General features: G+C 42.3%; 2 protein-coding genes across 3 annotated transcripts; both read right to left on the bottom strand.

Moving 5' to 3' along the window:
* Positions 1–8,882: 8,882 nt before the first annotated feature.
* arfrp (ADP-ribosylation factor-related protein 1) lies at positions 8,883–13,152 on the bottom strand. 2 transcript variants are annotated; one of them, XM_014131725.2, is made up of 8 exons: positions 12,998–13,152; positions 12,460–12,552; positions 12,243–12,330; positions 12,043–12,125; positions 11,827–11,908; positions 11,072–11,142; positions 10,101–10,201; positions 8,883–9,926 (listed from the first exon to the last, which is right to left on the bottom strand). In XM_014131725.2, exons 2-8 carry the CDS (start codon positions 12,550–12,552, stop codon positions 9,839–9,841), a joined length of 606 nt encoding a protein of 201 aa, XP_013987200.2. In that variant the 5' UTR covers positions 12,998–13,152; the 3' UTR covers positions 8,883–9,838.
* Positions 13,153–28,603: 15,451 nt separating this feature from the next.
* Positions 28,604–137,594, bottom strand: LOC106565271 (potassium voltage-gated channel subfamily KQT member 2). The gene is made up of 17 exons (XM_014132186.2): positions 137,066–137,594; positions 90,633–90,723; positions 89,453–89,579; positions 84,989–85,164; positions 76,434–76,559; positions 75,602–75,712; positions 75,271–75,366; positions 74,306–74,400; positions 58,716–58,787; positions 58,459–58,488; positions 54,624–54,898; positions 53,689–53,736; positions 46,411–46,519; positions 45,971–46,102; positions 40,751–40,846; positions 31,221–31,344; positions 28,604–31,114 (listed from the first exon to the last, which is right to left on the bottom strand). The coding sequence occupies exons 1-17, from the start codon at positions 137,365–137,367 to the stop codon at positions 30,392–30,394; spliced, it is 2,733 nt and encodes a 910-aa protein (XP_013987661.1). The 5' UTR covers positions 137,368–137,594; the 3' UTR covers positions 28,604–30,391.
* Positions 137,595–144,179: the final 6,585 nt, after the last annotated feature.

Genomic DNA, 144,179 nt, shown 5'->3' with positions numbered 1-144,179 from the left:
CACTCCTATCAGCTAAAAACAACACGAAGCGGCTCCAGTGGGCACGCTATCACCAACACTGGACAACTGAGGAGTGGAAAAACATTGCCTGGTCCGACAAATCCCAGTTCCTGTCGCGTCATGCTGATGGCAGTGTCAGGATTTGGAATAAGCAACATGAGTCCATGGCCCCATCCTGCCTGTTGTCAACAGTACAGGCTGGTGGAGGTGGTGTAATGGTGTGGGAATGTTTTCCTGGCATAAGTTACTTCCCTTGATACCAATTCAGGCTGTTCTGGAGGAAAATGGGAGTCCAACCCGCTTCTAGGTGGGTGTACCTTATAAACTCAGTATATATTCAACCACAAGGTTGTACTAATAAGATATACAAAAAAATCATAATAGAGGACTACTGAAAACATATTATTTTAATGTAGACAAGACCAGGTGAGGGAAGCTCAAAATAAAAACATGCCAGCAAGACCAAGACTTTTTGTCAAGTGGACATTATTTGGCATGACATGCCCGGGGCCGGGTCTTTTTTTACTGAGTCCAAATAGTTTTTAATAGTTTGCAGCTCAAACTATCTATGAAAAGATGAGACTCACAAACACGAACATGTTTTTCTCTATGACGCTCACAAGCTACACAAGAGTCGTTAGAAGGTGACCGGGAGTTGCATAGGGTGGCGGATAATTGGCCCAGCATTGTCTGGGGGGGCTTTACTTGGCTCATCGCGCTCTAGCGACTCCTTGTGGCGGGCCGGACAACTGCAGGCTGACTTTGGGCAGTCAGTTGAACGGTGTTTCCTCCGACACATTGGTGCGTCTGGCTTCCGGGTTAAGCAGGCGGGTTTTAAGAAGCGCGTTTTGGCGGGTCATGTTTCGGAGGACGGATGCCTCGACCTTCACCTCTCCCAAGCCCGTTGGGGAGTTGCAGCGATGAGAAAAGATTGTAATTGGATCGCAATTGAAAATCACGAAATTGTGGAGCAAAAGGAGGTAAAAATAAAATAGGAAATAGAAGGTAAAGGGTTCTTCTACAAAGGAAATCCAAGGACATAGTGACCATAATACTGTAATGAACCCACAGTTGCTATCACAAACTCCAAACAGTTGTCAATGACTAGTTTTATATTAATTTCCCATTGAGCAAACAATTTATGTACTTACAGCAGTCAAATACATTAATTTGAAATGAAATAATATTTTTTTTATGTTTTCGCTTTGGTGGACCTTATTTTTGTGTTGTTGACATTTGTCAATAACACTCTTAAATGCAACTGTTTATGTCAAATTGTTTTGTGTTCTACTTGTAGCCGTGGTTGTCCTGACAATAAAATGATAAAACACTTCATTGTGAGGCTAAATATAAGGGCTGGACATTTAGATAAATGATGTGTCTAGTCAGTGAGATCATTTTTATAAATTGATGAATTGCGGAGCTGTGCTTCAGCACCTCCATTTTTTGCCCACCATTTGTGGATGAAATGACAGACTGTAGCCTACATGAAATGTTGGAGTATTTAGAAATCATAACGTCATTCACTTCACCTGTTTTTCCAAGGAAAATTCTGTACTACTTATTCATTGTTGTTTGTGACTGTCTTTTTGCTGCTATTGGCAAGCCATTTAAAGAGATTAGAATAAACTTTTATTGGTATTCTGGTAAACTTTGGTAAACTTTCATTGGTTGTCTGCAACCACAGAGCTTAATGTTAACTTTTCTTGCACTGAACATTCCACATTCAATCCATTTAAAATAGAAGTGGAACTACACTTTTACATGTCTTTAAAATTGGATTGTCTTAGAACCAAAACTGGAAGCCATCTATAATTGACAGACAATGTAATTTTTGCCTGGATTAATCCTTGAGCAAAATAAAAATGGAAGTGCTAATCCACTGTGGGCTCTGCCACCTCAAACATACTGTCAATCAATCATCAATTAATCCACTCCTATTTTCTGTATAGGGGCAGTTTCTTGGACACAGATTAAGCCTAATCCTAGACTCAATTTCACTTTTAAACCGGACTGCCTGAAATTACATTTCTTAGACATGGTTTAAAATAGTCTCAGACTTGCCCTAGTCTTGATTTTAAAAGTCTGATTTCCAGAAGGACGATTAGAGTTAACCTAGATCTAACTGAAGACTTAAATTAAACCTGGCCAGAGGCAGGTTTAGCTTCAGATTAATGAATGTTGGCCCCCAGGTTAACCTTAGCAATGGAGGAAAATGTATTACCTGGACTATTTCAATGATGATCAAAAACACCACCAAGGCCAGACAGAAGTGTAGTTATAGACAGGAGCAACCCATTGAATGATTTTGATTAAATCAATTGACATGACCGTTTCTGTACGTACAAAGAAAACACAGCTGACATTTGTTTGCTTGAGCCAAAGCTTTCATCTGACTCTCTTTGGGGAAGGCCCATCCCTCCTTCCCTACAAGTACTGGTCACCTTGAGATTTTTGGAATCTGGAACCTTCCTTCGTGAAAAAGGAGATTTGTGTGGTGTAAGTGAACGGACTGTATGCAGAATAAATAGTCCACTATGTTTGCAATGCTATATGTGAACTGAAGGACATTTACATCAAGTTCCCTGATGCTGCTGGCCAAACCAACTACAAGGTAGAGTTATATGAATATGGGAACTTCTCTGGAGTCATTGGCTGTATAGATGGATGTCATATTCTCGTCAAGTGTCCCTCTACAGCAAATGCTGAGGAGCACAGGAATGTTAAAAACTGGTTCTCAATAAATGTACATTGTGCACTCCCAATTTGCAGTTCTCCAACATTGTTGCAAATTGTAAAGGTGGAACTCATGACTCAAAGATTTTCCAAAAATCCACTTTGTATGCTCAGCTTGAAGGAGGACAACATAGTGGAATCATACTTGGTGACAGTGGGTATGCACAGACCAACTTCTTGTCCCCTATTTTCATGCAATAGGACCTGAGCAACAACGATACAACCAAGCTCATATCCGCACTGAGGTGTAGTGGAGCGCGTGTTTGGAAGAGTCGTTTCCAGTGTCTCAAAAACACATTGCACTTTCAACCAAGAAGATGTTGCATCGTCATAATTGTAACAGCAGTGCTTCACAATTACCTCAAACAGCATGCTCGGCCAGAACCTCGCATTGAAGATGAGGATGGCCCAGATGTTTCCATGGTAGAGGCAGACAATGACAGAAATGGACAAAGAGATGCTTTTGCTATGCAGCACTTCTCACCGCAAAGATAGCTCAAGTGATTGAAGCAAACAATAGCCATGGATTGGTATCAAAAAGGTTTTTAGTTCCCAAATGGAAATATCGGGACCCCGAAGTAGTGCTGATTTTGAGAAGAACATTGGTACTGCTGCTACTTCATGTTTCTCTCCTCCTTCATAGCCAACTCAACATGAAGTATGTACATCTTCATATCATGCTCTTCTTTTAAATACATTCGTTTTCACTAATGAAATTCCATGGCCAGTTTTTTTTGGTGATAAGCACAATTAATATTAGCAGCACAGATGTGCAGCACAGCTCTGTTAAGCAGTAGGAAGGACGCGCCACACCCGGCCCACACAGCCTACATCAGCTGGTGAGCTGCGGGGGAGCAAGCAATGAGTGTGGGCAGACAGCCACACTGGCTCCGCATCGCGCAGGCAACTCTCTTGCTTCCCTGTAGCTAACCAGTCACCATCAGCCTTTTCGTTAGCTACCCTTTGCCTGGTTAAGTAACACAAGCTGCTTTACGAAATGAAAATCGATAGTAGCATTGAGTTTAATAGTAAAACAACAGTCTAGCCATGTTTTTATCTCACTTGAGTATAGAAAAGTTGTCTGTCTTTGAATTTGTAGTCTCAGTCAACCCTCCCAATTTCCTCACAGCATTTCATAGACAGGTTCTGTAGCCAACGTTGCCCAGTCTCCTTCTTTTGCTCAGAGAATTCTAGCCCTTACTGTTCAAAAGATATGACCCATAATGGCTAAGTTTGTTTCTATCTTGCAACCTCAGGAGGCTGAATAAATGTAGCTTGTCACCCAAAACCCTGACAAACTTTTACAGATGCACAATCGAGAGCATCCTGTTGGGCTGTATCACAGCCTGGTTTGGCAACTGCACCGCCCTCAACCGCAAGGCTCTCCAGAGGGTGGTGCGGTCTGCAAAACTCATCACCGGGGGCAAACTACCTGGCCTCCATGACACCTACAAGGACAATAACCACCCGAGCCACTGTCTGTTCACACCGCTATCATCCAGACGGCGAGGTCAGTACAGGCATCAAAGCTGGGACCGAGAGCTTGAAAAACAGCTTCTATCTCAAGGCCATCAGACTGCTAAACAGCAATCACTAACTCAGAGAGGCTGCTGCCTACAATGAGACCCAATCACTGGACACTTCAATAAATGGATCACTAGTCACTTTAAACAATGGCAATTTAAATAATGCCACTTTAATATTGTTTACATATCTTACATTACTCATATCACATGTATCTACTGTATTTTATACCATCTACTGCACCTTGCCTATGCCGCTCGGCCATCGCTCATCCATATACTTATATGTACGCATTCTCATTCACCCCTTTAGATTTGTGTGTATTAGGTACTTGTTGGGGAATTGTTAGGTTACCTGTTAGATATTACTGCACTGTCGGAACTAGAAGCATAAGCTTTTCGCTATACTCACATTAACGTCTGCTAACCATGTGTATGTGACCAATAAAATTTGATTTGATTTAGCTTGGAAAGACAGTACCGTGCAATATCGAAGAGCCCTTACTGCTGCTCAATCAGCCTATTCTTCCAATCTAATTTCTTTTTGATACTGTTGAAAAGCTAACCAAAAATCAGCATTCCCCAAGAGAGGAGTTGCTCAAACCAGTTAGATAGAACTGGTTCTTATTGGACGGAAACGTGCATGTGAGAGCAATAAATTATACATTTAATAAAAACTGTTGCACCTACAAACTTAGTCAATCCTAAATGTTTAAAGTCCAATGGTCACTTTATGGACGCTATAGTCTTGTTTTAATCCAATGTCTAGAATTTGAGCAAGGTAGGCGCTGAAAATACTCGGAAAACTAAATTGGTAACACCCCTGTTAAAAAATCTGCTATGTGGTTCTTGGCAATGGCTGGACGAAACATGAGGGAGATTTGCGAACTTTCATCGAGATTGATTTGCGAACTTTCATCGAGATTGGTATCATATTGGCTTAGATATGATGGTAGGGAGATATGAATTAAAACATTGAGCTTCAATCAATACCTACAATAGTAGCGCTGACCGGCGCGACTATAATATCCATTCATATCAAAGTACTGACAGAATAATATGTAGTTGTCTGACTAAAAACACCCACATATTGTTTTACTACGCAAGTCAATTAAGAACAAATTCTTATTTTCAATGACGGCCTAGGAACAGTGGGTTAACTGCCGATGTTCAGGGGCAGAACGACAGATTTTAACCTTGTCAGCTCAGGGATTCAATCTTGCAACCTTACGGTTACTAGTCCAACACTCTAACCACTAGGCTACCTGCTGCCCCATATAAGCAGTTAAATACACATAATATGCTAAGGGAATGATTATGATTGTATGTATTGTAGACTAGGGGCCACGTTATTATTAGTGTGATTATTAGACCTTGGCCAGTACACTGAGGGTTAGTCCTGCTACAGTTTGATGTATGACTTCCGTGAGTCAAGGCCTGACTGAGGCCACATCTTAGCACTCATCATCCCGAGATGGGTGAATTGGGATCTATAGTACTTGGACTAGAGGGAGGATGCCCTCTACTGGTTTCTCAACACCACTTCCTGCATTACTTGTACTTTATTAATGCCAGTCAGAATCCATGAGAGAAAACAGAGTATGACAATTATATGGTTCTTAATATTCATTTGACAAGATATTTATTTGACATACATTAATGTGGGGTTCTGATCAAAGACGTCATACCCATAGGAGGCACAAGGGAACGTGCCCCCTCAGATGTTTTTCTTCCAGATGTTAAATGAATGACTAAACTTAAGTTATCATAATTATTTATAAAAAAATATCTCTCAACAGTATTTTGCGGAGGGGTCACACTGACTGGACCAGGCAAAGAGCCCCCCCCCCCCCGCCCATCCCATTCTCCCTAGTAAGTGGTTCAGTTCAAAGTTCACAATGGAGCAAAGATATGCTAGGAAGGATGCTAGATACTCCAGTGCATGCAGACAGTATAGTCAGTATAGTCAGTGGAGTAGGAGATCTGGTGATGGGCAGGACTTGCAGGAGGTATGTTTGTACATTAGTTTGATCAAGCTATGTAGCCTATTGATTCCTTCTTGATGAACAAATCAAATGAAAATGTTTTGGTTTCCTTGTAATACTAGCCATCTAGCAATTTTATAAAGTTGGTTTTAGCCAGCCAGCTAGATAGGTTCCTAACCTCATAACTAGCAACCAAGCCATTTCATTATATTGAGATGTGTGATTTACAACAGACAGAATGACACTGTCATTAAAATGACCTATGCAGAATTATATTTATGTATTTATACATAGAAATAGACAAAATTATTATGGCTCTAGATTGCAGGAAAAAACTGTTTCAGGTGTTTAAGAAAATGTAAAATTCTTCAACCTCATATACTTTGTGCCCCATCTAAAATAATGCATGCATGACGCCCCTGGTTCTGATGAATTGAAACAGGTTGTGCCTTCAATTCAATACAACTATCAGTCCCAGTAAGAGCATTACCCGCATGGCCACACATTGGTTGAATCAACGTTGTTTCCACGTCATTTGAATAAAATTAAGTTGAACCAATGTGGAATAGACATTGAATTGACGTCTGTGCCCAGTGGGTAAGCATACATAGCATGAACAAGTCTACACACAACTCAAACCTACTCACACAACTCAAATTCCTTAAGGTGTCTGAACTTATTTAGAGGAACAATATACTGTAATAATTAGCTGATTGTAAAAGATATGGCTTTAAAATGATATATATTTTCAACCCTTTCCTGTCCTAAAGTTTTATATCTATAGAAGTCATTTGATCAAATTATCAGATTTTTTGGTTACACAACTGACGTGGCATTTCCTGTCAAAACATGTTTTAACCCTTCTGACACACCTGTGGCTTATCTGTATTGTGTCATCCCTTAGTGACATGCTCTTACTTGCCAGTCAAAGTTATTTCCAAGTAACTATTAAGTAAATATGACTATTTTAGCCTATTGGTCATAAATTAAGGTATACAAATACATTTGAAATACTTTTTTTTTTTTATTCAGTTAAATCCACCTCGCGGGGATCAGTGCTACGCCAGTTTTTAACTATAAGTTACGTATAACTATAAGAAATCTAAGATGTGTCAAATAAATGATATCCAACCCAGGACTCCAGCTATGCATTTTTTTCCACTGATAAGAGCAATCTGTCCAGGTCCTGAGGCAGCAAAGCAGCCCCAAACAATATCGCTCCCTCCACCATACTTTACAGTGGGGATAAGTTTTTGATGTTGGTGTGCTGTGCCTTTTTTTCTCCACACATAGTGGTGTGTGTTCCTTGCAAACAACTCAACTGTAGTTTCATCTGTCCACAGAATATTTAGCCAGTAGTGCTGTGAAAAATCCAGGTTGCAAACTTCAGACGTGCAGCAATGGTTTTCTTGGACAGCAGTGGCTTCTTCCATGGCGTCCTCCCAACACCATTCTTGTTTAGTGTTTTACGTATAGTAGACTCGTCAACAGAGATGATAACATGTTCCAGAGATTTCTGTAAGTCTTTAGCTGACACTAGGATTCTTAACCTCATTGAGCATTCTGCGCTGTGCTCTTGCAGTCATCGTTCCCTTAGGGCCACTCCTAGGGAGAGTTGCAAAAGTGCAGAACTTTCTCCATTTATAGACAATGTCTTACTGTGGACTGATGAACATCAAGGCTTAGGTCTTCTGAGATCTCTTTTGTCCGAGGCATGGTTCACATCAGGCAACGTTTCTTGTGAGTAGCAAACTCAAATTTTGTGAGTGTTTTTTATAGAGCAAGGCAGCTCTAACCAACATCTCCAATCTCGTCTCATTGATTGGACTCCAGGTTAGCTGACTCCTGACTCCAATAAGCTTTTGGAAAAGTCATTAGCCTAGGTGTTCACATACTTTTTCCAACCTACACTGTGAATGTTTAAATTATATAGACAAGAAAAATACAATAATTTGTGTTTAGTTTAAGCATACTGTGTTTGTCTATTATTGTGACCTAGATGAAGATCAGATCAAATTGTATGACACATTTATGAAGAAATCCAGGTAATTCCAAAGGATTCACATACTTTTTCTTGCAACTATGTTAGGAAGCGATGGGAGATCACCACCCCTTTGCTCAGTCCAATGCTTAGAAATGCATGCATTTGTGTAAGGTTTGTAATAAGAGATTGGTGGCCAAATCAGATTTACACCCTGGAACAGATAATGTAATAACACTGCATACCATAACAACTTGCCATAATGTAATAACTTTTATAATATAATCAAACTGGTTAATGTAATACATTGACGGATAACGTAATAAACATGAACAGATAACGTGATAACTTTTTCCCGATAATGTAATAACTTATTACATTTTCCGGTGGGTATTACATTCCAGTGAGTACATTTTTTTTTGTGAATAAACAAACCACAGATAACGTAATACCATACTCCACCCTGGTGACGAGGGTTTGAATACACTCCTTTCATGTCTGTTTTCCTCTCTTCATGGGTATCCCACTCTACTTTCCTACAGTTTTGTAAACACTTAAATATTAATAAAGGAATCGGAATTTTGATGCGATTAAAAGGAAGCAGCTGACATTCTTTACATTTCGTCACCACACTAACATCTAAGAACAAGTCAAACAAAAGTGTCAACTGTTTATTACATCTTCATAATGTCATTAAAATAGGCTTTCAGCCTGATCATTGGAGATACTTTGCATATGTCACCAGGTTAGAGTACAAAGAAATAGGATGCCGTTGAGGACACACCTAAATAGTGTTCCATTTGGGACTCGACTATACACCACACACACCCAATTTCAAACTATAAAACTAGTATTTAAACAGGTCCTGTCAATGAAAGGGAAGTCATTTATATATCGTTGACCCTCTGTACAATTCCATTACATGTAGCCTCTTTGCATAATATAAATAACAACTCACGGTTGTGTCAAGGTTCATCCTCTGACTTAAAAAAAAAACTCAAGCATTGGGATGAAAACACACGGCCCGTATTCAGAGTAAAATAATCCATATCAATTTGATTTGTTGTGATCTAAAAGGAAAAGTTGATACTAGATCAGCACCCTACTCTGAGATGCTTTATGAATACGGATTATACGACCGAAGGGAAACGGAGGTACTTGAGCTAGATAAAAACCTTAGCGACTTGACACTGTTATACTTCGATCAGAATGCCTCAAAAAGCGTTTCACCCAAATCAGAGTACATATCCAAATAATACACAATAATCAATAGTTTCCCAATTGTTTCCCCCTGATGCTAAGCTGTATCTGAAAAATAGACTTGAGTTCACAGCACCCACTCAAATAGGATGAGAGAGAGAAGTTCATTGCCAGAGGATGGGTAGAATCCATCTCGGTTTCTGAAAGTCACACTGTAGCAAAGCGGGCGCCTGGGTCGTATTCAACAGGGCAGAACGTAGGAAAATGTTTTAAAGCATATTTCAACTGAAAATGGTTCTTATTGGACTGGCAGTCTAGGTAGTCCCTTCTTGTTTCAGTACGTTTTCTACCATTTGGTGCCTAATGAATAGGACCCAGTTTCGGGAGCCCTAGTGGGGAAGTCATGGCTTGCTCTATGTGATGTCCTTCAGTCTCGGTGGCCGGTGAATGTTTCTGATGACGCACTTCACCATCCACTCGATGCCTTCGTTAACCCCCTGCCTGAGAGAGAATTCATTATGAGCAAAGAATACTGCTTTTCTTAAAGCAAAGATGACAAATAGTACATTTCACATTGCTCTCACAGACACACACACACACACACACACACACACGAGTTCTCTCAGACCAGATGAACAACAGAGAGTAAAGTGGAATAGAAAACTCTGTTCTTACCCTGTTAGGGCTGTGCAAGGCTGCACCAGGCAATCTCGTTTACCGATCTTTGGAGCGCAGTCGCTAAAAGCGGTTTTGATGTCCGGCACAGACATACAGTTCTACCGAAAAAACACAAAGAAATATGCCTAAATGGATACGATCTTAAAGATTTTCAAAGAGACAGAATTGACCTAGCAAGGGATAGCTATATGTGGTGGAAATCACATTTATTTCAAGAGTACAATAACGCCGCATTAAGGTGAGCTTGAACACTGAGTACACCAAACATTAGGTACATCTTCCTAATATTGAGTTGCACCCCCTTCCCCACCTTTTGCCCTCAGAACAGACTCAATTTGTTGGGTTATCCACAAGTTGTCGAAAACATTCCACAGGGATGCTGGCCCATGTTAACTCCAATGTTTCCCAAAGTTGTGTCAAGTTGGCTGGATGTCCTTTGGGTGGTGGACCATTCTTGATACTCACGGGAAAGTGTAGAGCGTGAAAAACCCAGCAGCGATGCAGTTCTTGACACAAACCGCTGCGCCTGGCACCTAATACCATCCCCCGTTCAAAGACATTTTTTGTATTGCCCATTCACCCTCTGAATGGCACACATACACAATCCATGTCTCAAGACTTAAAAATACTTATTTAATCGGTTTCCTCCCATTTCATCTATACTGATTGAAGTGGATTGAAATGACATCAATAAGGGATCACAGCTTTCACCTGGTGAGTCTGTCATGGAAAGAGCAGGTGTTCTTCATGTTTTGTACACTCAGTGTATAGTACGGTTATGGTATAACATATTATAACACCGAGTCATCTATGAAAAGTATGCACGAGGGATGGAGGACTACTTTGTTGTGATCCTATTATAGGCCAAACAACTTCTGCTGGCAACAAGCCTTGTCATATTTTAGTTTATACAAGGCATGGTTAGACTTCTTTTCAAAACAATCCCAGACTGGATTATATAGGCCTACCGCCACATCCTGCTTGTTGGCGAGCACCAGGAGAGGCACACCTTCCAAAACCTCACTGCTGATCATTTTCTCTGGAAAAAAAGAAAATGGAACCGTCAGTCCAAGCTATGGTTCAATACTTGACCCTTCTGTTAGGAAGAGTGGATTCGCTGACTCTCTCTCATGAGACGCTAAAACACAACATCACAGTTTTTGCTTTGTACTGCTCGATCTTGAAAACTAGACTGCTGACATGCTTAATTAGGGTCGTGGCATTGCATCGGGCAGGATTAGGCAAGATTTGGCAGCCGGTTACGGCGGCACTTTAGGGCGGCATTTTGGTAATTGGCTGCCCCTCTCAGGCACCCCTCATCGGCTACTACACCGCCGACGGCGCCCCAGCCACCAGCTCATAACCGTTGCTCATAGCCGCCCCCACCCCATTCCCGCTTCTCTCGAAGTTCACTCCCACTAGCTATGGTGATGTGTTTTTTTGTGATTATCCAATTGTGAAACTCACTCTCTCTCTCTCTGATTGTATTAACAGTGAATAAAATACTAAAAGATTGAATTAACTATCCCTTTAAAGTCGTTATATTGGTGCAAGCAGGGGCTAGGGAGTTTCCACCATATTTCTAACACCAGTCCATTCCTTTTACATCCATAATGTGGAGTGTACATTCAGACTGTAGCCCATGACAAATATCACTCTATGTGCCCTGTTGACGTTTTGCATTCTTCTCTAAATGTTTCAGGCAAGCGAGTGAGGAACTCACCAAATGCCTCTTTTGATTCTGCTAGTCGCTCCTCATCGGTGGAGTCTATAACATAGATCACACCGTGGGACTCGGCGTAGTACTGTGGATTCACAAAGCCATGTTTCAGTAGTCAACCTCAAATCATTGTACTTGAATGACAAAAACAGACATGACATCTAGCTGGATATGGTGTGTGTGTGTGTGTGTGTGTAATTTGATATCGGTGCTGCTCACTTTGTCCCATAGCGACTGAAGCTCCTCTTGACCACCAAGGTCCCAGAACATTAGACGAGCTTTGCCCACATCGATTGTGCCGACTGCGTGAAGGAAGGAGTCAGAAGAACATTTAAGAATGGCATGGACTCTTGAAAAACCAATGTGCTACAATTGAATGCAACACAACAAGCTCAGTCGTACTGGTTGGCTATACTTACTGTTAAGTCCAACTGTAGTGGTGATCTTGGACAAATTCATTCCCTTGTAGTTCTTACTGAACTTGGTCTTGGTCTGTTCCAAAAAGGTCTGTGTGTAGAACATACATGACTAAATCAAACAAGCAGCAGCAGTTCATCCAACAGAGACAAACAAGGACAACGAGCAGTGCTCAGCGTGCTCTTCCAACGAGAGAAAACTGCTATGAGACAGACTTACCGTTTTTCCTGCATTGTCAAGTCCTAGGATCAAGATGCAGTATTCGTCCTTCTGGAACACGTATTTGTACAGACCAGATAATAACGTGTACATCTTCGAATTGTAGAAAAAAATACAAAAATAAACACTTGCTGGTGATGCGCAAGGCAATAGACAACTCACATTGTAGAAAGATTCAGTTGTGTGGCTAGCCACGTTAGCAAGTCAAGTTAGCTAGCTGTTGTTATGACTAGCTATTTGCCTGTGGTTTGAGGCAAGCAAGCTAACATTACTTGTCCGTAATCGATACTAGCTAGCTGACTTACTGCCACCAAATACTAAAGTGAAATATAATGCGCCAATCAAGGCACAAATACCTGGCTAGCTACAGTGCAGTCGCTTGCTAATGCTAGCCAACGTTTGTTAACTGTCTAGCTCAAGTTAGTGTTGCTGCGTGTAAAACGAGATTTGCGAGCGGACAACCTTCAGCAACTTACAAACTGCATAAGGAAATCAAGCTAAAATGATTAGCTATGTCGACAAAATGTCATCTAGCTACCTTGACAGATGGATCTTATTTTATCTCAACTAATTTTGATGTAAACACGGTGGCCATCCGTATTTAGGAAGTAGCTGGTAAAGCAATGCACTGTGGTACTTCTTCTTCGATGGGGTTTAACGGCGGTTGGCATCCAATGTTAATGGTCCATTACCGCCGGCAGCTGGACGGGGCATTGAACAAGAAACAAACAAAAAATTCCGGGAAAGGGTTATAAAACGACTTCATACAAAATAAAACACGTTAACAAAAATTTGTTTAAATAAATAAATAAATTAAATAAAACATCATACCTCAATCACAGTCCACTCCAAAATACATCCCTACACAGGCTCAGGGGCCTGTGATGGGGCTACATTCACCGACAGAATTTATTGCACCGCCTCCGCTGTGAAATCACCGAGACCCCAAAAACGTTCAGCGGCATTCACAATGATTCCAATTTTCTTAGACTTCTTTTCCGCTTGTGTTGTACAGTTTTTGACCATTGAAATGAATAATACAAAGTCCACTTTTTTAACATGTAGCATTTCACTATCACTCGGTTGATGAGAAACATTGTCGTCGTGGTGGCTCTACTACCATTTCTTCTTCCCCGCCACTCGTTCCTTCGAATTTTATCACCACCTCCAGATAGGAGACAAGCTGGACACATCTTACCCTTGCCACTTCATTCTCCTTCACCTTAACATGGCACTCCAAAAATTCAGGCGCATGTTCACCTCCATAACTGCAGCATTTGATTTATTATTTGCTTCACAATTTTATTTCCATTTCACACATTTCACATTTCTCTCTCTCTCACACACAGCCTCTCTCTCTCTCTCTCTCTCTCTGTGTGTGTACGAGAGAGATGTAATGCAAATTGCTGCTTGTAAGGACAGACTGTTGGTAAGGACAGTCATTATCAACCTGACAATAACTGAGAAGGTTCAAAGCTCACATGCTCAATATTGTACTGTTGAGAACACAATCAGAACTCTATTTTACATTTGATCCAGCTGGATACAAATTTTATGATGTACTTAGCAGCACCAATGGCTGTCTTGCTAGCTTGGGACAAGTCATTGAATGTCTTGAGTGGCCCAGCCAGAGCCTTGACTTGAACCCGATCTAACATCTCTAGAGAGACCTGCAAATAGCTGTGCAGCGACGCTCCCCATCCAACCTGACAGAGCTTGAGAGGATTTGCAGAGAAGAATGGGAGAAACTTCCCAAATACAGGGGTGGCAAGCTTGTAGCGTCATACCCAAGAAGACACGAGGCTGTAACCCCTGCCAAAGCTGCTTCAACAAAGTACTGAGTAAAGGGTCTGAATACTTATGTAAATGTGATATTTTAGTTTTCTAAAAACCTGTTTTTGCTTTTTTGTTGTCTTTATGGGGTATTATGTGCAGATTGATGAGAAAAAAATCTATTTAATCAATTTTAGAACAAGGCTGTAACGTAGCAAAATGTGGAAAAAGTGAAGGGGTCTGAATACTTTCCAAATGTAAGATGGCACTTTTATAACATTGCTGTTGAGAAGTAAAATCTAAAATTTGTTTCTGTTTTTACTAAGCCAGCCATATGGTTTTCAACAATGAACTTAATTGCAATCCTCACTTTAAACACATTATTAGTGGCGATGACAGCTTGTCGATTTTGAGCTAAATCATCAGTGAATGATGAAAAGACAGTTACATTTTCAACTTGATCAAGGCTTGCAATAATTTACTTGTAAAAACCTGGGAAAAGGTAATGAGAGCCACTGAACCTTCTGAGTCTGTCTCACTAATAATCATAAGCAGTAGTATAATTTATTAAATTGTTATACAGTAAATCACCAGTATACTAAACACAAGACAAAGTGGAATCCATATTTATTCAAATGTAGTAACTTTCTACAATGTCTGTGTGCATCACAGTTATCATAAAGATATCAACAACACCTTTGTTTAAAACTGACTTACCTTGAAGAGCAAGAAGAGACATTAAAATTCCTACATGATGATAACACTTTACCGAAGAAATTTTCTCGACTATGTGAACTTCTCTTTTTACCCAGATTTGCTTCCATCCACTCGTCTTCAAATATTTACATGTTCACCTTCTGTGCCATTTCTTTTCATGATACATTCACATTATTATTATTGATATATTTTCTCTTTCCACTCTTCATGAGTGTCATCTCCCTTTATATGTTGATTTTATTCTGACTACATTCCTTTGGAATTCAAACTCCTCTTTAGCACAAAATTTAGGTCGCACAAAAAACTGACTGACATCCACTGTCACTTTGTGTCACCACGCTGTCAGATCATCTCGCTCTCTCTCTCTCTCTGTACACTATAGAGGGGACTGCCTTTCACTAAAACACAAGACAAATGCTGCCAGTCCCTGTCCTCTTTCAACCCAGGACACTCAACCCTAAGGCACTTACACGATCACTTCAAATGGGTTGGTACATTGTACTGTATTGTATGCTTTCCATTATCTATTGAAAATGCATAAATTTGAATATTTAAAAAAAAAATTCATACAATATAATATTTTTTTTAATTAGATGGAACATTTTATATACAATTTATAGAATTTGATCATGTGTTCAACAAATGTATTTCCCTGGTCAAAACTGTTCATTTGAATATACATTGCACAAATGATATTGTTCAGTCCATCTTTACTGTACATCAACAAGAAATGATGTCACTGTTAAGGCATGTTCTGTATTGTCCTGATAGGAGTCATTCATTTGCAGTATTATAGTATACCAAGTCTTTCCATCAGCAAAAACAGTGGCATACTACAGTTTTGTTCACAGTTATAGGTGAAAACATCACAGAGTGCGCTTGAGAATAAGGAAAAACTGTTTTTGTTTTTCTCAGAGAAGAGGAGGAAGACTAACCCTCCATTTTGTGACACTACAGCTCGAGAGTGTGAAAATGTCCTCCCGTTGCCGTCAGGATTCTTCACCTTGATGACACAGTTTGGGTTTGGACTAGAAAACAACATGTAATATACTCACCTGTATGCTGCTCTGAAAGCTTGTGCATTTTGTTCAGAAAAAAATATTGTGAAGAATTGAATAAGGGTCGACATGTAAACTCAGCAAAAAAAGAAACGTCCCTTTTTCAGGACCCTGTCTTCCAAAGATAATTAGTAGAAATCCAAATAACTTCACAGATCTTCATTGTAAAGGGTTTAAACACTGTTTCCCATGCTTGTTCAATGATCCATAAACAATTAATGAACATGCACCTGTGGAACGGTCGTTAAGACACTAACAGCTTACAGACGGTAGGCAACTATGGTCACAGTTATGAAAACGTAAGACACTAAAGAGGCCTTTCTACTACCTCTGAAAAACACCAAAAGAAAGATGCCCAGGGTCCCTGCTCATCTGTGTGAACGTGCCTTAGGCATGCTGCAAGGAGGCTTGAGGACTGCAGATGTGGCCAGGGAAATAAATTGCAATGTCCGTACTGTGAGACGCCTAAGACAGCGCTACAGGGAGACAGGACGGACAGCAGATTGTCCTCGCAGTGGCAGACCACGTGTAACAGCACCTGCACAGGATCGGTACATCCGAACATCACACCTGCGTGACAGGTACAGGATGGCAACAACAACTGCCCGAGTTACACCAGGAACGCACAATCCCTCCATCAGTGCTCAGACTGTCCGCAGTAGGCTGGGAGAAGTTGGACTGAGGGCTTGTAGGCCTGTTGTAAGGCAGGTCCTCACCAGACATCACCGGCATTGATTTCTTTCTGCCTAAAGTATAGTCATTCTAAGAATGATTGTTCATGTAACACAACACATAGTTGTAGTCTTCCCGGTCCTGACCATTCTGCCTACACTGACCTCGAGCCTGCCTGCCGTTCTGTCCCTGATTGATGCTGCCTTAGATTACTGACCTCTGCCTGCCCTTGACCTGCCGTTTGCCTGCCCCGTTTTGTAATAAACATCTGAGATTCAAACTGTCTGCCTCCAATGTCTGCATCCGGGTCCGGAGTCATGTTAGTACGAACTGGCCATGACTGACCCAGCAGACTCGGACCAGCTCCGCAACGCCGTCTCTTCCCAGGGAGCCACCATTGGAAAACACGAGGAGTTACTTCAAAATCTTATGGAAGGATTCCAGACCTTGGCGGAACGCCATGACCGCGCTTTCAATACATAGCTGGAGCATTTCTGCGGTTTGTCTATTAGGCAGCCAGACACAACAGTAACCTCCCAGCCTCTCAGTAACCCCGCTGTCAGCAGCGCGTTTCCCCAGCCCACCCCGGCTTCCCGAGAACCCCCTCCGCTCGAGATTCAGGAACCTGTCGGGCGTTTCTCTCCCAGTGCTCCCTCATCTTCGAGCTGCAGCCCTCTTCTTTTCCCTCCGACCGCTCGAAGATAGTGTACATTATAACGCTGATGTTCAGGAGGGCTCTCGCATGGGCTACGGCAGTGAGGGAGCAACAATCCACCATGTGCTTCAGTCTGGATGAGTTCATGGCGGAGGTAAAAAAAGGTGTTAATTCTCTATTTTCCGGGAGAGAGGCTGTTCGGAAGCTACTCCTACTATGTCAAGACTCCCGTAGTGTGGCAGACTATGCAGTCGATTTCCGCACGTTGGCCACTGAGAGTGCCTGGAAGCCAGAATCCCTGTTTGACACATTTCTTCATGGATTATCGGAGGAGGTTAAAGACGAACTCACAGCCCAGGAGCTGCCCATGGATCTCGACTCTCTCATCGCCTTGACCATACAGATTGATGGTGGCTACGGGAACATAGGAGGGAGAGGAGGTCTGTCCCCAGTCACACTCGCTCATCCAAGGATCCCACCTTGCCTCCGAGGAATCCTGGAAGTCCCCGGCGTCTACATTACCGAGAGAATCCGAGGTTACCCGAGTTCCCCCTGGAATCACAGAGGTTTGACGACTCGCTTCCTCCGGAGCCCATGCAACTTGGCAGAGCTAGATTGTCTCCTGCTGAACGTTTACGCAGACTGAACACCAATAGCTGTCTGTATTGTAGAACTACAGGTCATTACATTTCTACCTGTCCATTAAAAGACCAGGCTCATCAGTAGGTACGAGTACGCTGGTGGGCCATTACTAGTACTGCTCTCCATGCCATCCTGCTGTGGGGTGACCGGTCAAAATCTCAACGGGCACTCATTGACTTTGGGGCCGACGCAAGTTTTATGGACACTACCCTGGTGTCAGAGTTGGAAACCCCTGTTCAACCCCTCTTCATTACCATGGACGTCAGAGTGCTGGATGGGCACTCTATTGGTAGAGTCACCCACAATACAGTTCCTATCAACCTGCGAGTGTCAGGTAATCACAGTGAGTCTATGTAATTTCTGCGGTTTTGGGGTTTTCATGGCTCCAGAGGCACAATCCCTTTATCGACTGGACTGTTGGTTCTATCAAGGGTTGGAGCCCGTTCTACCACGATCATTGTCTGAAGTTGGCGCAGCCTGCCTGGGACATCTTCCTGTGGGCTTGGGAAAAGCCTTGGACCTCTTCGCCGTTCCCGCAGAGTACCAGGACCTCCGGGAGGTTTTCAACAAAGCCCGTGCACATCACTTTATTTCCCTTCGGGTCTGGAGACCAAGGCAATGGAACGGTACATTGAGGACTCCCTGGCTGCAGGGTGTATCCGTCCATCTGCCTCCCGCCATCTGCCTCCATGGGCACTACGAATACCTGGTGATGCCATTCGGACAGACCAACTCTCCTGCTGTGTTCCAGGCCCTGGTTAACAATGTTTTCTGTGACACGTTGAACCGGTTCAACGTGTTTGTCTACCTCGATGACATCCTCGTATTTTCCCACTCAGCTCAAGAACATGTCCTCCACGTCCGACAGGTCCTCCAGCGTCTTCTGGAGAACCAGCTTTTTGTTAAAGCTGAGAAATGCAAATTTCATGGCTCCAGCATCTCCTTCCCAGGATACATCATTGCTGCAGGAAATATGCAGATGGATCCTGGCAAGGTGAGAGAGGTAGTGGATTGGCCTCAAACCACATCCAGAGTGCAGCTGCAACGCTTCCTGGGCTTTGCTAATTTATATTGCCGTTTCATCCAGGGTTACAGCATCCTGGCTTACCCCCTTTCAGCACTCACCTCTCCCAAGGTCCCGTTCACGTGGTCTCCAGCTGCTGACCGGGCGTTCTCGGAACTCAAGCATCGGTTCACTACAGCTCCCATCTTAATCCATCCCTTTCCATCCCTTCAGTTCGTGGTGGAAGTCAACGCCTCGGACGTCAGAGTGGGTTCTGTCCTGTCCCAGCGTTCTGCCCAGGACCAAAAGCTGCATCCCTGTGCTTTCCTTTCCACCACTGAGAGTGGTGGAACACCACTGAGAGGAATTATGACGTGAGAAACCAAGAACAACTGACGGTGAAGATGGCGTTGGAGGAGTGGAGGCACTGGTTAGAGGGGGCGGAACATCCATTCTTAGTGTGGACTGATCATAAGAACCTGGAATATCTCCGCACTACCAAGCGCCTCAACTCTAGGAAAGCTCGATGGGCCCTGCTATTCACTTGGTTCAACTTTACCATCTTTTACTGCCCGGTGTCCAAGAATGTGAAGCCTGACACTCTCTCACACTTCCATAGCCCTGCTGCTATAGGCATAGCATTCCCAGCCGGATGTTTGTCCTGGACTCCGCCCATTCCCCGGTCCTGGAATGGGCTCATTCCTCCAGACCCTAGCCTTTGTACAACAACGTTTTTTGGTGGCCCACCATGGTTCATGACGTCTCTGCGTTTGTCGCTGCCTGCACTGTGTGTGCTCAGAAGAAGACTCCGCGGCAATCTCCGGCTGGCCTCCTGTCACGATTCCCACCGACGGTGGCGCCCCCTCCTGCTCGGGTGGCGCTCGGCGGTCGTCGTCACCGGCCTATTAGCTGCCACTGATTCCCTTTTTTGGTTTTCCCTTCCTTTTGGTTTTGTGCACCTGTGTTTAGTTTGGTTAATTAGCGGGGCTATTTATGTTAGCTGGTCCGCTTCCGTGTTGTGCGGGATTATTTCTAAAGTGACGGATCATGTTCGTGTCGGCGCTATTTTACGCCATGTGTATTTTCTCCATTGTGTTTTTGAGTATTTTGTTTAATGAGTGAGTGTACATTAAATACGCCACTACCCTGTGCTCGCTGCTTCCTGTGCCTCATTCCTTCACCACGACTGCCAATCCGTTACACCTCTTTCAACCACTCCCTGTTCCTCACCGCCCCTGGTCCAATATATCCCTGGACTTCGTCACTGGTCTCCCTCCATCAGATGGCAACATCACTATCCTTACAGTGGTGGATAGGTTTTCCAAAGCCACCTATTTCATTCCCCTTCCCAAGTTACCCTCAGCCAAGGAGACGGCCAAGCTCATGGTGCAGCATGTCTTTCGGATCCATGGACTCCCGGTGGACATGGTCTCCAATCTCGGTCCTCAGTTCTCGTCCCGGTTCTGGAATGCGTTCTGCACCCTCATTGGGTCGTCGGCCAGCCTGTCCTCCAGTTTTCACCCCCAGTCTAACAGCCAGTCAGAGTGAGCCAATCAGGACCTGGAGACGGCTCTTCGTTGCCTCGTCTCCGCCAACCCCAACACCTGGAGCCAGCAACTTGTGTGGGTGGAATACGCCCGCAACACCCTTCCCTGCTCGGCCACTGGTCTCTCGCCCTTCAAGTGTTCCATGGGATATCAGCCCCCGCTCTTCCCTGAGCCATAGGAAGAGGTCAGCATACCCTCGGCCCAGACGTTTGTCCACTACTGTCGCCGTACCTGGAAGAGAGCCCAGTCTGTTTTTCTCAAGACTACCTCCAGGTATTGGCGACAGGCGGACCGGCACCAGACCCTGCTCCCCGCTATTGTCTCATGCAGAGGGTATGTCTGTCCACTTAGGGATCAGCCCCTCTGGGTGGAGTCCCATAAACTTTACCCCCGTTTTATCGCCCTTTCCCCATCTCTAAGATTCTTAGCCCCTCTACTGTTCGTCTTCTGTTGCCCCGCACCCTCCGTATACATCCCACTTTTCATGTGTCTAGGATTAAACCTCTGTCTCACAGCCCTTTGTCTCCTGTTTCCAGTCTTCCCGGTTCTGACCATTCTGCCTGCCCTGATACTGAGCCTGCTTGCCGTTCTGTCCCTGATTGACGCTGCCTTGGATTACTGACCTCTGCCTGCCCTTGACCTGCCGTTTGCCTGCCCCTGTTTTGTAATACACATCTGAGATTCGAACTGTCTGCCTCCTGTGTCTGCATCTGGGTCTTATCCTGAGTCGTGTTAGTAATGTAACAAAATGTGGAAAAAGTCATGGGGTCTGAATACTTTCCGAAGGCTCTCTATATCTAACTGTGTGTGTTTGTGTCTAAACTTGCACATTTGTCTGTGTATGTGTGTGCGTGTGTGTTACTTGGAGAAAGGGGAGTGTGTGTGTGTGTGTGTGTGTGTGTGTGTGTGTGTGTGTGTGTGTGTGTGTGTGTGTACAGTTTGTTTGTGTTTGTGCAGTGCCTACAGCATATGTGTGTGTCTGTGCAGTGAGGGGCACAGAGAGCCAGCCAGCGAGGACCTGGGCCCAGATTCACAAAACCTTCTTAAGAAGAAATGTCTTCTTAACCGCCATTTTTCCTTAATTATAGACTTATGAAGAAAGTTAAGAAACGTTGCTATTCCTCAATAAATTTATTGGAAAATGTTCTTACATTTTTTCCCTGTTTCTTCCTTAGAAAAAAAGTGAATCTTGAAAATAATGTTTTAGGATTTGTTCTTGGAAATTTACTTAACCATATATTACAATATTCTAGAAGTGTTAAATAGCTAGCGTTAGCTTGTCAATTTGCAAAGAATAACTTAGCTAATGTTAATGTCGTTAGCTATGTTGGCTTATGTCGTTACGTGTTAGCTAGCTACCTAACTTACCAGTTGAGTAGTCCCTCAACCACCTTCTCCTCCAGCTGGTCCAAATGAATGGTCGATCCCCCCTGCTTCCGTCTCCTTCAACTCATTGCTTCTCTCATCCCCCTTCTTCTTAGCAGCTGACTTGATGTCAGACCACTTTTTTTTACAGCGTCACTGTCCCTTGCCATACCTCAGATGGCAGAGACAGACTCTGCCACTCTCGCCCATCCTCTCTTTTTGGTCTCTGCAGTGACCCCGCAGTTATTGAGTCTCCCCAACAGCAACCTTTTCCTGGCTGCTATTTCCTCAAACATCACTTCAAGCTCTTGTTGCTGAAATCTTTATTCCGCTTTCGTTGGTTATCCATTTTTGTTTTTGATATAGCTAGTCTGATGGCTATAATGTGTGAAAAATAACGTTTGTTTTTGTGTATAAAGGCTTTGCGACCCATCTAAAAAATGTATCTTCAAGACAAAGCAGATAAATAAATGTAATAAAATGAAATATCAACACTTTATTATAGTGGGTCAAATCCTATCATCCCTGTCACATAGGCTTATTTATTGGTTTCAAGCACGTCATTAATGTCAGTGCCGCATAAGTAGATATTTACGAAGTTCTTAGGAAAGATAGTTACGAAGTTCCTAAGAATACTATGAATTCCTAAGAACATTTTGAGGAATTTCACTTATGAACTATCTTATGAACCTCTTATTTTTTTTCCTTAAGAAACTTCTTAGGTTTTTTCGTAAGTATTGTTTTGTGAATCCGGCCTCTAGTGTCTTTCAGATTCTCTTAGAAGGGCTGTTTGTGGAGAGAGGCCAGAGTGTGAGAACACAGGCTGTTAGATCAAACCCTTGAGGGCAGAGAACAAACTTAATGTAGCTCTCTCATTTATGCTCTCCCACTCCTGATATCACACCACAACAGCCCCTCAAGCCCAACATTGCTGTTTTTACCTCCATAAAAGCACATAACTGTAGAGGCTGACAAAATGACATTCTGAGATGGAAGATCCTATATTGTATCAGAGCGCACCACACTGAACATTATTTTATGAAAGCACTATTTATTTTGTGATGCTAATGAAACAGTGCATACAAAATACGGTAGAGTAGGCTTTGACATTTTAAGGTTGAGACCTATTGGATTAAAATAAACCTAGGCCTGTGAAGAAAACATATCGAAATATGTCAACAGTGATTTCAATGAGTGTTCAGTGCCCTATTGTGATTCAGCTCTGAAATTACATGGGTTACATTCTATTACAGTCAGTCGGCAGCAGGGGTGTAGGAGTGACTCTGACATTGGATACAGACAAATCTTAATTTATAAATGAGCAAATCTACAAGGCTAAGGGGGAGTCTTACAGAGGGGCACTTACTATGGTACAGTCCAATCAGTCTTAGGGGCCATGGCAATTCATACTGTACTGAATATCAGTCTGAATGTTAACCTTATCACACGTGAGTTCCAAATATCTCTAACGGTCATCCCAGTGTGAGATTTTCTTATGCATGTGATGTTAGAATGTACTCACTGTTCCAAAATGTGATTGTTATGCAACAGGACAGTTAACCCGTGCTGCCCTCAAGCCAAGGCACACTGTCTGCTAATTATCTACAGGCTATACTTGTCAATTTCTAATTATTTTCAAACAACAGTTTGAATTGAGGTGTGGCCACCTCCTCATTAATTCACATAAGAAGTAGCCCATTTCATTGTTGCGGACAATTTATGACTTGAGGCTTTACTGAGCTGCACAAACTTCTCTCTTTGACGAGAGCCCAAGCACTTCCCCAGCGTTTCCCCAGATCATGTATGCAGACATTTGCGCATCTCTAGTCTGAACAAGCCTTGCAAAAACTTTTTCTCTCTGGCACAATTTCTGGCTGGAGCCCACATTGCCTTCATTGTTGTTTTCCTTACAAATAATAACATTGCATTCCTATCAAAGTAAGTGCCTTATTTTCTATATATCGTGTTGTCGTTTCTACTGTAGCATACCATATGTAGGTACAGTGAATTCGGAAAGTATTCAAACCCCTTCCCTTTTTCCACATTTTGTTATGTTACAGCATTATTCTAAAATGAATTAAATAAAACATCTCATCAATCTACACACAACACCCCAAAATACCAAGGGGAGTGAATACTTTTGCAACCATTGTATCTATCCTGTTGACTAGTCACTTTATCCCTACCTATCTGCCCCGACTCGGCACTGGTACCCCATGTATATAGCCAAGTTATCGTTACTCATTGTGTATTTACTGCTCGTGTAATACAGTAATTGTTAAAAAAAAAATCCCTCTCTGCACCTGTTGTTTACAAAGCATGTTACAAATACAATTTTATTTTATCCGGCACAGTGCTTTTTCTCTCACTCACACACTGCCTCACTGCTGGTAACAACCAACCGAGAGTGAGAATGAAGCAGTCAGTGGAGGCGGGAGAAGTGACTCACGTTCTAGCAGCAGATGCCTTTTGAAAATAAATGTCCCTCAAGGAATACAGCGACTCGTTTTTCAAAATTATTCATTTATTTATTGGGGAGGACCATTTAACCTGCTTCTAACATTGGCGGGGGACATGTCCACCCCAGCTCCTATGCCATTGGTCAGAAGCATATCTTCAGGTTTTAATCATGTGTCTAATCTAATTCTGGGATGTGGTGAAACTCACCTTCATGAGATGAATTTGGAATAACTTGCACTCTGTGATTTTTTCGAGTCTTGTTTCTCTGTAACATAGACAGCCTATAGACAGAAACTAAAACAGGAAACGCCCATGCTCAGGTCTGTTCAACGCTGGTCCAACCAATCTGATTCCACGCTTCAAGATTGCTTCGATCACGTGGACTGGGATATGTTCCGGACAGTGTCGAACAACAACATTGATGTATACGCTGATTCGGTGAGCGAGTTTATTAGCAAGTACATCGATGATGTACCAACAGAGACTATTAAAACCTTCCCCAACCAGAAACCGTGGATTGATGGCAGCATTCGTGCAAAACTGATAGCGCGAACCACTGCTTTTAATCAGGGCAAGGCGACAGGAAACATGACCGAATGCAAACAGTGTAGCTATTCCCTCCGCAAGGCAATGAAACAAGCTACGCGTCAGTATAGAGACAAAGTAGAGTCGCAATTCAACGGCTCAGACATGAGAGGAATGTGGCAGGGTCTACAGTCAGTCATGGACTACAAAAAGAAAACCAGCCCCGTCGCCGACCCAGATGTCTTGCTCCCAGACAAACTGAACAACTTCTTCGCTCGCTTTGAGGACAATACAGTGCCACCGACACGGCCCACTAACAAAACCTGCGGACTCTCCTTCACCGCAGCCAACGTGAGTAAAACATTTAAACGTGTTAACCCTCACGAGGCTGCTGGCCCAGATGGCATCCATAGCCGCATCCTCAGAGCATGCGCAGACCAGCTGGCTGGTGTGTTTACGGACATATTCAATCAATCCCTATCCCAGTCTGCTGTTCCCACATGCTTCAAGAGGGCCACCATTATTCCTGTTCCCAAGAAAGCTAAGGTAACTGAGCTAAATGACTATCGCCCCATAGCACTCACTTCCGTCATCATGAAGTGCTTTGAGAGACTAGTCAAGGATCATATCACCTCCACCCTACCTGACACCCTAGACCCACTCCAATTTGCTTACCGCTCCAATAGGTCCACAGATGACGCAATCACACTGCACACTGCCCTAACCCATCTGGACAAGAGGAATACCTATGTAAGAATGCTGTTCATCGACTACAGCTCAGCATTTAACACCATAGTACCCTCCAAACTCGTCATTAAGCTCGAGACCCTGGGTCTCGACCCCGCCCTGTGCAACTGGGTCCTGGACTTTGATGGGGCGCCCCCAGGTGGTGAGGGTAGGAAACAACATCTCCACCCCGATGATACCAGCCCTCTCCTGTACTCCCTGTTCACCCATGACTGCGTGGCCATGCACGCCTCCAACTCAATCATCAAGTTTGCAGACGACACTACAGTGGTAGGCTTGATTACCAACAACGACGAGACGGCCTACAGGGAGGAGGTGAGGGCCCTCGGAGCATGGTGTCAGGAAAACAACCTCACACTCAACGTCAACAAAACAAAGGAGATGATCGTGGACTTCAGGAAACAGCAGAGGGAGCACCCCCCTATCCAAATCGACGGGACAGTAGTGGAGAAGGTGGAAAGTTTTATGTTCCTCGGCGTACACATCACGGACAAACTGAAATGGTCCACCAACACAGACAGCGTGGTGAAGAAGGCGCAACAGAGCCTCTTCAATCTCAGGAGGCTGAAGAAATTTGGCTTGTCACCAAAAACACTCACAAACCTTTACAGATGCATAATCAAGAGCATCCTGTCGGGCTGTATCACCGCCTGGTACGGCAACTGCTCCGCACAGAACCGCAAGGCTCTCCAGAGGGTAGTGAGGTCTGCACAACGCATCACCGGGGGCAAACTACCTGCCCTCCAAGACACCTACACCCCCCCGATGTCACAGGAAGGCCAAAAAGATCATCAAGGACAACAACCACCCAAGCCTGTTCACCCCGCTATCATCCAGAAGGCGAGGTCAGTACAGGTGCATCAAAGCTGGGACCGAGAGACTGAAAAACAGCTTCTATCTCAAGGCCATCAGACTGTTAAACAGCCATCACTAACATTGAGTGGCTGCTGCCAACATACTGACTCAAATCTCTAGCCACTTTAATCCTAAAAAATTGGATGTAATAAATGTAACACTAGACACTTTAAACAATGCCACTTTATATAATGTTTACATACCCTACATTACTCATCTCATTTGTATATACAGTACTCTATACCATCTACTGCATCTTGCCTATGCCGCACGGCCATCATCATCCATATATTTATATGTACATATTCTTATTCATTCCTTTACACTTGTGTGTATAAGGTAGTTGTTGTGAAATTGTTAGATTACTTGTTAGATATTACTGCATGGTCGGAACTAGAAGCACAAGCATTTCGCTACACTCGCATTAACATCTGCTAGCCATGTGTATGTGACCAATAACATTTGATTTGATTTATAAATTAAGTCTGGTTAGTTAAAGACTGAACCATTCACTGTACTCAAACCTTATTGATCGAATCAATGAAAACAATCTTATGATAAACAAAGTTTATTATACAGTTTCCATTAGGTTCATGGATTTGAGTGTTACTATATGGCAATGCTACATAATAAGTAAAATATATATTCATGGTATACTTAAGCAATAAGGCACGAGGGGTGTGGTATATGCCCAATATACCACGGCTAAGGGCTGTTCTTAAGCAGGACGCAACGCGGAGTGCCTGGATACAGCCCTTAGCCGTGGTATATTGGCCATATACCACAAACCCCCGAGGCGCCTTATTGCTATTATAAACTGGTTATGTCCGTAACTAGAGCAGTAAAATCTATGTTTTGTCATACCTGATATACCACGGCTGTCAGACAAACTGCATTCAGGGCTCGAACCACCCAGTTTTTATAATAAGGTTCAAAACATGCCGGCAAGCATTGATTCCAAAAGATGGAGTATTTTAGTAAAAAAAACAAAAACAATAATGGCTGAAATCATAGAGTCAACATTTTGTCAGAGTGAATGGTCGGGGGGAAGGAAAATAATAATAACTTGTACACTGCAAATTGACCACTACTAAGCCCAAAAAGACGTATTTCAAAATAACAATAATTTCATAGCTTGATTACATTGAGACACGATCACATGCCTCTTTTTTTATTTGTAGAAATACAGATTATATATTTTTTTCTGAATTCTTCGTCTTTTTTCCCCAAAAAACTTAACTTGGTGTGCCAAGAAAAACAAAAACAACATTTGGGGGTTGCTTGCTTGCTTACAGCATGTCACAAAATCCCTGTGACTGTGAAATTGATACTTTCAGTAAAATAAAATTAATATATCCTGTAAACACATATATGCTGTAAGTACGATAAGTGCCCCCCCCCAAAAAAAAAAAAAGTAAGCTTGCAGGGGTTGCTAAATGCAAGTGCCATGAAGTATCGCTCTGTCTGTAGTCCTTTTAAGAACTTTGTCTTTCTAATACTTGTTTGTTTCTGGTTTGCTCCAAATAACTACGTTTAAGCATGCTGTGCGCTAACAGTGATGAGTAATACCTTGAGTGAGACAACATTCAAAAATACATTCAGAAGCATATTTTGTGTTCAGAATAGCTCTTAACCTTTCAAATGTGGCCTGTAACAAAGGTTGCGGGAAAAAAACATAAAATACATCCAAGTCATTTGAGAAGTATACTCTGGAAAATAACTTAATATAAACAAGCAAGCAAGGCAGCGTAGATGTGAAAATATGTAAGAAACATTTTTGCGGAGATGATAGTTGTTGAAAATGTTGTTGATAGTTGTTGAAAATGTGTATTCTCCCTTGCAGTAAATTGTGTTGCCAGTTGAACCTAGGAAATATAATTGTTTTGGGTCTTCTGGGTCTTTTCATTTAGAATGACAGGAGTAAAGATATGTCACCAGGACAATTACAAGACAGTTGCTGAAAAGATCATTTTATCTCATGCAAGTCTGCATTTTAAAGGGTTTGAAGGTAGCTCTCTATTTGATGATTCATTTAATAATTTTTGGAGTAATTTAACAATACTTTTGAATCTCTGGATGAACCTATTTAGATCCAGTTGCATAATGTATCAGTTCAATCATTGTGTATCCACAATACAAAGTGTGAATAAAAAATGTCTGCTGTCAGTAATTCATATCTTTGCCATCAATATTTGTCTAAATATTCTGATCGGCACTGGAGAAAATGGAGGGAAAACAGCAGCAAAAATATTGGCAGTGCGAACGGAAGTTTGACTAAAATAATCATAAAGTCAAAGCAAAACATTACACATACATTCTTAAATGTTTTTGCCTTGGAAAGGATAATAACGTAACATCACACAATTAATTTAAAAAAATGAATGGATAAAGGGGCTTTTCAAAGGATAAACAGTTTGTTAAATGCTCCCATTTGGCTTAAATCAAACATCATTTCAAAGCCTGTGAGTAAGGCTTTTGCAAAAAAGTATGAAATGTTAATTAAATAGCATGCCTGAAAATGTTGTTAACATTTTTATCACCATGAAATGATATTATATACTTTCATAAAAATGTGATGCAATCAACAAAATATCAAAGCGTTCATCTAACTATAGCTGTTGCAATTTTATGTTAGTGAATTCTGATAATGTTTCCAGTTGTGTCATATTATGGATGTAGTTGGCAAATAGTGCATTTGAATACTATTTGGCAAACAGCTGCAAGGTGTTTGTACTTGCACAAGCAGCTTGTTTTCCAAAAATGTCACACATTTATCTTACAGCAAATGAATAAACAAATAAATATAATTACAATTATGTGATCTAAAAAAAATCAATAAAATACATCTTTACAGATCATAAAGACAAAACAAAATGTCCCAATACTGGTTGTACTCCAACCTCTTGCCAAAGAAAGCATCTTTGTGGATATCACAAATATAATATCGTGGGCATCGAATAGAATATGTACAATCTCTATAGTGAGTAGTGTAATGTGAACGTCATCAGTGCGTTTGTGCCTTGTGCACATTTATGCAATGAAGCCTTAAAGGGTTGTGTACAACAATTACTACTAAAATAGTGTACATAGAACTGGTTATCACATGTCTCTATATCCAATAGGGTTTATGGACACGAGCCATAATATTGACTATAATATTACACTCCTTTGAAATAAATATATTTAGCTGATGAACCATAAAGCAAAACATGTCATCTGTTATCCACTGTAAATAACTAAGTCATTTGGGATGTAAATACAATACATGACATGTTAGATGAAATTGGGAATCTCTTATGCCACAAAAACAATCAAATGCAACAAAAGAATATGGGTGTCATAGTTTTGAACAAATTCAAGTGCGTTCTTTAAATCTGTAACAATCTCAATGATAATATAAGGTTGGCAATTAATATGCATTCCGTTCCCGAGTAAAAGATCAAAACAATCATTGACAAGCTTAACCTTGAGTTAATGAGTGTGCGAATGCATTAGAACAAATGTGTGTACTTTAAGTGTGGTCCCGTGTGGCTCAGTTGGTAGAGCATGGTGTTTGCAACACCAGGGTTGTGGGTTTGATTCCCACGGGGGACCAGTACGGGGAAAAAAATTTATGAAATGTATGCATTCACTACTGTAAGTTGCTCTGGATAAGAGCGTCTGCTAAATGACTAAAATGTAAGTCAAGTTGCAGCAAACATTCCCAGCATGAAAAACTACAGGTGTTTTCTCAGCAAAACTGTTGGAGCGTGGTCTGATAACCTTTTTTCTCACTCTGCACTGCAGTCATTCAAGAGGAGCCAGGTTATTCGGTTCTCACAAGTACCATTGGTGGTAATACCTAGCATATTGGGCATTCAACTCTGAACTCCAAGGCAGAGTAACCATTTATATGAGCAGTTCCAGTTTTGGCCTACTTGGATCCTGACCACCCTCTGCCCTCGTAAGCGCCTTCCCCGTTGGCAGAGTGGGGCGAGGGGGCACAGAGGTCTGAGTCAGTGTCGGATTCACCTTCTGCGATGTAGGGCCTTACTTTGGCGCAGCGGGCTACAACACTGAAGTAGCTGTTGTTCAGGAAGTCCAGATTTTCCTTGGACTGGGAGATGCTGAAGCCGCTGAACGAGCGCTCCAGTTCCTCGTGGTCCACCGAGGGGATAGAGATGGACGTGTCGCTGTCTGCCTTGCCCTCTCTATCCCCCTCACCACTGCCACCACCGCTGTTGCGGTGGGACCCCCGATTGCTCCCACTGTGGCCTCCAGATGAGCGCTCATGGGCCGGTGGAGGAGGGATGCGGACCAGGGAGGGATCCCCTACGGGGGAGGGGGAGTTGTCCTGGCTGCGCTGGTGTACCTCGCTGACGGGGTGCTGCTGCCAGGAGGTGGAGGGGGGGCAGTGGCCCCCTAGGCCAGAGCAAGCTGGTGGGGGGTCGAAGTTCTTCTGTCCTGCCGAGCTGTTGGAGCGGATGATTTTGGTGATGGAGCCACTCTTCTCCATGTGGTCCACGGGGCTGTGGTAAGGCGGTGCCGGGTCGGGCTCTTTGGACCCAAAGTAGGCGTCAGTCTCCGACTGGGGGATGCCCATGCGCTGGATGTAGATGTTCACCAAGAAGTCCAGCTTTCTTTCCATTGACATGACCTGCCCAGAAGGAAAGACACCATGACGTGGTGGAGAATTGGAAAGCCCAAGGGACAGACATGGACACAGTCAATACTGCCATTAATTGCTAAATGGTATACCTTACCTTTTTCTCCACTTTCCCCAAATGCCCCATCATGCTTGGGTCCTCCTCAACCCCCCCGTCAGTGGTTCCTTTGGGACGGTCTTTATCTGTGATTGGAGTACCTCGACCAACAATTTGGTCAACTCTACCGATTCAAAACACAAAACAGGCAATGTCTAGAATAAAGCCAATAGAGTTGAATAAAACCTGTTTAAAATTGACACAGCCGGCACAGCAGGAAACATTTTTTTTTTTAAATCAACCTTCAAAAGTTATGTCCACAATTGTAAAGAAAAAGGATGTATATAACCCCAGACTTTCTCTGATCCTATTGCAAGAGGTAGATGAGTGCAGGCTTAGAGAGGAGAGCACCACACACTCAGGTATAGCTCTCACCTGCCTAGCGCTGAGCACAATGGGAGTGGGATGGGCACATGCATGGGATGGCATACGGAGAGATGGAGGAGGAAGACCGGGGGCCTTACAGGGTGCAGGGTTAGGGGCATCTTTTCTTTCAACTACTCATCATTGCCATTCATTGGCTCTCCCAGCAAGACAATACAGCAATACATGACTTTACGTTTGTATGCCTACTTAAAGCTGTTATAAGAATGACATAATACCTGTCTTAAGTGGGTATTACAGCTTCTAACAAAGGACGTAACACCCTATGAAGTTGCCAGGGATGGTAATATAGTTGCCACAGATGGTCTGCTTTATAACATTGTTATGCCAGTTGTCAGAAGTGTAAAGCAAGTTGTCACAATCAGTCATGACAAGGGTTCTATGACTGCTATGACAAAGGTTCTGTACGCGTTCTGAAAGTAAAGTGTGAATCGAATGTTTACACTTCAAGGGAAGATTGCTTCAAGTAAAGTGTCACTGAAAAATTGCTTGGACATATTGGATCAGCTATACTTATTGCCCCAAAGCACAGCCTGGTCTCAGACTAGAAGTAACATAGCAAATGTAAATCCGGGATACTCAAATATGACTAGATTCAGGAAACTAGGCGAATGTCGCAAGTCATGACATAACAGGAGAGTCGTTTGAACGTAAAAACAATATATATTTTTTTATCAAAATGTGTTTTTCTTGGCAAAAATGCGAACTTTCATGTGCCTTAATAACAAACTCGTATGCCATCTGTAAATATGAATACAATTGTTAAATTACAATCCTTGTTGGTTAAGCCACAGAAAAAGTTAGCAACCTTCCCACTAGCCATGATTGGCTCGAGATAATGAGTGGGCTGGACATGTCGAGAGAGGAGTTCGGATTGGTCTCCCATAGAAGCTCGTCAGTCTGTGTTGGTAATTCTGTTGAACGCAGCTTTTTTTTTAAATGTATTGTGTGCAGCTGCATAAGTGTGGCTCTCCACTTTCTGGAGGATCACATTTTGAAATCAGTGGAATTCGAGTATGATAGCGAAAGAGATGGAGGAAACACCTGTCTCCAGATTTCATCTTCAAAGTAAGGGCAACCGTGGCATGGCATTCCTGACAGGGAGACGCATCCATGCACAATGATGTATACAGTTAAGATAGTCTAGCGTTTTCTAATTTTGACAGAAAGGGGTTTCATTTTAAGCTAACATTAGCTGGCTGGCTCCCTAGCTGATGTTATTATTCGTTTCCCAGAGCCGTTTGCTCTTCTAGTTAGAGCCTAATGTTAGCTAGCTAACATTGAATATGGTTGGTTAGCTCCCAGCACTGTGGCATTGTTGGCACTGTTCATTGTTGTTTGACTAGCTAACGTTAGCTGGCTGGCTCGTTAGCTAACATTATGTGTGTGAACTTACACTTTGTTTACCTAACTAGGTACAATGTTTACCTAGCTAGCAAGCTATATGTCTTACGCTAAAGTGTACTGTTAGCTAGCTGGCTCCCTAGCTGACATTCTTTTCCCAGATCCGTGTGCTGTTCTAGTTAGAGCCTAATGTTAGCTAGCTAACATTGAACATGGTTGGTTAGCTCCCAGCACTGTTGCATTGTTGGCACTGTTTATTGTTTAACTAGATAACGTTGGCTGGCTGGCTCGTTAGCTGACGTTACGTGACGTGTGTACAATACCCGCTGAATATGGCCGGTGTCAGTAAACGTCTGCAAAAAAGTGTAATTAAATTGTTGCCAGCAGAGCTAGTTAGGTTGTTTTCATGTTATCCAGAGGTTGTCACGGTTGTTGTAAGGCAACGATTACCACAGCGTTTGTTGAGTTCAACATATTTATTTAAAGTGAAAACTTCTTTAACAAAAACAATAAACAAGCAACACAACGTGACTACGTGGTGACACAAGCACCAATACCAACAATATCCCACAAACACAGGTGGGAAAAATGGCTACCTAAATATGATCTCCAATTAGAGGCAACGATTACCAGCTTTCTCTAATTAGGAACCATACAAAACACCAACATAGAAATATTGAACTAGAACACCCCCTAGTCACGCCCTGACCTACTACACCTTACAGAACCAAGGGCTCTCTATGGTCTGGGCGTGACAGTACCCCCCCAAAGGTGCGGACTCCGGCCGCAAAACCTGAAACCGGGGGGGGGGTGACTAGTGTCAGTGGCGGCTCCGGTGCAGGTCGTAGCCCCCGCCCAGACCCCGGATCCGGTCCTGGCGCCGGGCTGAACACCGTGCCTGGACTTGGCATCGGCGCAGAGAAAGGCTCCGGCCTTGGAGCGGTACTGGATGCCGTGCCTGGACCGGGCACCGACGCAGAGGAGGGCTCCTGCCATGGAGCTGGGTTGGACGCCGTGCCTGGACTGCGCACCGGCGCAGAGGAAGGCTCCGGCCATGGAGCTGGATTTGCCGCCATGCCTGGACTGCGCACCGGCACAGAGGAAGGCTCCGGCCTTGAAGCAGTACTGGATGCCGTGCCTGGACCGGGCACCGGCACAGAGGAGGGCTCCAGCCATGGAGCTGGGTTGGACATCGTGCCTGGACCGGGCACCGTCGCAAAGGAAGGCTCCAGCCATGGAGCTGGGTTGGCTGCCGTGCCTGGACTGGGCACCGGCGCAGAGGAAGGCTTCGGCCTTGGAGCGGTACTGGACGCCGTGCCTGGATTGGGCACCGGCGCAGAGGAAGGCTCCTGCCATGGAGCGGGACTGGACGCCGTGCCTGGACTGGGCACCGGCGCAGAGGAAGGCTCCGGCCATGGAGCGGAACTGGACGCCGTGCCTGGACTGGGCACCGGCGCAGAGGAAGGCTCCGGCCATGAAGCTGGGTTGGACGTCGTGCCTGGACTGGGCATCGGCGCAGAGGAAGGCTCTGGCCATGGAGCTGGGTTGGCTGCCATGCCTGGACTGGGCACCGGCGCAGAGGAAGGCTCCGGCCTTGGAGCGGTACTGGACGCCGTGCCTGGACTGGGCACCGGCGCAGAGGAAGGCTCCTGCCATGGAGCAGGACTGGACGCCGTGCCTGGACGCCGTGCCTGGACTGGGCACCGGCGTAGAGGAAGGCTCCGGCCATGGAGCGGAACTGGACGCCATGCCTGGACTGGGCACCGGCGCAGAGGAAGGCTCCAGCCTTGGAACGGGACTGGAAGCCGTGCCTGGACTGGGCATCGGCGCAGAGGAAGGCTCCGGCCATGGAGCTGGGTTGGCTGCCGTGCCTGGACTGGGCACCGGCGCAGAGGAAGGCTCCGGCCTTGGAGAAGTACTGGACGCCGTGCCTGGACTGGGCACCGGCGCAGAGGAAGGCTCCTGCCATGGAGCGGGACTGGACGCCGTGCCGGGACTGGGCCCCGGCGCAGAGGAAGGCTCCGGCCATGGAGCGGAACTGGACGCCGTGCCTGGACTGGGCACTGGCGCAGAAGAAGGCTCTGGCCATGGCAACGGCGCAGGAAGGTCAGGCCCGTGGACCGTCACTGGAGGCTCCGGACCGTTGACCGTCACTGGAAGCTCCGGGCCGTTGACCGTCACTGGAAGCTCCGGGCCGTTGACCGTCACTGGAAGCTCCGGGCAATTGACCGTCACTGGAAGCTCCGAGCCGTTGACCGTCACTGGAAGCTCTGGGCCATTGACCGTCACTGGAAGCTCCGGACCGTTGACCGTCACTGGAAGCTCCGGGCCGTTGACCGTCACTGGAAGCTCCGGGCCGTTGACGTCACTGGAAGCTCCGGGCCGTTGACCGTCACTGGAAGCTCCGGCCGTTGACCGTCACTGGAAGCTCCGGACTGTGGACCATCACTGGAAGCTCTGGACTGTGAACCGTCACTGGAAGCTCTGGACTGTAAACCATCGCTGGAGGTTCCGGGCTGTAGAGGCACACTGGAGGCCTAGTGCGGGGAGCAGGCACAGGACGTACCGGGCTGGGGAAGCGCACTGGAGGCCTGGTGCATGGAGCCGGCACAGGTGGCACCGGACTGTTGACACGCACTTCAGGAATGGTGCGGGGAGCTGGCACAGGACGTACCAGACTGGGGAGACGCACTGGAGGCCTGGTGCGTGCAGCCGGCACAGGTGGCACCGGACTGTTGGCACACACTTCAGGAAGGGTGCAGGGAGCTTGCACAGGACTCACCAGACTGCTGACAGGCTCTTCAGGTCGAATGCCGTGCAGAACACCTACATAACATTTCTCTCCTCTCTCCCAACCTCTCCATCGCCTCCCTGACGGTCTCTGGCTCTTTAGGGCGAGTGCGGGGAGCTGGCACAGATGGCACCGGACTGGTGTCACACTCTTCAGCACGCCTGCGCTGCAGCATACTTCTAGCCAAAACCTCTCTCCGGTATCCCTCATTGAACTCCTCCAGAGACTCCCATTCAGGCTCTGGCACTCTTTGCTGCTCAACCATCTGCCCCATGTGCCCCCCCCCCCAAAAAAACAATCTTGTGGTTTCTGTGGCTCGCGGTCCCCGGCGTCGTCGCTGTCCTTCCTGCATCCTCTGAAACTCCCGCCAAGGAAGGGTCTCGTGTCCTCCCATGATCTCCCATGTCCAAAACTCCTTCACCTCATGAACACGCTGCTTGGTCCTTGTGTGGTGGGATATTCTGTCACGGTTGTTGTAAGAGACGGACCAAGGCACAGCGTTTGTTGAGTTCCACATATTTATTTAAAGTGAAAACTTCTTTAACCAAAACAATAAACAAGCAACACAATACAAGCACCAATACCAACAATATCCCACAAACACAGGTGGGAAAAATGGCTACCTAAATATGATCCCCAATTAGAGGCAACGATTACCAGCTGCCTCTAATTGGGAACCATACAAAACACCAACATAGAAATATTGAACTAGAACAACCCCTAGTAATGCCCTGACCTACTACACCATAGAAAACCAAGGGCTCTCTATGGTCAGGGCGTGACAGAGGTAAACAAATCATCGGCCAGAGCATCAAGTGTGCGCTTCGAGAGCGAAACGAGATGGGTGGGTTCTAAAACTTAGGGTGAGGGTGTGAACGATGCTTAATGGGTGTAGACAAAGAAGAGTTCTTCACTAGATAGCAAAACAGGCAATTTTCTCAAAAGTGAGTTTACAAGTTTCAAAGCAGAATTACTTTCCCGTTGTTCCTCAAATGCAGTGTTTGATATACCATTTTGTAGCTCTGAGTCTCTACTTTTATATAATGTCAAAAACATAATTTCAAATTTTGCTACATAAGACCGAATCCAGGTGGTATGGTATGGTTACATAAGACAGAAGGTTACTTAAGGCAAAAACGGGTTGGTCAGGTTGGATAGGTGGGCGGATATCGCAATCGTCTTGCAACCCTAAGGTTGCGTGTTTGAATCTCACCACAGACAACTTTACCATTTACCATTTTAGCAACTTTTCAACTACTTAAAACTTCTTATGGCTCAAATCCCGTTAACGGGATCGATTTGACAACATCCGGTGAAATGGCAGAGCGCCAAATTCAAAAAAAATTATTACAAATATTGAACTTTCATACATTCACAAGTGCAATACACCAAATTAAAGCTGAACTTCTTGTTTATCTAGCCACAGTGTCAGATTTCAAAAAGGCTTTATGGCAAAAGCAAACAATGCTATTATGTGAGGACAGCACCCCATCAAACAACATAAGACAATCATATTTCATCCCGCCAGGCGCGACACAAAACTCAGAAATAACGATATAATTAATGCCTTACCTTTGACGAGCTTCTTCTGTTGGCACTCCAATATGTCCCATAAACATCACAAATGGTCCTTTTGTTCGATTAATTCCGTCGTTATATATCCAAAATGTTCATTTATTTGTTTGATCCAGAAAAACACCGGTTCCAACTCGCGCAACATGACTACAAAATATCTCAAGTTACCTGTAATCTTTGTCCAAACATTTCAAACAACTTTCCTAATACAACTTTAGGTATTTTTTTAACGTAAATAATCTATAAAATTTAAGATGGGATAAACTGTGTTCAATACCGGAGGAAAACAAAGTGGAGAGTGCTTTTCAGGTCACGCGCCTCTATCAAAGAGTACACTTCCCTCGAGCCTCATTCTGAACAGGGCTACTTCTTCATTACACAAAGGAAAAACATCAACCAATTTCTAAAGACTGTTGACATCCAGTGGAAGCGATAGGAACTGCAGGCAACTGCCTTAGAATTATGGATTCTCAATGAAAACGCATTGACAAATTGAAAAGAAAAACCATTGACAAAAAAGAATCCTGGATGGTTTGTCCTCGGGGTTTCGTCTGCCAAATAAGTTCTGTTATACTCACAGACATCATTCAAACAGTTCTCGAAACCTTAGAGTGTTTTCTATCCAAATCTACCAATTATATGCATATCCTAGCTTCTGGGCCTGAATAGCAGGCAGTAAACTTTGGGCACACTTTTCATCCGGACGTGAAAATAGCGCCCTCAAGCCATAAGAAGTTAATACATTTGGAACCTCCTGGAATGTTTGCCATTTCCCTCTAACGAGATGGAAATTGTGAGAAAATTGGAAAACATGAAAAACATGGCAGGATAATAAAAAGGAGGTGCGTGTATGATTAGCAAACTTTTTTGATGGCCTATTTACTCTGGTGGGCTGTTGGGTGTTTGCCAATGAGGGGTAGGCCTCAAGTTCTATTCTCTGCTATGATATGTACTGTGCTGAGATTTGCTTGGCAGCTCCTGACGCTGATGGTTTGTAAATGTGACCGACCGCCTTGATTCGGTCTTATGTAGCAAAATTTGAAATTGTGTTTTTTACGTTGGATAAAAGCAGAGACACAGAGCTACAAAATGGTATATCATACACTGCATTATTTGTATTTATTCTTTACCCCTTTTTCTCCCCAATTTCATGGTATCTAATTGGAAGGTACAGTCTTGTCTCATCACTGCAACTTCCATATGGACTCGGGCGAGGCGAAGTTCGAGAGCCGTGCGTCCTCCGAAACACAACCCAACCAAGCCACACTGCTTCTTGACACAATACCCACTTAAGCCGGAAGCCAGCCGCACCAATGTGTCGGAGGAAACACCTGGCGACCATGTCAGCGTGCACTGCGCCCGGCCCGCCACTGGAGTTGCTAGTGCGCGATGGGACAAGGACATCCCTGCTGGCCAAACCCTCCCCTAATCCAGACGACGCTGGGCCAATTGTGCGCCGCCCCATGGATCTCCCGGTCGCGGCCAGCTGCGACAGAGCCTGGACTCGAACCCATAATCTCTGGTGCCACAGCTAGCACTACGATGCAGGAGGCCCTACTTAATACTTTTTAGATACTTTGCAACTATTTACATTTGAGCTAACCCTTCCCCTTAGCCTAACCTTAACCCTTTTAGCTAAACCTAATCTTAACCCTTGAACCTAACTCCTAACTACTAAACTTAACCCTAACCTCTAGCCTAGCTAACATTAGACAGGTAGCTAATGTTAGCATTAGCCACCTAGCTAATGTAGCTACAACAAATTGGAATTGGTAACATGTAAGTTTGCAACTTCGTAACATGATGTACATTTAGCAAATTCGTAACACATAAAACAAATGGTAATTTGCAACATATCATACGAATTGGATGATGCACATCCACAGCTTAATACATACCGTACAAACGTAACATATCATACTAAACGGAGTGTTACGGATTTACATACAGAATAATACTAAATGCTCTGAGACCAGTTTGTAAAGCACCATGAACCTTATAAAAACCATCCATAACATCTATGCAAGATTGAAAACTGGCTGAGGCCTACTTATAAGAGGGTTGGCACTGAACTAGACATTTTAAACATCTGAATAAGTGAGTAATATCCTAGAAAAAAAATATTCACAGAACGGCTCCTTGGTCAGGCAAAACATGCTTACCAAGATTAAGCGGCCAAGATTAGAAAACTATGCAACTTCTAAAATGTAGATTGTGCATCATGTGGCATGCTTCAATACACTTCATGCCAACATGCATCCAAAACCAAAGAATTTACTGTATTGTTCATAGGTGCCTCACAGGTCATAGGCTGTAAATGAATTTCGCTATCTTTACATATAAGCCCTTCACATTGTCAATGTGTTGCAGGCAATATCAATTAATCAAATGTATTTATAAAGACATTTTTACATCTGCAGCGCAAACCCTTTTTTGTTCGGCTACATGACTTGACTACTTACCTATGAGCTTCGCTTCTCCTATGTCCTACCGGAGCATTTAGCATATTCTTAACTATTGGATAAACCATGTTAGTCTTCTTTTACTTTAATTCTACTTTCTATTAATTCTCTAGTACGATTGTAGCAGTATAGTGCAAGGAAAATAAGAATTATACGTGTTCGATACACCGAGTGCACAAAACATTAGGAACATCTGCTCTTTCTATGACAGACTGACCAGATGAATCCAGGTGAAAGCTATGACCCTTATTGATGTCACTTGTTAAATCCACTTCAAATCAGTGTAGATGAAGGGGAGGAGACAGGTTAAAAAATGATTGTTAAGTCTTGAGACAATTGAGACATGGATTGTGTATGTGTGCCATTCAGAGGGTAAATGGGCAAGACAAAAGATTTAAGTGCCTTTGAACATGGTATGCTTGTAGTTGCCAGGAGCACCGGTTTGAGTGTGTCAAGAACTGCAATGCTGCTGGGTTTTTCAAACTCAACAGTTTCCCGTGTGTATCAAGAATGGTCCACCACCCAAAGGACATCCAGCCAACTTAACACAACTGTGGGAAACATTGGAGTCAACATCGGCTTTCTACACCTTGTATAGTTCATGCCCCGACAAATTGGGCTGTTCTGGAGGTAAAAGCAGGTGCAACTCAATATTAGGAAAGTGTTCCTAATGTTTTGTACACTCAGTGTATGTGTATACACATGTGTATAAAGCTGATCAGCACTCAAAGGGCGTCAAAGAGACTTTGAATCACTGAGTTTGAGTAATTATTTGCTGAGAATAACTGAATAATTGCTGCAAGATGTTTGCTACTTTGATCAAGTCACTGCATCACATTGCGATATAGACACCGCTAGTCACACGTGTCACAGTAGGCCGAGCCAAAAAAAGGTTTCTCGCTGCTTGTCAAGAGAATAGATAATGAACTAAGGGATAAGCTCTTGATGAGAGAGATAGTCTGGTGAGGCCTAACCTAGGAGAGTTTTTTGGTGACTCTTTGGGTCCATCAGTTGAATACTTCTTATGGCGGGGAGTTGAGGGTCCAGGGGGACCAACAATCATATCTATCCTGGCAAAGTGAATAGAGAAGACACCAGCACAATGCAGGATGACGGCGCAACAAGGACCAGTCCGACAGGCACACATCAAATGAACAAAACCAAAACAACAGAACCAGGAGACAAAAGACAAGGACAAATAAGTGAAAATATATTCCAAACATATTTGCCAATAGTAAAACAGCAAATCGCTGTTTTCATTTGGTAAATTAATCAGCCACTGAACTGTAGCTGTATGATATGACAGTGAAGCCATCATTTTAAGAAAGTGAGGAGATTTGAAAGTATTTTTTCTTCTTCTTCTAAGTAGGAATATATTTACATATATGTGGTACCATTTGTAAACTCACAACATATATTGTACTTATTTGACAACAACGCCCCTGAGATGAGACTGAATGCTCAAGATATCGCCTTGTGTTATCCATGGTGGACAGACACTTACTATTGTTGTGTAATGCGTATAGACGTTGAATTCAGATTCAATGCGTTCTGACCTTTGGGGGAACAAAACTCACAACTCCATAATTGCAACAACAAAACAATGGCTGGGTTCACTTGGTAAGAACAACCTCATGGAAAATGAGCTTGGTCATAGGTGGGTTGTGTTTCTGGAAATTGGACCCTTTATGGTCTCTTAACATCATAAAATATGCATGGAGCAGGTCAGGCCAAATGCTAATTGGCTTGATAAGAGTTGTATTAACATGCATACAGGACAGTTAGAAAGAAACAGACTACATCAACGTTTCATTGAAATAACCACTTATCGTCACTGAATCCGTATTGTGAGTTGATCTTTTCTTGTAATTATTTGAGGTACAGTAGCCTATACAGTGATGTGGGTGGGACTCGGGAATATCATGAATTATCAATCATCCAATGATTCCAGCCAACAGGGGCTGTTGTTTGCTCAAGGCATTAACAACATGCTATTTGGTTTAGGAATATTTGATTGACAGACTATCATAACATCGTCAACAATAGGTTTAAGGAATTGAATTTAGCTATGAATTGTGTGACAGCAAAGCATTTAGGTTGTTATTATAAAAGAGAATGTGTTCTCAGTAACTTACCTGGTTAAGTAAAAGTAACAATATTTTATTTGGCCACTGATTTTTTTAAATTTATTGTTGGACATAAAAGACTGTAAAAACAACAGAAAATCAGCTCCAAGTGATTTCATTTTGGAAATCTGTTTCAAAGTATTCCCACGCATCATAGAGAGATACAGTATATGTGATTGTCTACACATTTGTTGTAATTACACTACTGTTCAAAAGATTGGGGTCAATTAGAAATGACCTTGTTTTTTAAAGAAAAGCCATTTTTTTGTCCATTAAAATTACATCAAATTGATCAGAAATACAGTGTAGACATTGTTCATGTCCTAAAAGAATATTGTAGCTGGAAACAGCAGATTCTTTATGGAATATCTATATAGGCGTACAGAGGCCCATTTTCAGCAACCATCACTCATGTTCCAATGGCACGCTGTGTTAGCTAATCCAAGTTTATCATTTTAAAAGGCAAACTGATCATTAGAAAACCCTTTTGCAATTATGTTAGCACAGCTGAAAACTGTGCTGGCCTTCTTTAGACTAGTTGAGTATCTGGAGCATCAGCATTTGTGGGTTCGATTACAGGCTCAAAATGGTCAGAAACAAAGAACTTTCTTCCAAAACTCATCAGTCTATTCTTGTTCTGAGAAATGAAGGCTATTCCATGCGATAAATTGCCAAGAAACTGAAGATCTCGTAGAACACTGTGCACTACTCCCTTCACAGAACAGCGCAAAAGTGGCTCTAACCAGAATAGAAAGAGGAGTGGGAGGCCCTGGTGCACAACTGAGCAAGAGGACAAGTACATTAGAGTGTCTAGTTTGAGAAACAAACGCTGCACATGTCCTAAACTGTCAGCTTCCTTAAATAGTTCCCGCAAAACACCAGTCTCAACGTCAACAGTGAAGAGGCGACTCCGGGATGCTGGCCTTTGGGATGCTGATCATGGTCTCTGATTATTCTGACACTGTCTTTAAGGCCCTCGATTAGATCAATGCAATCAGTGATCGATATAGAGGGGGACTGGAGGGCCTTCATGGTAAAATCACTGATATCACATAACTTCGCAAATTCTTCAACATCCTTTCTCAAAAAAATTTTAACAGTGAGCTTTGTTTGGACATTTAGCTAACTAGCTAACGGTGAGTAGCCTACACAGTGTAGCCTAGCCTACACAGCGATAGCTACTGTTTACTGCATATTGTATCAGTGCGAAGTGAACCCACCCATTATTTTGAAATTGAGAAGATGATATTTTTTTAACAACTTCCTTTTACTGTTTTTTCCAGGTAAATAATCAAGCATAATTCAAATTCAATACATAGCCCTAAATTAAATAGATTTTATGTACAGCACTAGATTTTATATAAGAAGCCCTTGAGTGTCCTGAAAGGCATCTGCCAAATACAATTTATTATTATTATTGTCAATACATATCCCTTTCGTTTTCCCACCCCTATCCCACTGCTATGCATGTTTAGGCCAGTGCTTGACTTGGACTGAAATAGGTGCCAGTACCGTTTATATACTGCTCAAAAAAATAAAGGGAACACTTAAACAACACATCCTAGATCTGAATGAAAGAAATAATCTTATTAAATACTTTTTTTCTTTACATAGCTGAATGTGCTGACAACAAAATCACACAAAAATAATCAATGGAAATCCAATTTATCAACCCATGGAGGTCTGGATTTAGAGTCACACTCAAAATTAAAGTGGAAAACCACACTACAGGCTGATACAACTTTGATGTAATGTCCTTAAAACAAGTCAAAATGAGGCTCAGTAGTGTGTGTGGCCTCCACGTGCCTGTATGACCTCCCTACAACACCTGGGCATGCTCCTGATGAGGTGGCGGATGGTCTCCTGAGGGATCTCCAAAACAGACCTGGACTAAAGCATCCGCCAACTCCTGGACAGTCTGTGGTGCAACGTGGCGTTGGTGGATGGAGCGAGACATGATGTCCCAGATGTGCTCAATTGGATTCAGGTCTGGGGAACGGGCGGGCCGGTCCATAGCATCAATGCCTTCCTCTTGCAGGAACTGCTGACACACCCCAGCCACATGAGGTCTAGCATTGTCTTGCATTAGGAGGAACCCAGGGCCAACCGCACCAGCATATGGTTTCACAAGGGGTCTGAGGATCTCATCTCGGTACCTAATGGCAGTCAGGCTACCTCTGGCGAGCACATGGAGGGCTGTGCGGCCCCCCAAAGAAATGCCACCCCACACCATGACTGACCCACCGCCAAACCGGTCATGCTGGAGGATGTTGCAGGCAGCAGAACGTTCACCACGGCGTCTCCAGACTCTGTCACGTCTGTCACGTGCTCAGTGTGAACCTGCTTTCATCTGTGAAGAGCACAGGGTGCCAGTGGCGAATTTGCCAATCTTGGTGTTCTCTGGCAAATGCCAAACGTCCTGCACGGTGTTGGGCTGTAAGCACAACCCCCACCTGTGGACGTCGGGCCCTCATACCACCCCCATGGAGTCTGTTTCTGACCGTTTGAGCAGACACATGCACATTTGTGGCCTGCTGGAGGTCATTTTGCAGGGCTCTGGCAGTGCTTCCCCTGCTCCTCCTTGCACAAAGTGGAGGTAGCCGTCCTGCTGCTGGGTTGTTGCCCTCCTACGGCCTCCTCCATGTCTCCTGATGTACTGGCCTGTCTCCTGGTAGCGCCTCCATGCTCTGGACACTACACTGACAGACACAGCAAACCTTCTTGCCACAGCTCGCATTGATGTGCCATCCTGGATGAGCTGCACTACCTGAGCCACTTGTGTGGATTGTAGACTCCGTCTCATGCTACCACTAGAGTGAAAGCACCGCCAGCATTCAAAAGTGACCAAAACATCAGCCAGGAAGCATAGGAACTGAGAAGTGGTCTGTGTTCCCCACCTGCAGAACCACTCCTTTATTGGGGGTGTCTTGCTAATTGCCTATAATTTCCACCTGTTGTCTATTCCATTTGCACAACAGCATGTGAATTTTATTGTCAATCAGTGTTGCTTCCTAAGTGGACAGTTTGATTTCACAGAAGTGTGATTGACTTGGAGTTACATTGTGTTGTTTAAGTGTTCCCTTTATTTTTTTGAGCAGTGTATTTAGGTGCAGAAACTCCTCAATACTTTTGAGCTAATATTCTATAGGAGGTGCAAGAAGTCAAGCAGAAGAAAAAGGTACTCAGTTCCGGTGAGCTTCTGCCCAAGTCAAGTACTGTGCTTAAGTAAAAATACAAATAACAATGACAAGTAGAGCATAATTATTATTATTTTTAATATATTTTTTGCTTAATCTGATTGGGTGGACTTGGCTCCCCAGTGGGTGGGCCTTCGCCCACCCACGCCCACCCATGCCTACGCCCCTGTGGAACACTCAGGAACACTCAAAACCTCTGGCAAAGCCATTCTGGTGTGTCTTTGGCATTTAAATCAAATCAAATTTTATTGGTCACATACACGTGTTTTAGCGATGTTATTGCAGGTGTAGCCAATCGCTTGTGGAACTGACAGTGTTTTAACTATTTGAGGATATGAAATAAACAGACAATCATAATAGCAGTCAAAATAGTACCGGCACCTATTTCAGTCCAATTGACTGGGAAGCTTGTCAGGATCAGAAGAAATATGAAAGTAGCAAAGCACAGGTAAAAAGTTAGAAGAAAACCCACCGTAGTCTTCTGAAAACCTAACCCTGGGATATAGTTAACATTTTTAGCAGGACAATAACACATATTTTAATGCCACACCTTTGAATGGCTTTCCATGAGGTGTTGATTGTTCCTGAGTGGTTCAGTCTGAGTTCTGACTTAAATCTGCTTGAAAATCAGAGATAAGGTTTGAATATTGCTGTCTATCAATGATTCCCAACTTAAATGTACTGAGCTTGAGCAATTTTGATGTATTGTGAAGGTTGGTAGAATATTTTCAAAATGATTCACAGTTGTAATGGTTTCCAAAGGTGCTTCCACCAAGTATTACCCCTGCGGTGTGAAGACATACGCAATCAATACAGGTCTCAGAGTGAGATAGAGAATAAGAGAGAGAGAATAGGAGGGAGGTTATCTTGCCTGGACTGGAGATTTTTGATGCGGGCCAGCATGTCCAAGTGGCCTGCTGAATACTGCTCTATGACATCCATCACGTCGTACGGCCGCAGGCTCTCTTTGAACTTCCTCTTGGAGACCATGAACCTCATAATGCTGAGGAGAGAGACGTTTGAGATATGAACACAACCTCAATAGGATATTTTAATGGGACATTTCATAGATCATTATATTGGGTTGGGGACAACTATGTGGGCCATGAGATATTTCAATTAAACTTTCTACATGTCTGTATAACAGTGTAAACCGATTTTCCCAGATTGAGATTGAAGAGCAGGAGGGTGATATGAATATCCCAAGCTTGAATATACCAGTGCTGGGTAAAATAAATCATACAGATAATGAGAGATAGAGATTGACCTGACCTAGACACACTCTGAAAGACAAAACTTGTCTTGGCTTACCAAATGGACCTGATAGTGACCTTGAGTCCGGGAGTTAGGTCCTGAGGGACAAACTCACAGTGGCAGCTCTTATTGTCGTCTGCTATGTCCTCTCCAGGGAGGCTGGCTTCTACGAAACACAACAAGCACACGGGAGCTCCAGTGTTAGCGTGTTCCTGTGGCATGGGGCGGATGGAAACACTGAACTGTCACCTGCACTCTCCCCTAACCTTGACTCATTCAGTCTTTAAGGATGTCAGTCTGCATGGAACCAAGCGAAGGCACGGCTATTAACTTGCACAGCCCAGGGTTACAGTGTGGGATTGGGCGTCGAATCGAGGGCAGGTTAATGGCAGTGTCGGTTCATCTCATTGGCTGATGCAGGATAAGGAAAAGGAAAGAGGTGTGTGGGGGGGGGTTAGGAAGGGGGGACATAGCGGTACCAGTTTCTGAGGTTAATGGCTTCACCTGACTACTGTGGCCCAAAAATATTAAATACGGAGGCGTGACGTGGCGTGCCGAAGCCAGTGTGCTCTTATCTTAAGCTACGCTAGCAGCTAGCATCGTTGTGAATGACACTGAGACAGTCAGCAGACAGGCCACTGCAGTGGACCACAGCCTCGTCAATCTGCAGTTTGAGACACTTGAGTTCCAGGTGTAGGCCTATTCAGAGTGGGATACAGAGAAAGTCGTTAAAGTATTTCAAACTGCTGAATGCCTATTATGGCAGAAGGGGGACAATGTGCCTATATGAGGTTCAATGCAGAGACGTAACAGTACAAAACATGGATGTTCATTAAGCACCTATATACAAGCCATAGCAGGACAGCTAACTCTGCAATCAATATATCTAGCTATATCTTGAAGTAAACTTAATAGTGGAAACAGTGTAACACTGTAAATCGGTCCTACTGTATATAATTCATTATATTAGGCATTAAATATACTCCTTTCAATATCAAACTTTTTTATGTGTGGCTGAGTCACTGGATTTATTGTAAATTTGACTGGCAGGGGGGAGCCGAGAAGGAGTTTGGATATTGGCTTGTGCAGTCACACATTTAACTTTCAATTATTGTAATAGTTGCTTTTCTATTTTTGGGATCTAAAGGCCAGACTCAAGTTGGTAGCAATTTGCATCAGTGAAATAGGAGGTTCAGACTGGTGACAAGGCTGGGTAAATCTTTCCCTATATATTTCAATGTCGGTGTTGTATTTGAGATGGTAAGGATTTCTCCCTTTTCAAGACCATAATGGTTTTATGGTGTGTAAAGAGGCTTTGTTCATCTTTGGTTCTGTGTATCTAGTGTATGTAGTATGTGTATCTAGCATAATCAAGTATGTCTCTGAGCTCAAATATGTGAACTCTGAGCGTAAGAAATTTGACGTAGATATCTGTATTGACAAATAAAGTGCTTGAACTTGCCTGAAGGTGTCAATAATTTTGGGCCACAGCATTGACCTATCCCAGTTTCACTCCAACAGACAAAAACATTGTGCGCCTAATGCCAACCAAAATACAGAGCCGTGAAACTGCATCACGTCTTCCCCCAACATGGCTTCCATTTTAAGGGGAGGGGATCTAGTGTCACGGTTCTATAGTGCTGTGCTTCAAAGGCCCTTAGTGGGCACTGAAGGCCAACTGACAGAGATCAGACAGCTTCCTTCATGCAGGTTAGAATGCAACAGCGGCAGCCATTTTGAGTTGAGTGCATGGCTTTCGGGCTGCTTGCTTGTAGTTGGGCTATTATGAAAATGATGGGGCCCACCCATTACTGTGCTCATGGAATGGGTCTACAGTTGGGCATGCAATATATTGCTTCAATCATATAAACACTTGTTTTTATTCATTTTGATCTGGTGGCCGTCCCCCAAGCAGACAAGGGATTTGTTTCTTACTGATTAACCCCTCAATTGCTGCAAAAGAGGTGGAGAGGAGAAGGAAACGACAATAAAATAAACCTGGTTAAATTTAAGGATAAAATCATAATACAATCACCAAAAAAACAGGCTTATTAGGAAATGATATACAATATCATGATGTAAAGAACCCGAGGGCTGTGGTGATATTCAGTTGTCTCAGTGGGTATCTTGTCATGTATTACAGAACCTCTCTGAAGGTACAATGCAATAAGGACTGCAGGGGTATTGGCCAGATCTGCATCGTGAAAGGGAGGGGTGATAAGTAAAAATGATGGGCATCAAATGTAGTTTGGTACAGTAATTAGTGGAATGGACTGAAGAAGAAAGGACTGCAGCAACAGGTTTTAATAACCCCTTAAGAAATACGCAAAATCCATTACAATGCAAAACATAGGCGCTTACATTTCCTTATGATTAGGGCATTCACAGAAGGTGTTACCAAGATTTTCATACTGGTTGCAGTCACTTATTCTAATGTCAAATTGTGAAAAGGAATGTTGTGACAATGGTCATTTGACAGTGAAAACCCTACACTGTCATGCAGCAACCAGTGACAATGCTGTGGAAATATGCATCGGATGTTAAATAAGTTAGCTAGCAAACTCAATCAAAATGTCACTCTGAAAACAAGGTTCCAAAGCCGTTTAAGCTATGGCTTCATATGAACATGACCCAACTGATACAGTATCAAAATGTCACTCTGAAAACAAGGTTCCAAAGCTGTTTAAGCTATGGCTTCATATGAACATGACCCAACTGATACAGTATCAAAATGTCACTCTGAAAACAAGGTTCCAAAGCCGTTTAAGCTATGGCTTCATATGAACATGACCCAACTGATACACTATTAAAATGAGGCTAAAGCAGCAACTCTGTAACACTGCCAACATATTTAGAAGTATACAGATTTGTATATTTGTCAGATTTGAATTAATTCCACTGCTCAGATATGGCAAGATGTGATATATTGTACAATAGTCAAATAGTGCCAAATCAGTATATTCAAAAGTCTTTCCCCAAAGGATGGATCAATCTAATGTCACACACTTGAACATATTATGTGCATAGTGTTACAATTATTTTTCATAAATGATCAGTAGGTATCTCACAACTGCACTTTGTAATATGTAAGCATGTAGGATCTTTTGTTTTCCAAAGGTGTGCAGTTGAAGATTATTCCCAAGTCACAACTGGTTGCTGCATTAGAGTTATGGGCAGTGGAAATCAGTAAATGCAGCATCACAATGCCTTCATAAGGCTGCCATAGAAATGGCATAAGGCCTGCTACAGTATACCATTACATGTAAGCCAAGATGGCATTATGAAGTGGAAAAACATACAATCAGATTAAAATGTCTTACAGTTGTCGCTTTGTAAGTGTTATGTCACTTTGCAAAATGGTAATGACATACCATGACAGGTTTTATGTCATAATTTTGACACTATAATTTGTCATGATCATGTTATAGAGGCATCATGTCAGGCTAACTGAAATGTAACAGTTTACTTGAGTCCTAAAAAGTATTTTTTTTGCTAGCCTGGGAATCCAAAATGAATTGCTCTGTTTTACCAAGCTAATAATTAGCATGACGTAACAGACATATCAACAGAGGTCAGTAACAGTCATTACTATAAACTGACAGATTGTTATGGCTTGTTACTGGGGTTGAGATGATATCATAACCATGCTACTAAATGATTGCTGTAATTTAGCCAAATAACTTTGCAACAGTTATCAGCTAATGGCATGAGACTGAAATCAATGAGAGACTGATATGTGCACAACACTGATTACATGCACACTTGGTTTTTGGCACTAATTTAACTCCATATAATGACTTTAGAAAATTGTTTTAAGCATCATTTAGCATTATTTTGATCTGGTTGATCACCAGAACTCATGTGAGAAATCAGATTTAGACAGATTTCTTCTCATTTCATGTCCAAATTCTCCCAAAATGTCTAAAACTCCAGCAAACATTCAACCTCAAATGTTGTTTTTTGCCATCATTGTAAGCCTGCCACACACACACACACACACACACACACACACACACACACACACACACACACTATACGATACCTTTATTAAACATAAGAATGAGTGTGAGTTTTTGTCACAACCCGGCTCGTGAGGACCAGGGCACAAATAAAGTAACTTTATTGAGCTACACCAGGTTTTCCCAAACCCCCCAGGGGTACGAGCAAAGCCGTCGGGGGCACGCCAAATAAAAATGTGATTCACATTCATTTAAAAAAAAAAAAAAGAATTTATTTTTATTCACATTTTCAAACAGTCCATTTCTATTTTCCAACGGGGTTATACATTTGGGTGTTTTTTTTCTCGCCTGAGTAGCCTCGTTTCACTGCCAAAAATAAAGTTAAACCATCTAGTGTTCAGCGAAATAACAACACAATGTCAAATACAGGTAGCCTAGTCAAATAATGAACATCCAATCAAATGAACCATTACTCTCTCGTGGGAATTCCACTAACTATCCGTATGTAGCCAAACGTAGCTGCTGCTCATTCCGTTTGCTGGGAAATTGATAAATGGTTAAAAAAAGTAAGGCCCGCGTCCATAGAGACACATACCAGCTCTACTGGTAGTACTGCTACTACCAGCAGTACTACACCTGCGCCTGTCGACGACACAAGTTGTTCTGCTTCCACGAGCACATCCAATGCTAGCATCAGTAATTCTACATATGTTGTTAGCCCAGCTAGCATGGACACTGACAGTTGTGAATCTGATGCAGCCGAAGAGCTACTGCCCCCTTACCTGGGAAAGCACCAAACAACAGACAGGGATGTTGGTCCATCGAAGAGGCGCACATATGATGAGAACTAAATTGATTTGGGGTTCACTTATATTGGAAGTAGTGCCTTTCCTCAGGCACAGTGTGTTATATGTGCAAAAGTACTATCTCACAACTCGATGAAACCTTCACTCTTGCGCAGATATTTAGAAACAAAACATGCCAATTTGAAACTAAGCCACAGGAGTTTTTTGAGCAAGAATTAAGACAACTTTCGAGTAGTAAGTCATGTATAAAATCAACAGATACCATTAATAAGAAGGGACTAGAAGCGTCTTATATGGTAAGCTGCCAAGTGGCTAGGACAGGCAAGCCCCATGCTATTGTGGAGGACTTAATTCTTCATGCTGCCGCAGATATGGCTGGGACAATGCTGGGGGAAATGGCCAAAGAAACTATACAAACAATGTCTTCATCAAACAACACTGTTTCACGACGCATCAGTGACGTGGCAGGAGATGTTTTGAAACAATTAACTGCTTTGCATACAAGCCAGTGAATTATATGTGTTACAGCTGGATGAGTCAACAGACGTGGCGGGCCTGGCACAGCTCCTGGTATATGTCCTTTACGTTTATGGGGGGTCAATTAAGGATGGCATCCTCTTCTGCAAACCACTGGAAACCAGGACAACAAGAGAGGATATTGGACAGCTTTGTAACATCAAATGGCCTTTGGTGGTCAAGATGTGTTGGCATCTGTACTGATGGCGCAAAAGCCATGACAAGGAGACATAGTGGAGTGGTAACGTGCGTACAAGCAGTTGCTCCCGATGCCACTTAGGTACACTGCAGCATCCACCGAGCGGCTCTTGCTGCCAAGGGAATGCCTGACAGCTTGAAAGATGTTTTGGACACTACAGTGAAATGGTCAACTTTGTTAAAGCAAGGCCCCTGAACTCTTGTGTATTTTCTGCACTATGCAATGATATGGGCAGCGACCATGTAACACTTTTACAACATACAGAAGTGCGCTGGTTATCAAGGGGCAAAGTACTGACACGTTTTCTTTACTGACCATAATTTTCACTTGTCTGACCGCATGCATGATGACAAGTTTCTCACACGACTGGCCTATCGGGGTGATGTTTTTTCTCGCCTGAATGATCTGAATCTAGGATTACAGGGAATCTCCGCAACTATATTCAACGTGTGGGACAAAATTCAGGCTATGATTAAGAAGTTGGAGCTCTTCTCTGTCTGCATTAACAAGGACAAAACACAGGTCTTTCCATCATTATTTGATTTTTTTGTGTGCAAATGAACTCAAGCTTACGGACAATGTAAAATGTGATATAGCGAAGCACCTGAGTGAGATGGGTGCGCAATTACGCAGGTACTTTCCCGAAACGGAAGGCACAAACAACTGGATTCGTTATCCCTTTCATGCCCTGCCTCCAGTCCACTTACCGATATCTGAAAAAAAGAACCTCATCGAAATTGCAATTGAATTTAATCAGAAGCCACTGCCAGATTTCTGGTTTGGGCTGCGCTCAGAGTATCCTGCCTTGGCAAATCGCGCTGTTAAGACACTGATGCCCTTTGCAAGCATGTACCTATGTGAGAGTGGATTCTCGGCCCTCACTAGCATGAAAACTAAATACAGGCACAGACTGTGTGAAAAATTATTTAAGACTGAGACTCTCTCCAATACAACCCAACATTGCAGAGTTATGTGCATCCTTTCCAGCACACCCTTTTCATTAACCTGTGGTGAGTTATTCACAATTTTCGATGAACAAATAAGGTTTTATATGTAACATGGTTAAATAAAGAGCAAAATTATTGATTATTATTATATAATTATTGTGCCTGGTCCTATAAAAGCTTTTTGTCACTTCCCACGAGCCGGGTTGTGACAAACTCACACTCATTCTTATGTTTAATAAAGGTATCGTATAGTGTGTGTTTGGCAGGCTTATAATGATGGCAAAAAACAACATTTGAGAGTGCGCTGACCCTGGTGCTAGAGGAGGAACGCAGCTGGAGGTTGAATGTTGGAAGGGGTACGGGACTATAAAAAGTTTGGGCACCACTGAGCTACACAATACATTTTAGACACTTTGGGAGAATTTGGACATGAAATTAGAAAAATCTGTCTAAATCTGATTACTCACATGAGTTCTGGTGATTAGTATTGACAGTACATGGTTTATGATGATGTTATCATATTCAAAAACAAAGTAAAACAAACAGACAACATGAAGATGATGCCATTGCCAGCAAATAAAAATAGACGTTATCCTGTACTATATTCTAACTTCTTTACAGCTATTTGCCAAATGGAATAAAAAAAAAAAATCCAAACATGGGCCGTGTTCTCAGACACAGATTAAGCCTAATCCTGGACTGGAAAGCACTTTAAATGGAGATTCTCTATTGAGCACGCTTTTTAGTCAGGGACTGGGCTTCTGTATCTGGGAAATCAGTCCAAAAAGCATACCAAACCAAAAACAAAACATGAAAGCATATATGTACATGAGGTAATAAATCCCTTGATATATTGCTTATCGGTGTGTTGATCGTGGATGTTGAAACAAGCATCTTGTTTGCCTGACCTGGTGAGCTCTTCTGTCTGAATTCTTCATCCTGCATCTCAATCAGCACTTTAGCCCACCGTCAAATAGAGAAACGAAAAAGGAATCGATGAGGATTGCGTTTTGCCTAGCGTGCATCAAATTATTTGTTTTCTGTCAACGTACAGAGAAAACGCCATCAAGAGCAACAATTGCATGAATACAGACACATAAAACAGACCGGACATGTTTAACAGAACTGCCTCATGTAGGGCAAACATATGCTGCCATGCTGTTTAATTCATGATTAATATCTATGCTTAATTAACAGTAACACTTAAACACTTTAAGACTTGAACATCTAAACACTTTAAGGGGTGGTGACAATGCTAATAATATACTACCACTAGGAGTGTTATAAGACATGTTATGAGAACTCATGAGTTTGACATGAAACTGTTTTATTAAAGAGCTATATAGAGGACAGAGGTTATTACACTGTCATCATCAGTTCAAAGGTTTGTTATAACCTGCTATAGTCAGAGTAATGTCGCTAACCAAATCCTTATGATAGCATTAAGTGACATTATGACCATTGTTATAACTTGTCATTGTCACCTAACTTTTAAACATCAACTACATCAGCAGAACATAATCACCACACTGTCTTTCTCTAATTGTACTGTTCCAAGTTTGTTTCAAATGAACCAAACAGAAAGGTAACAAAGATACCACAGATAACAGAAAAAAAGTATGAAACCCGGGAAAGAACAGAGCAACAAAAGATACAGCACATAACACAACATGCAATTTGAACTCTTACAGCGCATCACACCACACAACAAACTCATTTCCAAGACGGCCGCTTGGATGACATTGCAACACTAAAGCCACAAAGAATAACACATCATTCAAAAGCTAGACGGAACTCAACATATCAAGTACCACAGAAACACACTGCGTAAAGATACTCCTACCTTCCGAGTTTTGGCGCGAGGCAGCGCCCTTAATGCGGAAGGCTTGACGTGCCCGGCTGCGTTCTCCGAAACTCCAACTCTTGGGCACTTTGTTGGGGCTGTCTTCATTGCTGTTGTCAGCGCTGGGGGACCTGTGAATGGGTTGGCCCTGGCCTTGGCCCCCCTGGCCTTGACCCTGGCTGCCTTGTCCACTGGGGCCATGGGGTGAACCTTTCCCTTTGGTCCCTGAGCTCCGGGGACTGGAGAAAACACGCTCCTTCAGGCTGACCTTCTGACTGGAGGAGTCAGGGGATCAAGAGACGTTGAGAGGAGATATGTCATGTTATCGCCACTCAATCAATACAAGTCAGTGTTGTTCTGTGTATTCATGCACACCATGCACATCTTTATTGACCAACTTGCAGTTATGGTAATCAGATGCTATTGATGTTGCAATATTTAGTGGTTTACTAGCCGTACAATGTTCTGGTATTGCATTCATTCAGCCCCAACTGAATATTGTCGGAGTATCACAACAAACGCCTCACAAGTTACTCTAATTGCTTGGCAGTAAGTAATCAGTTAAAATACGCTTTTCAATAAATCTTCTCATTTTATAGGACTTGTCTAATGTTTTGCTTTCGTTGTAAAGCCTTTTTGAAATCGGACAGTGTGGTTAGATTAACGAGAGTCTTGTCTTTAAATAGCTGTAAAATAGTCATATGTTTGAGAAATTGAAGTAATAGGATTTTTACAAGCGTCCCACCTAGCCCATAGAGGTTAAATCACATTTACATAAGTATTCAGTCCCTTTGTTGAAGAACCTTTTGCAGCGATTACAGCCTCAAGTCTTCATGAGTATGACGCTACAAGCTTGGCCCACCTGTATTTGGGGAGTTTCTCCCATTCTTCTCTGCAGATCCTCTCAAACTCTGTCAGGTTGGATGGGGAGTGTCGCTGCACAGCTATTTTCAGGTCTCTCCAGAGATGTAAGATCAGTTTCAAGTCCGGGCTCTGGCTGGGCCACTCAAGGACATTCAGAGACATGTCCCGAAACCACTCCTGCATCGACTTGGCTGTGTGCTTAGGGTCGTTGTCCTGTTGGAAGGTGAACCTTTTCCACAATCTGAGGTCCTGAGCACTCTGAAGCAGGTTTTCGTCAAGGATCTCTCTGTACTTTGCTCTGTTCATCTTTGCCTCGATCCTGACCATTCTCCCAGTCCCTGCCGCTGAAAAACATCCCCACAGCATGATGCTGCCACAACCATGCTTCACCATAAGAATGGTGCCAGATTTCCTCCAGGCGTGACGCTTGGTATTCAGACCAAAGAGTTCAATCTTGGTTTCATCTGACCAGAGAATCTTGTTTCTCATGGTCTGAGAGTCCTTTAGGTGCTTTATGGCAAACTACAAGCAGGCTGCCATGTGCCTTTTACTGAGGAGTGGCTTCCGTCTGGCCACTCTACCATAAAGGCCTGATTGGTGAAGTGCTGCAAAGGTGGTTGTCCTTCTGGAAGGTTCTCCCATCTCCACAGAGGAACTCTGGAACTCTGTTATTGACCATCCGGTTCTTGGTCACCTCCTCACCACGGCCCTTCTCCCCCAATTGCTCAGTTTGGCCAGGCGGCCAGCTCTAGGAAGGGTCTTGGTGGTTCCAAACTTCTTCTATTTATGAATGACGGAGGCCACTGTGTTTTTGGGGGCCTTCAATGCTGCAGAATTTTTTTGGTACCCTTCCCCAGATCGGTGCCTTGACACAATCCTGTCTCGGAGCTCTTCCTTTGACCTCATGGCTTGGTTTTTGCTCTGACATTCAGTCAACTGTGGGACATTATACAGACAGGTGTGTGCAAGTTGTAGAAACATCAAGGATGCTCAATGGAAACAGAATGCACCTGAGCTCAATTTCAAGCCTCATAGCAAAGGGTCTGAAAACGTATGCAAATAAGCTATTTCTGTTTTTTCTTTGCAATACATTTGCAAAAATGTCTAAACCTGTTTTCGCTTTGTCATTATGGAGTATTGTGTGTAGATTGAGAAGGGCAAAAAATTATTAAATCAATTTTAGAATAAGGCTGTAATGTAACAAAATGTGGTTAGAAGTTAAGTGGTGTACTGTATATACAAACAAGTTATTTAGGTCAGAGAGGGGAGAGGTGTGGGTCATGAGGTATTGTTTTATTTGGTTTTTAAAGCTCTTTTAGCAGATTGTAAAATGAGATGGGAGTTCCATGTAACCATGTCTTTATATAAAATGCCTTCAGAAAGTATTCAAACCCCTTGACTTATTCCACATTTTGTTGTGTTACAGCCTGAATTCCAAATGGATCAAATTGATAAAAAACATTCTCCAATCTACAAAAAACATTTTTGCACATTTATTGGAAATTTAATACAGAAATATGTCATTTACATAAGTATTCACACCTCTGAGTCTATACTTTGGAGAAGCACTTTTAGAATTGAATTCAGCTGTGAGTCTTTCTGGGTACATTCTAAGAGTTTTCCACACCTGGATTGTGCAACATTTGGCAAGTATTCTTTTCAAAATTCTTCAAGCTCTGTCAAAATGATTGTTGATCATTGCTAGACAACCATTTTCAGGTCTTGCAATAGATTTTAAAGTAGATTTAAGTCAAAACTGTAACACGGCCAACATTCTTCTTGGTAAGTAACTCTAGTGTAGATTTGGCCTCGTGTTTTAGGTCATTGTCCTGCTGAAAGGTGAATACATCTCCCATTGTCTCGTGGAAAGCAGACTTAACCAGGTTTTCCTTTAGGAATTTGCCTTTGCTTGGCTCTATTACGTTTCTATTCATCCTGAAAAATGAGCCTATCCTTAACGATTACAAGCATACCAATAACATGATGCAGCAACCACTAAGCTTGAAAATATGAGTGGTACTCAGTAATGTGTTGTATTGGATTTGCCACAAACATAAAACTTTGTATTCATGATAAAAAGTTTCCTTCCTCTCCAGCAACTGAGTTAAGAAGGACTCCTGTATCTTTGTAGTGACTCTGTGTATTGATACACCATCCAAAGAGTAATTAATAACTTCACCATGCTCAAAGGGATATTCAATATCTGCTTTTAAATTTTTTTACTACCAATAAGTGCCCTTCTTTGCGAGGCATTGGAAAACCTCCCTGTTCTTTGAGGTTGAATCTGTGTTTGAAATTCATAGCTCGACTGAGGGACCTTACAGATAATTGTTTGTGTGGGGTACAGAGATGCGGTAGTCAGTGCAACTTATTATGTGACTTGTTAAGCACATTTTTACTCCTGAACTTATTTAGGCTTGCCAAAACAAGGGGGTTGAATACTTATTGACTCAAGACATTTTAGCTTTACATTTTTATTCATTTGTTAATGTTTTGTTTTGAAAAACATAATTCCACTTTAACATTATGGGGTAATGTGTGTGACAAAATCCAAGCTGTAACACAACAAAATTTGAAAAAAGTAAAGAGGTGTGAACGCACTGTAACATTGTGCGTTGCATTAAATTTGTATATTGTAGATATGAACCCTCTAAGTTCAGTGAAGTGCAAGGCGTGCTGCTCTATTCTGGGCCAGCTGAAGCTTTCTTAGGTTATTCTTTGCTGCACCTGACCATACAACCGTGAAATAGTCAATATGTGATAAACTAGAGACAGTAGGTCTTATTTGGTCGAGTGTTGGTCACCTTATCTTACAACGAACAAGTGACATGGCTGGTACTCTCAACGTTGGTGACTGTTTTGAACAGTCTTCAGGTTCAGTGTCGACTTTAGAACTGACCAGAAATTTGGGATGGAGATGAGTGAAATAGATTATTTTGACCTCGTTGTAAGATAAGGTTTTGATACTGACCTTGGGGAGGGCTCCGGTTGGGGTTCCTTCCTGTTTGGTCAGGAAACACAAAGACACACAAACAAACAAACAAACAAACAAACAAACAAAACAAACAGATACATACAGTACATTCAATTGTCAATAATCTGTCAAATCTGACATAGTAGTATTGATGCTATATTTTTTATAGAAAAAGTACCACACTATATTTTACATAATGTTTCATAATGCTATAAAGATCTTAGTAGATGATGAATTCGGATTTTGTTTTTGACCTGAATGACAGTCCCGACTTGCTCTTCAGATTTCTTAGTAGATCCAGTTGATTTAGTGGCGGGATCAGTCTACTTATAAATAAAAGACAAAAGATGTGTTGGTGTTACAAGGAAGAAAAAAAACATACCCCAGCACAGCTTTACTGCATATAGAATGGCTTGGTGCTGTTTCAAATGTTCTATATGAATGTATATTATTCCCGATGCAATCCCTGCCATTTATGGGTAGTAGGCCATTTATGGGTAGTAGGTTGTAGATTTCAATTTTGCTTGATTTCATATGCCTCCTTACCAAGAGCTTGAATTCTGTGAGGATGTTTTCAATTGCCCTGTAACCAAAACTAAGATGGCATTTTCATAATTTTTTGGGAATGCAGATAAGAGAATGTGACACAGTAACAAACAACTGCAATTACTATCCCATTCATTAATAGTCCAAAGTTTTGTAAAAGATACTTGTTTTACGTAATATAATGTTCGATTAAACATCACTGTAGTCATACAGCCCTTGAATTCAATTTGACACCCCAACTTTCAAAGTAGCCTGTTGTTCCTTATGAGACAGGCACACTTTAATTTATCTAAGACTTGTAGTACCTATCCAATGGAAATCTTTCCCTGCAGATGAGGTAAAAAGTACCCAGTCCTTCGGGCCCTGGGCCCACAATGCAACAATCAGATATGGCCCAGTTGCAGGCTGTTTGCCTTTTTCCCTTCAGCCATCAATCAATACTCAAGCTAAGTTAGCCATCTATACACCTGGCATAGAACATTCACATTAACAAAGACTAATCACTACCAATATGTTTAGACAAGCCTGTGACATCACCAAGGGGACCAAATAGTCACAAACTAACTGAAATTGTGAACCATATTTCATCAAAATAAAATGTGAAAACATCAGTCTTTTTCATTTGTCTTCATCTGTGTGTGTCTGTGTGTGTGTGTGTGTGTGTGTGTGTGTGTGTGTGTGTGTGTGTGTGTGTGTGTGTGTGTGTGTGTGAATAATGGTATGCCGTGCTGTGTTTTTGTGTGCTATGCCAAGAGAGCGAGAGCAAGATAGAGAACGACAGCGAGTGCGAGTGTGCGCGCGTGAGCTACTGTGCATCTAATATGATGAGAAGATGGTGCTGCAGTGGATTTTGTGTGTTTTCTTTACGCTGATCTTAACTTTTTTTGCACATAATATTTCTACCATAATTTCCTATGACCAAAAACATCTTCTGGATATCAGAACAGTGATCATTAACCTCAATTCTTAACTATATTTTCTTAAAACTGCATTGTTGGTTAAGGGCTTGTAAGTAAGCATTTCACAGTAACAATACTTGTTGTATTGGGCGCAATTGATAAATACAATTTGATTGACGATTTTTACTTCAATGAGTCAGCAGCTGTGGACTGCTCATTCAGGACCAGGCCCTAATCCCCGGGACTCGAAAAAGGAAGAGATGGCGCAAGAGAGGCAAACGAGCAGGCTCCCTGATGAGACTATGCCGGCAAGTAAATAAACCGCCTCTACCGTCCATTCTATTGGCGAACGTGCAATCACTAGAGAACAAACTGGACAAGCTCCTTTCGAGACTATCCTATCAACAGGACTTGAAGCACTGTAATATCCTATGTTTATCTGAGTCGTGGCTGAGCAAGGACATGGATAATATACATCTAGCAGGTTTTTCTATGCATCGTCAAGACCGAATGGCAGCTTCTGGTAAGGTTATGGGGAGGTGTCTGTCTCTGTTAACAACAGCTGGTGTGCAATCTCTAATGTTAAGGAAGTCTTTTGTCCACCCGATTTAGAATACCTCATGAATAGCTGCAGACCATACTATTTACATGTTTCATAGCTGTCTATTTACCACCACAAACTGATGCTGGCACTAAGACCACACTCAACGAGCTGGATATAGCCATAAGAAAACAAGAAAATGCACATACAGAGGTGGCGCTCCTAGTGGCTTGTGATTTTAATGCAGGGAAACTGAAATCTGTGTTACTTAATTTTTACAAGCATGTCACCTTTACAACTAGAGGCGACAAAACTCTAGATCACCTTTACTCCACACACAGAAATACATACAAGGCCCTCCCTGGCCCTCCACTTAGCAAATCTGACCATAAGTCTATCCTACTGATTCCTGCTTACAAGCAAAAACTCAAACAGAAAGTACCAGTGACGCTCTCAATACGGTGGTCAAGTGGTCCGATGAAGCCAATGTTAGGCTACAGAACTATTTCGATAGCACAGACTGGAATATGTTCCGGGATTCATCTGATAACATTACCACATCATGGTACGTACGTACAGACATATATACATATCAATACATGACTAAGATCGAATCCTACTACGCCGGCTCTGATGCTCGTCGGATGTGGCAGGGCTTGCAAACTATCACGGATTACAAAAGGAAACCCAGCTGTGAGCTGCCCAGTGATGCGAGCCTACCAGACAAGCTATATTTCTTCCATGCTCGCTTTGAGGCAAGCAACCAAGCATGAGAACACCAGCTGTTCCGGACGACTGTGTGATCTCACTCTCCGTAGCCGATGTGAGTAAGACCTTTAACTTGTTATGGATAGGGGGCAGTATTTTCACGGCCGGATAAAAAACATACCCGATTTAATCGGTAGTCATTTAGGCAGGTTACCTTAGTGTTCTTGGGCACAGGGACTATGGTGGTCTGCTTAAAACATGTTGGTATTACAGACTCAGACAGGGAGAGGTTGAAAATGTCAGTGAAGACACTTGCCAGTTGGTCAGCGCATGCTCGCAGTACACGTCCTGGTAATCCATCTGGCCCAGCGGCCTTGTGAATGTTGACCTGCTTAAAGGTCTTACTCACATCGGCTGCGGAGAGCGTGATCACACAGTCTTCCGGAACAGCTGGTGCTCTCATGCATGTTTTAGTGTTATTTGCCTCAAAGCGAGCATAGAAGTAGTTTAGCTCATCTGATAGGCTTGTGTCACTGGGCAGCTCTCGGCTGTGCTTCCTTTTGCAGTCTGTAATGGTTTGCAAGCCCTGCCACATCCGACCAGCATCAGAGCCGGTGTAGTACGATTTGATCTTGATGCTTTGCCTGTTTGATGGTTCGTCGGAGGGCATAGCGGGATTTCTTATAAGCTTCTGTGTTAGAGTCCCACTCCTTGAACGTGGCAGGTCTAGCCTTTAGCTCAGTGCGGATGCTGCCTGTGCTTCTGGTTGGGGTATGTACGTACGGTCACTGTGGGGACGACGTCATCAATGCACCTATTGATGAAGCAAATGACTGATGTGGTGTACTCCTCAATACCATCCGAGGAATCCTGGAACATATTCCAGTCTGTGCTAACAAAACAGTCCTGTAGCTTAGCATCTGCTTCCTCTGACCACTTTTTTATTGATCTAGTCACTGGTGCTTCCTGCTTTAATTTTAGCTTGTAGGCAGGAATCAGGAGGATAGAATTATGGTCAGATTTGCCAAATGGAGGGCAAGGGAGAGCTTTGTATGCGTCTCTGTGTGTGGGGTATAGGTGGTCCAGAGTTCTTTTTCCTCTGGTTGCACATTTAACCTGTTAGGGCTAGGGGGCAGTATTGACACGGCTGGATAAAAAACGTACCCGATTTAATCTGGTTACTACTCCTGCCCAGTAACTAGAATATGCATATAATTAGTAGCTTTGGATAGAAAACACTCCAAAGTTCCTAAAACTGTTTGAATGGTGTCTGTGAGTATAACAGAACTCAAATGGCAGGCCAAAACCTGAGAAGATTCTCTACAGGAAGTACCCTGTCTGACCATTTCTTGGCCTTCTTTGTCATCTCTATCCAAAACAAAGGATCTCTGCTGTAACGTGACACTTTCTAAGGCTCCCATAGGCTCTCAGAAGGCGCCAGAACGTTGAATGATGACTTTGCAGTCTATGGCTGAAAAACAGTAGCGCATTTGGTAAGTGGTCGATCTGAGAACAATGAGACGGGCGTGCGCATGCACTTGAAGAGTCCATTTTACTTTTTCAGTCTTTGAACGAAAACAACGACTCCCGGTTGGAATATTATCGCTATTTTACGAGAAAAATCGCATAAAAATTTATTTTAACCTGTTATGGCTAGGGGGCAGTATTTTCACGGCCGGATAAAAAACGTACCCGATTTAATCTGATTATTACTCCTGCCCAGAAACTAGAATATGCATATAATTAGTAGCTTTGGATAGAAAACACTCCAAAGTTTCTAAAACTGTTTGAATGGTGTCTGTGAGTATAACAGAACTCATTTGGCAGGCCAAAACCTGAGACGATTCCATGCAGGAAGTGCCCTGTCTGTCAATTTCTTGGCCTTCTTGATTATCTCTATCCATTACAGGGGATCTCTGCTGTTACGTGACACTTCCTACGGCTCCCATGGGCTCTCAGAAGGCGGCAAAAAGCTGAATCGTGGCTTTGCAGGCTCTGGCTGAAAAAAAGTAGCGCGTTTGGATAGTGGCTGGTCACAGTACTGTGAGACTCAGGCTCGTGCCCGAGTCGACCCCATGCTTTATTTTCTTTCGTCTTTTTACCTAAACGCAGATTCCCGGTCGGAATATTATCGCTTTTTTACGAGAAAAATGGCATAAAAATTGATTTTAAACAGCGGTTGACATGCTTCGAAGTACGGTAATGGAATATTTTGAAATCTGTTGTCACGAAATGCGCCATGCTCGTGACCCTTATTTACACTTCGGATAGTGTCTTGAACGCACGAACAAAACGCCGCTATTTGGATATAACAATGGATTATTTTGAACCAAACCAACATTTGTTATTGAAGTAGCAGTCCTGGGAGTGCATTCTGACGAAGAACACCAAAGGTAATCAAACTTTTCTAATAGTAAATCTGACTTTGGTCAGGGCTAAACTTGGTGGGTGTCTAAATAGCTAGCCGTGATGGCTGGGCTATGTACTCAGAATATTGCAAAATGTGCTTTCACCAAAAAGCTATTTTAAAATCGGACACCTCGATTGCACAAAGGAGTTCTGTATCTATAAATCTTAAAATAATTGTTATGTTTTTTGTGAACGTTTATCGTGAGTAATTTAGTAAATTCACCGGAGGTTTGCGGGGGGTATGCTAGTTCTGAACGTCACATGCTAATGTAAAAAGCTGGTTTTTGATATAAATATGAACTTGATTGAACAAAACATGCATGTATTGTATAACATAATGTCCTAGGTGTGTCATCTGATGAAGATCATCAAAGGTTAGTGCTGCATTTAGCTGTGGTTTTGTTTTTTGTGACATTATATGCTAGCTTGAAAAATGGGTGTCTGATTATTTCTGGCTGGGTACTCTGCTGACATAATCTAATGTTTTGCTTTCGCGGTAAAACCTTTTTGAAATCGGACAGTGTGGTTAGATAAAGGAGAGTCTTGTCTTTAAAATGCTGTGAAATAGTCATATGTTTGAAAAATGGACGTTTTTGTATTTTTGAGGAATTTGTAATTCGCGCCACGCCTATCATTGGATATTGGAGCAGGTGTTCCGCTAGCGGAACGTCTAGATGTAAGAGGTTAAACAGCGTTAAACATGCTTCGAAGTACGGTAATGGAATATTTTGAAAGCTTTTGTCACGATACGCGTCCGCGCGTCACCCTTCGTTACCCTTCGGATAGTGTCTTGAACGCACGAACAAAACGCCGCTATTTGGATATAACTATGGATTATTTGGAACCAAACCAACATTTGTTGTTGAAGTAGAAGTCCTGGGAGTGCATTCTGATGAAGAACAGCAAAGGTAATAACATTTTTCTTATAGTAAATCTGAGTTTGGTGAGTACCAAACTTGGTGGGTGTCAAATTAGCTAGCCCGTGATGGCTGGGCTATCTACTCAGAATATTGCAAAATGTGCTTTCACCGAAAAGCTATTTTAAAATTGGACACCGCGATTGCATAAAGGAGTTCTGTATCTATAATTCTTAAAATAATTGTTATGTTTTTTTGTGAACGTTTATCGTGAGTAATTTAGTAAATTCACCGGAAGTCTTCGGTGGGAATGCTAGTTCTGAACGTCACATGCTGGGTTTTGATATAAATATGTACTTGATTGAACAAAACATGCATGTATTGTATAACATAATGTCCTAGGAGTGTCATCTGATGAAGATCATCAAAGGTTAGTGCTGCATTTAGCTGTGGTTTTGGTTTTTGTGACATTATATACTAGCTTGAAAAATGGGTGTCTGATTATTTCTGGCTGGGTACTCTGCTGACATAATCTAATGTTTTGCTTTCGTTGTAAAGCCTTTTTGAAATCGGACAGTGTGGTTAGATAAAGGAGAGTCTTGTCTTTAAAATGGTGTAAAATAGTCATATGTTTGAAAAATTGAAGTTTTCGGATTTTCGAGGAGTTTGTATTTCGCGCCACGCCCAATCATTGGATATTGGAGTGGTGTTCCGCTAGCGGAACGTCTAGATGTAATTAATATTCACAAGGCAGCAGGGCCAGACGGATTACCAGGATGAGTACTCAGAGCATGCGTTGACCTGCTGGCAAGTGTCTTCACTGACATTTTAAACCTCTCCCATTCTGTAATATCAGCATTCAACACCATACTGCCCTCCAAGCAGCTCAGGACCCTGGGACTGAACACCTTCCAACTGCAACTGGATCCTGGACTTCCTGACGGGGCCCCCAGGTGGTGACGGTAGGCAACAACACATCCGCCACAATGACCTTCAATACGGGGGCCCCTTAGGATTGCGTGCTTAATCCACTCCTGTACTCCCTGTTCACCCACGACTGCATGGCCACGTAAGACTCCAACACCATCATTAAGTTTGCTGATGACATGATGGTGGTTGGCCTGATTACTGACGATGAGACAGCCTATAGGGAGGAGGTCAGTGAGCTGGCAGTGTAGTGCCGGGACAACAACTTCTCCCTCAACGTCAGCAAGACAAAGGAGCTGATAGTGGACTACAGGAAACGGAGGGCCGAGCACGCCCCCATCTACATTGAAGGCTGTAGTGGAGCGGGTCGCGAGCTTCAAGTTCCTCGGTGTCCACATCACTAAGGACTTTACATGGTCCACAAACACCAACACAGCCGTGAAGAAAGCACGACAATAACTCTTCCCCCTCAGGAGGCTGAAAAGAGTTGGCATGGGCCCTCAGATTCTCAAAAAGTTCTACAGCTGCACCATTGAGAGCATCTTGACTGGCTGCATCTAGGGCTGTGGCGGTCCCACGGTGTCACGTCCTGACCAGTATAAGGGGTTATTTGTTATTGTAGTTTCGGGGTTTGTTGGGCTATGTTCATATTTAAGAGGGGTGTTTGTTTAGAGTGTTTCAGGGTTTGTTGGGCTATGTTCTTTGTTCGTCTATTTCTATGTTAGTTCTAGTATGTCTATTTCTATGTGATGTTTATTGGGTGGACCTTCAATTGGAAGCAGCTGCTCCTCGTTGCTTCTAATTGAAGGTCCTATTTAAGAGGGGTGTTTTTTCTATGGAATTTTGTGGGTAGTTGATCCTTGTTTAGTGTTTGTTGCACCTGACAGGACTGTTTTGTTCTTTTTTTGTATACGTATTTAGTTGTTTCTCCTTCTTCAAATAAAAAGAAGATGAGTATACATATTCCCGCTGCATTTTGGTCCAATCCTTACGACACCCGTGACACACGGCAATAGCCTGTTAATTAACATAAACAAGTTTAGCATCTCCAGGCCTCCACCCATACAAGCTGCATTCAAGCCGCTGATGTGCGCTTTAAGAACATCTACATTTAAAGTCTAATAAATCTATTTATACACCATCACAATAAATCCATTATTTATTTTAACCAGGTCTAAAGAAACATTATGATATGAATAACAATTTATTTTTGAAGAACAGAATATGAGTTGGTCTACTGTATGTTATCTGGCAATGCTCAATGCCATAGGCTTGTTCATTTAGCTGAAAAGATATGCTTATAAGTCCTGTGCCATTATTTTACGGACTCCTATTTAAATCTGCGTATTTCTCCAAAGCTCAGTTGTCCTGAGTCTGCACAACACAGCCAGGACCTAGGATCAAAGGAGACACTCAAGTTTGTTAATCCCATATCGCTTGACACATTCATGAAAATAGTAATGGCCTCTAAACCTTCAAGATGCATACTGGACCCTATTCCAACTAAACTACTGAAAGAGCGGCTTCCTGTTCTTGGCCCTTCTATGTTGAACATAAATGGTTCCCAATCCACCGGATGTATACCAAACTCACTAAAAGTGGCAGTAATAAAGCCTCTCTTGAAAAAGCCAAACCATCACCCAGAAAATAAAAAATGATCGATTCTTCCTTTCCTCTTAAAAACTTTTGAAAAGCTGTTGCACAGCAACTCACTGCCTATCTGAAACCAACAATGTATACGAAACGCTTCAGTCTGGTTTTAGACCCCATCATAGCACTGAGACTGCACTCGTGAAGGTGGTAAATTACCTTTTAATGGTGTCAGACCAAGGCTCTGCATCTGTCCTCATGCTCCTAGACCTTAGTGCTGCTTTTGACACCACATTCTTTTGGAGAGATTGGAAACCCAAATTGGTCTACACGGACAAGTTCTGGCCTGGTTTAGATCTTATCTGTCAGAAAGATATCAGTTTGTCTCTGTGGATGGTTTATCCTCTGACAAATCAACTAAGTTTCAGTGTTCCTCAAGGCTCCGTTTTTAGGACCACTATTGTTTTCACTATATATTTTACCTCTTGGTGATGTCATTCGGAAACATAATGTTAACTTTCATTCCTATGCGGACGATACACAGCTGTACATTTCAATGAAACATGGTGAAGCCCCAAAATTGCCCTCCCTGGAAGCCTGTGTTTCATACATAAGGAAGGGAATGGCGGCAAATGTTTTACTATTAAACTCGGACAAAGCGGAGATGTTAGTTCTACGTTCCAAGAAAAAAGAGATCTTCTGTTGGATCTGTCAATTAATCTCGATGGTTGTACAGTCGTCTCAAATAAAACTGTGAAGGACCTCAGCGTTACTCTGAACCTTGATCTCTCTTTTGACGAACATATCAAGACTATTTCAAGGACAGTTTTTTTCCATCTTCGTAACATTGCAAAAATCAAAAACGTTCTGTCCAAAAATGATGCAGATAAATTAATCCATGCTTTTGTCACTTGATCTCAAGGTTTAACTGCTAACCTACAAAACATAACATGGGCTTGCTGCTACCTATCTCTCCGATTTGGTCCTGCCATACATACCTACACGTACGCTACGGTCACAAGACGCAGGCCTCCTTATTGTCCCTAGAATTTCTAAGCAAACAGCTGGAGGCAGGGCTTGCTCCTATAGAGCTCCATTTTTATGGAATGGTCTGCCTATCCATGTGAGAGAAGCAGACTCGGTCTCGACCTTTAAGTCTTTATTGAAGACTCATCTCTTCAGTAGGTCCTATGATTGAGTGTAATCTGGCCCAGGGGTGTGAAGGTGAACAGAAAGGCACTGGAGCGACGAACCACCGTTGCTGTCTCCGCCTGACCGGTTCCCCTCTCTCCACTGGGATTCTAATGCTATTATGTGGGCTGAGTCACTGGTGCTCTTCCATCCCATCCCTAGGAGGGGTGCGTCACTTGAGTGGGTTGAATCACTGACATGATCTTCCTGTCCGGGTTTGGCGCCCCCCTCGGGTTCGTGCCGCGGGGGATATCTTGGTGGGCTATACCCGGCCTTATCTCAGGGTAGTAAGCCTAGTGGTTAGAGCGTTGGAATAGTAACCGTAAGGTTGCAATTTCGAATCCCCGAGCTGACAAGGTACAAATCTGTCGTTCTGCCCCTGAACAAGGCAGTTAACCCACTGTTCCTAGGCTGTCATTGAAAATAAGAATTTGTTCTTAACTGACTTGCCTAGTTAAATAAAGGTAAAATAAAAAATAAAAAAAAGTTGGTGGTTGAAGATATCCCTCTTGTGGTGTCGAGGTGTGTGATTTGGCAAAGTGGGTGGGGTTATATACTGCCTGGTTGGCCTGTCTGGGGGTATTGTTGGACGGGGCCACAGTGTCTCCCGACCCCTCCTGTCTCACCCTCCAGTATTTATGCTGCAAAAGTTTGTGTCGGGGGGCTAGGGTTAGTCTTATATGTGAAGTATTTCTCCTGTCTTATCCGGTATCCTGTGTGAATTTAAGTATGCTCCCTATAATTCTCTCTCTCTCCCTCCCCTCCCGGAGGACCTGAGCCCTGTGACCATGCCTGGCCTGATGACTCCTTGCTGTCCCTAGTCCTCCTGCTCCAGTTTCAACTGTTCTGCCTGCGGCTATGGAACCCTGACCTGTTCACCGGATGTGCTACCTTGTCCCGGACCTGCTGTTTTCGACTCTCTCTCTCTCTCTCTCTCTCTCTCTCTCTCTCTCTCTCTCTCTCTCTCTCTCTCTCTACGTCACCTGCTGTTTCTAACTCTGAATGCTCAGCTATGAAAAGCCAACTGACATTTACTCTTGAGGTGCTGAACTGTTGCACCCTCTACAACCACTGTGATTATTATTATTATTATTATTATTATTATTATTATTATTTGACCCTGCTGGTCATCTATGAACGTTTGAACATCTTGGCCATGCACTGTTATAATCTCAACCCGGCACAGCCAGAAAAGGACTGGCCACCACTCAGACTCTTGTTCCTCTCTAGGTTTCTTCCTAGGTTCCTGCCTTTGTAGGGAGTTTTTCCTAGCCACCGTGCTTCTACATCTGAATTGCTTGTTGTTTGGGGTTTAAGGCTGGGTTTTTGTATAGCACTTTGTGACATCGGCTGATGTAAAAAGGGCTTTATAAATACATTTGATTGATTGATTTGATTGATTTTATATTATATGATTTTATAGTAAAAACAATATAATTGAACTTAGCTGAATAAAATAGAAAGGATATTATTTCCATTCTGGAGCATGTGCACATATGAAGTGTTTATGTTGAGCATAAAAGTGATCATTTGAAACAGGTCCTATACGCTAGATTTAGAGTTACTTGGCAACTTTAGCTGTGAATGATACAACCCTTAGAAATCAAAACATATATGGGCTGCATGATGCAACTATAGGCTATTGATGATTTGAGAAAGTCAGGGGGAAAAAGCTTGGGCTCCGTTTCTTGCTTCAGGCTGCACAGCTATTCAGTCATCAAGTGATCATATTGTCACCCATCGGACTATTCTCAAATGAATCTTTTCTTTACTAATATGTCAAATTAGTTTCGATTTAGAATGGCCCGTCAATGGGCAGGGGGGGCAAGGGGAAAACATACATGTCATCCATATGCACTCGAATAATGGAGGACGTGCGCATTCCACCGCTACGTTATTTCAAGGATGGCGGACAGGATACTTCGGGTTAATAACAGAAATGTGCTTAATATAAGCAGCTGAGAAAGAAATCTAAAAACACCGATTTCACTCCACACATCAACCACTGTTTGAGGAGCATGCTCTCGGCTGCGTGACAGGTGATATTCCGCCCAAAATCTGTATGTCATGGGCTCTCCAGCCCTGTTCCTGCAGTTACCCAATGCTTCGTGAACATCGATAGTAAAATGTTTTCACAACAAAACATATATCACTAAACTGTTGACGACCCCTTTACGTGCTTGAGAAAGGAATGAAGGAGATAGAAATGCATGGTGGTGATATTCTGTAGCTGAAAGGTAATGTGTCAGTATATTAATTATAAAATTATAAAACATTCCCTATTACTAGGCTACTGAAAAGTTAACTGTAAGGCGCCATGTACAATCCATGAACCAAATACATTTCCTAGGGTTATACGTTCTCTCAGACTCGTGGATAGACATTTTGGAGCATGGCATAAAGCAACCCAGTCCAATCTGTATGCATAACAATACAGTCCACTATTTTATTGCGGTGTGGCGGTACCGCAACAGCCCTAGCTGCATCACCACTTGGTATGGCAACTGCTTGGCATCCGACTGCATGGCGCTACAGATGCTAGTGCGTATGGCCCAGTACATAATTCTTTTTCTCACCAATCTACACACAATACCCCATAATGACAAAGCAAAAACAGGCTTTTTAGACATTTTTGCTAATTTATTTAAAATAAAAAACTGAAATATCACATAAGTATTCAGACCCTTTACTCAGTACTTTGTTGAAGCACCTTTGGCAGGGATTTACAGCATCGAGTCTTCTTGGCTATGACGCTACAAGCTTGGCACACCTGTATTTGGAGAGTTTCCTTCCATTCTTCTCTGCAGATCCTCTGAAGCTCTGTCAGGTTGGATGGGGAGCATTGCTGTACAGCTATTTGCAGGTCTCTCCAGAGATGTTAGATCAGGTTTAAGTCCGGGCTCAGGCTGGGCCACTCAAGGACATTAAGAGACTTGTCCTGAAGCCACTCCTGCATTGTTTGGGCTGTGTGCTTAGGGTCATTGTCCTGTTGGAAGGTGAACCTTCCCCCCCAGTCTGAGCTCCTGAGCGCTCTGAAGCAGGTTTTCATCAAGGATCTCTCTGTACTTTCCTACATTCATCTTTGCCTCGATCCTGACTATTCTCCCAGTCCCTGCCGCTGAAACACATCCCAACAGCATGATACTGCCACCACCATGCTTCACCGTAGGGATGGTGCCAGGTTTCCTCCAGACGTGATTCTTGGCATTCAGGCCAAAGAGTTCAATCTTGGTTTCATCAGACCAGATAATCTTGTTTCTCATGGTCTGAGAGTCTTTAGGTGCCTTATGGAAAACTCCAAGCGGGCTGTCATGTGCCTTTTATTAATGAGAAGTGGCTTCCGTCTGGCCACTCTACCATAATGGCCTGATTGGTGGAGTGCTGCAGAGATGTTTGTCCTTCTGGAAGCTTCTCTCATCTCCACAGAGGAACTCTAGAGCTCTGTCAGTGACCATCGAGTTTTGGTCACCTCCCTCACAAAAGCCCTTCTCCCCCGATTGCTCAGTACCTTTCCAAATCATGTCCAATTTATTGAATTTACCACAGGTGGACTCCAATCACGTTGTAGAAACATCTGAAGGATGCTCAATGGAAACAGGATGCACCTGAGCTCAATTTCGAGTCTCATAGCAAATGGTCTGAATACTCATGTAAATAAGGTATCCGTTATTTTCTTTAAATACAAATTCTAAAAACCTGTTTTTCGTTTTTGTCAATATGGGGTATTGTGTGTACATTGCTGAGGAAAATGTTTTATTTAAGCAATTTTAGAATAAGGCTGTAACATAACAAAAAGTGAAAGAAGTCAAGGGGTCTGAAAACTCTCCGAAGGCACTTTATATCTACATACAGTTGAAGTCGGAAGTTAACATACACTTAGGATGGAGTCATTAAAACTTGTTTTTCAACCACTCAAGACATTTGTGAACAAACCATAGTTTTGGCAAGTCGGTTAGGACATCTACTTTGTGCATGACACAAGTAATTTTTCCAACAATTTTTTACAGACAGATTATTTCACTGTATCACCATTCCAGTGGGTCAGAAGTTAACATACACTAAGTTGACTGTGCCTTTAAACAGCTTGGAAAATTCCAGAAAATGATGTCATGGCTTTAGAAGCTTCTGATAGGCTAATTGACATCATTTGAGTCAATTGGAGGTGTACCTGTGGATGTATTTCAAGGCCTACCTTCAAACTCAGTGCCTCTTTGCTTGACATCATGGGAAAATCTAAAGAAATCAGCCAAGACCTCAGAAAAAAAGTTGTAGACCTCCACAAGTCTGGTACATCCTTGTGAGCAATTTCCAAACGCTTGAAAGGTATCACGTTAATCTGTACAAACAATAGCACGCAAGTATAAACACCATTGGACCACGCAGCCGTCATACCGCTCAGGAAGGAGACGCGTTCTGTCTCCTAGAGATGAACGTACTTTGGTGCCAAAAGTGCAAATCAATCCCAGAACAACAACAAAGGACCTTGTGAAGATGCTGGAGGAAATAGGTACAAAAGTATCTATATCCACAGTAAAACGAGTCCTATATCGACATAACCTGAAAGGCCGCTCAGCAAGGAAGAAGCCACTGCTCCAAAACCGCCATCAAAAAGCCAGACCACTGCACATGGGGACAAAGATCGTACCTTTTGGATAAATGTCCTCTGATCTGATGAAACAAAAATAGAACTGTTTGGCCATAATGACCATCGTAATGTTTGGAGGAAAAAGGGGGAAGCTTGCAAGCTGAAGAACACCATCCCAACCGTGAAGCAGTTGTGGGGGTCTTTGCTGCAGGAGGGACTGGTGCACTTCACAAAATAGATGGCATCATGAGGGAGGAATATTATGTGGATTTATTGAAGCAACATCTCAAGACATCAGTCAGGAAGTTAAAGCATGGTCGCAAATGGGTCTTCCAAATGGACAATGACCTCAAGCATACTTCCAAAGTTGTGGCAAAATGGCTTAAGGACAACAAAACCAATGGAAAATGTGTGGGCAGAACTGAAAAAGCGTGTGTGAGCAAGGAAACCTCCAAACCTGACTCAGTTACACCAGCTCTGTCAGGAGGAATCGGCCAAAATTCACCCAACTTATTGTGGTAAGCTTGTGGAAGGCTACCCAAAACGTTTGACCCAAGTTAAACAATTTAATGGCAATGCTACCAAATACTAATTGAGTGTATGTAAACTTCTGACCCACTGGGAATGTGATGAAATTACTGAATGAATTAAATAGTTCTCTCTACTATTATTCTGACATTTCACATTATTAAAATAAAGTGGTGATCCTAACTGACCTGAGGGAATTTTTTACTAGGATTAAATGTCAGGAATTGTGAAAAACTGAGTTTAAATTTATTTGGCTAAGGTGTATGTAAACTTATGACTTCAACTGTATTTACCTCAATTACCTCATGCCCCTGCACATCGACTCGGTACTGGTACCCCGTGCATATAGCCAAGTTATCATTGTGTATTTATTTCTCTTATTTATTTATCTGAATTGTTTGGAAGGGCCCCTAAGTAAGCATTTCACTGATAGTCTACACCTGTTGTTTACGAAGCATGTGACAAATAAAATGTTACATGGATTTGCCCCAAACATAGCACTTTGTATTCAGGACAAAATGTAATTTCTTTGCCTAATTCTTTGCAGTATTACTTTAGTGGCTTACTGCAAACAGGATGCATGTTTTCTAATATTTGTTATTCTCTACAGGCTTCATTCTTTTCACTCTGGCATATATGTTAGTATTGTGGAGTAACTACAATGTTGTTTATATATTCTCAGTTATCTTCTATCACATAAATTCAGGCTGCACCAACAAAAATGTGCTAAAAGTCAAGGGGTTAAAAACTTTCTGTAGGCACTGTATTTCTATAATAATAATAATAATAATAATAATAATGTCATGCTTTAGAAATGAATTCACATGGTCCTTTCTGGTTCAGCTGATAGAGCATGGTTGTTGTGAGTTACTTTGGATAAAAGCTGCTAAATGGAATTTATTATTATAAATGAGGTAAATGTCTATTTGCTTGGACTAGGAATCCATCAGCCCTTAGCCTCTACGCAGATCCTGATTGGACGGGAAAAAGCAATGGGCAAAGGTTAGAGCTGGGATCGAGGCCCAATGTAAATCTAGGCGCTGATTTACTATATGATCAATACCTGTACATCGGCACGGACACGGTGCGCTCGTAATAATCCCACGTCGACTCCAGGTCTGGCCGGGTGAGATTGGTGGCGTAGAAGCGCCACGCGGCCTGGGGGGAGAGAGAGAGCGAGAGAGAAATAATACATGGCAGAGATAGAGAAAAATAGACAGTGAGGGAATGGGAGTAAGAAAAATAGAAACCGAGCGAGAGGAATAATACATGGCAGAGATAGAGAAAAATAGACAGTGAGGGAATGGGAGTAAGAAAAATAGAAACCGAGCGAGAGAGAGAGAGATCAGGTCATGGTTTTGAAAGGTAGGTAATGAATACAGCGTTTTCTTTATGTTCACTTTGCTGCTATCTATCTCGGTGCTCTGAGAGTGCTTTGAAATGAACGAGATCATACAAATCTTTACGTGTACCGTATTATCTTTTTTTGTAAGGAAAACTATTTCACTAGATTTGTAATTAATTATAGGTCATACTTCATAGAAATCTGGAAACACTGGACAGTTACTTTAAGGTAGCTAGGTGTGACAACCACATATCACAGTCATAGTAAGAAAAACCTTTCAAGTAAAGCAGCTATCAGCAAAGTCAATGCTAGAAAAGACAAGCATGAGTGTTAGTGCAAGAAAGGCAAGGGTATTAGGTTTTTGTAAAAACCAAAAAGAATACTGCCCAAAATGTATTATAGAAGTTGACTAAGAGGTGGGTCCAGGATCCAGGACTAGAGTACCAGGTATTGTGACAAGGTGTATGCCACATGGAACTTTTTGCGACATATAAACAAGTGAGCATGGTAACATCATGTACAATGTGTCTTGAAAAGCATACCCTGAAACCTTTATTTTCAGTTCTTGTAGATCAAAGAGCATATTGTGAAATTCCCAGTAACGGTCTAAGGTACCCCACCAGGATACCAACACTCTAAATGTTGTTGTTTTTTAGAGTGGGTAAGCGCCCTGCTTTGTTCACCTGAATAAGCCCTGCCGCAGGATTCCGCCGCTTCTCAAAGTGTTTTTGTCGATGTTGCTCCTGGACCTTTAAGGCAAAGCCAGAGCCCAAGATACCCTTAAAGATACAGAGAAACCATTAGTCACAACAACAAGCCTCTGGAAAACATTATCGATTCACAATTAAATTGCTAAGTCCAGTGAATTACTTCAGAGTAACACTTGACTATCAAATTGCAGATGCTTCAGGCACTCATTCTGAGTTTCCTAGAAGCACTCCATTTCCTTGCATTCAGTGCACATTAATAAGTTAGCTCAGCCATTTCTTCACAAATCAATAGTCTTTAACTTACTGCTGGAAGTGCAAAGAAAGACACTCCAATCAAGGTGAAGGTTGCGGCCAGAAGACGCCCGTTCCACGTTATGGGAAACTTGTCTCCATACCCAATAGTAGTCAGGGTGATCTGAGAAGGCAAATTGGCAGACATCTTGAATTACATATTTTATTAATATTCACAGTTGTTTCTTCATCTGGGCTCCCGAGTGACACAGCGGTCTAAGACACTACATCTCAGTGCAAGAGGCGTCACTACAGTCCCTGGTTTGAATCCAGGCTGTGATTGGAAGTCCCACAGGGCGGCACACAATTGGCCCAGCATTGTCCGGGTTTGGCCGGGGTAGACCGTCATTGTAAATAAGAATTTTCTCTAAACTGACTTGCCCAGTTAAATAAAAAATAGCTATTGAATGTAATTCAACTTCATGGTAATTGTGGAAGTGTGACACAAGTGGGTTAAATACCACCGGCATGTTAAGTCCCAAAGTTGAATCACACTAATATCCTTTAGATTTCACACAAATACTGGGTGTTTTATGAGAACCTATTGAAATTATCCTATTAAGAAATGCTGGGTTGTGGGGACATGATGAAATTCTTCTGTCAAGCACTGGATATTTTTTACGGGGACATGCAGATATTTGGCTTTAAACAAGCATTGAATGTTTTGCGGAGACCTGCAGAAATTATCTTATAAAAATGAGTGCTGAGTGTTTTGTGGGACCTGCTGACAATCTGCTGTCCAGCCACTGAGTGTTTTTTTTGGGACACGCCAACATTGTCCTATTAACAACTGCTGAGCGTGGTTTGTGAGGACCGGTGAAACAAGGCTTAGAGTGATGACTTACCAGGCCCCACCACAGCGCGTCTGCGTAGGTCTCAAACTGGTCGTTGTCCTCTTTCTCTGCCAGATAAACCAGGAAGGACGCCAGGATGAGGCAGAGGAAGCCAATGTACCACGCTGTGATCAGCTCCTGCAAAAAGTCAAGGTGTCAGGAAGGACTAAACAATATACTGTAGCTACTTCATTTATTTCAGGAACAGAGTATCGAAGCAATAATACTTATGAAGGAAAACCTTGCTTTATCAAATCAATAGATGACAGTTATCGTGTATTTATGTTATGACCAGAGTATCAAAGCACTATTAACTTAACCTTTTACACTCGTGGAAATCGGCCTATATGGATAGGGCCGAATTGAAACGTTTCTAAAAGAAGAACTACAAAAAGCACATGCATTCTGCATGTCATCCTTGTAACTGTGGACCAAACATAGTGATCATAAATGTTGATACTGTAAATCACATGAGCTTTTAAATAAGGAAAAGTGAAGTGCACATTTGGACTAACGGGGTTGTGTGGTTTGATTGTACGGTATTTATTATAATCCTCATCGTGTCATCTTTCAGAACACATTGATTTACAGCATTTCCCTCACAACAACAAAACGTGTAAAAGTAGCCTAATCAGCGGGAGGAATGGAGGTACCGTACAGCCACTGCATTCCAATTTAGGCACTTATCAGTGACAAAATCTGCCATTTTCAACCCTTTATGGGATGACACTGGCTGTGAGTGGAAAGGGAGGGGAAAAAAAGGAAAGTAAAAAAAAATGGTTGTATGGAACAAGAGGACGGGAGTGTGTTACATTGGATTCATAATTGAATGAAATTGCCAGAGGAGCCATACACTAAGAAGTAGTTCCTATAGTCTAAATGGACAGTTAAACATCTCCAAGTGTTCCCAACACCAGTCCCAAATGTGTATGAAAGTATTTATTGCACACCGTATCTTGTCCCAAAACAATTGATGTAACTAAGACATTGTATCACGGTTATATTCGCCTACATGTTCAAATATTGATAGGACAGAATGACACAGCTACATGAGGTTATATACTGAGTGCACAAAACATTAGGGACACCTGTTCTTTCCATGACACAGACTGACCAGGTGAAAGCTATGATCCCTTATTGATGTCACCTGTTAAATCCACTACAATCAGTGTAGATGAAGGGGAGGAGACAGGTTAAAGAAGGATTTTTAATAATCGAGACAATTGAGACATGGATTGTATATGTGTGCCATTCAGAGGACAAAATATTTAAGTGCCTTTGAACGGGGTATGGTAGTAGGTGCCAGGAACACCGATTTGAGTCAAGAACTGCAACACTGCTGGGTTTTTCACGCTCAACAGTTTCCCGTGTGTATCAAGAATGGTCAACCACCCAAAGGACATCCAGCCAACTTGACACACGTGTGGGAAGCATTGGAGTCAACATGGGCCAGCATCCCTGTGGAATGCTTTCTACACCTTGTAGAGTCCATGCTCCGACGAATTGAGTCTGTTCTGAGGCCAAAAGGGGGTGTAACTCAATATTAGGAAGGTGTTCCTAATGTTTTGTGCACTCAGTGTGCACAGTATAGTAAACACTATTAGTCCATTGATTGATCAATATAAGAACAACCTGATGTAATAGGTTTGACCTACAACTCACATATACAGAGGGACCATGTCCTTCAATAAAACGGTCAACCCAAAGAATGAGGTTTAGGAGTAAATACCTCATTAAGGGAAGTTCCAACATTAGGGAAATGAAGGCCAATATCAATTGTCAAAGTGCTGTAAAACTCAACGCTTTACGATTGATGAGAAACAACCCTTTTATTGAGCATCACTGAGAAGCGACTAACATGATAAAAACCTGTCCGTAAACCCAAAATACATCAACTAAAAGTCAGATTTTGTACCGCAGGAAATTCTTTGAAACCAAATGTTTTTTTTCAATCCAGTAAATGTTGTAACCTAGAAATATGTCAGGTTATAATTTGGTAATAAAATATCCAGTGCTGGATAGAGTATCAGGTCCACTTTGTTTGAGGGACTGACTGGTGCTGAAGTCAACACAAGGAAATACTGTGGTTGGCTACTCTGAGAAATGGGCACTCTGCCCCTCTTCAAAGAGAATGGGCATTCCCTGGCATTACCTATCATTCCGGCTGTTGATGCAGCTCCCCCGATGCCACTGTTGTCCATATTTAACCACGGGGAGGAGAGAGATAGAGAGACAGAATTGGGGATGAGATGGAGAGAGAGGGAGGAGGTAAGCGAAAGGGAGAGAGACCGAGGCAGAATAAGTGACAGAGAGACAGGGATGAGATGGAGATGGAGAAAGAGAGAAACAGAGAGAGAGAGGAAAGAGCGACTGATTGAAAGGTCAGCATGATGAAAGTGCACGGGGCATCCCTGAACATGAAACATAAATTTGGCAAAATAGTCATGACCCTGACAGATGGCTGTGTGGAAATAGGTGCAGCTCAACATCACAGAGACAGACACGTTGGTTAATTATCCCTGATTCCCTGGCTTATCCCTTCAGTGTTGGCAGAGTTGGGATCTTTTTTACACCTAAAAAGGACACGTTTTTGTACTATTTGTGTTTGAAATATTGGTTGTCTTGAGGAAAGAAGCTGGCTCATAACTTTATGTATGCGGTTTCATATTAGAAGTTATAATATTAATATCTGCTTGGATAAATAAATAAGACTTGGTACTTTGAAATGAAGTGATAAAGATGATACTGTATATTGTAACAAAAAGCAAGTCAGAAAAAAGGAACTTATCACAGAAGAAACTCTTCGAAAGTGAGAAAAACTCACTTTAGACAGTGACTAACAACCAACGTACAATTTTAACTCACTCTTAATCAAGTCCAAACTTCTGCATATTTAAACAATGTTTACAATGCAAAATACAATGCTACCCAAGATGATCATCAATTTGTTAAAGATAGAAATGTACTGGGTTTTCTCACTGACACAACAGCTTCCCTATTCCCCATGTGGCAAGCGCTGGTTTAGAAAAGACGGGAAACTGCTGAGACGACGAAAACAAACAAGCAACAGAATTAGTTGGGCTAAAAATAGCCTCCACTTTCTGGGCTGGTTCACGTGGAATTCTGTACCAGGTTTGTGAGGACACAAAGTGTAAGAGAGCCTGCATCAGTCATTGATAGATCATATAGTCTACAGTGCGTTCAGAAAGAATTGAAACCTCTTTTGTTTTTCCACATTTTGTTATGTTACTACCTGCATTTTAAAAGGATTAAATTGAGATTTAATTTGTCACTGATCTACACACAATACCCTATAATGGCCAAGTGGAATTTTAATTGTAGAAAATGTTAGGAATTAATAAAAAATGTAAAGCTGAAATGATTGAGTCAATAAGTATTCAACCCCTTTGTTATGGCAAGCCTAAATAAGTTCAGGAATAAAATTGTGCTTAACAAATCACATAATAAGTTGCATGGACTCATTCCATGTTCAATAATAGTGGTTAACATTATTTTTGAATAACTACCCTCTCTCTGTACCCCACACATACAATTATCTGTAAGGCAGAGAATTTTAAGCACAGATTCAACCAGGGAAGTTTTCCAATGCCTCACAGAGAAGGCCACCGATTGGTAAATGTGTAAAACAAACAAAAAAAGCAGACAATGAAAATCCCTTTCAGCATGGTGATGTAATTAATTAGGCTTTGGATGGTGTATCAATACACAAAATCATTATAAAGATACAGGTATCCTTCCTAACTCAGTTGCTGGGTAGGAAAAAAACTGCTTAGGGATTTCACCATGAGGTCAATGGTGATTTTAAAACAGTTACAGAGTTTAATGGTTGTGATATGAGAAAACTGAGGATGGATCAACAACATTGTAGTTAATCCACAATACTAACCTAAATGACAGAATGATAAAAAGAAAGCCTGTACAGAATAAATATATTCCAAAACAGGCATTCTGTCTGCGACAAGGCACTTTTTAGGATAAAACTAAATGGAATAAAGCTAAGCACAGGCTAAATCCAAGATGAAAACCTGGTTCAGTCTGCTTTTCAAAAGACACTGGGAGACAAATTCACCTTTTAGCTGGACAATAACTTAAAACACAAGGCCAAATTTACACTGGAGTTCCTTACCAAGAATGCATTGAATATTCCTGAGTGGCCTAGTTACAGTTTTGACTTGAATTGGCTTGAAAATCTATGGAAAATGGCTGTCTAGCAATTAGGGATGTCCCTGATTAAAACAAATATTGCTCGACTGAGAGTCGTCTGTTCTTTCGACCAATCAATTGGTCTAAACTTGAAAACATGTATTTTTCCATATATAGACCCACCCTATGTGTTTTAATCAAATATATGTACTGAGCTTGTCTGATGCTTTAAGCGCACTGTTTGATGAAATAATTAAAACACAGAAATGACTAGAGGGAGTCCGACCGCAATTGATTTGATTGTACCGGGTCGGGCTCAGACTTGCTGCATAATGTAAAAAAATGACAGCAAGTGACTGTGACTAGCACCCGTTGGCTCTCTCTCCTCCCTGCTGCAGCGACAACCACAGAACATCAGTGTTTATCGTCTGTTGCTGAAGATGCAAAAAAATTACAGCCAATTCTGACTGAAAAGTTCTGTTACCGAAATCCCAAATTTCTTTAACATTCCCTAATCCCTCAACCCTTGCTCTATTTACGTGAAACAGGCATCCATCACATGCACGTGAGAAATAGGACCTGACCTATAGCAGATCATAATCACATCAATAAATTGGTTATAACAAACTCCGAACACACGTGACAGCAAAATGGATACAGAGGATGTGACAAATAAACTCGAAACAGGGAATGTTTACTGGTTGCTCAGGAGGCAAAGGGGAAGTCAGATGTGTGTAATACATTTGAATAGTTGAGGAAAGATACTGGAGATCAAGAAAAAGAAGGTAAGGAGCAAGCGTTGTGTGTATATTATGTGTGCCAAACAGGTGCTGTTAGATTACAATATAATTTTTCGGACCGTTTGGAACAATGAAACAACACTAAATAAATCATAAGTGTACCAGTGAGTCTGTTGTAAGCAAACTAAAAGTAGTTGCATTCATTCGTGAATATAATTTCCAAAATGGAACTGTTTATTTATTGTTTACACTAATTATTGAAGGGTCGCTTTGTTATTTATTTTTAAAATTAAAATGCTTGATTGTATTTCAAATCATGAATGACTCGTATCCTGTATGATGACATGAACGAATGAATGATTGATTGATACAGTACTGTAGCCTATATAATAAGTATTGAAAAATACAGTGCATTCGGAAAGTATTCAGACCCCATGACTTTTTTAACATTTTGTTAAGTTACAGCCTTATTCTAAAATGTATTCAATAAAATAAATCCTCAATCTACACACAATACCCCATAATGACAAAGGGAAAACAGTTTTTTGCATCCTGTGCATCCGGTGCATCCTGTTTCCATTGATCGTACATGAGATGTTTTTACAACTTGATTGAGTCCACCTGTGGTAAATGTAATTGACTGGACATGATTTGGAAAGGTACACACCTGTCAATATAAGGTCCCACAGTTGACAGTGCATGTCAGAGCAAAAACCAAGCCATGAGGTCGAAGGAATTGTCTGCAGAGCTCCGAGACAGGATTGTGTCTGACAAGATTCTCCGGTCTGATGAAACCAAGATTGAACTCTTTGGCCTTTTGCCAAGCCTCACGTCTGGAGAAAACCTGGCACCATCCCTACGGTGAAGCATGGTGGTGGCAGCATCATGCTATGGGGATGTGTTTCAGTGGCAGGCACTGGGAGAATAGTCAGGATCGAGGCAAAGATGAACGGAGCAAAGTACAGAGAGATCCTTGATGAAAACCTGCTCTAGAGCGCTCAGGACCTCAGACTGGGGCGAAGGTTCACCGTCCAACAGGACAACGACCCTAAGCACACAGCCAAGACAACGCAGGAGTGGGTTCGGGACAAGTCTCTGAATGTCCTTGAGTGGCCCAGCTAGAGCCTGGACTTGAACCCGATCGAACATCTCTGGAGAGACCAGAGAATATCTGTGCAGCGACGCTCCCCATCCAACCTGACAGAGCTTGAGAGGATCTGCAGAGAAGAATGGGAGAATCTGCCCAAATACAGGTTTGCCAAGCTTGTAGCATCATACCCAAGAAGACTCAAGGCTGTAATTGCTGCCAAAGGTGCTTCAACAAAGTACTGAGTAAAGGGTCTGAATACTTATGTAAATGTTATTTCAGTTTTTAATATTTTATACATTTGCTAAACAGTCTGTTTTAAGACTAAACAGGATGCACTCTTAGGCCTACAGCTCGATGGTGGCTATGCAAGGCTGCTATTTTAAGCCTACTCATGACAATGACATTACTTATTATTATTATAATAATAAATGATAATCATAACAATAATAGCAATAATAACAATAAGTAGATCAATAAAAAATAGGATTATTATTATTAATTTAAAAAAAATTAAACACTAAATAAATTATAAATAATACTAGAGAGGCACAGCAAAGATATCAGTAGGCTATTAAACAAACACTCAAACAGGCAACATGAGCAGGATTTGTCGCTATATAGATATATATGAATGATTTATAAAGCCAGGCACATTTAACAGTTAAGCTATTGATTATAGACCTAATTAAGTTTGGATTTCCTCTCCTCACTTTTCTTAGACAATTAAGGCAAGAGATGTTTTCTCGTCTCCTAACTCCGCTGCTGCCACCACATCATTATTCTCAACACCAATATGCTGGTGAACATTGCTATTATGCACATAGCAACATGGAAGGTTCTCCCGTCTCCACAGAGGAACTTTGGAGCTCTGTCAGAGTGACCATCGGGTTCTTGGTCACCTCCCTTACCAAGGTCCTTCTCCCCCGATTGTTCAGTTTGGCCGGGCGGCCAGCTCTAGTAAGAGTCTTGGTGGTTCCAAACTTCTTCCGTTTAAGAATGATGGAGGCCACTGTGTTCTTGGAGACCTTCAATGCTGTAGAAATGTTTTGGCACCCTTCCCCAGATCTGTGCCTCCACACAATCCTGTCTCAGAGCTCTATGGACAATTTCTTTGAACTCATGGCTTGGTTTTTGCTCTGGCATGCACTGTCAACTGTGGGACCTTATATAGACAGGTGTGTGCCTTTCCAAATCATGTCCAATCAATTGAATTTACCACAGGTTTCACGTTGTAGAAACATCTGAAGGATGATCAATGGAAACAGGATGCACCTGAGCTCAATTTCGAGTCTCATAGCAAATGGTCTGAATACTTAAGTAAATAAGGTATTCATGTTTTTTATTTTTAATAGATTTGCAAAAATGTGTAAAAACCTGTTTTCCCTTTGTCATTATAGGGTATTGTGTGTAGATTAATGATGACTTTTTTTAATTCATTCATTTTAGAATAAGGATGTAATGTAACAAAATGTGGAAAAAAGGGAAGGGGCCTGAATACTTTCCGAATGCACTGTATATTATGAGGTAATCAATTAGCAACAATATGCATTAAGCTTAGACAGAATACCAGTAAGAATACTCCCAACCACCTGCATTCTGCTCATACTCAATCCCAAGGCTCTGTTAAAGATCAGCTTACAGTAAAAACACACTGCCTTTATCATTGTTAATATATTAGATCACGACAAGGCTGCACAGTAATCTAGCTGTTCGATCTCACAGGCAGGCAGAAGAAAGACACGGTGTGACAAACCAAATTCAATAAGAGGAAATAGTCCATGGCCGCTTCGGCGTCTGCCTGTGTCAGACTCCGGACCTGATCCATTTTGCCCTGACACTCCTCTAACAGAAGATCCCTTTAGGTTCTCTGCACATCACCGCCCTCTGCTCTTTCTCTCTGGCTCTCTATGGAGATTCTGCTGCTATGCATCTCTGGGACTGGGAGAGGGAGACACTCTTAATTCCCAATTGAGAGTGCTCCATTTATCAGACCAAGTGTGTGTCCCGAATGGTACCCTATTCTCTATATGGTGTACTAATTTTTACCAAAGCCATTTGGGTCCTGGACAAAAATAGTGCACTACATATGGAATAAGATGCAATTTGGAATACAAACCTAAGCTTCACGAGCTTTTGACAAATTGGAGGGTACATTTAGTCATAGTGGGTATGGGATTGGTCACAGCATGGCTCGTGGAGAGCTCGATGATGAGTGTGCTGTTTTCTGTGCTACGGGTGTAGTAGAACAATCTGAGAGCCGTAACGTTTCTAGAAGTTATTATTTGTTTGAGCAGCCTGTCAATCAATCTGGTTAGGGGGAGGGGACAGTCATATGGCAGTGTGATCAATGAACTTGGATAAATACACTTGACATGTGGTATCAGTTGACTTGACTTGTCTGTGGAAGCTCAAGTCCAGATATTGGATTTATAGAAACATGCTGCAATGCGGGCAAAGAGCTAGATTGGAGTGGTGAGGTACATGCATCAGTTCAATGAATCAAATCTCACACACGTGCACACATAGATACACGTGTACGCACACACACAAGCACCCACCCAGTCATTTATTACCTTGCTGTGAGCGTAAACAACAGATCCCAGGAGTTTCCAGGTGCCTCCGCGGCGGTCCATCCGGATCATGCGCAAGATCTGCAGGAACCTCAAACTCCTGATGGCAGAAGTAGCAAAGACATTTCCCTGGGTTCCAGCCGCCAGCACAGAGATGGACGCAATCAGCACCATGACGTCTGGGAAAGAGACATTTAATTTTTATTTGTGTGCATATTCTGTATACATACATACATACATACATACATACATACATACATACATACATACATACATACATACATACATACATACATACATACATACATACATACATAAATAAAGACACCCCTTCAAAAGTTTGGGGTCACTTAGAAATGTCCATGTTTTGAAAGAAAAGCAAATATTTTGTCCATTAAAACAACATCAAATTGATTAGAAATACAATGTAGACATTGTTCATGTTGTAAATGACTATTGTAGCTGGAAACGGCAGATTTCTTATGGAATATCTACATAGGCATACAGAGGCCCATTTTCAGCAACGTTCACTCCTGTGTTCCAATGGCACTTTGTGTTAGCTAATCCAAGTTCATCATTTTAAAAGGCTAATTGATCATTAGAAAACCCATTTGCAATTATGTTAGCACAGCTGAAAACTGTTGTACTGATTAAAGAAGCAATAAAACTGGCCTTTAGACTAGTTGAGTATCAGCATTTGTGGGTTCGATGACAGGCTCAAAATGGCCAGAAACAAAGCACTTTCTTCTGAAACTCATCAGTATATTCTTGTTCTGAGAAATGAAGGCTATTCCATGTGAGAAATTGCCAAGAAACTGAAGATCTCGTACAACACTGTGTACTACTCCCTTCACAGAACAGCACAAACTGGAGTGGGATGAGTGGGAGGCCCCGGTGCACAACTGAGCAAGAGGACAAATACATTTGAGTGTCTAGTTTGAGAAACAGACGCCTCACAAGTCCTCAACTGGCAGCTTCATTAAATAGTACCCGCAAAACACCAGTCTCAACGACAACAGTGAAGAGGCGACTATGGGACGCTGGCCTTCTAGGCAGAGGGCCTCTGTCCAGTGTCTGTGTTCTTTTCCCCCATCTTAATATTTTATTTTTATTGGCCAGTCTGAGATATGGCTTTTTCTTTGCAACTCTGCCTAGAAGGCCAGCATCCCGGAGTCGGTTGACGTCAGAGCTCAGACTGCGCTTCACAGCACTGTATGGGTTTTGACTGATAGCCGTTCTGAACATGAGCACCGCACGCGACAAAATGTTGCCCCAACCCTCCTGCTAATTGGTAAACTTTTGCAAATGTTTTGTTGTCAGAGTGAAGGAAAATGCTGTAAATTAAGAGGACCCAATGTATTTTGAAAGATGAGACATTAAGGGATTATAATAAATACTGTTTTGATGTCATACAAGCAAGCCAAACACCTACGAGTCCAAATGTACACTTCACATTTCCATATCATAAAGCTCATCTCATATACAGTGTCAACTTTTATGATCACTATGTTTGATGTACAGTTACAAGACGACATACCATTGGTTGTCAGGAAAAGAACGAGCCTGTTTGTCTATTGTGAAGAAAACTTGCCACGGCACACGCAACTGAAAGCACTAAAAACAAAATTAATTACGATCTGTTTCTCTGAATTGCCTTCTGAAAACCTAACACTGTGAGATTGTATTTTATAACTTTGCTAGTCATGTTGGCAACAGAACAAGCTTTCAAATGATGCCCACCTGACCAAGATTGCGATTGATAATGGTAAAGTTTTGCATTGTGTAAACAGTAATTCTGTGATGGCGGGGATTCAGGGTTGTGTTCCAAACAAAACAACTTAATGTGCTCGCTTCAGTTCCTCAACGGCACAACTAGGAGATCTCAAAAAAGCACCATATACACTGAACAAAAATATAAACGCAACATGCAACAATTTCAAAGACTTACAGTTCATATAAGGAAATCAGTCAAATAAAATGAATTAATTAGGCCCTAACCTATGGATTTCACATGACTGTGAATACAGATATGCATCTGTTGATCGGAAGTCGGAAGTTCACATACACCTTAGCCAAATACATTTAAACTCAGTTTTTCACAATTCCTGACATTTAATCTTAGTAAAAATTCCCTCTCTTAGGTCAGTTAGGATCACCACTTTAATAATGATAATGTGAAATGTCAGAATAATAGTAGAGAGAAGGATTAATTTCAGCTTTTATTTCTTTCATCACATTCCCAGTGGGTCAGAAGTTTACAGACACTCAATTAGTATTTGGTAGCATTGGTTTTAAATTGTTTAACTTGGGTCAAACGCTTTGGGTAGCCTTCCACAAGCTTCCCACAATAAGTTGGGTGAATTTTGGCCCATTTCTCCTGACAGAGCTGGTGTAACTGTGTCAGGTTTGGAGGTTTTCTTGCTCACACACGCTTTTTCAGTTCTGCCCTTAAGCCATTTTGCCACAACTTTGGAAGTATGCTTAGGGTCATTGTCCATTTGGAAGACCCATTTGCGACCAAGCTTTAACTTCCTGACTGATGTCTTGAGATGTTGCGTCAATAAATCCACATAATTTTCCTCCCTCATAATGCCATCTATTTTGTGAAGTGCACCAGTCCCTCCTGCAGCAAAGCACACCCACAACATGATGCTGCCACCTCCGTGCTTGGGATGGTGTTCTTCAGCTTGCAAGCCTCCCCCTTTTTCCTCCAAATATAACGATGGTCATTATGGCCAAACAGTTCTATTTTTGTTTCATCAGACCAGAGGACATTTCTCCAAAAAGTACGATCTTTGTCCCCATGTGCAGTTGCAAACCGTAGTCTGGCTTTTTTATGGGGGTTTTGGAGCAGTGACTTCTTACTTGCTGAACGGCCTTTCAGGTTATGTCGATATAGGACTCGTTTTACTGTGGATATAGATACTTTTGTACCTGTTTCCTCCAGATTCCTCCAGGTTCCTTCACAAGGTCCTTTGCTGTTGTTCTGGGATTGATTTGCACTTGATTTGCACTTTTCACACCAAAGTACGTTCATCTCTAGGAGACAGAACGGGTCTCCTTCCTGAGCGGTATGACGGCTGCGTGGTCCCATGGTGTTTATACTTGCGTGCTATTGTTTGTACAGATGAACGTGATACCTTCAGGCGTTTGGAAATTGCTCCCAAGGATGAACCAGAGGTCTGAGGTCTTGGCTGATTTCTTTTGATTTTCCCATGATGTCAAGCAAAGAGGCACTGAGTTTGAAAGTAGGCCTTGAAATACATCCACAGGCACACCTCCAATTGACTTAGGCTAATTTACATAATTTATCAGAAGCTTCTAAAGCCATGACATCATTTTCTGGAATTTTCCAAGCTGTTTAAAGGCAGAGTCAACTCAGTGTATGTAAACTTCTGACCCACTGGAATTGTGATACAGTGAATTATAAGTGAAATAATCTGTCTGTAAACAATTGTTGGAAAAATTACTTGTGTCATGCACAAAGTAGATGTACTAACCGACTTAGCAAAACTATAGTTTGTTAACAAGAAATTTGTGGATTGGTTGAAAAACAAGTTTTAATGACTCCAACCTAAGTGTATGTAAACTTCCGACTTCAACTGTACCTAAAAAGGTAGGGTCGTGGATCAGAAAACCAGTCACTATCTGGTGTTACCACCATTTGCCTCATGCAGTGCGATACATCTCCTTCGCATAGAGTTGATCAGGCTGTTGATTGTGGCCTGTGGAATTTTGTCCCACTCCTTCAATGGCTGTGCGAAGTTGCTGGATATTGCCGGGAACTGGAACAGGCTGCCGTACAGGTCGATGCAGAGCATTCCAAACATGCTCAATGGGTAACATGTCTGGTGAGTATGCAGTGTCATGGAAAAACTGGGACAATTTCATCTTCCTGGAATTGTGTACAGATCCTTGTGACATAGGGCCGTGCATTATCATGAGGTGATGGGCATAAAAGTTATTTGAAATGACTTAGGAACTTTGCACACTTTGGAGAGGTGTGTGGCCACTTGTAGACACTCGTTAGTCCTCTCATTCAAACTCTTGTAATTTTTGTTGTCTTATGTTGCACCTACCCCACATTTTCCAGGAATATTCTTATGTTACTGAATGTATCTAGAGTATTTTCAGATTTCTTTATCAACAAATGCAGCTAAAAGTACAGTAAATGTAAAATGCATATCAAATCAACAGTGTAATGTTTGGATTCAGTCTTGTGTCAGGTGTACTGCTGTCTCCTCAACTTTGGTCTAATAATTTTCCCATATTCTCCAAACTGTTCCCTTTTTAATTGCTACCATGCTAATGTATATGCATTTTATATTTCTCTGTAAGAAACATTTAAATTTAGCCCTAACCCTATAGACCAATTCCCACGAGTGTGAAGGGTTAAGTGACCGCTAGCAGACAGTTTTATCTCACTGACGACACAGAACAGGCAGGGGTGGTTGCGGTCAAACTCACCGATCACACAGAAGGGCTTGCGGGCAAATTTCAGACGGCCACTCCATCCTCTGTATCTGCAGCAGCATCCGGCAGCCCATATCCTCACTATGTACTCCACACCAAACACTACGATGGTGACTATTTCCTGTTTAAAGACAAAGGCTTCCTGTTATCACAGAGTTGCTCATGCATATTAACTATTATGATAATGCTTTAATATATGCTTTTATTTTGAAGGTTGTCAAAGTTATTTTGCAAGTGGATCCATATAATATATTACATGTGCGCATATAGCCAACATTGAGGTAAACAATAAGCTACTCAGTATGAATAGGTGATCTAATGAACAGCTAATACATGCCATTCACCCCATGTGTCTGTGTTTCTGGTGTGTTTTTTGTTGTTGTTACATGTGCATTCTACATTTTACATACATGTTACTTCTCTTTCTTTTCTTCGCAGTAGTTACATGGCAAGAATATAGTTACTTGACATGCATCACATTTGGATAGACAGTACCCAAACACATACTGTACAGCAGGGGTACTCAACTCTTACCCTACGAGGTCTAGAGCCTGCTGGTTTTCTGTTCTAGATGATAATTAATTGCACCCACCTGGTGTCCCAGGTCTAAATCAGTCCCTGATTACAGGGTAACAATGAAAAAATGCAGTGGAACTGGCATCAAGGTCCAGAGTTGAGTTTGAGGGCAGTATAAATGATCGATCATGTTTTTTTCATTACTATTATACAATATGAGCTTTTAAACCCCACACATCAGCTACTCTCAGTCCATCCCACCCATCTCCATAAACCGCCTTCTTTTGATTTCCATGTGTCATATATTTTTCAACTTTGCTGTTTCACATATATTCTTAACCTTTCTAATCACATAGTATCCACAGTTTTTAAAGTTAAAGATTAATATTTTTACTGAAAGTATTATATTGTTGATTGATTTGACTATGTCTTTCCAAATCTCCCAACAGTGCTATTTGTAGGGTTCATTTTAGGTAAATGTAATTTTTCAGCCATTCCTGAACCTGTGACCAGAAACAAGCCACATACTGGCAATACCAGAATCAGTGATCTAATCTAATCTGTCTCTGCAGAGCTGAGATGGTTGTATGCCCCATATATATCAGTGTTACTTATACATTTCATGAACTGTACAGTAAGTGGGAGACAAAGTGCCTACCAGTATATACAAGGCATCTTCAGAGCTCTTCTCATACTCCTTAATGGTGGAAAACACAGAGAGGACCAGACAGGAGAAGACCAGCAGAAAACTGTGGATAACAAGATAAGAGAAAGCATATTAAGGTCAATCTGTGCCATGTCCAATCCAATCAATATACACTTCAATTACAAATAGTCTTCTGTCTCCACCGGTAATAACTATAAGTACCACTTGCCTGTATATACCACAGGCAAGTCAATAAACCTGCAAGTAATACCAATTTCACACAATGAGAGATCTGATGGGGTTTCAGAGGCTTAACCAATTCAATTGATTAATATGGAATTGCTGAGCTTCACTGTATCACTCTCCCAAGCCATTAAAAAAAAATATTTCACCTTTATTTGACCAGGTAGGCTAGTTGAGAACAAGTTCTCATTTGCAACTGCGACCTGGCCAAGATAAAGCATAGCAATTCGACACATAGAACAACAGAGTTACACATGGAATAAACAAAACATACAGTCAATAATACAGTAGAACAAAAGAAAACAAAACGTCTATATACAGTGAGTGCAAATGAGGTAAGTTAAGGCAATAAATAGGCCATGGTGGCGAAGTAATTACAATATAGCAATTAAACACTGGAATGGTAAATGTGCAGTAGATGAATGTGCAAGTAGAGATACTGGGGTGCAAAGGAGCAAGATAAATAAATACATTATGAGGATGAGGTAGGTAGATAGATGGGCTGTTTACAGATGGGCTATGTACAGGTGCAGTGACCTGTGAGCTGCTCTGACAGCTGGTGCTTAAAGCTAGTGAGGGAGATATGAGTCTCCAGCTTCAGAGATTTTTGCAGTTCGTTCCAGTCATTGGCAGCAGAGAACTGGAAGGAAAGACGACCAAAGGAGGAATTAGCTTTGGGGGTGACCAGTGAGATATACCTGCTGGAGCGCGTGCTACTATGGTAACCAGTGAGCTGAGATAAGGCAGGGCTTTACCTAGCAGAGACTTGTAGATAACCTGTAGCCAGTGGGTTTGGCGACGAGTATGAAGCGAGGGCCAACCAACGAGAGCGTACAGGTCGCAATGGTGGGTAGTGTATGGGGCTTTGGTGACGAAGTGATAGACTGCATCCAGTTTGTTGAGTAGAGTGTTGGAGGCTATTTTATAGGTTACATTTACATTTTAGTCATTTAGTAGACACTCTTATCCAGAGCAACTTACAGTAGTGAATGCATACATTTCATACATTTTTTTCCCATACTGGTCCCCCGTGGGAATTGAACCCACAACCCTGGCGTTGCAAACACCATGCTCTACCAACTGAGCCACACGGAGGCTGAGCCACACGAGGATCGGTAGGATGGTCAGTTTTACGAGGGTATGTTTGGCAGCATGAGTGAAGGATGCTTTGTTGCGATATAGGAAGCCGATTCTAGATTTAATTTTGGATTGGAGATGCTAAATGTGAGTCTGGAAGGAGAGCTTACAGTCTAACCAGACACCCAGGTATTTGTAGTTGTCCACGTATTCTAAGTCAGAGCCAGTAATGCTGGACGGGCGAGCATGTGCGGGCAGTGATCGATTGAATAGCATGCATTTAGTTTTACTTGCGTTTAAGAGCAGTTGGAGGCCACGGAAGGAGAGTTGTATGGCATTGAAGCTCGTCTGGAGGTTAGTTAACACAGTGTCCAAAGAGGGGCCAGAAGTATACAGAATGGTGTTATCTGCGTAGAGGTGGATCAGAGAATCACCAGCAGCAAGAGCAACATCATTGATGTATACAGAGAAGAGAGTCGGCCCGAGAATTGAACCCTGTGGCACACCCATAGAGACTGCCAGAGGTCCGGACAACAGGCCCTCCGATTTGACACACTGAACTCTATCGGAGAAGTAGTTGGTAAACCAGGCGAGGCAATCATTTGAGAAACCAAGGCTGTCGAGTCTGCCAATAAGAATGTGGTGATTGACAGAGTCGAAAGCCTTGGCCAGGTCGATAACTATGGCTGCACAGTAATGTCTCTTATCAATGACGGTTATGATGTCGTTTAGGACCTTGAGCGTGGCTGAGGTGCACCCATGACCAGCTCTGAAACCAGATTGCATAGTGGAGAAGGTACGGTGGGATTCGAAATGGTCGGTAATCTGTTTGTTAACTTGGCTTTCGAAGACCTTAAAAGACAGGGTAGGATAGATATAGGTCTGTAGCAGTTTGGGTCCAGAGTGTCACCCCCTTTGAAGAGGGGGATGACTGCGGCAGCTTTCCAATCTTTGGGAATCTCAGATGATGCGAAAGAGAGGTTGAACAGCCTAAGAATAGGGGTTGCAACAATTTCGGCAGAGAATTTTAGAAAGAGAGGGTCCAGATTGTCTAGCCCGGCTGATTTGTATGGGTCCAGATTTTGCAGCTCTTTCAGAACATCAGCTATCTAGATTTGGGTGAAGGAGAAATGGTGGGGGGCATTGGCAGGGTTGCTGTGGAGGTTGCCGGGCAGTTGACCGGGGTAGGGGTAGCCAGGTGGAAAGCATGGCCAGCCGTAGAGAAATGGTTATTGAAATTCTCAATTATAGTGGATTTATCGGTGGTAACAGTGTTTCCTAGCCTCAGAGCAGTGGGCAGCTGGGAGGAGGTGCTCTTATTCGGACTTTACAGTGTCCCCAAACTTTTTTGAGTTAGTACTACAGGATGCAAATTTCTGTTTGAAAAAGCTAGCCTTAACTTTTCTAACTGCCTGTGTATATTTGTTCCTAACTTCTCTGAAAAGTTGCATATCACGGGGGCTATTCGATGCTTATGCAGAACGCCACAGGATGTTTTTGTGCTGGTCAAGGGCAGACAGATCTCGAGTGAACCAAGGACTATATCTATTCCTAGTTCTACATTTTTTGGAGTGGGGCATGCTTATTTAAGATGGTGAGGAAGGCACTTTTAAAAGAATAGCCAGACATCATCTAGTGACGGGATGAGGACAATGTCATTCCAGGATACCCCAGGTTGATTAGAAAGGCCTGCTCAAAGAAGTGTTTTAGGGAGCGTATGACAGTGATGAGGGGTGGTCGTTTGGTCGCACACCCCTTACAGATGCTGGAGATGAGGCAGTGATCACTGAGAAAACAGCAGAGGTGTATTTGGAGGGCCAGTTAGTTAGGATGACATCTATGAGGGTGCCCATGTTGACGGATTTGGGGTTTTACCTGGTAGGTTCATTGATAATTTGTGTGAGATTGAGGGCATCAAGCTTAGATTGTATGATGTCCGGAGTGTTAAGCATGTCCCAGTTTAGGTCACCTAGTAGCACGAGCTCAGAAGATAGATGGGGGGCAATCAATTCACATATGGTATCAAGGGCACAGCTGGGGGCAGAGGGAGGTCTATAGCAAGCGGCAACAGTGAGAGACTTGTTTCTGGAAAGGTGAATTTTTAGAAGTAGAAGCTTGAATTGTTTGGGTACAGACTTGGATAGTAATACAGATCTCTGCAGGCTATCTTTGCAGTAGATTGCAACACCGCCCCCTTTGGCAGTTCTATCTTGGCGGAAAATGTTATAGTTAGCAATGGAGATTTCAGGGTTTTTGGTGGTTTTCCTAAGCCAGGATTCAGACACGGCTAACACATCTGGGTTGGCAGAGTGTGCTAAAGCAGTGAGTAAATCAAACCTAGGGAGTAGGCTTCTAATGTTAACATGCATGAAACCAAGGATTTTACGGTTACAGAAGTCAACAAATGAGAGCACCTGGGGAGTGGGAGTGGAGCTAGGCACTGCAGGACCTGGATTAACCTCCACATCCTCAGAGGAACAGAGGAGAAGTAGGATAAGTGTATGGCTAAAGGCTATACTAACTGGCCATCTAGCACGTTCGGAACAGAGAGTAAAAGGAGCAGGTTTCTGGGCACGATAGCATAGATTCAAGGCATAGTGTACAGACAAAGGTAAGGTAGGATGTGAGTACATTGGATGATGATGAGAGAGATATAGTCTCTAGAGATGTTTAAACCAGGTGATGTCATCGCATATGTAGGAGGTGGAACAACCTGGTTGGTTAAGGCATATTGAGCAGGGCTACAGTGAAATAAGACAGTAATCACTAACCAGGACAGTAATGGACGAGGCATGGATGAGCCATGAAGAGACATATGAGCTATTGTAGGAGATGCAAGAGATTAGTCTGACAGTAGATGGTTAGGAACCCAAGAGGGTTTGAGTCCTATAGATCAGAGCTGGGGAGGAGGGGAAAAGTCAATATATTGACAGATATGTCATTTTTCACTCTTTTGTGAAATAGATTTAAATGGTGAGTAGTGGGTGTTATAGTAGACAGTGATGCTAAGGTCGAGGTTGGGGCAAGGGGGAGACGAGGAAATTTGAGGAGAGGAAGCTAAACTGAAAAAGGCAAAGGAAATAAAATAAGAAAAATATTGAAGAGTATTGGTATTTCCAGAACTTTCTGGTAAAAATACATAAATAAAATTGAGTCAAAGTGATAGTTCACTCCAAAATCAAAGTTTGTCTGATGTTTTCAGACCTTAAAAGTGGTTAAATGTCAAGACGACACCGAGCCCACACCATCTGTTGTGTAGATCCAAGTAAATCCCAAATTAATGGCAAAGATATGCAGCTACTAATTTAAGTATTTTAAAATGGGCTATCCCATTCATGGCATGAAGCTGTGAACAGATGGTGTGGGATGTGCACTCATCTCAATATTAAACCACTTTGCTGTTTCTCATCTAAGAATGTCCAACACGTCTGATTTTGCAGTGAATGTCTAACAGTCATTTTTTTTAAGTGATAGGATCAACATCAATGTTTATCACTTTATAGCTGGAATCCTTAATCGTGAAATGTACACGTCTGTTCTGGGATATTACAACAAAGAACTTACTGCAAACAACAAACATTGTTCTTTTCCCCCTCAGACGTCATTACACTTGCGATAGTACAGCAGAATATGTACTGCACATTTTTCTTACCACGCTGCGCTCCTCAGCTCCGTTTAGTCAACAAAACAAAAACAATAAATGCGCCTAGGGCGACCAGTGGTGCCTTCACCTTTTGCAGATCTAAGCTTTACATAAACCACATATTAAACCAAAATGGATCCAAAATAGAGGCCCCCACCCCATAACACTTGCAATTGTCTTTCCCATTACTCGTTAACACTGCTTTGGCAGATATAGTGGCTTGCGAAAGTATTCACCCCTCTTGGCATTTCTCCTAATTTGTTGTCTTACAACCTGGAATTAAAATTGACTTTTGGGGGATTTGTATAATTTGATTTACACAACATGCCTACCACTTTGAAGTTGCAATATATTTTTTATTGTGAAACAAACAAAGAAGTAAGACTAAAAAACAGAAAACTTGAGTCAATACTTCGTAGAGCCACCTTTTGCAGCAATTACAGCTGCAAGTCTCTTGGGGTATGTCTCTATAAGCTTGGCACATCTAGCCGCTGGGATTTTTGCCCATTCTTCAAGGCAATCCTGCTCCAGCTCCTTCAAGTTGGATGGGTTCCGCTGATGTACAGCAATCTTTAAGTCATACCACAGATTCTCAATTGGATTGAGGTCTGGGCTTTGACTAGGCCATTCCAAGACATTTAAATGTTTCCCCTTAAACCAATCGAGTGTTGCTTTAGCAGTATGCTTAGGGTCATTGTCCTGCTGGAGGGTGAACCTCTGTCCCAGACTCAAATCTCTGGAAGACTGAAACAGGTTTCCCACAAAAATGTTCCTGTATTTAGCACCATCCATCATTCCTTCAATTCTGACCAGTTTCCCAGTACCTGGGAACAGATGGTGTTCTCGGGGTAATGAGAGGTGTTGGGTTTGCCCCAGACATAGCGTTTTTGTTGATGGCCAAAAAGCTACATTTTAGCCTCATCTGACCAGAGTACCTTCTTCCATATGTTAGGGGAGTCTCCCACATGCCTTTTGGCGAACACCAAACATCTTTGCTTATTTTTTTCTGGACACTTCTGTAAAGCCCAGCTCTGTGGAGTGTATGGCTTAAAGTGGTCGTATGAACAGATACTCCAATCTCCACTGTGGAGCTTTGCAGCACCTTCAGGCCCTCTCTTGGCAGGTTTGTTGTGGTGCCATATTCTTTCCATTTTTTAATAATGGATTTAATGGTGCTCTGTGTGATGTTCAAAGATTCTGATATTTTATTTATAACCCATCCCTGATCTGTACTTCTCCACAACTTTGTCCCTGACCTGTTTGGAGAGCTCCTTGGTCATCATGGTGCCACTTGCTTGGTGGTGCCTCTTGCTTAGTGGTGTTGCAGACTCTGGGGCCTTTTAGAACAGGTGCATATATACTGAGATCATGTGACACTTAAATAAAGTCCGCCTGTGTGCAATCTAACTAATTATGTGACTTCTGAAGGTAATTGTTTGCAGCAGATCTTATTTAGGGGCTTCATAGCAAAGGGGGTGAATACAAATGCACGCACCACTTTTCCGTTTTTTATTTTTTTAATAATTTTGGGAAAAAAGTCAATTTTTTCATTTAACTTCATCAATTTGGACTATTTTGTGTATGTCTATTATATGAAATCCAAATAAAAATTACAGGTTGTAATGCAACAAAATAGGAAAAACGCCAATACTTTTGCAAGGCACTGTAGCTGCAGTGATATGTGGTTGTTTTATCTTCTGGTCGGTATCAGTCAATGCACTTATTGTAAGTTGTTTGACTTCATTGCAAAATGTCATATCCTTCAAGGACATTGAGCGAGACATCTGCTAGGAAGTGTCTATTATGACTGACAATGCTTGCCTTGGCACATCGACGTGTGACGCAAAACATTACAAACCAGGGTAAATGGATACTTGCTCGTCACCATGACAGAGGGAGAGTCCCAAAAGGCATCCTATTCCCAGCTTTATACTGAACTATATAGGGAATAGCGTGCAAATTAGGATGTAACCATATAGTACAGCCAGTGCTCTAGCTAGCAAGATGATTCATTAGGCCTCCCAATAGTTCACTCGACTACTCGGAAACAGTTGTCGGGTATGTCGATAAAAAAATCCCACGTCAGTGTGTTTACCGTGACACCATTTGAAAAATAAACTGATGAATCATTGGATGAGCAGTGCTGTGTCAAGGACGACTAGAGGAGAAAACAAAAAGTTACAACACTAGTTAAAACCTGTACAAGTAAGCCTTTCAACTTTTTATAAGACTGTATGAACGTTTACAATGGCTTGTAATGCGTATTATGTGTTATGTTTATATGTAGCAACATTTCAACTGAATCAAAATGCCTGCAGGCTAGGAGATCTGCGTTCAAGACCCACAAAGGGTGGTGCAATGTAACTGTTCGCTACAATACATTTAAAAATCGAAGATAGTAATTACTTGATCTTTAGAAAGACACTTGTTTTGGGATTTGCATATTAGAACCATGTAGTGGATCAGTTTACAGTGAGCATTTTGGTGTGGGTCATTTCAGATAGAAGTGCAACTGAAAACAGACATGGTGAACAGTGTATTAAATGACACCAGATGAGAAGAGATATCTCCTCTAATTTTAGCCCATTGATTCTGAACAGATGACATCAGTTGACCTGAGGGCACTGGACACAGGAAACAGCAGATTGTATGTCCTCGACCCGGTTTTGATTGGAGTGCACTGAGTACACCAAGGTGGTCCCCTTTTCCTGGTCGTATTCATTTGGGCACACCGTAACAAACCGTTTTGCACTGTAAAATGGAAACAAGCGTCTTATTGCGCAAGTTCAGGTAGTTTCGATTCCATGTTTCAGTCTGTTTTCTTCCCTTTGGTGCCTATTAAGAATCTTACATTTGTCTTTGAAATCACTGTCTACTGTATGGATCACAACCAAGAAGATAGAGGCTTGGATGTGAAACATCAAATAACTTGGAACAGATGCTGGATGCTAAGTGCAATTACGCTAATAAAATCTAAAGATAACGGATCGGTGCACTGCTGTCATTGATAAACAGATCCTTTCCAAATTTTTTCATGACCAGTCAGACCAATTCATGTCTCCCCTGAAAAAGAGATACTGTGGCTCTACCATTCTCCAGAAGTGCACACTCGTTCACTCCCCTTCAAGCATTTAAAAGCCTTAGCTTGTTGCAAGTTTAGCTGGAGGGAGATAATAGGAATATAGCCTAAAGCTCTATAGGCCATGCTCTGTTTCATGTCTGGGCATGCTCCTCTGTAAAGGATGACCAACAGGGTTTTAACTGATGGGGCTTTTTCTTTTGTATCGCTTATCTCTGCCTTAATGTATTAGTCAGGGTCCTAGAGAATAGTCTCCCTCTTTCTCTCTCTCTCTCCCTCGTTTTTTTCTCCCTCTCTATCTCCCCTCTCTGTTATCTTTCACCAGGCTCTGGTCATTGATAAACCATTTCCTCTGGCCGTTTCTGAAGTAGTAGAAAGCTGTTCTTTCTCCCTCACAGTGTCGGTGGGGTGAGCTAAAGTAAGCAGTCACGCCATCTCGCCTCGGGCTCAGACAGATGCTGCCAGACAGGCTGGAAGAAATACAGCCCACTCAGCAGCAGCAACAGAATCAGTACCGTAGCAGCAACAGCAGTAGCACAGAGAGTACAAGGATCAGGAGCCAGAGGAAAAGCCTGGCCTGTTTCAGACCTGCACCACTCCATCCCTGCCAGCCCCGAGGGAAGAGGGGGGGCAAGGGGAGAAAGAGAGAGAAAAAGAGAGTGAGTGTACTCCAAACAAGCCCCCACAGTGCTCCAGTTCCAGTCCTCCAGCTAGCAGCTCGGGGGACCAAAAACAATATTTCAACTCAATGCACCAAACAAATAACAGACAGCTGAAAATCCATCACTCCCTCAGCAGGGTAGCCCTGCAGTGATGTCTCACTTTGGTTTGTGTGTATGTGTGTGTGTCTTTGTGTCTTCCGTCCATGAATGCGTTTGTGTGTGTCTGTGCACAAATATGTTGGCACAAATACGCGTGTATTCGCATGTGTGCGTGTATCAAATTAAATTGTATTGGTCACATACACATATTTAGCAGATGTTATTACGGGTATCGTGAAACGCTTGTGTTCCTAGCTCCAACAGTGCAGTAGTATCCAAGAATTCACACAAATCTAAAAGTCAAGTAATGGAATAAAGAAATATATAAATAATAGATCGAGCATAGGTGTGTTTGTTTTTAGTCATCCCTGACATCAATTTCTCCCTGCGACACTGTCTGTGGTTAAGCAGGTGACTGGTGAAGCAGCAATCAATTACTGCAGCTATAGCCACAAGCTCCTGGCTGAGTCCCCTCAGTAAAGCCGAGCACTTCTCCGCCGCAATGTGCCATGCAAATGAGTTCACGGAAAAGCTCTCTCCATCAGGGAATACGAGCGTCGTGTCAGGTTGAAGGTTTGTGCTCCCATCTTAGCACAGCAACTCCGGGGAAGCCTTTGATTGGATTTGAGGACACCGAGCTAATTGGTGCCACCGCCAACGTTTCTGTCTGAAGTCTTTTTGTACATGTCAAACACAGCCCGGTTTAAAATGGAGGCCCACTTTGAACTCCGAGGGAGCGTTGCTCGCTGGAGCGATCAATTGGCTAGGTTTGGTGCTGTGAGGTTGTTGTAGCATAAGCCGGAAGGTGGAAATGGAGAACGTGGTAGTGAACTGTGTAATCTGATGGTCAAAGACTAACATGGGGAGGATTCATGAAACAACAAAGCACTCTGTACATTGAATCGAAGGCTAGTTGTACGATAGATTTGTTTTGGAAAGGTTTGTGTTGGAAAGTGCTGTAGTATCAAGATGCATTAGGTGTACAGTATATATACCAGGGTTCCTCAACTGGCAGCATGCGGGCCAAGGTGGTTTTATTTGGCCCATGTTTTCTGATCACCAAAAAATATAAATGTTTTCTTGAAATTTCTTTGTTGGACATAAAACACCAGGAAATCAGCTCCAAGTGATTTTAATTTGGGAAATGTGTTCCCAATTACTGTATTTCCAGCCATAATAGAGACACATGATGATATACAAATGTGTGCAAGGTTCGAAATTATTACATTTTAATCAGGACGCTTGGATTGCGTCCTACCTGACAGCTCCTACCAGGTGGCGTGGCGAGAATCTGTCTCCGCACCACGTGCTCTCACCACTGGTGTCCCCCAGGGCTCTGTTCTAGGCCCTCTCCTATTCTCGCTATACACCAAGTCACTTGGCTCTGTCATATCCTCACATGGTCTCTCCTATCATTGCTATGCAGATGACACACAATTAATCTTCTCCTTTCCCCCTTCTGATAACCAGGTGGCGAACCGCATCTCTGCATGTCTGGCAGACATATCAGTGTGGATGACGGATCACCACCTCAAGCTGAACCTCGGCAAGACGGAGCTGCTCTTCCTCCCGGGGAAGGACTGCCCGTTCCACGATCTCGCCATCACGGTTGACAACTCCCTTGTGTCCTCCTCCCAGAGTGCTAAGAACCTTGGCGTGACCCTGGACAACACCCTGTCGTTCTCCAATAACATCAAGGCGGTGACCCGATCCTGTAGGTTCATGCTCTACAACATTCGCAGAGTACGACCCTGCCTCACACAGGAAGCGGCGCAGGTCCTAATCCAGGCACTTGTCATCTCCCGTCTGGATTACTGCAACTCGCTGTTGGCTGGGCTCCCTGCCTGTGCCATTAAACCCCTACAACTCATCCAGAACGCTGCAGCCCGTCTGGTGTTCAACCTTCCCAAGTTCTCTCACGTCACCCCGCTCCTCCGCTCTCTCCACTGGCTTCCAGTTGAAGCTCGCATCCGCTACAAGACCATGGTGCTTGCCTACGGAGCTGTGAGGGGAACGGCACCTCCGTACCTTCAGGCTCTGATCAGGCCCTGCACCCAAACAAGGGCACTGCGTTCATCCACCTCTGGCCTGCTCGCCTCCCTACCTCTGAGGAAGCACAGTTCCCGCTCAGCCCAGTCAAAACTGTTCGCTGCTCTGGCACCCCAATGGTGGAACAAGCTCCCTCACGACGCCAGGACAGCGGAGTCAATCACCACCTTCCGGAGACACCTGAAACCCCACCTCTTTAAGGAATACCTAGGATAGGATCAAGTAATCCTTCTACCCCCCCCCCCTAAAAGATTTAGATGCACTATTGTAAAGTGGTTGTTCCACTGGATATCATAAGGTGAATGCACCAATTTGTAAGTCGCTCTAGATAAGAGCGTCTGCTAAATGACTTAAATGTAATGTAAATGTAATCAAATATTATATCTGCTTGGGCTTCTTGCGGTCAATTGCAGTTTACAAATTATTTGTAATTATGTTCCAGCCCCCCGACCATGCGCACAATAATTTTTTTCCCCCGCGGTTGAATCTAGTTGATGATCTCTGATGTATACTGAACAAAAATATTAACACAACATGTAAAAGTGTTGGTCCCATGTTTCATGTGCTGAAATAAAAGTTCGCAGAAATGTTCCATGTGCACAAAATTGTTTACATCCCTGTTAGTGAGCATTTCTCCTTTACCAAGATAATCCATCCACCTGACAGGTGTGGCATATAAAGAATCTGATTAAACAGCGTGATAATTACATAGGTGCACCTTGTGCTGGGGACAATAAAAGGGAGCTTCTCCATCAATAAAATGTGCAGTTTTGTTACACAACACAATGCCACAGAGGTCTCAATGTTTGATGGAGCGTGCAATTGGCATGCTGACTGCAGGAATATCCACCAGAGCTGGTGCCGGAGAATTGAATGTTAATTTCTCTACCATAAGCTGCCTCCAACGTCATTTTAGAGAATTTGCCAGTACATCCAACCGGCCTCACAACTGCAGACCACGTGTAATCACGCCAGCCCAGGACCTTCACATCTGTCTGCTTCACCTGCGGGATCAACTGAGGAGGGGGAGAGGGGGTGCTGAGGAGTTTTTTTCCTGTAATAAAGCCCTTTTGTTGGGAAAAACGAATTCTGATTGATTGGGCCTGGCTCCTAAGTGGGTGGGCTTCTGCCCAGTCATTTGAAATCCATAGATTAGGGCTTAATAAATTTATTTCAATTGACTGATTTCCTTCTATGAACTGTAACTCCATAAAATCTTTGAAATTGTTGCATGTTGCGTTTATATATTTTTTCAATAGCTGTTGTGACATGGATCAATGTTGTCTGGCATTCCCTAAGCTATAAGAGCAAAGACCTTGAGGTGATGTGCATTTGAGGTGTGTGTGTGCCCTCTCCTTGACACAGCCACCTCTGAGGACAGAGAGGCATTATTACATCCCATGACAAGGCTGTCATCAATATTCAGGCTTGACTTGACCTCTCTGACCATATGATGTTAATATCAACAACAATAAATATAGATTGAGGCTTCTGACTACACTTAAAGGAAAATTCCACCCAAAAACTGTCTTCTGGTATTTGTTTCACTAGTCCAAAAATGTTGAGCATTTTTTTGGGATGATATGAAAAATGGACTAATGGAACAAATACCAAAAGATTTTGGAGTTTTCCTTTAAGGGAAAACAGTATGCCTTTGTCCCAAACCACACCCTATTTCCTACATAGTCGCACTAGTTATGATTAGGGCCAATAGGGCTTGGGTCAAAAGAAGGGCACTTTGTAGGTAACAGGGTGTCATTTGGGATGCAGAGTATAACTAAGGCAATGGAGGTTAAAACCAAACAGGAAAGGTTCTGAAAATACCTCCATGAAAATGTAATCCTGCTGTTACAAATAACAGCCTTAGGAAAACCAAATGGCCAAGAAAATTGTAGAGAAATAAATAATTTTGTTAATCAAAATTATATATATAACATTTAACTTTTAGTAATATCTCAAATTACTGGTGTAATCCCACCGAGTCATGACACTCCATTTCAGAACTCTGTTTCATTGACTAAGGATATTGTCTTCTACTCACTTCCTGAACATACAGCCTTCTATAACTGTGATATCAGTTATTCCAATGGGAAAAACACTATGTAAATAAATAATACCATCCATCCAGATACTTTAGTAACTCTACTCTGTGATAAACATATCATATTCAAAACTCATTAGTCAACCGTCCTTGAGCATTCACACCCCCTTCATCTGTAAACAGCTGGTCGGAGATTGAGGGATGGCTTAAAGATATGGTTTCTTCTAAAGGGAAGCAGACTGTTTTATATTCCGAGCATGCTGAAGTATTCTCGGGCTCGTGAATCCACAAAACACCTCAGATGTGGCTGGGGTGGTGGTTAATTTCTTTACTATCAAATAAGGAGAGACAAACTTATCACACAGTCAGAGTTATACTTAAACTAAATCTTTAATAATAAAGAGCTTTACAATAGCAATGACTTTCAACGATTCACCATTTCTAATGATCCGTTGAGAGTGATAAAACAAAAGTACAAAGGTCTTTTATAACCAAGATACACCCCTTTCAACCTACATGACGAACAACAGATACATAGAATGTGTCACAAGGTTAACACTCCAAACTAGAACCATCTCTCCCTGGTACGGTATAGAGCAGAAACATTAACTTATGTTCTCTGAAATGCTCTTTAGGTTTTATCACCCAAAGACATCGTAAATCTCCTCTGTCAGTGTTATCTCATAGAGGCCCATCCTCAGTAGAACACACACACACAATAGTTAACAGAATACTCTATTCTGTCGAATAAAACAACCATTATGCAATATAAGCATTACAACATAATCTTGCAATTTCCCTGACACTGGCCATGGAGTGCATTCTGTGTTTGAATAGACTATCAGCTAGGGGGTCAACGTTGAGGTGTGTGTATGGGTGTGTGTGTGTGTGTGTGTGTGTGTGTGTGTGTGTGTGTGCAGGGTAAATTACTTTCTAAATGTAAATCTGTTACAGTTACTAGTTACCTGTCCAAAATGTTAAATCACTAACATAACTTTTGGATTATCCAAACTCCATAACGTAATCTGATTACTTTCAGTTCATTTTGGATTACTCTTAAAGGCATTACAAGAAGACAAAAAGGATCCATCAAATGCATTTTTGTGTAGTCATAGTGGTCTCTGAGTTGTCGTCAAACCGGATAACCTGCTATTTCCTGACAAACCTGGAAGTGTCACTCTAAAGCATACACATATGCCTGGATATGATTAGAGCTTTTATCAACATGAAAATTCAAGCCTGATTCAACCTGTCATTAAAGACATTTTATGAGGCAAAGCACAAATAATTTCACGTAGGTTATAGGCACATTACGGACGATAGAAAAACATAAAAGTCCATAGATGTGGCTATGCTCTCTTGGGTAAGTACATGAAACAAGCTCCAGTAATATTTTGGAGTGTGGACTGTATTTCTGTATTGTATTATTTTATATGGACTGGAATTAAACACGCGATGCTGGTGCAGGACATGCGGCATTCAAAGTTACAATTCTAGGCTAGCGATTTAGAGTTTAATTATGAAATATAATATGGTCTATTAAAAAAAATACAAAAAAAATTGTAGGCCGGTGCACTATCCTAACTTTCATAATATTTAGCCGAATGTTGTGCGACGTGGGTATTACCTCTTTCTCTCTGTAGTTGCTTCATTCCTTCCTCGCTCTCAACAGTTATGCTCATCTTCATCACCGTAATGACATGTTTGAATACTATAGGTCTAGAAAATGATGCAGACGGGTTTCTCTTCAAAAAGAGTTATGGGTCAAAATAACTTCTATTCTATAGCCTATTGCTATTGTGCGTTTTCTCTTCTTTCAAACAGCGAGTTCTTTTGGCTGCTGTATTTAATAAGACATGTAATATGTATAGCGCTTTTCATTACTGAGGAAAAATAAATACAAATTACAATAAAAAACGACGTACATGTAGATTTAAGGCAGGTAAAATAGCAATAGTAAGGTAGGTGCAAAATACATTTTAGATTGGGATTAGGACTATGAATGAGACTGTAGAGGTGGATTTTAAGACCTGTTTTAAAATGTATGATTGATGGAGATGCTCCCAGATGGTCAGGGAGAGCATTCCATGGGTGAGGGGCAAGGAAGCAGAAGGCTCGGTCCCCCATAGTTCAGAGATGTGTCTTGGGGACTTGAAGCAGTAGGGTGTGGCTAGAGCGGAGAGTGCACTGTGGCTCGCTGATTGAGTTGAGGTCGCTGACGTAGGTGAAGCTCGATCCATTCAAGGCATTAAATACAAGCATGAGAATTTTGTAGTCGATCCTGTAGTTGACCGGTAGCCAGTGGAGTTGGCCCAGGATCGGTGTGATGTGGTCTGACTTTTTGGTCCTGGTCAGGACCCTAGCAGCACTGTTCTGGATTAGTTGGAGCCTCTGTGGTGATTTGGCAGGGAGGCCCCCAAACAGCGCATTGTCAATCCGAGAGCAGATGAAGGCATGTATGAGTTTCTCTGCATCTGGTTGGAAAAGAGTGATGGTATATTTTTTAGATGGAAAAATGATGCTTTAAATATTTGTTTTATGTGGGCATCGAAGGAGAGCGAAAGATCAAACTTGACTCCTAGGTTGAAGATGACATATGGATGGCCTGGCCGTTGATTGTACAGTGGTTGTTCAACTAAAAGTTTTGAGATTATGCTGCGGGACTTAGAGGTAATTTGTGGTTTAGTATGGTACCCTGCGTCACCACTTCATTGCTCCAGACCAGCGCAAAGGGGAGTTAGAGCACTGATTATGCTTTTGGGTCCCAAGGCGCTAATGTGTCTCTAACTGACAATGAATGGGTGACATAAACCAAATAGAAACTAATAATTCTGCACGACTTCAAAATTGAATTTCCTTTAACTGAATGATGAGGATTTAGAAGGTGATTGAATTTAGAACAATAGTGTACGAAATGCTATTCCTCTGTCCTGCACACCATGAAAAATACACATATTTTTTTTGTTACTACTCGTCAGTCTTACTTACTAAAACTGTTGTTACACTAAGGTTTTTATTCTAAGAGAAACAAAAATGTTCAATTTATTCAATTATGTGTTGTCTGAATATAATTAAGTGATGTCTGCTAAATAATCAAGTTGATAGCGCAGTGATATAGCCTCGGCACCTACATAAAGCTGAGTGATCAAAATAAATAAGTACCAACATTTTTCTGATAGTCTTTAATAAAGAAATGTTTTGGTTATCCTGACCTGGACACCATGTATTATAATAGCCCATTAGCAGGATAATATACTCTTGCATAAAGTATCAAAATATAGAGAGGTGTTGGCAAGGCAATTTATCAGCATTAAAAACTTTGTGGATGGGGCCTCCTGAGTGGCGCAGTGGTCCAAGACACTTTAGCTCACTTTAGGTTATTTGAAAACAAAATCATCTCCAAAATATCATAATTTTTTAAACAAGCCAACTTTTGGTTGCAATTTCAGTTTAATCCACCAGAAAAAAATAATAATAATAAAACAAATATTGTGGTTAAACTCAAATATACTAATTGATGAAAAAAACTTTATTGGCTGTACTAGATTTTCCATTCCTCCTGAAAACCCTAATCTGCTCACTTAAATGAATAGAGATCCTGGTCATGGTGCTACAGTATGTTGTTACAGCATAATCAAAGTGAGGACAATAGGTGATCTGCTGTATACTTATGGCCTATTGTTAGCTGAAAGGCACACCTTTCCAGTACTCCTCACCCTGCCGAAAAAATCCACCCTTAACACAGTTAACATTCAAAAACAAGCTTTTCTTTAAAAGAAAATTACATTGCGACCAAAGAGAACAGACAAAATGGACATTGTTTTCATCAAGCCAGCTTCGTTCTATGCTGCTACCCGTCCCAGGGTTAGGACAGTAACCACCAGAGGACTTGAAAATGAGCTGGAGCTGAGAGGTTCACCAAAACTAAAAGGTATTTTGGTTTCAGTGCATTTTCTTAAACAAATATGTATATACCTTATCAATGTGTAGTTATACTGTGTAATAAAATTGATGATTAAATAAAGGTTAAATTAAAAATAATTGTGTACTAAAAACGAGAATGTGTTTTTGCAGAGCATACAACCATCCGCTCCAGGCAATAGCATTCTGCTCATCTGATGAAGGTGGACATGGATCAGATTCAAACTTTGAAGACCGAGATCGAGTCATTGAAGGCAGACCAGCAGAAAGAGAAACATTATCTGAGTGCAGAGATATGGGCAACAGCTGATGCATTGGTCCAGAGCCAGGCGGTATTGGCAGAGAGTCAGTCGTCATTGGCAGAGAGTCAGGCGGAGAATGATGCGTTGAAGAGGGCAAGGAACGAGATGGAGTCACAATCCATGCCAGGCACACCTGTGAGCTCTGGAACTCCACCTCCAACAGGCAGAATCGACATACCTGGTGGGTTCGTCAGGTCGTCGGTTCACCCTGACATGTCCATTCCTCTTCTGACAACAGAACTTGACAAACTGCTCACCAGGCACAGCAAGGTCTGTCTGGACCGTTATGCTGTTCTGCTATTCCAAGGATGTGTAACCGAAGAGAGATACTACGAGTGGACACAGAATACCAACTGGGATGGATCCCGAGGCAAATGTGGCTTACTAGTGAACTTCCAGGTGTTCATCATTAATACTGTGTCTCAGAAGTTTCTGCCCATGACTGATGCAACCCGAAAAAGCATTAAAGACAGAGTTAATGAGTACTTGAGGTCACCGAGAAAGTCTGGACATGGCCCGCTCTCCCTTATGTAAGGAATTAGGCACTTTACCATGTTTACTACAGTATGTACTGTAGGCTGTTTACTTGTCAGACTGCACAGTAGCCTAATAACCAAATGGAGGTGGCTTCTATCTTCATTATGCTTGTTTAAAGTGTGTCTGGGTGACCTCATGCAACCGCAAAATGTCGGATAAAGCATATACTGTGCAGTACTGTATTTCTTCATCAGCATCTTTATTCGTTCGTTAATAAAATATTATAAAAATACTCTTTCAAAATGCTGATGTTTATTTCATTATGGATCCATAACTAATTACTATGGGAATAAATATCACTGAATGACAGAAATATTGGAACAAAGTAGGCTATTGAAGGTAAACAAACAGTAGATTACTGGAAAATACTCATTCAAAATTAATGAAAGAGACAGCATTCAGAGGTCAAGACAGCGCTGCTCTCAGACAAGCATGGGGACTGGTCTTGATAAATCAAGATTTGTATTTTCACTGAATCTCTGTTTTGGTATTGGTTAGACTACAATTAGGGTGTGGAAATGTTAGGATTATTTTGCTCTTACTATAGTACTGTAGCCTATCCCGACCGGTCATGTTGTTCAGCGCCATAATGGGCTATTAGCAGGACAATAGACTCTTGCCAAGGAGGGTAGGGGGAGAATTGTAATGTCAAATGTATTTCTTAGGTAGGTTGGCTGTATCACAACCGGGCATGATTGGGAGTCCCTTAGGGTGGTGCACAATTGGTCCAGTGTCGTCCAGGTTTGGCCGGTGTAGGCCATTATTGGAAATAAGAATTTGTTCTTAACTGACTTTCCTAGTTAAATAAAGGTCATGTTGTACAGCGCCATATTTTCGTAACGGAACCCTGAGGGTTTTCGTTTTTAAAAAATATTTTTTCATAGAAACACCATAATATGAATCATATTAATAAAGCTCGATTTCTTAAAATGAATCCCATATACTATGTTCTTACAAAAAAAAGGTTTTATGAGGCAACAGTGGGCTTTTGGTTTCTCTCCCTCTAAAAACAGAAATAAATCATTCTAAATAACAAACTGGCTTTATTTACAAATTAGTAATAATGTCTGGAGGGTCACGTGACCTACAAATGCAATGGTCAGTAGACTCTGAAGCTCCTGCCGATAATTCCACATTCTATATTTTATTGAGGTTATCTACTTCAAGGTTTTATACTTTCTAGTTTACATGTTGGTGGAAATGTCTGGGGCCAAGAAACATACGGGTTCACCCACAAAAATGGCAAATAAACGCCAGAAAACTGAGGTTACTACTGATGCTAGCTTTAGCAATGCCATCTCGTTAGCTTTAGCTGAACAAGAGAGAATGGAGGCGGTGGTTACACGTGCTGCTGGTGCAGCAATTCAAGGAGTGAAGGAACAAGTTGCTACCTTGCAAGATAAACTGGACACCCACATGGGATCAGTTCGAGCACTAATAGAAAAAGTGGATCACATTCAAACTGAGGCAAGGGGCCTAAAAAGGGACGTGAACATCTGCACTTCGGAACTTGAGAAGATGCGTTTCAAAATGGCGTCGCTTGAGGATCAAGACAGACAAAATAACGTGAGGGTCACGGGGATTACTACAAACCGGGAGGGAGGTGATGCAATTGCTTTCCTGCAAGAAATGGATTGCGTCACTTGGTACTACTATGATTCAAATGGAAAGGTCCCACGGGATCTACAGCCAAAATGCAAAGAAGTACAACCCCCAGACCATCGTCTTCAAGGTTCTCAGATACCAAGACCACAACGCTATTCTACAAGGAGTGCGGGAAGCAAGGAAGAATGCGCCCATCCACGATGCCGGGAGAACCATACGTTTTTATGCGGACTACAGTGCCTTTACAAATGAGTGAAGGAAAGCATTTGCAGATATCCAGAGGGTGTTGTACATGCAGGGCATACCCTCTTTTCTGATCTATCCCGTTACCCCTTGACTTACTTTCAACGGACAGCAGGATGATAAGGAGGCGGAGAATGAAATGGGAGCAACTGGGCGCTAAAGATGCAGTTAACCGGCTAGCTAACATTTAGTTGACTACTCAACTCTTATATATCCTGTTAGGGCTAGGGGGCAGCATTTGCACGTCTGGATAAAAAAAATGTACCCGATTTAATCTGGTTACTAATCCTACCCAGTAACTAGAATATGCATATACTTATTATATATGGATAGAAAACACTCTAAAGTCTCTAAAACTGTTTGAATGGTGTCTGTGAGTATAACAGAACTCATTTGGCAGGCAAAACCCTGAGACATTTTCTGACAGGAAGTGGATACCTGATGTGTTGTATTACCTTTAAACCTATCCCATTGAAAAACACAGGGGCTGAGGAATATTTTGGCACTTCCTATTGCTTCCACTAGATGTCACCAGCCTTTACAAAGTGTTTTGAGTCTTCTGGAGGGAGATCTGACCGAACAAGAGCCATGGAACGATGATGTCCCATTAGACACCTGGCGCGCGAGTTCATGTTGGGTACCCTCGTTCCAATACGTTATAAAAGAGTATGCATTCGTCCACCTTGAATATTATTCATGTTCTGGTTAAAAAAGGCCCTAATGATTTATGCTATACAACGTTTGACATGTTTGAACGAACGTAAATATATTTTTTCCCCTCGTTCATGACGAGAAGTCCGGCTGGCTTAGATCATGTGCTAACAAGACGGAGATTTTTGGACATAAATGATGAGCTTTTTTGAACAAAACTACATTCGTTATGGACCTGTGATACCTGGAAGTGACATCTGATGAAGAGAATCAAAGGTAATGGATTATTTACATAGTATTTTCGATTTTAGATCTCCCCAACATGACGTCTAGTCTGTATCGCAACGCGTATTTTTCTGGGCGCAGTGCTCAGATTATTGCAAAGTGTGATTTCCCAGTAAGGTTATTTTTAAATCTGGCAAGTTGATTGCGTTCAAGAGATGTAAATCTATAATTCTTTAAATGACAATATAATATTTTACCAATGTTTTCTAATTTTAATTATTTAATTTGTGACGCTGACTTGACTGCCGGTTATTGGAGGGAAACGATTTCCTCAACATCAATGCCATAGTAAAACGCTGTTTTTGGATATAAATATGAACTTGATAGAACTAAAAATGCATGCATTGTCTAACATAATGTCCTAGGAGTGTCATCTGATGGAGATTGTAAAAGGTTAGTGCATCATTTTAGCTGGTTTTATGGTTTTGGTGACCCTGTCTTTGAATTGACAAAACATTACACACAACTCTTGTAAATGTACTGTCCTAACATACTCTAAATTTATGCTTTCGCCGTAAAACCTTTTTGAAATCGTAAAACGTGGTTAGATTAAGGAGATGTTTATCTTTCAAAGGGTGTAAAATAGTTGTATGTTTGAAAAATTTGAATTTTGACATTTATTTGGATTCAAATTTGCCGCTCTTGAAATGCACCTGCTGTTGATGGAGTGCACCACGGGTGGCACGCTAGCGTCCCACCTAGCCCATAGAGGATATCTTTATTTTGGACAGGAACTTCACCTAGTACCGGCACCGAAAACGGAGGACGCGTTCCTTCACTGTTGGAGCTAAGGATTAACATTAGCTGGCTAGCGGAGCTGGAGGCTGGTTCAACCTGTTGACTTTACTTGGGAAGCTTTATTTGATTTCTTCATTATTATTTTTATTATTTAGTACCGGTGTCACGCCCTGACCTGAGAGAGACGTTTTTCTCTGTTTAGTTAGGCCAGGGTGTGATATGGGGTGGGCATTCTATGTATTTGTATTTCTATGTTTTGGCCAGGTATGGTTTCCAATCAGAGGCAGCTGTCTATCGTTGTCTCTGATTGGGAACCATACTTAGGCAGCCTTTTTCCACCTGTGTTTTGTGGGTAGTTATTTTCTGTTTTGTATTTCGTTACCTGACGGAACTGTTTGGCTTTTCAGTTTGTTTCTTTGTTCTAGTGTTTCGTTGTTTAATAAATAATAATGAACACTTACCACGCTGCGCTTTGGTCCCCTCGCTACATCAGCCGTAACAACCGGATTACAGAAAATATGGTAATGTTTTCACTGTTTGAACTCTTGGATTTACAGCAATCGTCAGACTACCTAACGTTTCAACGACATTTAAATAGAGGTATGTTGAAGTTGGAATGTGATTAGTAGGGGTTGATAGCTTTGGAGGTGATTAACGTTTATCACTTCATTGTGTCCCTATTTTCCTAAACCACTGTAGCCAGGTTTTGTTTTCATGTTTGGCTACACAGCTTCACAAGTGTCATTTCACTTGGTTATGTCTCCCTGAATTTGTCTACTTTCAATTGTTTTTTTTGATAACCTGATTGGAATATATTTTATTTAGGAGGAATAGGCCCGAGTTCTAGAGAACTACAGAGTTGCATTGTGTGGATGTCACACTTCTCAGAAACGGGGGCCGCTTAGCTAACTTCAGGCCGCTTAGCTAACATTTGCAAGTCTATATATGGCAAGAAAGTAGCATTTGTGTCTATCTATGCACCTGCTGCTTTTGAGGACAGCATTTTCCCTGGGCTTACATGAGAATTGTTATCACTTTCAGAGTACGAATTGGTCATAGAGGCAGATATGAATGCAGTTTTCAATCTCAAGCTTGATAGATCCACGCAAACGTTTTCACATGCCCAACAATCAGCATCATTAGCATTGAATGCAATGACGGAACATCTCAATAATCTCTGATGTGTGGCGAGTTCAGAATCTGGGCATCAAAGATTATACCTGCTTTTCTGCATATCACAAATCATACTCTAGAATTGATTGTTTTCTATTCTCACGTACTCTAAGTATGTGCGTCGCGCCAATACAAATATTGCCTGTGACGCTTTCAGATCATAATCCCCTGGTTACTCAAGAGCTTTAAGATAAATGAAAAAAACATTGGCGTTTTAATACGACCCTTCTTCAAAACTAATTGTTCGTGGCTGAATTTCAAGCCAAAGTAGTTGAATTCTTAGCAAAAAACAAAAGGACTCTGTAGAGGACCCAAGGTTTACATGGATGGCTACAAAAGAGTTTATCAGAGACTTTACATCTTCTTTTGCATCTCACTTCAATAAAGCCAGGAATCACAGAATCAAGTTATTGAAGAAAACATTTTAATCACTTGAACAGAACCTGAAAAGGAATTACTCAAATAATGTCAATGATTTGAGGGTGGTTAAAATGGAACTGAATGATTTATTAAGGAGGAGAGCTGAGTTCATCATGCATAGAGTGAGGCAGAACTATTATTTTAATGGGAGCAAACCAAGTAGGCTTCTAGCCTTAAAATTTAAACAAAGTGAATCTTGTACTTCTATAGAATCTATTCAATCACCAGTTAAAGGCTTACTTTCTGATCCACAGGAAATGAATGCAACATTTCAGTCTTTTTACCAGGAGTTATATACATCTTCTATCTAGTTTGAACAAGACAAATGCAAGCAGTTTTTAGATAATCTTGATTGCTTCTCCTCCAATACGGGCCAATCTGCGGATCGGGGCCGACCCATCTCACTAGAGGAACTAGAGGAAGCACTGAAAGGTGCTAAAAAGGGTAAATCATCCGGGTCCGGATGGCATTCCACCTGAGCTGTTACAACATTTTTGGGGCATTTTAGGACCAGTATTATTGGAGTCAATTCATTCGGCCATTGACAAGGTTTAAAAAAATGTTTTATTAATCTCTCTACTGCCAAAGAAAGGGGTAGATCAGACTGTGCAAATTATTGTCCGATATCTTTAATTCGGACCAAAAATGTTGTTCAAAAGTATTGGCGTTTCAGATGGAAAAGTATTTGGATCGAAGTTGATTCACATGGACCAGTCAGGTTTTATGAAAGGTCGCCTTGCAGCTGACAATGTCAGACGATTAATGCATGTAGTACATGAACCACATGGACACACCGTGTGCTGGGCTGTCTCTAGATGCTGAGAAGGCTTTTGACAGGCTTGAATGGCAATACTTGTGGGCTGTTTTAGAAAAATTTGGTTTGGGAAATAATTTTATCGATATGGTTTGTGTTATATGCTAACCCCGTGGCTATGGTTTCTACTAATGGCATACACTCAAGTCCATCGCCTATTTTTCGGGGATGTAGACAAGGAGATGGCCTGTTCTCAACATTATTCATTTTGTCGCTAGAGCCTTTAGTCTTTCCAGTTATGCCCACTTAGATCATGGTTTGATCAGTCTACATCAGTCTCTTGGAGAACTATTGAACTTCTTTCACCTACAAGATTGCAAGATGTGTTATTGTCTGGTATATATAATAAGAAATGCATGTTGTATTTTGGTCCAATCATTTCTAATACAATAGCGAATTTTAGGAAGGTTGAGAAGTGCGTAGGTGGTAACTGGAAAGGGCATCTCCATACCCCTCTATGGCATAACAAGGCTATTACTTCCGCTAATAAACCGAGTCTAGAGCCTGGTCTGCAAAAGGGGTCAATAATCTAAGGGATATATTCAACTCCAATGTTCTTCTTAGTTTTCAGGAACTTTGTTTTCATTTTGATTTGCCAGGGTCGTCATTCTTTCTATATCTTCGACTATGGTCAGCGCTTCGTGCATATGGGGTTCCATGGGGTACAAGTTTGGGAAGGCACCCGGTGATAGAGTGGATTTTTACATTCCAGTCCATTTCAGTCCAGAGGTTTTGTGTCTACTATTTATTCTCATCTTCAACGATTAAAGCAGAAAGATCTTTCAATGGTTAAAGCATGGGTCAATTTACATTTTAGTCATTTAGCAGACGCTCTTATCCAGAGCGACTTACAGTAGTGAAGGCATACATTTAATGCATTTAAAAAAAAAATGTTATACTGGCCCCCCATGGGAATCAAACCCACAACCCTGGCATTGCACACACCATGCTCTACCAACTGAGCGACAGGGAAGACTAAATGATTTGGCTGTCGATGATGAGGCTATTTCACTCATCAAAGAACCCAAACCATCAATTAATTCATTTTAAACTTTGTCATAGATCGTACTGGACACCACATGTAAGATTTCATGCAAAACAGGCTCAAAGCCCATACTGTGACCTATGTAACCTCAATACACTTGGTACATACAAATATATGGGATTGTCCTGAGGTTTTGGAGGAAAGTGTCATCTATTCTCTCTGACATGATTGATAAAACTGTACCCCTTGAACCAATTATGCCGTTGCTTAACGATGATACAGGCATGCAGCTGAATGAGAAACAGCAAACTGTTGCTGGCTGGGTTGACTGCTGCCAAAACTTGTTGTTCAACGTTGGGTGCCACCACATGACCTACATATAAGGAAATGGCTAGCATACTATCAGGATGTAATTATGTTGGAGTTATCCACTGCTCGTATGAATAAAGCCAGTCCTAGCACTCTGGAAACATGGAAAGTAGCCACCTCAGAAATCTCTATCGTTAGATGTGATGTAAAATGCTTAATCGCTGGTGTTGTATTAGAAAATGACTATGCTGTGTATATTGGAGTTGTTTATTTTAACTTGGGGGGATGGGGGGGGGCATGTTTGGAATGGGTGGGAGGGTGTGTAAGTTAAAAAAAAGGGAGGGGGGGAAGCGTAATGTTACTTATGATTGTATTGCCCTTGTGACCCCCAAAAAAACAATTGTTCACCCCAAAAATATAAGAATGTCTCACCTCGTGTTCAAGAATGGCCTTTTTACTCGCTCACTTTCGGTTATTTGAAAACAAAATAATCTCCAAAATATCGTTGTTTTTTAAACAAGCCATAGAAAGTTGGCTGCAATTTCAGTTTAATCCACCAGAAAAGACAGAACAAATAATACAACAAATATTGTGGTTAAACTCAAATATACTAATTGATAAAAAAAAATATTGATTGGAATCTTTAACAAGGGGAAGGGGGAAAAAGTTATTATTATTAACCCTGTTTTTCACAAGCGAAGCAGGCTGTGAATTCTGTAAACATCGTTTCTAGGATGGGCTTTTAGCAGGACAATATATATTGGTCATGGCTCCCGAGTGGCACGGTGGTCTTAGGCACTGCATCTCAGTGCAAGAAGTATCATTACAGTCCCTGGTTTGAATCCAGACTGTAGCACAGCCGACCGTGATTGGGAGTCCCATTGGACGGCGCACAATTGGCCCAGCGTCGTCCGGGTTAGGGGAGGGTTTGGCCTGCCGGGATGTCCTTGTCCAAAAAAAAGGCATGGTGGGCTTTTGGTTTCTCTCCCTCTAAAAACAGAAATATTTTGGCCTTTATTCAGATTACAATTGCTCACTTTTGGTTTTTTGAAAATGAAATAATCTCCAACATAGTTATTTTTTTAAACAAAGCGATTATTACTATTAAGCATATTGAAGTTAGAAGCAATAGCCTACCCGCTGTGGTCAACTATTTCAGTTTGTAACCACTTTCTCCAGTACTTTTGATAGGAAGGGGAGGTTGGAGATGGGCCTGTAGTTGGATAGGATGTCCTGGTCAAGGTTGGGCTTCTAACGTAAGGGGGCGACTGCAGCTGTTTTGAAGATCAATGGTACCTCTCCGTTCAACAGGGACTTGATGATCAGGGTGGTGACAAACATACGCAGGCTACATGAGCAGGTTTTGAGTAGGGATATGGTCAAGGGAGCAAGTGGTGGCCTTCATTTTAGAGATGGACTGCACAGCGGAGGATGTGACTTCTGTAAAGTTGCTGAAGGAAGGGGCAGTCTGTGTTGGAGGCTCATGAGGTGGGGTGCAGGCCGTCTTAGAGGCCATGATGTTTGTCCTGATGGTGTCAATCTTTGTCTTGAAAAAATCTGAGAAGCGATTGCACTGCTCAGAGGAGGCTGCTGAACAGCATGAGTTTGCAGCGTTGAAAAGGTGGATGATGGCAGAGAACAGGGTTTTGGGGTTAGCTTGCCTGGCGGTCTTTATAGGCCAGTAGGTGGACATTGAGGCCATCCTTCCTCCAATGTCTCGCAAGCGTACTGCCATGAGTCTTCATTCTGCACAGTTCATCAGTGAACCAGATTCAACCACAAAGACCAGGGAGGTTTACCAATACCTTGCAAAGAAGGGCACCTATTGAATATCCCTTTGAGCATGGTGAAGTTATTAATTACACTTTGGATGGTATATCAATACACTCAGTCACTACAAAGATACAGGCGTCCTTCCTAACACAGTTGCTGGAGAGGAAGGAAACCCATAACATGATGCAGCCACCACTATGCTTGAAAATATGTAGAGTGGTACTCAGTAATGTGTTGTATTGAAAAACCAGTGGGTCCAAGCAACTATGCTTGTCACGACTTCAGCCGAAGTCAGTTCCTCTCCTTGTTCGGGCGGCGCTCGGCAGTCGGCGTCGATGGTCTACTAGCCATCCCCGTTCAAAATTGCTTTGTCTTTGTTTCTACACACCTGTTTGTCATTCCCCTAATTATTGTTCATGTATTTAACCCTCTGTTTCCCCCATGGTGTTGTGGGGGATTGTTTTATGTCATGTTCGTTAATGTTGTTTGGGCAAGTGTAGTGTTTTACCTTGCACCATTTATTATTCTGAGTAAAGTTATGTTGCTCCCAATTCTCTGCTCTCCTGCGCCTGACTGCATACACCAGCTACACCCACCATTATGACAATGCTGCAGCTAATCTACCTTTCACAAGAAAACAAGTTACCAGCTGATGACATGATACATCATACATGCATTGTGAACTGCACTCCATACTGCAGGGTTCATCAACTCAAAAAAACAATTCTTGTAGGGGGGGTGGAACAATTATAAATAATTTGTAGACTCCAAATTGACCACAAGAAGCACAAACTGATATAACATTTGACTTAAACATTTCAAGCCTTACATGTGTATATCACATACAGTATCTCTATCTCTCTATGAGTGGGAATACTTTGGAACAGATTTCCACAATTAAAAACACTGGTGTTTTTACAGTCTATGTCAAACAATAATTTGAGTGTTGATTGATCATGCAGCAAGCAGACCAGGCCATAGAAAAGCAATATTTAGACATTGCATATAATGTAACAGTTCCATTTCACACGCTGTTCATAGTTGTTCCCCTTGCTCTGCGAGGGCCGTGGCTTTTGTGGAGCGATTCTTCGAGGGTGGCTGTTTTCGATGTGTTCCTTGTTCGAGCCCAGGTAGGGGCGAGGAGAGGGACGGAAGCTATACTGTTACACTGGCAATACTATAGTGCCTATAAGAACATCCAATAGTCAAAGGTATATGAAATACAAATGGTATAGAGAGAAATATACTGCTCAAAAAAATAAAGGGAACACTTAAACAACACATCCTAGATCTGAATGAAAGAAATAATCTTATTAAATACTTTTTTCTTTACATAGTTGAATGTGCTGACAACAAAATCACACAAAAATAATCAATGGAAATCCAATTTATCAACCCATGGAGGTCTGTAATTGGAGTCCCACTCAAAATTAAAGTGGAAAACCACACTACAGGCTGATCCAACTTTGATGTAATGTCCTTAAAACAAGTCAAAATGAGGCTCAGTAGTGTGTGTGGCCTCCACGTGCCTGTATGACCTCCCTACAACGCCTGGGCATGCTCCTGATGAGGTGGCGGATGGTCTCCTGAGGGATCTCCTCACAGACCTGGACTAAAGCATCCGCCAACTCCTGGACAGTCGGTGGTGCAACGTGGCGTTGGTGGATGGAGCGAGACATGATGTCCCAGATGTGCTCAATTGGATTCAGGTCTGGGGAACAAGCGGGCCAGTCCATAGCATCAATGCCTTCCTCTTGCAGGAACTGCTGACACACTCCAGCCACATGAGGTCTAGCATTGTCTTGCATTAGGAGGAACCCAGGGCCAACCGCACCAGCATATGCTCTCACAAGGGGTCTGAGGATCTCATCTCGGTACCTAATGGCAGTCAGGCTACCTCTGGCGAGCACATGGAGGGCTGTGCGGCCCCCCCAAAGAAATGCCACCCCACACCATGACTGACCCACCGCCAAACCGGTCATGCTGGAGGATGTTGCAGGCAGCAGAACGTTCTCCACGGCGTCTCCAGACTCTGTCACGTCTGTCACGTGCTCAGTGTGAACCTGCTTTCATCTGTGAAGAGCACAGTGCGCCAGTGGCGAATTTGCCAATCTTGGTGTTCTCTGGCAAATGCCAAACGTCCTGCACGGTGTTGGGCTGTAAGCACAACCCCCACCTGTGGACGTCGGACCCTCATACCACCCTCATGGAGTCTGTTTCTGACCGTTTGAGCAGACACATGCACATTTGTGGCCTGCTGGAGGTAATTTTGCAGGGCTCTGGCAGTGCTTCTCCTGCTCCTCCTTGCACAAAGGCGGAGGTAGCGGTCCTTCTGCTGGGTTGTTGCCCTCCTACGGCCTCCTCCACATCTCCTGATGTACTGGCTTGTCTCCTGGTAGTGCCTCCATGCTCTGGACACTACGCTGACAGACACAGCAAACCTTCTTGCCACAGCCCGCATTTGATGTGCCATCCTGGATGAGCTGCACTACCTGAGCCACTTGTGTGGGTTGTAGACTCCGTCTCATGCTACCACTAGAGTGAAAGCACCGCCAGCATTCAAAAGTGACCAAAACATCAGCCAGGAAGCATAGGAACTGAGAAGTGGTCTGTGGTCCCCACCTGCAGAACCACTCCTTTATTGGGGGTGTCTTGCTAATTGCCTATAATATTCACCTGTTGTCTATTCCATTTGCACAACAGCATGTGAAATGTATTGTCAGTCAGTGTTGCTTCCTAAGTGGACAGTTTGATTTCACAGAAGTGTGATTGACTTGGAGTTACATTGTGTTGTTTAAGTGTTCCCTTTATTTTTTTGAGCAGTGTAGTTCCTATAATAACCTCAATCTAAAACTTCTTACCTGGGAATATTGAAGATTCATGTTAAAAGGAACCACCAGCTTTCATATGTTCTGAGCAAGGAACTTAAACGTTAGCTTTTTTTTACATGGCACATTTTGCACTTTTACTTTCTTCTTCAACACTTTGTTTTTGCATTATTTAAACCAAATTGAACATGTTTCATTATTTATTTGAGGCTAAATTGATTTGATTGATGTATTATATTATGTTAAAATAAAAGTGTTCATTCAGTATGGTTGTAATTGTCATTATTACAAATAAATAAATAAATAAATAAATAAATATATTTTTTAAATCAGCCGATTAATCGGTATCAGTTTTTTTGGTCCTCCAATAATCGGTATCGGCATTGAAAAATCATAAATCGGTCGACCTCTAATTAATATATTATGTGTCTTATATATTATGTGTATCACCATGTGTATAGTGCAAAGTGAGTGTTAACGTGCATGAAATTAAAATGGTCTGGGTTTTACTGTGCAGTCCAAATTGCGGCCATCACACACATGAACACACACATTAACACACGAATGTCAGTATGGTTGCACACTCAGAGGTACAGCCTCACACAGACTGTACATGCTCTCAAACATACGCATAAACACACAACTACGTACAGAAAAACTACCAGTAACACTTACTTAAATCCTTCAGCTATCATAGTTTAGAACGTGTTATAATAAAGCTTATACTGTATGTTTTGTCTATGTATGTACAACATTTCACCTGATTCAAAATGGCCGGCATTTAGTTATTATGAGAAGATACTAAGTCATCATAAAAGGGTCATGCATGTTAATGACAAGTCCACCAATGAAAGCGGTCCTTTGTAGCTCAATTGGTAGAGCATGGTGCTTGTAATGCCAGGGTAGTGGGTTTGATTCCCTGGACCACCCATACGTAAAATGTATGGACGCATGACTGTAAATCACTTTGGATAAAATCGTCTGCAAAATGACCGGCATCTTGTTATTATGAAAAGATACTAAGTCATTATAAAAAAGGGTCATACATGCTAATGACAATTCTTACAATACATAACCACATCATAATGCATTATAACCTACCTGTTGGCTTTAACTAAAGTATTGTCACACTACAAAACCTTGTCCCCGGGCTATTGGGCAAAGTATTTGGCGGAAGTGTCTGGGAACGAGATTGCCACACTACCACCTGCAACATACTGCACACATCTTCCTTGTTAGCAGTGAGAGTGCCTGGAGTCTGGGCTCGGCAAGCACACCAGTCCAACTGGGAGACTGGAGCTGGTAGCACCCTTACCCAATGGCAGTCACTGTTTTTCAGCCTCATTAGGCACTTGGCCCACAGCCTTTTGCCAGACAGATGTTGCCTCTACATGCCGCTACAGCTGCTGTTACGCCTTCTCAATGCTACCTCCTGGTTCCCATGAAGATTTTTGTTGTACATTTTGGTAATTTAGTTGAAATGAATCACACTTCGGCTACATTAAAATGAGACTTCCCAATGTCACTAAATCAAAGTAGGACCAATGTGGGCCCGCCCAAGACTGTTCTTTGTCCCCAGCCTCAGTCATGGAAACACAAAAGACTGAGTCTTTAGGCCGAGCACCGATGTAAATCCCAAAGGTGGAAAAAGGACATGAAACCTAAGTCGGGTTCATTTAATGTTCTTTTGAGCTCCCTTTTTTTTTTAGCTTAAGGCAGAATGGGGCACAAGGTACATTTTGGGTTGAGTGAGTCTGCATTAAAAAGTTTTAGAATCCTTATCAGTATTGGGTGATTAGAAAACAAAAACACATACATCTAATCTGATCGAGTACCTGGACTAATTTGACAGGAGTGCCTGGACACGGAGATTTATATCACTCAAAACTTTTATTGTGGATGCATTCTCCCTCTAGATACAATCTGTTGCATGCTGGCAATAGTCTCCTGTATCGAGACTGCTGTGAAACTCTCCTCTCATCCCTCAACAATCTTGCCAGACAATTCCTTATCTCTGTCTTTCTCCTCTTGCTTTATCACTGCAAACGCCAAATCAGGCTTTCAGGCACGGTTCTCATGTTGAAGGAGGAATCCATTTGTCCCGTCGTTATCTCCTAGGCGGTGTGTTAGTGTTCCAGGCAGGCAGATGTAATAGTCAGCCTGGCAAGCAGTGCCTTGGTCTTATCAGTTCTACTCAGGTGAGCTCACCATCTACCTCCCGAATGACTCATTAATCAGTAGAGTGCCGAGACGCCACTAGCTCAGACCCAGCACAGCCCAGGATAGACCTCAAGGCCCCCTGGGACCATAACTGCGCCAGCACAGTAAAATAAACCATGCCTCGACATTGGGTTGGTCACAGCAAGCACCCAATACACACTCATGCATGTACAGTATGCACACACGCCTAGATATACATAGGTGTTTGTTTGGTCAATGCAAAGGGTCCGTGCTGCCGCTTGCACACGAGTGTAAGCGTCAACACAGAGTTCTATCAAAAAAGCAAAAAACAGTTATGTTATTGTCAGCTTGGAATAGATAGCAGTTTTATGCTAGATAAAGGCATGCTGTTTGTTTTTTATTTATTTAACTAGGCAAGTCAGTTAAGAACAAATTCTTATCGACAATGACGGCCTACACATGCCAAACCCAAATGACCCTGGGCCAATTGAGTGCCGCCCTATGGGACTCGCAAACACGGGCGGTTGTGAAACAGCCTGTATTCTTGTCATTAGATTTTCTGTTTAATAAGCATTTCCACATTGACCATTTCACCCCTGGGCAGGTTAACCTGGGTTCAAACTCTATCCATTGGACGAAAATGCCAATGAGTCTGAACCAATGACATATATAAACCATGGATTGCTGATGCCATGTATTGGACATTGAGGGGCCATATTGGCACTCCCAAGTAGAAGCAGTCCTCCGTAGGATTGAATGGACTTCTACTAGTAAAGGCTGCTGAGGGGAGGACGGCTCTTAAGTAATTGCTAGAAAGGAGCGAATGGAATGGAGGTTGTTGATACCTTTCCACTTATTCCACTCAAGCCATTACCACATGCCCGTCTTCCCCAATTAAGGTGCCACCAACCTCCGGTGAATTCTATAGCATTTCAAATACATTTTTCTATGACAAAATTACATGTTTTTAAGCATTTTCCTGTTGTAGTGGGGGCAATAACATTAGCAATCTCAGAAAATTATACTTTAAGGAAAATGTTTTTATATATGTTTGGCTGACATAATATAATTTCAAAGTATGAACTAAGCTGTCTGTAATATAATAAATGTGGCAAAAACATATGTAGACATTAATAAATGCATTTCTAGAGCTTCCAAAATATTTTTTTTTACAACGGTGGGAGAGTGCCAAGATGGAGGCACGGTGGCTTTAACACAGCGTCAGTCATCTAGTGCAGTGGTTCTCAAAGCTCTCCTCTGGGACCCCCAGCCGTTCCATGTATTTGAACTATTCCAGAGGTAGCACACCTGATTCAACTTGTCAACAAATCATTAAGCCCTTGATTAGTGAATCAGGTGTGCTAGACTAGAACCACTGATAAATCATTGGTCTGAACCCACTAGCCTGTTCACCACAGGGTGAAAACGCCCATACCATTTGCAAGACTTTTAATTTGTCTCTAATCAATGTTTTATTCATCCCCAGACTGACTCTAATGCATTGGCTGTACACTCCATTTGCTAGGACCAAGATTCCAAATGAGTAGACGTAGTGCTTTTGCAGGAAATAATGTGTATAAAAGCCTATTACTGTGATTGTCTATGGGAAGGAGAAAGAGAGAGACTAACTGCATATGACTTGATAAAAGTATACTATGTTCGATCTATAGGAAGGAGGAAGAGAGATAAACAGCATAGGCGTATTATTGGATATCAGTACTTGACAAAAGCCTACTGTATTCATTGGTAAAGAGAAAGAGAAAAACTGCCTAAGGATGTGAATCTCATGTTTCTGACATAGGCCACAACAGTATTTATAGAGAAAACAGGATGTGAGTGATGGGAAGACGGAGAGACAAAGCGTATAAATGCTCATTGATCAGAAGCTCTACTCTGTTACGAAAAAATATCCATACTGCATTGGTAAAAAAAATGAAAACAGCCAGACAGAAAAAAGCCTTATATCATGATTCAATAATTTGGTTCCTATCATAGGAACCATTTGCCTCTAGGCGCAAATGCAATAGTGTTCGAGCCATGTGCTTTGCTTTACAGGAACACAAAGTAGGAGCTAGTGGAGCTGTCCAGTTGCTTTTGGTGCTGAATTAAGAAAAGCCCTGGAAGAGTTGCAGCAGTACACTCAATTAGCTCAGTCAGAATCACATTAAATCAACAGACTAGTAACTATGGTTAGAGGGGAAATTCTGCCACTGGTAAAGCGTTGACAATTCAACATGAGACATGTGTAATTTAAGGAATTCACACTGACACAGCAGTAGCCTATGATCTGATGTAAAAATGCATAATCCACGTTCCTAAAAGCATAATCGCATGGATCGCCTAGGTAGCCTTTTGATAGTACTTTATCCATTTAAAAGGCAATGTAAACAACATTAACAAAAATGTAAAGGAATGACAGATTTCAAAGTGATGCCAAGTAGCCCAGATTAGATTGTTATCACAAACTTATAACAATGTAGCCCATACCACCATTCCCACCCATATAAAGGATATGTATGGAATAGGCTACATACATGCCTAATTAAAGTATGATGATATTGAAATGATTTCTGCCCGTGCCAACCTACTGGGCACAAACTGGTTGAATCAATGTTGTTTCAATGTAATTTGTCAATGTATTGTGACGTGGAATCTAAGTGGAAAATACATTCGATTTGAAAAAAGTCATCCAAAGTCAAAATCGTTGTTTTGAGTGTGACATTTTAACCACAGGATTATATCATCATTGTAACCAAATTTGAACAGAGACAAACCTTGTATAAAATGTTGAATTTGTACCTTTAAATCAACGTCAGATCTTCAACGTTATATCCAGTATATATATATTTTTTAACTATAAGTTGGGCAGTACCTCCTACTGGGGAATTGATCTATAGCTACCCTTTGGTCTCCCATCTAGGGTCATTGTCTCACGGCCATCTGCACTGATCTGTCTGATAACTCGCAAACACTCATGGGATAGCTCAAAAGGAGGTTGGCGACAATGTGCTGTTCTAACACTAGAAAATATTACCAAGGCAACATCATCCTCTGAAACCCCTTTTATCATAAAAAAAAGTCAGAGTTAATCTTCCCAAAAACGTATTTTTTTTTTCATGAGCAAGTTCACTATTTAATCCTACATTTAGCTAAGGTGTTTTGTGGTTGTAGAATCAGTATTTATGTGCTACCTAGCTAACGTTAGCATCTGTTGGGTAGGTTACTTTCTAAATGAAATCTGTTACAGATACTAGTTAGTTACCTGTCCAAAATTGTAATCAGTAAGGTAATTTTTAGATTACCCAAATTCAGTACTGTAATCGGATTATTTTGTTACTTTTTGATTACTTTCCCCTTAAGATGCATTAGAAGAAGACAAAAAGGATTCGCTCAGGTGAAACAAACTTAAACTTTCACCTTTTTTCAAAGCTGAATTCAAAGTCATTGAGAAAACAGAAAGGTGTGATAATGTACTTGGGTTTTTTTCACAAACATTTAAAAGTGATCCAAGAAGTAATCATCTAGTTTTTCAAAAGTATCTGTAATTTGATTTCAATATTTTTGCTGGTAACGTAACTGATTACAGTTCAAGTTTTTTTGCAATCAGATTACATGTAAACAGTTACTCCCAAACCCTGCGTCTGTTTACTGGCTGAACCAGTCTCATATCAATCCATAATGAAATGAAAGGGATGCTAAAAACGCCAGTTCACACACAATGCTGAATACTCCCTCTAGCTAGCTAGTGTAGTGACATTCTAGCTAATAGCACATGAGTTTTCATGATCAGGCAGTTTCTGTTCTGCTGTGATAAGTGTGCCGAATCACACAACTAGCTACTGTACGTGCACTGGCTGTAACGTTATCGCGTTGGCCAAATGTTATAAAGAAGTGAGGCACAGTGCCAGCTGTCAGAATCAGATACATGCTGATTTTTGAGAACATTCCCATAACTTGGGTACCATACAACTTCATCAGCAAGCTGACAAATTAACTACCGTAAAGGCCATTAAAACAAGCTCACACTAGGCTGCTAGATGGTGAAAGTTTGCTCAGGTGATCGAGCATGATTTGCCATAGTAGCCATTAGCCAGTGTGGCATAGCTACGGAGAGCAGAGTGATTTTCAGAATAAGGAACTAGTGTTAGGCTGAGCTAAATCTAGATTTTTTGGGGATGGGTTACACATTAATACTTGATATGTTGAATTCACGTTTCCATCTCAACCAAAAATCGAAGTCATGAAGAATAGGACTAAATCAAATCTAACTTTATTTAAATTGTAAATGTTTGATTTGGTCCTACTCTTCAGCTTAGATTTTTGGTTGAGATGAAGGCGTGAATCCAACATATCAATGATTTAATTTGTAGATAAAGTGGAATTAAAGCCAGACCAAGTTCCACAGATGGAAATATCCAAGCAGAAGATTAATCCCCTTTAAATGTTGATATTTGGTTGCATTGACAACCAAACAGAATTCAATATCACATTTCAAATACAATGAGTAGCCTATTAACTTGTCGACAAGTTAACAAATTATGTGTTGGATTCACGTCTCCAACTCAACCAAAAATACAAGTATAAGAATTGGATTAAGCCGGTGGCTCAGATGGAACTATCCAAGCAGTAGATTCAGTGCATTCGGGGAAGTATTCAGACCCCTTGAATATTTCCACATTTTGTTTGTGACGATCGTCAAAAGGAGTAGACCAAGGTGCAGCGTGGCAAGTGTTCATATTTATATTTATTGTAACTCAGAACACTCAAACAAAATAACAAACAAAGAAAAAACAAATGTCACGTTCTGCAGGCTTACTGAGCTGACAAAAACAAGATCCCACACTGAAGGAGGGGAAAAAGGGCTGCCTAAGTATGTTTCCTAATCAGTGACAACGATAGACAGCTGCCTCTGATTGGAAACCATACTAGGCCAATCAAAGAAAAAAAACAACATAGAAATATGACACATAGAATGCCCACCCCATGTCACACCCTGACGTAAGCAAACAGAGAAAAACGGCTCTCTCATGTCAGGGCGTGACAGTACCCCACCCCCAAAGGTGCGGACTCCCGGCAGCAAACCTGAACCTATAGGGGAGGGTCCGGGTGGGCATCTACTTATGGTGGCAGCTCCAGTTCGGGGCGTAGCCCCCACTCCGCCCGCTGATCCCTCCGCTTTTGTGTCGCCGGAGGAACCAGACCATGGATCTTCGCTGGAAGCTCCGAACCGTGGATCGTCGTTGAAGGAACTGGACCGAGGATCATCGCCGGAGGCTCTGGGCTGCAGGCCGCCGCTGGAGGCTCCGGGCTGCAGGCCGCCGCTGGAGGCTCCGGGCTGCAGGCCGCCTCTGGAGGCTCCGGGCTGCAGGCCGCCCCTGGAGGCTCCGGGCTGCAGGCCGTCGCTGGAGGCTCCGGGCTGCAGGCCGTCGCTGCAGGCTCCGCGCCATGGATTGTCGCTGCAGGCTCCGCGCCATGGATTGTCACTGCAGGCTCCGCGCCAGGGATTATGCCTAGAGGCTTCGTGCCATGGATCATCCCTACAGGCTCCGGGCCATGGATCATCCCTACAGGCTCTGGGCCATGGATCATCACTGGAGGCTTCGTGCCATGGATCATCACTGGAGGCTTCACACGTGGAGCCGGAACAGGTCTCACCGGACTAGGGAACGTCGCTGGAGGCTCCGGACTGGGGAACGTCGCTGGGAGCTCTGGACTAGGGAACGTCGCTGGAGGCTGGGTGCGCAGAGCAGGCACAGGGTATACTGGGCCATGGAGGCACACTGCAGGTCTGGAGCTTATGACAGGCACAACCCGTCCTGGCTGGACGCCCAGTCTAGCCCGGCAAGTGCGGGGCGCCGGCACAGGACGAACCGGGCCGCGAAGGCATACTGGCGACACCATGCGTAGAGCTGGCGCAGGATATCCTGGGCCAAAGAGACGCACTGGAGACCAGGAACACTGAGCTGGCACAATCCTTCCTGGCTGAATGTCAACTCTAGCACGGCAACTGCGGGGAGCTTTCACAGAGCGCACCGGGCTGTGGCTGCGCACTGGAGACACCGTGCGCATCACCGCATAACATGGTGCCTGACCAGTCCTACTCTCACCATGGTAAGCACGGGGAGTTGGCTCAGGTCTGAAACCTGACTTAGCCAATCTCCCCGTGTGCCCCCCCAAAAAAATATTTGGGGGCTGCCTCTCGTGCTTGCCTCGATGCCGTGCTATTTCCTCCTCTCGTCGCCGCTCTGCTCTCGCTGCCTCCACCTGTTCCCATGGGAGGCGATCCCATCCAGCCTGGATCTCCTCCCACGTCCAGGATCCCTTGCCGTCCAGGATGTCTTCCCAGGTCCAGTTGTCCTGACCACGCTGCTTGGTCCTTTTGTGGAGGGATCTTCTGTGACGATCGTCAAAAGGAGTAGACCAAGGTGCAGCGGGGTACGTGTTCATATTTATTATATTTAACTCAGAACACTCAAACAAAATAACAAACAAAGAAAAAATTAACGTCACGTTCTGCAGGCTTACTGAGCTGACAAAAACAAGATCCCACACCCAATCAGAGACAACGATAGACAGCTGCCTCTGATTGGAAACCATACTAGGCCAATTAAAGAAAAAAACAACATAGAAATATGACACATAGAATGCCCACCCCATGTCACACCCTGGCCTAACCAAACAGAGAAAAACTGCTCTCAGGTCAGGGCGTGACAGTGTTACGTTACAGTTTTATTTTAAAATGGATGAAAATGTTTTTTCCCCCTCAATCTACACACAATACCTCATAATGACAAAGCAAAAACAGGTTTTTAGAAATGTTTGCAAATGTATAAAATAAAAAAAACTGAAATATCACATTTACAGAAGTATTCAGACCCTTTACTCAGTACTTTGTTGAAGCACCTTTGGCAGTCTTCTTGGGTATGACTCTACATGCTTGGCACACCTGTATTTGGGGAGTTTATCCCATTCTTCTCTGCAGATCCTCTCAAGCTCTGTCAGGTTGGATGGGGAGCGTCGCTGCAAAGCTAGTTTTAGGTCTCTCCAGAGATGTAAGATCGGGTTCAAGAGACTTGTCCTAAAGCCACTCGTGCATTGTATTGGCTGTGTGCTTAGGGTCGTTGTCCTGTTGGAAGGTGAACATTTGCACCCAGTCCTGAGGTCCTGAGCGCTCTGCAGCAGATTTTCATCAAGGATCTCTCTGTACTTTGCTCCGTTCATATTTCCCTGGATCCTGACTAGTCTCCCAGTCCCTGCCGCTGAAAAACATCTCCACAGCATGATGCTGCCACTACCATGCTTCATCGTAGGGATGATGCCAGGTTTCCTCCAGACATGGCGCTTGGCATTCAGGACAAAGAGTTCCATCTTGGTTTCATCAGACCAGAGAATCTTGTTTCTCATGGTCTGAGTCCTTTAGGTGCCTACAAGCAGGCTTTTATGTGCCTTTTACTGAGGAGAGGCTTCCGTCTGGCCACTACCATAAAGGCCTGATTGACGGAGTGCTACAGAGATGATTGTCCTTCTGGAAGGTTCTCCCATCTCCCCAGAGGAACTCTGGAGCTCTGTCAGAGTGACCATCGGGTTCTTGGTCACCACCCTGACCAAGGCCGTTCTCCCCTGATTGCTCAGTTCCACTTGGCATCCAGCTCTAGGAAGAGTCTTGGTGGTTCCAAACATCTTTTATTTAAGGTGAGTTCCAAATATTTCTAACGGTCGCCCCAGCATGAGTTGTTTATAAGCACGTGATGTGAGAATGCACTCCCTATTCCAAAACGCGATTGTTACGCAACATGTTAGTTAACAAGCTCATTATCTATAGGCTGTTTCAACTTGTCAATTTCTAATTATTTTCTAACAAGTTGTATTTTCTAACAGTTTGAATTGAGGTGTGTTCCGCCTCCTCATTAATTCACATAGAAGTAGCCCATTTCAGTGTTCACGGACAATTTATGTTTGAGGCTTTCTGAGCCGGACAAACTTCCCTCTTTGAGGAGAGCTCTTCCCCATTTTTTCCGCACATCAAGTATGCAGACATTTGCGCAGTCTTGCATGAACTGGCACATTTTCTGACTGGTGCTCACATTGTTCCATTGTTGTTTTCCTTATAAATAATAACTTTGGACATGTGTGCGTTGCTATCAAAGTAAGTGTCTTATTTTCTGTATATCGTGTTGTCGTTTCTACTGTAGCATACAGTGTCTGTATGTATGTATGTATGTATGTATGTATGTATGTATGTATGTATGTATGTACAGTGAGGGGATTAAGTATTTGATCCCCTGCTGATTTTGTACGTTTGCCCACTGACAAAGAAATTATCAGTCTATAATTTTAATGGTAGGTTTATTTGAACAGTGAGAGACAGAATAACAAAAAAATCCAGAAAAACGCATGTCAGAAATGTTATAAATGGATTTGCATTTTAATGAGGGAAATAAGTATTTGACCCCCTCTCAATCAGAAAGATTTCTGTCTCCCAGGTGTCTTTTATACAGGTAACTAGCTGAGATTAGGAGCACACTCTTAAAGGGAGTGCTCCTAATCTCAGTTTGTTACCTGTATAAAAGACACCTGTCCACAGAAGCAATCAATCAATGAGATTCCAAACTCTCCACCATGGCCAAGACCAAAGCGCTCTCCAAGGATGTCAGGGACAAGATTGTAGACCTACACAAGGCTGGAATGGGCTACAAGACCATCGCCAAGCAGCTTGGTGAGAAGGTGACAACAGTTGGTGCGATTATTTGCAAATGGAAGAAACACAAAAGAACTGTCAATCTCCCTCGGCCTGGGGCTCCATGCAAGATCTCACCTCGTGGAGTTGCAATGATCATGAGAACGGTGAGGAATCAGCCCAGAACTACACGTGAGTATCTTGTCAATGATCTCAAGGCAGCTGGGACCATAGTCACCAAGAAAACAATTGGTAACACACTACGCCGTGAAGAACTAAAATCCTGCAGCGCCCGCAAGGTCCCCCTGCTCAAGAAAGCACATATACATGCCCGTCTGAAGTTTGCCAATGAACATCTGAATGATTCAGAGGACAACTGGGTGAAAGTGTTGTGGTCAGATGAGACCAAAATGGAGCTCTTTGGCATCAACTCAACTCACCGTGTTTGGAGGACGAGGAATGCTGCCTATGACCCCAAGAACACCATCCCCACCGTCAAACATGGAGGTGGAAACATTATGCTTTGGGGGTGTTTATCTGCTAAGGGGACAGGACAACTTCACCGCATCAAAGGGAAGATGGACGGGGCCATGTACCGTCAAATCTTGGGTGAGAACCTCCTTCCCTCAGCCAGGGCATTGAAAATGGGTCGTGGATGGGTATTCCAGCATGACAATGACCCAAAACACACGGCCAAGGCAACAAAGGAGTGGCTCAAGAAGAAGCACATTAAGGTCCTGGAGTGGCCTAGCCAGCCTCCAGGCCTTAATCCCACAGAAAATCTGTGGAGGGAGCTGAAGGTTTGAGTTGCCAAATGTCAGCCTCGAAACATTAATGACTTGGAGAAGATCTGCAAAGAGGTGTGGGACAAAATCCCTCCTGAGATGTGTGCAAACCTGGTGGCCAACTACAGGGTTTTGCCACCAACTACTAAGCCATGTTTTGCAGAGGGGTCAAATACTTATTTCCCTCATTAAAATGAGAGGTCGACCGATTATGATTTTTCAACGCCGGTACCGATTATTGGAGGACCCCCAAAAAAGCCGATACCGATTAATCAGCCGATTTTTTATTTATTTTTTTATATATTTTTTTGGTCTATTTATTTGTAATAATAACAATTACAACAATACACTTATTTTAACTTAACCTGTTTGGGATAGGGGGCAGTATTTGCACGGCCGGATAAAAAACGTACCCGATTTAATCTGGTTACTACTCCTGCCCAGAAACTAGAATATGCATATAATTAGTAGATTTGGATAGAAAACACTCTAAAGTTTCTAAACTGTTTGAATGGTGTCTGTGAGTATAACAGAACTCATATGGCAGGCCAAAACCTGAGAAGATTCCATACAGGAAGTGCTCTGTCTGACAATTTGTTCTCCTTCTGTGGCATCTCTATCGAAAATACATCATCTGTGCTGTAATGTGACATTTTCTAAGGCTTCCATTGGCTCTCAGAAGTCGCCAGAAAGTGTAATGGGGTGTCTGCAGTCTCTGGGCGAAGAACATCAGGAGTATTTGTGAGTGGTCAGGCTGGGAACAGTGACACTGGAGATGCGCATACATGAGACTACTCCATTTTTTTCTTTCAGCCTTTGAATGAATACAACGTCGCCAGGTTGGAATATTATCGCTATTTTACGAGAAAAATAGCATAAAAATTGATTTTAAACAGCGTTTGACATGCTTCGAAGTACGGTAATGGAATATTTCAATTTTTTGGGTCACGAAATGCGCTCGCGCATCACCCTTCGGATTGTGACCTGAACGCACGAACAAAACGGAGCTATTTGAATATAACTATGGATTATTTGGAACCATAACAACATTTGTTGTTGAAGTAGAAGTCCTGGGAGTGCATTCTGACAAAGAACAGCAAAGGTAATCCAATTTTTCTTATAGTAAATCTGAGTTTGGTACTCACAGACACCATTCAAACAGTTTTAGAAACTTTAGAGTGTTTTCTATCCACATCTACTAATTATATGCATATTCTCGTTTCTGGGCAAGAGTAGTAACCAGTTTAAATCAGGTAAGTTTTTTATACGGCCGTGCAAATACTGCCCCCTAGCCCCAACAGGTTAATATGGTCGAATCCGGAAACTATGATCTCGAAAACAACACATTTTTCCTGTCAGTGAAATACAGAACCGTTCCGTATTTTATCTAACGGGTGGCATCCCTATGTCTAAACCTTCAATGTTAAGTCATAATTACGTAAAATTCTGGCAAATTAGTTCGCAACAAGCCAGGCGGCCCAAACTGTTGCATATACCCTGACTGCGTGCAATGAACGCAAAATGACACAATTTCACCTGGTTAATAATGCCTGCTAACCTGGATTTCTTTTAGCTAAATATGCTGGTTTAAAAATATATACTTCTGTGTACTGATTTTAAGAAAGGCATTGATGTTTATGGTTAGGTACATTCGTGCAACGATTGTGCTTTTTTCGCAAATGCGCTTTTGTTAAATCATCCCCCGTTTGGCGAAGTCGGCTGTCTTTGTTAGGAAGAAATAGTCTTCACAGTTCGCAACGAGCCAGGCGGCCCAAACTGCATATCCCCTGACTCTGTTTGCAAGAGAAGTGACACATTTTCCCTAGTTAAAAGAAATTCATGTTAGCAGGCAATATTAACTAAATATGCACGTTTAAAAATATATACTTGTGTATTGATTTTAAGAAAGGCATTGATGTTTATGGTTGGAGCAACGTGTACCTAAGCGATTATATGCAACGCAGGACAGGCTAGATAAACTAGTAATATCATCAACCATATGTAGTTAACTAGTGATTATGATTGATTGATTGTTTTTTATAAGATACGTTTAATGCTAGCTAGCAACTTAACTTGGCTTCTTACTGCATTCGCGTAACAGGCAGGCTCCTCATGGTGTCACGTCCTGACCAGCAGAGGGAGTAATGGTATTAGTTTTGGTCAGGACGTGGCAGAGGATTTGTGTTTTTGTATGTATTTCTACGTTCTGTCTAGTTTAGTTTTTCTATGTTTAGGTTTGGGACTCTCAATTGGAGGCAGGTGTTTCTAGTTGCCTCTGATTGAGAGTCCTATAATTAGGTGTGTGTTTGGTTTGGGTTTTGTGGGTAGTTGTATTTCACACTGCTAGTATTCATTTAGCCTCTGAAACTGTCCTTCGTCGTTCTTGTTGTTTTCTTGTTTTTTTTGTGTATGCGTTATCCTAATTAATTAAAAGATGAGCATTCACATTCCGCCTGCGTATTGGTCCTCCCTTCAGCACGACGGCTGTTTTTGTGACACATGGAGTGCAATGTAAAGCAGGTGGTTAGAGCGTTGGACTAGTTAACCGTAAGGTTGCAAGATTGAATCCCCGAGCTGACAAGGTAAAAATCTATCGTTCTGCCCCTGAACAAGGCAGTTAACCCACTGTTCCTAGGCCGTCATTGAAAATAAGAACGTGTTCTTAACTGACTTGCCTAGTTAAATAAAGGTCTAAAAAAATATATTATTTTTTAAATTAAAAAATTAAAATTAAATCGCCCAAATCGGCGTCCAAAAATACCGATTTACGATTGTTATGAAAACTTGAAATCGGTCCTAATTAATCGGCCATTCTGATTAATCAGTCAACCTCTAATTAAAATGCAAATCATTTTATAACATTTTTGTCATGGGTTTTTCTGGATTTTTTTGTTGTTATTCTGTCTCTCACTGTTCAAATAAACCTACCATTAAAATTATAGATTGATCATTTCTTTGTCAGTGGGCAAACGTACAAAATCAGCAGGGGATCAAATACTTTTTCCCTCACTGTATGTATGGAGCATAATGCACAGTACCAGTCAAAAGTTTGGACACACCTACTCATTCAAGGGCTTTTCTTTATTTAAAAAAATATTATCTAGACTGTAGAATAATAGTGAAGACATTAAAACTATGAAATAACACATTTGGAATCATGTAGTGTCCAAGAAAGTGTTAAATAAATCAACATATATTTTCTATTTAAGATTCTTCAAAGTAGCCACTCTTTGCCTTGATGACAGTTTTGCACACTCTTGGCATTCTTTCAACCAGCTTCATGATTTCAATTAACAGGTGTGCTTTGTTAAAAGTTAATTGGTGGAATTTCTTTCTTTCCTTGAGCCAATCAATTGTGTTGTGACAAGGTAGGGGTGTTATACAGAAGATAGCCCTATTTGGTAAAATACCAAGTCCATATTATGGCAAGAACAGCTCAAATAAGCAAAGAGACACGACAGTTCATCATTACTTTAAGACATGAAGGTCAGTCAATCCGGTAAATTTCTAGAACTTTGAAAGTTTCTTCAAGTGCAGTCACAAAAACCATCAAGCGCTATGATGAAACTGGCTCTCATGAGGACCGCCACAGGAAAGGAAGACGCAGAGTTACCTCTGCTGCAGAGGATAAGTTCATTAGAATTACCAGCCTCAGAAATTGGAGCCAAAATAAATGCTTCAAAGAGTTCAAGTAACAGACACATCAACATCAACTGTTCAGAGGAGACTGTGTGAATCAGGCCTTCATGGTTGAATTGCTGCAAAAAAACACATGACTGAAGTACACCAATAAGAAGAAGAGACTTGCTTGGGCCAAAAAACAAGAATAATGGACATTAGACCGGTGGAAATCTGTCCTTTGGTCTGATGAGTTCAAATTTAAGATTTTTGGTTCCAACCGCCGTGTCTTTGTGAGACGCAGAGTAGGTGAACGGATGATCTCTGCATGTGTGGCTCCCACCGTGTAGCATGGAGGAGGTGTGATTATTGAATCAATTTTAGAATAAGGCTGTAACGTAACAAAATGTGGGAAAAGTCAAGGGGTCTGAATACTTTCCGAATACTCTGTACATCTCCTTTAAAATGTTGATATTTGGTTGTGTTGTCAACCAAACACAATTTCAATATTACTTTTGTAATACAGTGAATTAGTCTTACAAACTAATGTAACATTCAACCTTAAAATGAGCAACACATTCGTGGCCACATTTAGGTTACTGTAACTACACATTTGTTCTGTAATCATAATCAAGATAAGTTCAAGATCGCATGCATAGGTTGTCGCAGGTCTTTGGGGACCTTCAAAATTGCTGTAATAATAATAATAATAATGTGCAGAATCTTAAACGGCATTGATCCCTTGCACCCAGGGAACATCAACTGCAATCCAGGTCATTGGTTCTGCTATTAGATGCAGCACTGTTATAACACATGAATCTGTTTTATAAATAAACAAAATATCTGGCTTTGTATTCCCGTTGGAACTTTGCTGTGCTTTTAAATGGTTGAAAGTGCAGTGAGATTAAACCTAAAATCAGACATTGTTTTTCCATTGGAATTTGGTTGAGCGTCTAGATGGTTGAAAGCGTAGTGATAAGACATTGGCAATTCAACTAACTTTTAGCTGTCTTTTTGATTGGGTGAATATACAGATAACTGCTAAAATAAAGGAAACACAAACAAAGTGTCTTAATAGGACATCAGGCTACCAGAACAGCTTCAATGCTCCTTGGCATAGATTCTACAAGTGTCTGGAACTCTACTGGAGGGATGCGACACCGTTCTTCCACAAGAAATTCTATAATTTGGTGTTTTGTTTATGGTGGTGGAAAACACCATCTCAGTTGCTGCTCCAGAAATCTCCCATAAGTGTTCAGTTGGGTTGAGATCTGGTGACACACACATACACACCCTTTAAACCCCCTAAGTTCCCTTGAGACCCCCCTTTCAATGTCACTGAGATCTCTTCTTCTAGCCATGGTAGCAAAATAATGGGCAACTGGTCATTTTTATACATGACCCTATTCATGAAGGGATGTTAATTGCTCAATTAACTCAGGAAGCACCTGCTTTCAATCTACTTTGTACCCCTCATAACTGGAATGTTTCCTTTATTTTGGCAGTTACCTGTAAATCGTAATCTCATTGCCCAACAACCCTCACGCTACACTTCCCGGTGAGTCCGTCGTTTGAATGTCTTCACTGTCTATATAAAGAAGACAATAATAAACAATATTTCAGACGCCTCCCGAGACCATGTTGGAGGCTGGTGGTATTTTTTTAGCACTCTGGTCTTGCTTTTAATCCATTTAAACAAATACTTACACGTATGCGTGGTAAATGAATGCCCATCCTCTTGGTCTCTCCAAAACATTGTAAAGAAAATTCTGCAGTCTTCTGTAGAAGACAGTTCTCTTTGGAGGCTTGGGTTTGCCGGAGAGGCTGGATCTCGGTTTGCTAAGGATGCTGCCCCGTGTTGTTGCCTTGGCGTCCGCACCTGCTATGAGCAGCGCCGCATCTCTGTTCGAGTCCGTAGCCCCAGGGTCGATCCCGACAAAGCCTACTTTGAGTTTTTTCTCCGCAGCTGGACCCGGGTAAACACCGCCGTTGCCGGATTTTTTGACCATTCTGTCGAAATACTGTCATGTGGAGCTTGGAGATTTTTTCCGCCCTTTACCAGGTAACAGCATCGCAGTGCTGGGCGTATATAATGATCCGTAGAGCGCCCGAGACCCAGACTGTGCACGTTGCTGAGGCTACCCTGCCTCTCTGAGAAGCCAATTGAAATGCAGAGAAGAATCTGCAATGAACACAATTCTCCTACCTCAGCGTCTTCCGGCCACCTGACAACAAAAAAGGAATTAGGTGAAAACAAATGTTTTTCTTATAGTCTATATATAAACAATGTAAACACTGACAGTCAATTGTTTGATTTGCAGTGTAGCCTAAAGGCTACAAACAAAAAGTGTACTTATGATTTCCTCCACGTTTGGCTAACCACCTTTAAAAAATGATATTATCGAATGAAATAGCCTATGTTCAAGGTTAGAACTACTCATCACTAGTCTTTTTCAAGCAATAATAGCAAAGTACTTCATAAATTAGTGTTCATGTGGTAGGTTACTGTCCTAATTTGCCTAAAGCTCCAAACTAATGCCGTAAGCAAATACAGCAACTATTCCATAGTGCTTGAATTATAGTCCTTGCTCGTATTCATAAAGTGTCAGAGTAGTACTGATCTAGGATCCTCCTAGATAAGCACTTTTAGATAGATGCTTTATGAGATGCATTGGATTGCTACAGTATTCAGATTCTTCATGTGTTTGATCCAAAATGCCCCCCCATCTTCCCCTTAGGGACACAGACCTAATTACATCTAATGACAGGCAGTGGTAGCACCACCCTTAAAGAGACGTTTGGGAACTTTGGCGACTATGTAAGTATCATTTTGTTTTAAACACCAGAAGAAATCAACTTTTTTCGAGCTGAAAGACGATGGCCAGAGCTTACCCATGATGTTGCACAATGATTTGTCAATAAGTCATCGGTTTAGTCAAAGTGGGATATATTTGGGCTTGAAGTGACAGATTCGAACTGCCCACTTCGTGCAAATCCACGTCAATGATGTGTCTTTTCCTATGAGATGATGTGGAAATTATTTTTATCCTACATTTTCTTTCAGGGCTGGGTTTTATTTGAATGTTATCACCCACCAGCATGGCATTATTTATTTATCAGAAACACCTGCAAAGTTGTTGATCTTCGCGAGTCGCAAATGAGCCTAAGGCGATGGTCAAGTCATGCATCGTCCGAAACATGACCCGCCAAACCGCGCTTCTTAACACCCGCCCGCTTAACCCAGAAGCCAACTGCACCAATGTGTCAGAGGAAACACCGTTCAACTGACTACTGAGGTCAGCCTGCAGGCGCCCGGCCCGCCACATAGAGTCGCTAGAGCGCGATGAGCCAAGTAAAGCCTCCCCCGGCCAATCCCTCCTCTAACCTGGACAACACTGGGCCAATTGTGCGCCGCCCTATGGGACTCCCGATCACGGCCAGTTGTGATACAGCCAGGAATCGAACCCGAATCTATCATATAATGAATAGGCACCCACTAAAGAAAATTCAAGGAACAGGTTTATTTATTTTGTTCTACTGTTACATTTGTAATGGTGTTTCGTGTCCGATGCTCTCAAGATGTTGTTACATGTCATTTGCGACGTGCATCATAAGCAAAGTCATTGTAGCCTATCATTTCACTTCCCCTGTGAGAACCATTAGCATGGGCTGACTTGGCTTTGCTGCACCGTAGCCAAAGCCTGCCAGCAGCTTACCTACCAAAGATGAAACCGTGTCCTTTACAATGTACAAAAACACATCTCTTATGGAAGATGCCAAAACTTGAGAACCATAGATGGCGAAGACAAAGATACTGGTGTCCATCTGTGGCAAAGTTTTCCTTATTATATTTATGACAGTTCCAGAACCAGTAGCCAGCTGGCTAATCTTTTGAATAGGGTGTACAGTCGGAGCCAACATTTTTGAGAATGACACAAATATTAATTTTCACAAAGTCTGCTGCCTCAGTTTGTATGATGGCAATTTGCATATAATCCAGAATGTTATGAAGAGTGATCAGATGAATTGCATTTAATCGCAAAGTCCCTCTTTGCCATGCAAATGAACTGAATCCCCCCAAAACATTTCCACTGCATTTCAGCCCTGCCACAAAAGGACCAGCTGACATCATGTCAGTGATTCTCTCGTTAACACAGGTGTGAGTGTTGACGAGGACAAGGCTGGAGATCACTCTGTCATGCTGATTGAGTTCGAATAACAGACTGAAAGCTTCAAAAGGAGGGTGGTGCTTGGAATCGTTGTTGTTCCTCTGTCAAACATGGTTACCTGCAAGGCAACATGTGCCACCATCATTGCTTTGCACAAAAAGGGCTTCACAGGCAAGGATATTGCTGCCAGTAAGATTGCACCTAAATCAACCATTTTATCGGATCATCAAGAACTTCAAGGAGAGCGGTTAAATTGTTGTGAAGAAGGCTTCAGGGCGCCCAAGAAAGTCCAGCAAGCGCCAGGACCGTCTCCAGCACCACCAGTACAGAGCTTGCTCAAGAATGGCAGCAAGCAGGTGTGAGTGCATCTGCACGCACAGTGAGGCGAAGACTTTTGGAGGATGGCCTGGTGTCAAGAAAGGCAGCAAAGAAGCCACTTCTCTCCAGGAAAAACATCAGGGACAGACTGATATTCTGCAAAAGGTATAGGGATTGGACTTCTGAGGACTGGGGTAAAGTCATTTTCTCTGATGAATCCCCTTTCCGATTGTTTGGGGCATCTGGAAAAAAGCTTGTCCGGAGAAGACAAAGTGAGCGCTACCATCAGTCCTGTGTCATGCCAACAGTAAAGCATCCTGAGACCATTCATGTGTGGGGTTGCTTCTCAGCCAAGGAAGTGGGCTCACTCACAATTTTGCCTAAGAACACAGACATGAATAAAGAATGGTACCAACACATCCTCCGAGAGCAACTTCTCCCAACCATCCAGGAACAGTTTGGTGACAAACAATGCCTTTTCCAGCATGATGGAGCACCTTGCCATAAGGCAAAAGTGATAACTAAGTGGCTCGGGGAACAAAACATCGATATTTTGGGTCCATGGCCAGGAAACTCCCCAGACCTTAATCCCATTGAGAACTTGTGGTCAATCCTGAAGAGGCAGGTGGACAAACAAAACCCCACAAATTCTGACAAACTCCAAGCATTGATTATGCAGTCAGGATGTGGCCCAGAAGTTAATTTACAGCATGCCAGGGCAGATTGCAGAGGTCTTGAAAAAGAAGGGTCAACACTGCAAATATTGACTCTTTGCATCAACTTCATATAATTGTCATTAAGAGCTTTTGACACTTATGAAATGCTTGTAATTATGCTTCAGTATTTCAGTAACATTCAGTATTCCAGTATTCAGTAACATCTGACAGAAATATCTAAAGACACTGAAGCAGCAAACTTTGTGAAAATGAATATTTGTGTCATTCTCAAAGCTTTTGGCCACGACTGTACTTAAAAAAAAACAGTAACAAGAGACGATATTAGCTAGCTAGATAAGGTTAGGAATATAGCTAGCTATGGTTAGCATGCTAGCTAGCTACACTGACAGCTGCCAGTTCCAAATCAAATCAAATGTATTTATATAGCCCTTCGTACATCAGCTGATATCTCAAAGTGCTGTACAGAAACCCAGCCTAAAACCCCAAACAGCAAGCAATGCATGTGAAAGAAGCACGGTGGCTAGGAAAAACTCCCTAGGAAAAACTCCCTAGAAAGGCCAAAACCTAGAGAGGAACCAGGCTATGAGGGGTGGCCAGTCCTCTTCTGGCTATTATAACAGAACATGGTCAAGATGTTAAAATGTTCATAAATGACCAGCATGGTCAAATAATAATAATCATAGTAGTTGTCGAGGGTGCAACAAGTCAGCAACTCAAGAGCAAGTGTCAGTTGGCTCTTTCATAGCCGATCCTTGAGAGCATCTCTACCGCTCCTGCTGTCTCTAGAGAGTTGAGAACAGCAGGTCGGGGACAGGTAGCACGTCCGGTGAACAGGTCAGGGTTCCATAGCCGCAGGCAGAACAGTTGAAACTGGAGCAGCAGCACGGCCAGGTGGACTAGGGACAGCAAGGAGTCATCATGCCAGGTAGTCCTGAGGCATGGTCCTAGGGCTCAGGTCCTCCGAGAGAAAGAAAGAAAGAGAGAAAGAGAGAATTAGAGAGAGCATATTTAAATTCACACAGGACACCGGATAAGACAAGAGAAATACTCCAGATGTAACAGACTGACCCTAGCCCCCCGACACATAAACTACTGCAGCATAAATACTGGAGGCTGAGACAGGAGGGATCAGAAGACACTGTGGCCCCATCCGAAGATACCCCCGGACAGGGCCAAACAGGCAGGATATAACCCCACCCACTTTGCCAAAGCACAGCCCCCACACCACTAGAGGGATGTCTCCAACCACCAACTTACCGTCCTAAGACAAGGCCGAGTATTGCCCACAAAGATCTCCGCCACGGCACAACCCAAGGGGGGGGCGCCAACCCAGACAGGAAGACCACGTCAGTGACTCAACCCACTCAAGTGACGCACCCCTCCCATGGACGGCAAGGAAGAACACCAGTAAGCCAGTGACTCAGCCCCTGTAATAGGGTTAGAGGCAGAGAATCCCAGTGGAGAGAGGGGAACCGGCAAGGCAGAGACAGCAAGGGCGGTTCGTTGCTCCAGCCTTTCCGTTCACCTTCACACTCCTGGGCCAGACTATACTTAATCATAGGACCTACTGAAGAGATAAGTCTTCAGTAAAGACTTAAAGGTTGAGACTGAGTCTGCGTCTCTCACATGGGTAGGCAGACCATTCCATAAAAATGGAGCTCTATAGGAGAAAGCCCTACCTCCAGCCGTTTGCTTAGAAATTCTAGGGACAATTAGGAGGCCTGCGTCTTGTGACCGTAGTGTACGTGTAGGTGTGTACGGCAGGACCAAATCGGAAAGATGGGTAGGAGCAAGCCCATGTAATGCTTTGTAGGTTAGCAGTAAAACCTTGAAATCAGCCCTTGCCTTAACAGGAAGCCAGTGTAGGGAGGCTAGCACTGGAGTAATATGATCAAATTTTTTGGTTCTAGTCAGGATTCTAGCAGCCGTATTTAGCACTAACTGAAGTTTGTTTCGCGCTTTATCCGGGTAGCCGGAAAGTAGAGCATTGCAGTAGTCCAGCCTAGAAGTAACAAAAGCATGGATTAATTTTTCTGCATCATTTTTGGACAGAAAGTTTCTGATTTTTGCAATGTTACGTAGATGGAAAAAAGCTGTCCTTGAAACAGTCTTGATATGTTCTTCAAAAGAGAGATCAGGGTCCAGAGTAACGCCGAGGTCCTTCACAGTTTTATTTGAGACGACTGTACAACCATCCAGATTAATTGTCAGATTCAACAGAAGATCTCTTTGTTTCTTGGGACCTAGAACAAGCATCTCTGTTTTGTCCGAGTTTAAAAGTAGAACGTTTGCAGCAATCCACTTCTTTATGTCTGAAACACAGGCTTCTAGCGAGGGGAATTTTGGGGCTTCACCATGTTTCATTGAAATGTACAGCTGTGTGTCGTCCGCATAGCAGTGAAATTTAACATTATCTTTTCGAATGACATCCCCAAGAGGTAAAATATATAGTGAAAACAATAGTGGTCCTAAAACGGAACCTTGAGGAACACCGAAATTTACAATTGATTTGTCAGAGGACAAACCATTCACAGAGACAAACTGATATCTTTCCGACAGATAAGATCTAAACCAGGCCAGAACTTGTCCATGTAGACCAATTTGGGTTTCCAATCTCTCCAAAAGAATGTGGTGATCGATGGTATCAAAAGCGGCACGAAGATCTAGGAGCACGAGGACAGATGCAGAGCCTCGGTCTGACGTCATTAAAAGGTCATTTACCACCTTCACAAGTGCAGTCTCAGTGCTATGATGGGGTCTAAAACCAGACTGAAGCGTTTCGTATACATTGTTTGTCTTCAGGAAGGCAGTGAGTTGCTGCGCAACAGCTTTTTCAATTTTTTTTGAGAGGAATGGAAGATTCGATATAGGCCGATAGTTTTTTATAATTTCTGGGTCAAGATTCGGCTTTTTCAAGAGAGGCTTTATTACTGCCACTTTTAGTGAGCTTGGTACACATCCGGTGGATAGAGAGCTGTTTATTATGTTCAACATAGGAGGGCTAAGCACAGGAAGCAGCTCTTTCAGTAGTTTAGTTGGAATAGGGTCCAGTATGCAGCTTGAGGGTTTAGAGGCCATGATTATTTTCATCATTGTGTCAAGAGATATAGTACTAAAACACATTAGTATCTCCCTTGATCCTAGGTCCTGGCAGAGTTGTGCAGACTCAGGACAATGGAGCTTTGGAGGAATACGCAGATTTAAAGAGGAGTCCGTAATTTGCTTTCTAATGATCATGATCTTTTCCTCAAAGAAGTTCATAAATGTATTACTGCTGAAGTGAAAGCCATCCTCCATTTGCGAATGCTGCTTTTTAGTTAGCTTTGCGACAGTATCAAAAATAAATTTAGGATTGTTCTTATTTTCCTCAATTAAGTTGGAAAAATAGGATGATCGAGCAGCAGTGAGGGCTCTTCGATACTGCACGGTACTGTCTTTCCAAGCTAGTCGGAAGACTTCCGGTTTGGTGTGGCGCCATTTCCGTTCCAATATTCTGGAAGCTTGCTTCAGAGCTCGTGTATTTTCTGTATACCAGGGAGCTAGTTTCTTATGACAGATGTTTTTAGGGGTGCAACTGCATCTAGGGTATTGCGCAAGGTTAAATTGAGTTCCTCGGTTAGGTGGTTAACTGATTTTTGTCCTCTGTCATCCTTGGGT

This window comes from Salmo salar, chromosome ssa12, assembly GCF_905237065.1.
Source record: "Salmo salar chromosome ssa12, Ssal_v3.1, whole genome shotgun sequence".
Lineage (NCBI taxonomy): Eukaryota > Metazoa > Chordata > Actinopteri > Salmoniformes > Salmonidae > Salmo > Salmo salar.
The sequence above is the reverse complement of the archived record's forward strand: the minus strand, read 5'-3'. Positions and strand labels throughout refer to the sequence as shown.

Bases quoted from the DNA above. Each gene is read 5' to 3' on its own strand.
- arfrp (XM_014131725.2), bottom strand. From the start codon at position 12,552: ATGTACACGTTATTATCTGGTCTGTACAAATACGTGTTCCAGAAGGAC. The intron at 11,143-11,826 runs GTGAGTTCCTCA...CTTTTTTTCCAG, and splicing joins AGAATCAAAAGAGGCATTTG to AGAAAATGATCAGCAGTGAG. The intron at 9,927-10,100 runs GTAAGAACAGAG...ATTCTCTCTCAG, and splicing joins CCTTGCACAGCCCTAACAGG to GCAGGGGGTTAACGAAGGCA.
- LOC106565271 (XM_014132186.2), bottom strand. From the start codon at position 137,367: ATGGTCAAAAAATCCGGCAACGGCGGTGTTTACCCGGGTCCAGCTGCG. The intron at 74,401-75,270 runs GTGAACAAAGCA...CTCTCCCCCCAG, and splicing joins CTGCGGCAGGGCTTATTCAG to GCCGCGTGGCGCTTCTACGC. The intron at 58,489-58,715 runs GTCAAAAACAAA...CTGACCAAACAG, and splicing joins AAGTCGGGACTGTCATTCAG to GAAGGAACCCCAACCGGAGC.